Source organism: Pipistrellus hanaki (assembly GCF_964339955.1).
Source record: "Pipistrellus hanaki genome assembly, chromosome: 19".
In the NCBI taxonomy this organism is placed as follows: domain Eukaryota; kingdom Metazoa; phylum Chordata; class Mammalia; order Chiroptera; family Vespertilionidae; genus Pipistrellus; species Pipistrellus hanaki.
In genome coordinates, this window is record NC_140521.1 from 6,067,793 (window position 1) to 6,189,688 (window position 121,896).

The 121,896-nt window shown below is 51.1% G+C and overlaps 4 protein-coding genes across 15 annotated transcripts; 2 read left to right on the top strand and 2 right to left on the bottom strand.

Moving 5' to 3' along the window:
• Positions 1-10,228: 10,228 nt before the first annotated feature.
• Positions 10,229-39,730, top strand: MYO1H (myosin IH). Its single transcript, XM_084868166.1, has 31 exons — positions 10,229-10,372; positions 11,343-11,458; positions 12,929-13,127; positions 14,500-14,580; positions 14,876-15,055; positions 15,920-16,018; positions 16,272-16,385; positions 16,980-17,051; positions 18,274-18,393; positions 19,240-19,307; positions 20,020-20,125; positions 20,387-20,467; positions 21,023-21,114; positions 21,730-21,824; positions 24,011-24,057; positions 24,257-24,337; positions 25,356-25,465; positions 26,818-26,931; positions 28,749-28,862; positions 30,224-30,300; positions 30,579-30,647; positions 31,485-31,569; positions 32,674-32,833; positions 33,950-34,033; positions 34,683-34,776; positions 34,958-35,013; positions 35,601-35,736; positions 36,249-36,319; positions 36,422-36,519; positions 37,649-37,748; positions 38,170-39,730. The coding sequence occupies exons 1-31, from the start codon at positions 10,247-10,249 to the stop codon at positions 38,191-38,193; spliced, it is 3,069 nt and encodes a 1,022-aa protein (XP_084724292.1). The 5' UTR covers positions 10,229-10,246; the 3' UTR covers positions 38,194-39,730.
• A 196-nt stretch (positions 39,731-39,926) lies between these two features.
• Positions 39,927-60,133, bottom strand: KCTD10 (potassium channel tetramerization domain containing 10). Of its 2 annotated transcripts, none has more exons than XM_084868212.1 (7): positions 60,022-60,133; positions 53,919-54,132; positions 45,147-45,316; positions 43,476-43,562; positions 43,106-43,158; positions 42,074-42,269; positions 39,927-41,317 (listed from the first exon to the last, which is right to left on the bottom strand). In XM_084868212.1, exons 1-7 carry the CDS (start codon positions 60,022-60,024, stop codon positions 41,093-41,095), a joined length of 948 nt encoding a protein of 315 aa, XP_084724338.1. In that variant the 5' UTR covers positions 60,025-60,133; the 3' UTR covers positions 39,927-41,092. The 2 variants fall into 2 exon arrangements, with proteins under 2 accessions (XP_084724338.1, XP_084724337.1); XM_084868211.1 differs by having other exon boundaries at positions 43,476-43,565.
• A 12-nt stretch (positions 60,134-60,145) lies between these two features.
• On the top strand, positions 60,146-91,247 carry UBE3B (ubiquitin protein ligase E3B). Of its 5 annotated transcripts, XM_084868135.1 has the most exons (29): positions 60,288-60,546; positions 60,750-60,845; positions 64,379-64,481; positions 65,352-65,533; positions 65,690-65,810; positions 67,158-67,217; positions 67,372-67,476; positions 68,577-68,673; positions 69,722-69,807; positions 70,870-70,952; positions 71,487-71,592; positions 71,871-71,991; positions 72,941-73,118; positions 74,403-74,569; positions 76,016-76,183; positions 77,710-77,881; positions 79,042-79,160; positions 79,780-79,894; positions 80,565-80,664; positions 81,223-81,342; positions 81,590-81,766; positions 81,888-81,998; positions 82,833-82,970; positions 83,265-83,330; positions 83,984-84,042; positions 86,111-86,293; positions 86,705-86,816; positions 87,667-87,759; positions 88,648-91,246. In XM_084868135.1, exons 4-29 carry the CDS (start codon positions 65,373-65,375, stop codon positions 88,837-88,839), a joined length of 3,210 nt encoding a protein of 1,069 aa, XP_084724261.1. In that variant the 5' UTR covers positions 60,288-60,546; positions 60,750-60,845; positions 64,379-64,481; positions 65,352-65,372; the 3' UTR covers positions 88,840-91,246. The 5 variants fall into 5 exon arrangements, with proteins under 5 accessions (XP_084724264.1, XP_084724261.1, XP_084724263.1 ...); XM_084868138.1 differs by lacking the exons at positions 60,288-60,546; positions 60,750-60,845 and adding an exon at positions 60,146-60,233; XM_084868137.1 differs by lacking the exon at positions 60,750-60,845 and having other exon boundaries at positions 60,288-60,552.
• Positions 91,248-92,993: 1,746 nt separating this feature from the next.
• ZNF202 (zinc finger protein 202) lies at positions 92,994-109,864 on the bottom strand. Of its 7 annotated transcripts, XM_084868151.1 has the most exons (10): positions 109,738-109,864; positions 102,736-102,838; positions 100,027-100,123; positions 99,250-99,778; positions 98,847-98,979; positions 98,375-98,665; positions 97,988-98,076; positions 96,932-97,061; positions 96,132-96,251; positions 92,994-95,537 (listed from the first exon to the last, which is right to left on the bottom strand). In XM_084868151.1, the coding sequence occupies exons 4-10, from the start codon at positions 99,679-99,681 to the stop codon at positions 94,447-94,449; spliced, it is 2,286 nt and encodes a 761-aa protein (XP_084724277.1). In that variant the 5' UTR covers positions 99,682-99,778; positions 100,027-100,123; positions 102,736-102,838; positions 109,738-109,864; the 3' UTR covers positions 92,994-94,446. The 7 variants fall into 7 exon arrangements, with proteins under 7 accessions (XP_084724277.1, XP_084724275.1, XP_084724276.1 ...); XM_084868149.1 differs by lacking the exon at positions 100,027-100,123; XM_084868150.1 differs by lacking the exon at positions 100,027-100,123 and having other exon boundaries at positions 102,736-102,895.
• Between the last annotated feature and the right edge of the window lie 12,032 nt (positions 109,865-121,896).

Genomic DNA, 121,896 nt, shown 5'->3' on the forward strand with positions numbered 1-121,896 from the left:
AGCCAGGGCTGCGAGGGCCTGCTTTTGCAGGAATTTTGTGCATTGGGCCTCTAGTGTGATTATAGAGACAGAGAACAGACCCCTGATTGACAGGGGTTATAGGTGGTTAGAAGTCTGAGGATGGTCAGTAAGACTATACGAGGTAGCATCCTGCCTGGCCAGCGTGGCTCAGTGGTTGAGCTTTGACCTGTGAACTAGGAGGTTGTGGTTTGATTCCACTCTGGCCATATACTCGGGTTGCAGGCTCAATTGCCAGTGTCAGGTGTGCAGGAGGCAGGCGATTGATGATTCTCTCTCAACACTGCTGTTTCTCTCTCTCTCTCTCCCTCTCCCTTCCTCTCTGAAATCAATAAAAATATATCTTTTACAAAGGAAGCATCCTTCGGGGTGATGGAACGATTCTGCATCTTGATTGCCATGGTAGTTACATTAGTCCATACATGTGGTAAAATTACATAGAAACACGCACGCACACGAGTGCATGTAAAAACCAGTGATCAGTAGCCACAGCTTGAGCTGCCCGGCCAGGGCCACGGGCCATGCATTTAGTATTTTTTTTAGCCCCTCGTTATGCTGAAAAATAGGGCTGAGCAACTGCACGTTTTTCTCTCCACCTGCGACTCCCGAGCGGCAATTAAGACTCCTGCACTGCTCTCCTTCTCGCCGGGAGACGGTCTAATCCCAGAGGTCATTGGGAAGCGGCATTCCGTCTGCCGGCAGTCATAATTACGCGCGCTCGGCGGTGATTAAGAGGCTGCCGTTGGAGACGAGAACGCCAACAGTCTCTTCAATGAGAAGACCGTCCGTCCCTCCGTGCGGCCGGCGAGCTGTCCGCGCTGAGCACGCCGGACACCTGTTCACGTGTGATCCTGGTTAGATCCCCGGCCGAGCCCCCTGCCACCAAAATAACATGGCCGTGCTTGCTCGCCTCAGGTGTGTTTGGTTTAAATCTTCATGCCCCCGAGCACCGTCTCACAGAATTGGGGATGGCGCCTGCAGAAGGGCTTCCTCCCTGAGAAGCTGACCCACCTATTTGTCTGTCTGTCTGTCTGTCTGTGGAGCGAAAGCCGGTTACGTTCCAGATAAGACACGGCTCCCTGCCGTTCACACAGTTACATGTATGTAGGTTTGTGCTTGGTGACCGGGGAAGCAGCCGTGCGTCTGGAAAGATAGCGTCCCACCTTGGGTTCTAGATGACCTAACTCGCAACGCGTAACGATGCCGGGAACGGGGGGGACCTTCGGTAAGAAGTAACCTGACTTCACAGCCAAAGGGTGTGTCCCACGCCACGCGACACGCGTGTGGAGAGGGGTGTGTTTGCAATTTGCCGCTCTGGGTGTGTGCAGTCTGCGAACAGCGCTGATTCGGGAGTCTGGTTCCTTAGGAGAAGAGAAGAAAGATGTGCCACGTGGGATGCAGAGCAGGGATCAGCACACGGCTTTCTGTACGGGTCTGAGGCGTCAGCACTGAAAAGCCATAAATACTCATCTCTGTTGTGGTGTGAAAGGGGCCATGGACAGACATAAACGGTAAGCATGGCCCTGATCCAATAGGTATTTATGGATATAAATTTGAATACCATACTTTTTTCGTATTACAAAATAATGACATTACTATTTTCTTCTATACTAAGAAAAGGGTAATAGGCTAATTAGTCCTTCCTGATAAAGCCAGGGCCGGAGGGAAGCCAGCCTGGTCCCGGTGCCAGAGGAAACGGGGGGAAGGAAGGCCCCCTGCATGAATCTTGTGCGCGGGGCCTCTAGTAACATTACAATATGGAATTACGAGCGGCCCGGCGCATGGGTCAGTGCACCTGGGCAGGAAATGAATTAGAAGAGCTATTTTAGGATTGCTCTTCGCCCTTTCTCTATAATAGAAATGTCAACCAAATTCACGAGCAAAATGACAGATGGAACGAAACACACGTGTGCAATTGGTGCCAGCGAGAGCATTATATGTAGTGTTGCGCGTGCGTGAGTCAACACTTATTTATTTTTATTATCGTACACAAGTAATAATTTAATAAAATAAATAAATAATGTAATAAAAATAAATAAACCAGCACTTATTTTTAAATTGCCAGCGCGCGTCCTATGTACCGGTCAGTCAGTCGGTCCTACAAACATATGGTCAGTCACTTAGCCTTTTATAGATAGATAGTAACACAATATTATATTATATTATACTACGTTACTCTAATCATAGTTGTTTTTTTTTTAACTTGTGGAGGAAATTGGCAGTTGTCTGGACTCGGACCGTGGGCCACAGTTTGCCGTCCTGTGACATAACACATCCACACTGGCTTTAGCATCCCCTTGGCCACTGGTCGGGCTTCTGCCGTTGTCTCCACTCTGAATTCCGCTCTCTCCCTGCGGGCCCATGGGCCTTACCGGCACGTTCTCGCTATCGGACTCCGGGACACACTGTGGTGGTCGGCAGAAGCAAGTGTAACACACAGACGTCAGGGGGGCCTCAGGAGGGACAGCAGGACCGTCTTTGGAAATCTGTGCACGCCAGCACCTGTGTGGGCTCACTGTGGTTGTGTGTGTGTGTGTGTGTGTGTGTGTGAAACCACATGAGATGTGTTTCGGTCTGATACAGTCCAGCGTGATCAGCTACCTCTGTGCCTCTGGCCCTACTTCCAAGAACGTTATTCTCCCCGAACCCCGTCAGGGAAGGATCTGAGTGTTAAACTGTTCTCGCCTCTTGAGAATGTCTTGCCCTAACCGCTTTGGCTGAGAGGATAGATCGTCCGCCTGGGGACTGAAGGGTCCCAGGTTCGATTCCGGTCTAGGGCATGTACCTTGGTTGCGGGAACATCTCCAGTGGGGAGGGTACAGGAGGCAGCTGATCAATGTTTCTCTCTCATCGATGTTTCTGACTCTCTAACCCTCTCCTTTCCTCTCTGTAAAAAAAAATAAATAAACAAACAAACCAATAAAATATATTTAAAAGAGAGAGAGAGAGAGAGAGAGAGAGAGAGAGAGAGAGAGAGAGAGAGAGAATATATCTTCAAAAATGTCGACACCTATTTCCCAGCCTTTCCCATTAGCCTCCTAGGCCTCGGGCCTGAGCCGGCAGCTACACTGCGCAGGGCAGGCAGTGAGGGATGTGCACAGAGCCCTCTGGGAGCGGCATGCGGTCCCTCCCTGATGTCACCCAAGCTTCGCACTGCTGCTACTCGGGATGGTTTGGGGGTGAAACGGTGGCCTTGTGTCCCCCAGGGAAGGCGGGAGGGGGTGCCCGGGGAGCCCCCAGCCCCCCGAGAGCTGTCCCCAACCCTCAGGCTGGGGGTGTCTGCTCTGAACCCGCCGTCTGCGCGCCTCTCGCGGCTCCTCGCAGGGGACCTGACAGGCGGTCGTATGATGCAAGCTGACACGCTGAATGGGCCGCCCCGGGCCATATTCTTCACCTGTCTCTTTGCGTTAAAGTGGGAACGGAGGCGAGAGGGGCCGGGGGCGGGCGGGGGCTGGCAGGTGGGGTGCAGGGCCGGGGCGGGCTCCCGTGCGGGGGACGGGAATCACGGGGCGGGCTGCACAGAACAAATCTCCTTTGTCCCCCGCCGCCGCCTGGAGCTGAGTGTCCGGGCGGGCGGGGGCTGTGACCGTTACCCGCGCGGCGCCCGCCGCGGGCCGGGCCCCACCTCCGGGGAGCGGCTCTCCGGTGAGAAAAGGCAGCCCCGGGCCCTCGTCAATGGGCCGCGGCCGGGCCTTTGTGCCCGGACGGGCCGCTGTGAAATCCGCGGCGACGTTAAATGCTTTCTAATGAATAATCGCTGAAAGGAAATGGGGGCCGGTCGGTGTCACGGATTGTACCGCATTAGCGTGGCTCCCCGGGCCCCGGCGGTGTCGGCCCCGTGCACACGGGGGCTGGGGCCGCAGGGCCTTTGTGCGGCCGCGTTCCCAGCCCCGAGGCCGCAGGCCAGGGCCGCGCGATGGCAGCCCTGAGACATGGCGGGCTTTTCAAGTCTCGGCCTCCAGAGGGGTGTGTGTGCGTGTGAACCGGGGAGACTGTCTCCCTTGCTTTGCTTCCCCCCCCCCCCCCCGCTCCGCCCCCCTTTGATTTGGGGACGCGAGGCAGCTCGCCCCGACCCCTGTCCTGCACGGCGGCCACAGGGGCAGCCTTTGCAAGACGCTCGGAACCTGTTTCTTGCAGATAATCAAGGGGCTCGCAGGGATGGATGGTTTGGGGCTTTCTCCTGGCTAAAAGTTCATTAATACATGTATATATATTATTCTTAACAGAAAGGAAGGGAGAGGGATAGAGAGTAGAAACATCGATAAGGCAGAAACATCGATCAGTGCCTCCTGCACACACTCCCCACTGGGGATGTGCCCGCAACTGGAATCGAACTTGGGACCCCGAGTTTTTGCATATATCTTTGCAAATACCCATTTTTTTTCCCCCAGGCATAGACCCAATCTCTGTGCTTCTGGGATCAGTGTGGAGGTGTCAGCTTCAGAGCTCAATGCTTTTTTGTTGCCAATTAGACAACCACCATAGCAGATCCCTCTCTCTGTCTCTCTCTCTCTCTCTCTCTCTCTCTCTCTCTCTCTCACACACACACACACACACACACACACACACACACACTCTCTCTCTCTCTCTCACACACACACACACACACACACACACTCACACCCTCTCTCTCTCTCTCTCTCTCTCTCTCTCTCTCTCTCTCCCTCTCACACACACACACTCACACACACTCACACCCTCTCTCCCTCTCTCTCTCTCACACACACACACACACACACACTCACACACACTCTCTCTCTCTCTCTCTCTCTCTCTCTCTCTCTCTCTCTCTCACACACACACACACACACCCCTCACTAATAACGCCCAGGGTCTGGAGACGGAATCGCTGTGATGTGCTGATGCCGTTAGGCTAACAGCCTCAGGAAGGTGTAGCTTTCCAAATTGCCGGCCGCCTGCCTTCCTGGGGTAGCGGGTAGAGGTATTTGCTCCCTGAAAAAAGCCCCTTTGGTCCCTATGGGGGGGTGTGAACTGTCACCCCAAATGTCCACAGGAACAGTGGTTGAAGTGCTGCACTAAGGAAAACAAATCAGATAAGTTAATAAAACAAATGTGAGTTAGCGATGTGGACAGAAGCGGGTCTTGTGTGCAAGCGTCTGCCTGAAATTCTTGTTGGCATTGAAAGCTTTAGATGCAGATTCTGTGTTAGAGGAGGAATAGAAACAGAAATCAACACTTTCTCTCTCTCTCAAATCAACAAGGAGAGAGAGAGAGAGAGAGAGAGAGAGAGAGAGAGAGAGAGAGAGAGAGAGACATAGATTTGTTGTTCCACTTGTTTTTAAAAATATATATTTGTATTGTTACTTGTTTGAAATATTTCCTTAGAAGAAATCATATCACTGGGCCAATATCTATAATCATAAAAGAGTAATACGCTAATTAGACCGGACGTCTTTCCGGAGGACCTTCGGGATGAAGCCGGGTCTCTGAGGGGAAGCCCAGGTCCCGGGTACCTACTGGCGGCCAGAGGGAAGCCCGGGTCCTGGGTGCCGGCAGCCAGGGAATGGAAGGATTCCTCTTGCACGGATTTCGTGCACCGGGCCTCTAGCAGACATACTGTGTATTAGCCTATGGCAACATCGCATTTCTGAGGGACAGTTAAACTGTACTATGCCGCCCTCACCAGTTTGGCTCCGTGGATAGAGCGTTCATCGGCCTGCAGACTCAAGGGTCCCAAGTTCCATTCCGTTCGGGGGCATGAACCTTAGTTGTGTGCACATTCCCAGTAGAGGGTGTGCAGGAGGCAGCTGATGGATGTTTCTCTCTCATCGATGTTTCTAACTCTCTATCCCTCTCCCTTCCTCTCTGTAAAAATCAATGAAATATATGTTTTTTTAAAAATGTACTATGCCATGGCAGTGCATGGGGGTTTTAATCTCACGTCAATGCTGTGTGTGATCCTCTCCCTTGCGTGTCTTTTTGTGGGAATGACCTGGTGCTGGCTGCTTTCATTTGTTTGCATTTAACTGTTAGGGACATTGAGCAGCGAAGGGGAACCTCTGGCCAGGACGCCGGGCCCTGAGCTGCGGGGAGCAGTCCCCAGGCCTGCGTGGGCCTCGCTCCGTATTCCAATTTCATTACAAGACGGAACGGACTTCCCCGAGAGAGGGTGGCATCTAGGCAGAAACGGGGTAGATCGAGCTTCTATTTGGAAGAAAGGCTTTTAGATTCTCTTCTCGGCCCTTTTCTTCCGTCTCATCCCTTTCCCCGGGGGCGACCTAGAGCCTTGCCCGCAGGTGGTGAGCGAGGGATGGGCGGACAAGCACTGGAGTGGAGCTGCCGGTGTGAATTCTGCCTCCCTCACGCACCACCAGCGGGCTTGGACGGGGGAACGTCTCGCTGGCTGTTTATGGCTCCCCTGTTTGATTCCTTAATTTAGGAAGTTTGGTCAAATCTCTTTGAGCTGAACGTCCCATAAGGCCCTGGACTGGCTGCCCAGCTCTCACTTTTTTAAAATATATATATATTTTATAGAGTTTTTTTTTTTTCAGAGAGGAAGAGAGAGGGATAGAAAGCTAGAAACATCAATGAGAGAGAAACATCTATCAGCTGCCTCTTACACACCCCCTACTGGGGATGTGCCTGCAACCAAGATACATGCCCTTGACCAGAATCGAACCTGGGACCTTTCAGTCCGCAGGCCGACGCTCTATTCACTGAGCCAAACCGGTTTCACTCTTGTAAGCACAGCACCCTCCCATCTCCAGAGCAGATATGAAAGAAGCTTTGTTGCTGGGCTGGGGTGGCTCAGTGGTTGAGCACTGACCCATGAACCAGGAGGTCACTGTTCCGTTCCCAGTCAGGGCACATGCCGGGGTTACAGGCTCCATCCCCCAGCAGGGGGCGTGCTGGAGGCAGCCGATCAAAGACTCGCTCTCCTCATGGATGTCTCTGTCTCTCCCACTCTCCTTCCTTCTCTCTGAAATCAATAAAAACATTTTTTTTTTTTTAAGGAAGAAGCTTTGCTAATCTCTACACCCTCCGCCTGCGGAGATCTGGCTGTAGTCCTATTTGTGGGTGCAGCGCTGACAGTATTTCAGGCTCCGGCCTGCGCCCAGTCGGGGCTCCCTGACTGCTCGCCCACAGAGTCTGGCTTTGTAATGTTCTGTCTTCTAACCATTATCTGACTCATACGGTTGGGGACAGAAGCGAGTGCTGCAGAGCTGATGTGGCACCTGGCCCTGCTCCCAGTGCTCTCCCTGGTTCTGTTCAAACCAGCCCCCCTTCTTTCCCTCCCCCCCCACCCCCTACCCCCCGCCGTGAAGTGTGCTCCCTCTGCAAAGTCCTTGTGCCTAATCACTGCGCCGTGCTTCCTCTCTTATAAAAAACAAAACAAAACAAAACAAAAATCCCAGAACTTTAAAGTGAGAATATTCAGAATCACTAACATTTTTTCATCTAAACTCGGTTTTCAACCTTAGAGAGCAGGTGATTTTTCTTCTAGCTCCATTTGGCGAGTGTAGGGGGACCCCTGGTGGCCGTTTGTGTGTTTTTGTTTTGTTTTTTTAAAACTTGTATCATGGGAAATTTCAATTACATTTCAAAGTAAACAGAATAGCCTAATACATCCCTCCCGTACCCAGCTTCGGCAACCGGCCCTGCCATAAATGTTTCCGTGTGTACCTCCGCCCACTCCCATCCCCTCCCCACTGATTATTTTTATGGCTCTTAAAAAAAAAAAAAATGTAGCCCTGACTGGTTTGGCTCCATAGATAGAGCAAAGGTCCCAGGTTCGATTCCGGTCAAGGGCATGTACCTTGGTTGCAGGCACATCCCTAGTAGAGGGTGTGCAGGAGGCAGCTGATCAATGTTTCTTAATTACACACACACATATATATATATATATATATATATATATATATATATGCACACACACATATACATACATATACATACATACATATATACACATATATATATTAAATGTACAGCCCTAGTCAGTTTGGCTCAGTGGATAGAGCATCGGCCTGTGGACCAAAGGGTATAATTCCAGTCAAGGGCATGTACCTCGGTTGCAGGCTCCTCCCCAGCCTGGGGCCCTGGCCAGGGCCCATGCAGGAGGCAACCACTCGATGTGTTTCTCTCACATCGATGTTTCCCTCTGTCTCTCCCTCTTTCTTCCAACTCTCTAAAAATCCATGGAAAACTATCTTTGGGTGAGGATTAAAAAACAAATAAAATGCAAATAAATAAAATGTACATATCTCCAACGTGCACGCCATCCTCACACGCATCCTGACGGACAGACCCACCCGCGTAACCCCCCGCCCTCCGGCGCCCAAGAACGTGTCCGTCCGTCCCCGAACCGCCCTCTGCCAGACCCCCCCTCAAACCCGGCGGCGATTGTTCCGAGGTGCCCCGTGGATGGGCCGTGCTTGTCCCGGCGTCTCCCGTCCACGGAGGCCGAGGGCTGCGGCCTTTGTGTGCGGCCCTTTCACTGGCAGAATGTCTGCGGGAGCCACCGTGTCCCTTTGATCGCTGGGCCCGCTGGGTGGTGTCCATGCTCCGGGCGATGGGAGTTTGGATGGTGTCCAGCTGGGGGCCGGGGTGAATAAGGTGGATGTAAACCTCCGTGTGCAGGTCTTTTCTGCCAGCGCGTGTTGACACGGGTCCCATGTCAATGCGGGGACGGGACGGCGGGATCAAAGGGGAGAGGCATCAGGAGCTGCCAGGCTCCCCCGGGAGGACTCCATCCCTCTGCGCCTCCTGACCGCGTGTGAGCGCCCGTCAGAGCCACGTCCCTGCCCGGACCAGTGTTGTCAGTCTGTCTGCTTTGAAAGGGCGGCATCTGCCGAAACCGGTTTGGCTCAGTGGATAGAGCGTCAGTCTGTGGACTGAAAAGTCCCAGGTTCGATTCCGGTCAGGGCATGTACGTTGGTTGCAGGCACATCCCCAGTAGGGGGTGTGCAGGAAGCAGCTGGTCGATGATTCTCTCTCATCGACGTTTCTAGCTCTCTCTCTCTCTCCCTTCCTCTCTGTAAAAAAAAAAAATCAATTGAAAGGGCAGCATCTCACGGTGGTTCTCCTGATGACGGTCGCCCAGCTTCTCTCCAGGGCAGTGGTTCTCAACCTTCCTGAAGCCACGACCCTTTAATACAGTTCCTCACGTTGTGGTGACCCCCAACCATAATATTATTATTATTTTTTAAACTTTTTGTTTGGTTTAAATATATTTTTAGTGATTTTTTTTTTTTTTTTTTTTTTTTACAGAGAGGAAGAGAGAGGGATAGAGAGCTAGAAACATCGATGAGAGAGAAACATCCATCAGCTGCCTCCTGCACGCCCCCTACTGGGGATGTGCCCACAACCACGGTACATGCCCCTGACCGGAATCGAACCTGGGACCTTTCAGTCCGCAGGCTGACACTCTATCCACCGAGCCAAACTGGTTTCAGCCTAAAATTATTTTTGTTGCTGCTTCATCACTGTCATGTTGCGACTGTTCATGAGTGGTAATGTAAATATCCGTGTTCTCCGGTGGTCTTAGGCTCTGCAGCAGCGGTTCTCAACCTGTGGGCTCAACCAGAGCCTTAGACCATCGGAAAACACAGAGATTTACATTACAGTTCATGAACAGTAGCACAATGACAGTGATGAAGCAGCGACGAAAATAACGTTATGGCCAGGGGTCACCACAAGGTGAGGAGCTGTGTTAAAGGGTCGCGGCGTTAGGAAGGCTGAGAACCACTGCCCTAGGGGCTTCGTGACCATTCGTCTGCCTTCCGCTGGGACACGTCCATTCGTGGTTGTTGCTGGTTTTTTTTGTTTTTTGTTTTTTTAAAATATATTTTATTGATTTTACACAGAGAGGAATTGAGAGGGACAGAGAGTTAGAAACGTCGATGAGAGAGAAACACCGACCAGCTGCCTCTTGCACACCCCCAACTGGGGATGTGCCCGCAACCAAGGTACATGCCCTTGACCGGAATCGAACCAGGGACCTTTCAGTCCACAGGCTGACACTATCCACTGAGCCACACCGGTCCCGGCGGCGGTTGCTGCTTTTATCATCCTCAGCCTCCGGCCTCCCTCGCCAGCCGGGACCTCCCCGCGGAGACAGCGTCCTGTGCCGGGCTCTCTGCCCTCCCGGGCTCGGAATCCTGCCGCTTCCACCTCAGACGTGCAGATGGAGCCGGGACCACAGGCAGCGGAGGCCCCTCTGTCCCCGCAGAGAGAAGAGGCGCGGCGCAGGCACATCCGCCTGCACATGGAAGGCGCGCTGACCGCCCGGGACAAGGTCGGGGTGCAGGACTTCGTGCTGCTGGACGCGCACACCAGCGAGTCCGCGTTCCTGGACAACCTCCGCAAGCGCTTCCGGGAGGACCTCATCTACGTAATGTACCCCTTCCCCAGCGTAACTACCCCTTCCCCAGCGTAACTACCCCTTCCCCAGCGTAACTACCCCTTCCCCAGCATAACTACCCCTTCCCCAGCGGTGTCCTCCCGGGAGGACCTCATCTACGTAATGTACCCCTTCCTGTCCTCTGGGGGGTCCCTCCCGGGGGGGGCCCCTCCCAGGAGAACCTCATCTACATAACTACCTCTTCCCCAGCGGTGTCCTCCGGGGGGACCCCATCCCGGGAGGACCTCATCTACGTAACTACCCCTTCCCCAGCGTAACTACCCCTTCCCCAGCGGTGTCCTCCTGGGAGGACCTCATCTACGTAATGTACCCCTTCCTGTCCTCTGGGGGGCCCCTCCCGGGAGGACCTCATCTATGTAATGTACCCCCTCCCCAGCGGTGTCCTCTGGGGGGCCCCTCCCCGCTCCGCAGCTGTGGCGGTTGTGAGCGATAGCACCTCTTGGGTCAGCCAGGGAAGGGCGGCGTGGAGGGACCCCGGTCCGAAGCCCTTTCATCCTTTGGGTTGAAGGTCTTTTTGGCGGGACAGTGAGACACACAGACTGAAACCCGTCTCAGCCTCAAAAGGGAATCTCTCGGCCTGTGTCCCTGGAGGGTCTATGAATAGAGCTAGGGCCTCAGGTAATGTCTTGAGGGCTCTTTCTCCGTCTTGTGGGATCTTTCCCACCTCTCTGGTTTCTTTCTTAAAAAAAAAAAAAAAAAAAAAATATATATATATGTATTTTTACAGAGAGGAAGAGAGAGGGATAGAGAGCTAGAAACATCAGTTTATTATAAGAGGCGTGAGATGGTACCGCATTGTCGTTTCGATTTGCATCTCTCCCGCCTGTCGTAGGTATCACGTTCTATCCCCAGCTCTGAATGAACGCTGGGGGTCATAGCACGTGATGGTGGCCACCTGCACCCTGGGATTCCTCACTGGTGCTTCGGTCCATTCCTCCAGACATACATCGGCACCCTCCTTGTGTCCGTGAATCCGTACCAGGAGCTGGGCATCTACACCCTGAGCCAGATGGAACTTTATCAAGGGGTCAACTTCTTTGAACTGCCACCTCATGTGTAAGTAGCACGCATCAGCTCATCAATAGGTGTGTTTTTCTACTTCCTTCCTTCTTCTCTTTTCCCCCTCCTTTTCTCCCTTTTTCTCACCCACCCACCCATCCATCCATCCATCCACCCACCCACCCACCTACTCACTCATACATTCCAAAACCTGGACACATACTTATTATATTCTGTGTCTCACTCATTCTGTATCTGCTGCCTTGTAAAATAAGTCTGTCAACACTGTAGGAAACATCAGCAGATCATTGTGGAATCTCGGCTTAAATGCGATGAGAGGTGGAATCTTTTGAAAATGCTGAGAAGTCTTAAGAGAGGCATCTTCTCTGGAAGTGGGTTGCTACTGCTCTATCTACTGGTGCCTGGGTGTCATAGCAGCTAAGGGAAGTAGAAACTTTGCAGGGCTGCAGATCCCTAAGGCAAGCTTTGATGTGGGCTTTGCTGACTTTCTTAGTTCTCCTTCCTGGCTGATTTCTGGGCTAATACTGATGTCCTCCCTCCATTTTTCTTGGCAACTCATTCTCTCGCCTCTCAGGGTGTTTATAAACCTTTCCGTATGACACTACCACCAATGATTTCCGAAATGGCCAGCTTTCAAACTCAGCCACGTGCAAAGATGATGATCTTGGGAGAACTTCATGCTTTGGTTTCTGATCTTGGAGATAAATCCTGTGTGAGAGTTTTAGCTGTTGTTGTAAAGATATCACACAGGTTTTTAAATATTTTTGATTTCCTGTCCCTACACTCTTTAAAAATTTTTTATTTTTATTGATTTCAGAGAGAAAGGGAGAGGGAGTGAGGGAGGGGTTTGGGAGAGAGAGAAAGAGAGACAGAGAGAGAGGGAAGGAAGGGAGGGAGAAGGAGAGAGAAACATCAATGATGAGAGAGAATCATTGATTGGCTGCCTCCTGTACACCCTCCACTGGGGACTGAGCCCACAACTCAGACATATGCCCTGACCGGGAATCAAACCGTGACCTCCTGGTTCACAGGTTAACGCTCAACCATTCACCACGCTGGCCAGGCTGTCCCCACATTCTTAATAACCTGGGTTTTGAGAGAAAATGGGAGATCTTATTATATCTATTGGATTGTTTAATATTTAGACAAGTAGTTTTTGAATACAACTCCTAGACCATCTCTTGGGGGGGATATAATTTAGTATCTGGCTTATTTTTATAAGACATGTTGATAGATTAAACAAAATAGATCTGTTAGATTAAAAAATTATTGCTGCCACTGCTCAAATCCTTCATGCTAGCTCTATTTGAGCTCTGTCGTCCAGTACACTTCCTGTGTGACCGTGAGGGGTTGTGATGGGTTTGATCTCCGCCTGAGCCCCGTGTCCTTGGGCCACGGTCCGGATGACGTGGCTGCCTGGAGGCAGGGAGCTTTGTGGGCGTCAGAGCCGAGGGCAGTGGCATGGTGGCCACGTCCCACTCCTCCCGCTCTGTCCTCCCTCCCCAGCTACGCCATAGCGGACAACGCCTACCGCATGATGTGCTCGGAGCGAACGAACCACCTCATCCTCATCTCCGGGGAGAGCGGGGCGGGGAAGACCGAGGCCTCCAAGAAGATCCTCCAGTATTTCGCCATGACCTGCCCCATGACCGACTCGCTGGAGATCGCCCGGGACAGACTGCTGCTCTCCAACCCAGTGCTGGAGGTAAGCACCCCGGAGGCCCGATCAAGGGGGGCTCCCGGGAGGGCGCCACATCGGAAGAATCCCCGGAGCAGGTCCGTCACAACGGGAAGGTCACGGGCTGGGAGTTACGAAGAGGGGTGTCGGGCGGTATTGAGGTTGAGGGCATGACCTTCAAGTCCAGCGGGCGTGATGATCATCCCGGGGCAGCCATGCAACCAGCACGCTTCAGAGAGTCATTCCGCACCCTGGGGCCCATTTTCCCATCTGTGTAATGGGTCTACCCATAGCCCTCACCTCCTGGGAAGTGTTGAGGTTTAAATGAGATGAGTGCATAAAAGTCACGCGGCAAAATCAAGAAGCACTAAAATGATGCTCAATTTATTTAGATTTTTATTATTATTATTTTTTAATAGATTTTATTGATTTTTTACAGAGAGAAAGAGAGAGGGATAGAGAGTTAGAAACATCGATGAGAAAGAAATATTGATCAGCTGCCTCCTGCACACTCCCAACTGGGGATGTGCCTGCAACCAAGATACATGCCCTTGACAGGAATCAAACCTGGGGCCTTTCAGTCCACAGACCGACACTCTATCCACTGAGCCAAACCGGTCCTGGCTACATTATTATTATTAATTAAAATCATTTGGATGATTCTGTCTACGCTTGCCATTCACTGACTGGCAGGATGATTTTGAACAAGTTACTTTCTCCTGTGTCTTTGTTGCCCTCCGGGTAAAAGGTTTTGAAGGTTGGAGGAGTTTTCCCAGAGGGCCTTTGGGATGGAAGAAGAAGGGGTGTGGTTAGGGGGGCCCTGAATTGTTCCTTCTAGCACAGTAAGGGCTGAGGTCCGGGTGACCTCTCCTCGGGCCATTTCTGATCTGCTCCTGGATTGGATCCCAGGGAGAAGATATGGCTACCCCTTTCTATTTATTTTTTTAAAATATATTTTATTGATTTTTTTTTTACAGAGAGGAAGGGAGAGGGATAGAAAGTCAGAAACATCGATGAGAGAGAATCATCGATCAGCTGCCTCTTATATACCCGCTACCGGGGATGTGCCCGCAACCAAGGTGCATGCCCTTGACCAGAATCAAACCTGGGACCTTTCAGTCCGAAGGACAACGCTCTATCCACTGAGCCAAACCGGTTTCAGCAGGTTTCCCCTCTTTTCTGTTCAGGTCCAGCTCTAGTTGTTGGCGTCAAACCCTCTGTGGTTGGCGATTCCTTAGGAGATAAAGTACAGCTTTCAGCCCTGGCCCCCCCACCCCCCGCCCGTTTCTGTAACACGCATGTCCTCCGGCTCAGGAGGTGGGTGCGCTGAGCGGTGAGCTCCGAGGCCGTGGGTGGCAGTTGGCTCAGCGCTCCCCTCTCCCCGCTTGGTATCCCAAAGGCCTTCGGAAACGCCAAGACGCTCCGGAATGACAACTCCAGCAGATTTGGGAAGTACATGGACATCCAGTTTGACTTTAAGGTAACACGCAAGTTCCCATGGCTGTTCCCGGGACCCCCTCGCTCGCCGGCGACGGAAACCCACCCCAAGGTGGCTCCTCTCAGACGGAGCCCGGAAACACCGGTCCTGGGAGACGGATAGATCCGGCTCCATTCCGCTTCAGAGTTCCTCTTCTCTGAAAATGCCAATACGAGGGCGGCTTGGTGACTGTGGTCATCACCTCTTTATTTTATTTTATTTTATTTTTTAAATTATTTTATTTTATTTTGTTTCATTTATTTTATTTTTATTTTTATTTTTTGGTCCTGCTTTGAAGGGCATCCCCATCGGCGGGCATATCATCGGGTACCTGATAGAAAAGTCTCGGGTCGTCTATCAGAACCACGGGGAGCGGAACTTCCACATCTTCTACCAGCTGCTGGAGGGCGGCGAGGAGGAGCTGCTGGCCTACCTGGGGCTGGAGCGGGACCCGCAGCTGTACCGATACCTCGCCCAGGTGGGGGCCCGCCCCCGGCTTTGGAGGCCCTTCCGGGGGGGCGGGGGGCGCGGGTGTCTATGGGGCCTCAGGGGGATGGCTAAGACAGTGGTCGGCAAACTCATTAGTCAACAGAGCCAAATATCAACAGTACAATGATTGACATTTCTTTTCTTTTTTTTTTTTTTTAATGTATTTCTTTATTGATTTCAGAAGGAAAGGAGAGGGAGAGAGAGACATCAATGATGAGAGAGAATCATGGATCAGCTGCCTCCTGCACACCCCCCCACTGGGGATCGAGCCTGCAACCTGGGCATATGCCCTGACTGGGAATCGAACCAGTGACCTCTTGGCTCCTGGGTCGATGCTCAACCACTGAGCTACACCTGGCTGGGCAAACATCTTTTTTGAGAGCCACATTTTTTAATCGTAAACTTTTAACGCCACTTCTTCAAAATAGACTTGCCCAGGCCCTTAGCTGGTTTGGCTCAGTGGATAGAGCGTCCGCCTGCGGACTGAGGGGTCCCAGGTTTGATTCCGGCCAAGGGCGCATGGCCGGGTTCGATTCTGGCTAGGGGAAGATTGTCTTCAGTTTCTTTTTAAGCAAACGTAGCAAGAAGAACCTTTTTAGAAAACACACAGAAACGTGTGCCATGAGTATGTGACTTGGGAAGCCTGCCCAGGATGGGGTTGTTGAATGAAAATTCATGGGACAGAGCAGCCGCTGGCAGGGCCCCCGGGCTGGATGCTCAGAGGGAAGTTCCCACCTCAGGACGTCACGTAGGCCTGGACTCGCACCTCGAGGAGAAACGCGTTCTGGTTTAGGGACAGCTGTTCGCTGTCCTCGCACCAGGGCCCCTCAGCGGCCCGCCTCTGTGCCAGCAGGCTCACGTTGCCAGCGAGTCATCCATGAATGACAGGAACGACTGGAAAACCGTCTCCAACGCCTTTGCTGTCATCGACTTTACCGAAGACGACCTGGAGGTACGAGCCTGTGCCGAGAGGCCTGGAGCGGAGGGACAATCCTGGTTTCCTGGGGATTGCCTGGGCGGGGGTCAGACTCAGCCACCAGGCATGCAGGACACAGAGGCCCTGGTCTGGGGAGGGAAGGAATTCTGACCCTGAGCTCAGGGCAGGAAGTGGGGTGGTTTTCCCTGGGTACCCCCTCCGATGACATGTATCGACTAGGCGGCCGCGTCTTCTCTCCTCCTCCCGCTCCTGTCTCCCGCGCTCCCAGAACCTCTTTGGCATCATCGCCAGCATCCTGCACCTGGGGAACGTGTGCTTCAGAGAGAACCGCCAGGGCTGTGCCACCATCCCCGTCATCAACGAGATCAAGTGGATCGCCAAGGTGGTGCTGCTCCGGAGGTGGGGACGCGGGGTGGGGGGCGCGGGAGGGAGTGAGGCAGCAGGATGCCCGTGTCTCAGTGGCTGACACCGTGTTCTTGCAGCTGGTGGTGGTGAGGAGGTAGGAGGTGTGAGCATACAGGGGTGCTGGGGGCAGGGGTGGCGGGGGGCAAGGGTGGCTGGGGGCAGGGGTGGCTAGGGATGAGGGTAAAAGCCAATTGGTTGGCCGAAACCGGTTTGGCTCAGTGGATGGAGCGTAGGCCTGCAGACTGAAAGGTCCCAGGTTCGATTCCGGTCAAGGGCATGTACCTTGGTTTCGGGCACATCCCCAGTGGGGGCTGTGCAGGAGGCAGCTGATTGATGTTTCTAATTCTCTATCCCTCTCTCTTCCTCTCTGTAAAAAAATCAATAAACTATATTAAAAACAAAACAAAACAAAACAAAAAAAAAAGCCAGTTGGGTGGGAGAGCTTTGCATTAAAGCTCAGTGATCACTCGGGGCAGGTGGCCCTGAGCCTGGAACCTCCGTGAACTCTTCCTAAGCTCCCCAGCCCGACCAGGCCCCTGAATGGCTTTCGCTGTGGTTTTCTTTTGTTCAGCTCCTGGGGGTCCAGCCGGCGGCTCTCCTGGAGGCTCTCACCCACCGGAAGATCGAAGCCCAAACCGAGGAGGTAACCACGGCTCTGGGGGGGGCCGGGCCTGCCCCTCCTCCGCTGCAGCCGCAGGTCCCGCCTGGCCTGGCCTGTCACCACACACTGTCCCTCCTCTGGGTCTTCACACTCGCCGTTCCCTCTGCCGGATGCTCTTCCCTGCGCTGCATCCGGCTGGTCCTGCTCCTCCAGGCCCAGGCCGCTCCTGCTCACGTCCCCTGCCCCACGGCCCCGGGCATGTCTCCTTAGAGCACGTGTCCCTCCCAGCCTGAGAACAACGTGGCTCTTCTTGGTGTGACTTATTTTTTTTTTTAAGTATTTTTAAAAAATATATTTTATTGATTTTTTACACAGAGAGGAAGAGAGAGGGATAGAGAGTTAGAAACATTGATGAGAGAGAATCATCCATCAGCTGCCTCCTGCACACCCCCTACTGGGGATGTGCCCACAACCAAGGAACATGCCCTTAACCGGAATCGAACCCGGGACCCTTCAGTCCGAAGGCTGATGGCTCTATTTACTGAGCCAAACCGGTTTCGGCATGGTGTGACTTATTTTAAGTATTTATTTTATTTTATTTTTTATTGAGAGAGAGAGGAAGGGCGAGGGATAGAGAGAGAGGCATCGACGAGAGAGGAACATCATGGGCCGGCTGCCTCCTGCAGGCCCCCTAACTGGGGATCAAGCCCGCAACCCGGGCATGTGCCCTGACTGGGAATTGAACGGGCAACCCCGTGGTCCTGGGTTGATGCTCAGTCTCTGGGCCACACCCGCTGGGCTGTGTGACTGACTGAGTGTTCAGTAAGCCTTTGTGTGACTTACCCTCAAAGGCTGACCTGTTTGCCTGGGGCGTGGCTGGTCTCGGGAGCTCGGCACAGTGCGGCAGCTGCTCGGTGCACGGGTGCAGGACGGGGTGGGGATGTGGGTGGCATCCTACCGGGGGTCATCATTCAAGGCTGATTTGAGCCCTGGCTGTGGCTCAGCTGGTTGGGTGTCGTCCTATGCACCAACACGTCACCGGTTCGATTCCCCATCAGGACACGTGCCAGGGTTTCGGGCTTCATCCCCAGTAGGGGGCGTGCAGGAGGAGGCCGATCAATGTTTCACTCTCACATCCACGTTTCTCTCTTTCTCCCCTTTCCTCTCTCTAAACATCCATTCATTAAAAAAATTTTTAAGGCAGTTTTGAAAACTCTGGGGACTTTCTTTTAAGCTCTGCGATGATGCACCGGTGTTCTTCCAGGTGATCTGCCCGCTGACGCTGGAAAACTCTGTCTACGCCAGAGACGCCATGGCCAAGGCCGTCTACGGGCGCACGTTCACGTGGCTGGTGAACAAAATCAATGCCTCCTTGGTGAACAAGGTCAGTCCCCTGTTGGCTGCTTGTGCTCACGCACACGGTGATGCTGTGTGACTTACACCAAAGCCCGGCTGGTGTGGCTCCGGGGTTGAGTGTTGACCACCTATGAACCAGGAGGTCACAGTCTGATTCCTGGTCAGGGCAGGGTTGTGGGCTCGATCCCCAGTGTGGGGTGTGCAGGAAGCAGCCAATCAGTGATTCTTTATCATCATTGATGTTTCTCCCTCCCTCCCTCCCTTCCTTCATCCTTTTCTCCCTCCCTCCCTCCCTCTATTCCTTCCAGATCAAATTGGGCTGAAACTGGTTTGGCTCAGTGGATAGAGCATCGGCCTGTGGACGAAGGGTCCCAGGTTTGATTTCCGGTCAAGGGCATGTGCCTTGGTTGCGGGCACATCCCCAGTAGGGGGTGTGCAGGAGGCAGCTGATGGATGATTCTCTCTCATCGATGTTTCTAACTCTCTATCCCTCTCTCTTCCTCTCTGTAAAAAAAAAAAAAAAAATCAATAAAATATATTTTTAAAAATAGTATTAAAAAAAAAAGTGGGCTTGAGAGTTGAAGAGGGTTAAGCAAGGCAGTGACTCCGGAGGGGAGGGGGTCACTGCTCAGGTGACGGATGGGGAGCTGCGTGGGACGGATGCGGAGCTGGGTGGGACGGGTGACGGATGGGGAGCTGGGTGGGACCCAGCAGGCTGCAGGCAGGAGGGGCTGGGAAAACGTCTCTGCCCTGCGGTGCTTGTTGGAGAGAGAAGGCGTGAGCTGTGTAGCCAGTTCCCGCTGGGGGGGCAGCCGCCGGGATTGCGTGTCTCGGCGTGAAAGACCGGACGTGAACAGCGTGTCCTTCCGACTAGGAGTTCACCAAGAAGACCGTGATCGGGCTGCTGGACATCTACGGGTTCGAGGTCTTCGACAAGAACGGGTGAGGCCCTGTGCATCTCTCTGTCCGAGTCCACTTTCCGGCCTCGCTCCTGTGAATGGAGTCACTTCCCCAAAACCCTCCGGGTCCGCACAGATCGGCGGGCCCAGCAGTGGAACAGCCTTGGAGAAGGCAAATGTCCTCTAGCTCAACTCTTGGATCGGTTCACTGAAGTGTTTGATTAATGAGGATTTTGATCTTACATATCAGAAAGCATCCTTTAAAATAAGAGAATACACCCTGACTGGTTTGGCTCAGTGGATAGAGCATCAGCCTGCGGACTGAAGGGTCCCAGGTTCAATTCCAGTCAAGGGCATGTGCCTTGGTTTCAGGCACATCCCCAGTGGGGAGGGTGTAGGAGGCAGCTGATAGGTGTTTCTCTCTCATCGTTGTTTCTGGCTTTTTCTCCCTCTCCCTTCCTCTCTGTAAAAAAATCAATAAAATATATAAAAGAAAAAATAATAAGGGAATACAATAAAGCTGAGGGCAACAAATGAACAAACAAAAGTATGGACACACACAGTGTGGTTGTTAGCAGAGGGGGCTGGGGGGTGGGGATGGAGAGGAAGAGGGTGAAGAGCAGCAAATACATAGTGACCAAAGGAGACTAGTCTTTGGGAGGTAAGCACACAACACAATATACATAATTGTACACTTGAAACATATAATAGTTTTTAACTTTTTTTTTTTTTTTTTTTTTTTTTTGCATCTCCAGTTTTGAACAGTTCTGTATCAATTACTGCAATGAGAAGCTTCAGCAGCTGTTGATCGAGAGAACCCTGAAGGCGGAGCAGGCGGAGTATGAAATGGAAGGGATAGAGGTAAACGTCTTGGTGTGTTTTCTTCCCATCTGAGACCCCGTGAGAGACATTCCCCTGAGAAACAGGACTGCATTGGCGACTTTCCCCGATTCTGTGCTCCTTCTCTGCGTATGTCCCGGGAAGTGCTCTTGATATTCAGAAAGGATTATTCTTTTTTCATGTTGGAGATACACATCAGGTTATCGAAAAAAATGCCGGAAAACCCGTGTGAAAGAGATACATCTCCTGCTCCTCTAAACTCTCCCCTCGTTGTCCTGGCAGTGGGAGCCGATCCAGTATTTCAACAACAAGATCATCTGCGACCTGGTGGAGGAGCGGCACAAGGGGATCATCTCCATCCTGGTGAGAACCTGGCTGCTGGCTTAGCGCGATGTGTGCAAGGCCCTGCAGCCTCTTGAGATGAGAGGAGGCGGAAGGACCAATTTAGGGAGATGGTGTAGGCCAGTGGTCGGCAAACTCATTCGTCCGCAGAACCAAATACCAACAGCACAACGATAGACATTTCGTTGGAGAGCCACATTTTTTAAACTTCTTCTAACTCCGCTTCTTCAACATAGACTTGCCCAGGCCATGGTATTTCGTGGAAGAGCCACCCTCAAGGGGCCAGAGAGCCGCATGTGGTTCAAGAGTCGCAGTTTGCCGACCACGGGTGTAGGCAGAGGGTGGTGGAGTTGATTTTTCATGGAGTTTCCGGTCTTCTCTGGTTCCGTGGTTCTCTTGGGGGAAAAAATCTGAGGACAGGTGATGAGCTAGGCCCCCTCCCCTGAAACGCTCACCTGAACCTGAGGGAGACGCCCGCCTTTGAGCCCAGGGCCCTGTCACAGCTGGGGAGAGCGTTTGAACTTGGACTTGGTGGCGTGTGTTGCTGTGGCCCAGGCTTCTCCTCCTCTTTTGAAGGATGAAGAATGTATCCGTCCTGGTCCTGCTTCCGACTTGAGTTTCCTGGAGAAACTGGAGGAGAAAGTGGGGAAGCACGCGCACTTCCAAACGTAGGTGCTGCGTTGGGTGCGCTGTGGCATCGCCGCACGGTATCCCGTTCTCTTAGGGGGGTGGGCGGTGCTCCCCAGGAGGACGTACGGCTTCATAATGGAAATACCGTCATGGCGCACCACGTCAGAGTCAGCAGGCCCTCGGGTAAGGTTGATGAGATGCCGTAGGAACTTGACTCACTCACACACACACACACACACACACACACACACGTCGAGAAAAAGCTATTTAAAAAATGAGATTTCATGAGTAGTTTAGTCTCTCGACATCATAAAAATGTAAGTAAGGTGGTAAAAGCGTTTCTTAGTTGTCACTTGGAAAAATGGAAGTGACTTCGTTGTAAAAGGAAATGCGTTTTTGCGATTCATGCATGTTTTTATTCCTCGGTGCGTGTGGGAAGGGAGGGTCTCATGCCGCCCTCGGCTCCAGCCAGGGCAAAATGGGCAGCAGGGTTTCCTGGGAGCTGCCCCCGGTGGTCAGCTCTCCGTGCTGGCCTTCAGCCGACCGCTGGATCCCGAGCACCGTTCAAGGCTCTCCCTTGGCTTTGAACTTGGGTGCGTTTTGCAGCTGACACGTAGAAAGGTTCAGCTGTGTCGGTGTCCCTCTCGCTGCAGCCGGAAGCTGGCGGGCCCGAAGGGCCGGAAGAGGATCGGCTGGATGGAGTTCCGACTGTTCCACTACGCGGGAGAGGTCACCTACTGCACCAAAGGTGAGTGCCGGGCACCGGGCACAGCCAGGCGGGCCTCTGCGTCCTCTGGGCAAAGGGGGCGATCCATCCGGCATTCCTCGCCTAAGGCACAGTCTCCCGGAATTCAGCACCCCCTCCCCGGTCTCAGAGAACTCCCAGGAGGGGTTCTTTGCTAACAGGCCCGGGTGCTGTACAGGGCTTAGTATGAAGGCTGTGCCTTCCCATGTACAGGGCTGTGTGAAGGCTGTGCCTTCCCATGTACAGGGCTCAGTGTGAAGGCTGTGCCTTCCCATGTACAGGGCTCAGTGTGAAGGCTGTGCCTTCCCATGTACGATGCTTAGTGTGAAGGCTGTTCCTTCCCATGTACGATGCTTAGTGTGAAAGCTGTGCCTTCCCATGTACAATGCTTAGTGTGAAAGCTGTGCCTTCCCATGTACGGTGCTTAGTGTGAAGGCTGTGCCTTCCCATGTACAGGGCTTAGTGTGAAGGCTGTATATTCCCATGTACAGGGCTCAGTGTGAAGGCTGTGCCTTCCCATGTACAGGGCTCAGTGTGAAGGCTGTGCCTTCCCATGTACAGGGCTCAGTGTGAAGGCTGTGCCTTCCCATGTACAGGGCTCAGTGTGAAGGCTGTGCATTTCCATGTACAGTGGTGCTTAGTGTGAAGGCTGTGCCTTCCCATGTACAGGGCTTAGTGTGAAGGCTGTGCCTTCCCATGTACAGGGCTCAGTGTGAAGGCTGTGCCTTCCCATGTACAGTGGTGCTTAGTGTGAAGGCTGTGCCTTCCCATGTACAGGGCTTAGTGTGAAGGCTGTGCATTTCCATGTACAGGGCTTAGTGTGAAGGCTGTGCCTTCCCATGTACAGGGCTTAGTGTGAAGGCTGTGCATTTCCATGTACAGGGCTCAGTGTGAAGGCTGTGCCTTCCCATGTACGGTGCTTAGTGTGAAGGCTGTGCCTTCCCATGTACAGGGCTTAGTGTGAAGGCTGTGCCTTCCCATGTACAGGGCTCAGTGTGAAGGCTGTGCCTTCCCATGTACAGGGCTCAGTGTGAAGGCTGTATATTCCCATGTACAGGGCTCAGTGTGAAGGCTGTGCCTTCCCATGTACAGGGCTCAGTGTGAAGGCTGTGCCTTCCCATGTACAGGGCTCAGTGTGAAGGCTGTATATTCCCATGTACAGGGCTCAATGTGAAGGCTGTGCCTTCCCATGTACATGGCTGTGTGAAGGCTGTGCCTTCCCACGTACGGTGCTTAGTGTGAAGGCTGTGCCTTCCCATGTACGATGCTTAGTGTGAAGGCTGTGCATTCCCATGTACAGGGCTTAGTGTGAAGGCTGTGCCTTCCCATGTACGGTGCTTAGTGTGAAGGCTGTGCCTTCCCATGTACAGGGCTCAGTGTGAAGGCTGTGCCTTCCCATGTACAGGGCTCAGTGTGAAGGCTGTGCATTCCCATGTACGGTGCTTAGTGTGAAGGCTGTGCATTCCCATGTACAGGGCTTAGTGTGAAGGCTGTGCCTTCCCATGTACAGGGCTCAGTGTGAAGGCTGTATATTCCCATGTACAGGGCTCAGTGTGAAGGCTGTATATTCCCATGTACAGGGCTTAGTGTGAAGGCTGTATATTCCCATGTACAGGACTCAGTGTGAAGGCTGTGCCTTCCCATGTACAGGGCTCAGTGTGAAGGCTGTGCCTTCCCATGTACAGGGCTCAGTGTGAAGGCTGTGCCTTCCCATGTACAGGGCTCAGTGTGAAGGCTGTGCCTTCCCATGTACAGGGCTCAGTGTGAAGGCTGTGCCTTCCCATGTACAGGGCTCAGTGTGAAGGCTGTGCCTTCCCATGTACAGAGCTCAGTGAGAAGGGTCTACCTTCCCGTGGCAGCTCACCGGGATGTAGAATGGAGAGTGTGTGCCATAAGGCCGGTGCTGAGGACCTGATTCTCCCAGTGTCCCAGGGGACGCCGGGCAGGGTGTGGAGACAGCTGGTGTCGCGGTGGAGAAGATCCACTGGCATCTGATGGTGGAGCCAGGGAGGCTGCTCAGCTCCCTGCCCGGCACAGAGGGTCCCCAGCAGACAGTGTCAGCCCGGCTGTCCCAACGCCAAGGCCTCCTGTCTTCCTGAGATTGCTTTTAGGGTCTCCCTTTGCGGTCGGTGGGGATGGAATTGCATTTTCCGGCAAAGCCACGGATGCCAACATTCCTTGCTTTGCAGGGTTCTTGGAAAAGAACAACGATCTCCTCTACAGGCACCTGAAAGAGGTCAGTGTGAGGGGAGCCACGCGTGTTTCTGGGTCCGAGACGCCCCCGCGGCACTGGTTTGGGGGCAGATTTGTTCCGGAACCTCCTCCCCGGGTGTCCTGTGGGAACGCCAGCGGCTGCACCAGACACGGAGGCGCTGTACCCCCTCCGCCTCCGGGGTTTCCGGGGAGCGCGCAGGGACCCCCCTCTCTGCCGGCAGGTGCTGTGCCGGTGCAGGAACGCCATCCTGAAGGAGTGCTTCCTGGCGGCCGAGCTGGAGAACCGCAGGAGGTCGCCCACGGTGAGTGGGAAGCGCGCCGCGTGGAACCGGAAAGGCGGCAAAGCTCCCCCCTCCTGCAGGTGCCCTCCCCGCGGCTCCCTGCCCTCCACACGCCCCCCCCACCCCCGTCCCGGAGCTGCCCCTCTCCAGGGGGCCAATGGGTACGTATAGACCCAGAGTGGCCGCTGGCAGACACGCACTGAGCACCGATGAGCCAGGCCCAGGGCTGGACCTGGGATTTGCAAGAACAAAGCAGACGAGGCCCCCGAGAGCCTGGCTTACGGTCCAGCAGGGCGGGCGCAGGGAAAGGACATCAGACAGAGATGTCCACTTGGTCGTGCGAGTGCCGTGAGGGAAGCCTGGCAGCAAGGACGTGGGAAGGAGGAGGGCGTGGTGATGGGCTTGGCGGCGATGCTGGCTCTGGAGAGGCACTAACCGCATCCGTGCGGAGTGAGAGAGGCACTCTGGGTGGATGCCTCTCTGGCCTCTGCTCAGCCATACTGACCCTGGCTTCTCAGGCCAGGGCATCCAAATCCCTCTCTCTCTCTCTCTCTCTCTCTCTCTCTCTCTCTCTCTCTCTCTGGGTTAAGACTCACTGGAGGATATTTTTCCCCATTGTTTTTCAGAGAGAGAGAGTGGAGTAGAGGGTGGGGGGAGAGAGAAAAAAAATCTATGTGAGAGATGACGGGGGCAGGTATAGGAGTGAATTTGCAACCCAGGTACGGGCCCTTGATGGGGAATCAAACCTGTAACCCTTTTTGGTGCGGGGGCTGCTGCTCTGACCACTGAGCAACACCGGCCAGGGCCACATCCTGCCCTTAATGGGCAAAATGGTAACAGGTGGGACAGTCTGCGGAGAGTGTGGGACTCAAAGGGCTTCTCGGGCCAGGACATCCAAAGCCGCCTCTTAAAGGGTGAAAACGTGATGACCATCTGCCTCGCGCGGTGGGGTCCAAAGGGCGGGAGTCTGATGCCCTGGCCGTTCTCTGGGTACCACCCGGGAGAGGCACTGCTCCTCAGCCATCGCCTCCCCGTGCAGGTGGGAACGCAGTTCAAGACCAGCCTGAGCAGCCTCCTGGAAATCCTCATCTCCAAGGAGCCCTCCTACATCCGCTGCATCAAGCCCAACGAGAGGAAGGAGCCCAGTGAGTGGGGACGAGGCCGGGAGGGAACCGAGACGGAAAATCCCAGCCACCACCACAGGCTTTCCTGGTCCTCTGGGCATGAGACCTTGTCATTCCTTTTTTAAAAATATATTTTATTGATTTTTTTTACAGAGAGGAAGAGAGAGGGACCTTTCAGTCCGCAGGCCTATGTTCTATCCACTGAGCCAAACCAGTTTTGGCTGTCCTTGTCATTCTTAATAATAGAAGGCAGCCTTAGCTGGTCTGGCTCGGATTGCAGGGTCCCGGGCTCGATTCCGGTCAAGGGCACCTGCCTGGCTTACGGCCTTGACCTTAGTAGGTGGCCCTGCAAGAGGCAGCCGATCAATGATTCTCTATCCCTTTCTGAAATCAATGAACATATCCTCTAGAACACAGAGCTAACATGCTAATTAGACTGAACAGCAGAGTCCGGGTGACCTTCCGGATGAAGCCAGGGCTTTGAGGGCCAAGCCTCTTGCACTAATTCCGTGCACCGGCCTCTAGTATTAAAACAAAGTAACAGATGGTAAACGGAGGGGGGGGGGGGGCGTGGGGGCGGGTAGTCCTGAGTGAGCACTGCTCAGACTTTGGCTCCACCCGGCTGAGCCAGGCAGCCGCCAGAGGGGAGGGAAAGCCATGCTGCTTTCCTCCAGCCAGCGAACAATCTTACCAAACCGTCTATGGCTCGGCTCTTCTCTAAACCCATGGTCGGCAAACTGCGGCTCCCGAGCCACATGCGGCTCTCTGGCCCCTTGAGTGTGGCTCTTCCACAAAACACCACGGCCTGGGCGAGTCTGTGTTGAAGAAGTGGCGTCAGAAGAAGTTTACGTTTAAAAAATGTGGCTCTCCAAAGACATGTCAACCGTTGCACTGTTGACATTTGGCTCTGCGGACGAATGAGTCTGCCGACCACTGCTCTAAACCCACGCCGTGGTCCGTCACAGAGCCACACAGGCAGGCATGCGGAGGCCAGGCAGGAGGAAAATGAGTGAAGCAGCCTGGGCGTAAGGCAGTAGGGAGTGGAGGGGACTGCGGCAAACTGGGGAGGGCGCGCCCCGTTCAAAAGGGCCGCAGGATTCTCGGCTGTCGTCGTCTGGTGGGACTCCAGACCTACAATGGCCAGACTTCATGTTTTGTGTTTTGTTTCCAAGAGAAACCAGAAGCCCGGATTTCCTTGTGAAACTCCCCCATGAAATAACTCTCATGCTTTCTCCGGGCCTAAGAAAGCGTGTGGGTGGCCAGAGGCTCCAGCTCAGGCCGCCGGCTCGCAGACGCTCCTCTGGCCTCTGTGGGTTGAAAGGGAGCCTCGGTGTCCTCGGCTGTCACTCTCTCTCTCTCCCGTGTTTCCAAAGGCAGGTTCGACGACCTCCTCATCCGGCACCAGATCAAGTACCTGGGGCTGATGGAGCACCTGCGGGTGCGGCGGGCGGGCTTCGCGTACCGGCGCAAGTACGAGCACTTCCTGCAAAGGTAACGTTCGCGCTGTGGGCCGGGAGCCGGCGAAGCCAGACGCCTGGAGCAGACCCTCGTTAGCCCTGTGCTGGGGGGTGCTCACAGTCCCCCAGCCGATGCCTGCAACGGCTGATAGCACTGAACCCTATAGATACTTTCTTTCCTAGACATGCATACCTGTGATAAAGTTTAATTTATTATTTTTTTAAAAATATATTTTATTGATTTTGTACAGAGAGGAAGGGAGAGAGATACAGAGTTAAAAACATCGATGAGAGAGAGTCATCGATCAGCTGCCTCTTGCACACCCCCTACTGGGGATATGCCCACAACCAAGGTACATGCCCTTGACCGGAATCGAACCCGGGACCCTTCAGTCCCCAAGCCGACGCTCTATCCATTGAGCCAAACCGGTCCCGGCTAAAGTTTAATTTAATGTATTAGGCAAAGAGAGTAACAAGAACAATAACAAAATAGAACCACTAGAGCAATAGACATAATTAAAGTTATGCGAGTCTGGTCTCTCTCAAAATATCTTTTTTAAAAAAATATATATCTTACTGATTTTTTACAGAAAGGAAGGGAGAGGGATAGAGAGTTAGAAACATCGATGGGAGAGAAACATCGGTCAGCTGCCTCCTGTATACTCCCCACTGGGGATGTGCCTCCAACCAAGGGACATGCCCTTGACCTGAATCAAACCCAGAACACACTTGAGTCCACAGGCCAATGCTCTATCCACTGAGCCAAACCGGCTAGGGCAATTCATTGCTTTTTACGGCTGAATGGTACTTCACTGTGTGGCTAGCCCCCCGTGTCTGTATCTGCTCATCCGCTGACGGACACCTGGGTGGCTCGCACTCTTGGGCTATTACGAACAATGCTGCTAGGGCCATTCGTGGGCAGGTTTCTGTGTGGAAACGTGTTTTCATTTCTTTAGGCATATGCTTAGGATGGTAACTTAGGGTTTAATTGAGGGACTGCCAGACTTTACCAGGTGGGTGTTTTTTTTTGTTTGTTTGTTTGTTTGTTTTGATGTACCCCCTTTGCAAAAATGTGGAAAATGGGCGTACACCATTTTTGCTCAGCAGGTACTCATTTACCCTCATCTCACTCATTTTCCCCCTTTTGGTAAGGATGGCAGGAAATAGCAGCCACTGCCCGCCCCACCCCACACCAAGCACACACACACACTGGATGCTTCCATCTTCCTGCACTTTTTGAACTTCATACATCTCTTTCCTACTTGATTGCTGTCTGGGCTCGTTGATTCTTTCCATAAGTACCTGCCGGTACCAGCGCTGTCTGAGTAGCTGGCGTTCACCCTGTAGAGAGAGAGGCTGGCAACACATTATCTTCCCATTCGCCTGCTGAGGGACACTGTGTCTTACCTTCTGTCTATTCTGGATAAATGACGCTATGGACATAAGCTTTTGCATGGACATGTTTTCTTGTCTTGCATAGAGAGGGTGGGACAAAAGTAGGTTTACAGCTGTTCACAAGGAAAAGAATACAGTAATTAATCAGTATTAACACAGGAATAAACCATTTCACATACGGACAACTGTAAACCTTTGGCCCTGCCCTGGATACCTAGGAGTAGGATTGAATTTCTTGAGGTGTCTGATGTCATTGTTCTATGAAGACAGGCCCCAAACCTCCCACCTGATTGATTGAAGTAGTTATCTTTTTGATTTTTTTTTGGCAAAGTATATATTGTTGAATTCAAAACATCTGCCTTCAAGCAAGGAACCAGTCTAGGAAAGAACCAGGCGGTTGGCATGCGCCCCCTGGTGGGAGGACGGTATAAGATCAGGATGTGCCTCTCTCCCCAGGTACAAGTCCCTGTGCCCGGACACCTGGCCGCACTGGCGCGGGCCTCCAGCAGAGGGCGTAGAGCGGCTGATCAAATACATCGGCTACAAACCTGAGGAGTACAAGCTGGGGAGGTGAGTGGCAGGGAAGTCACTGTCAGAAAGTATGTTTCAGGCATTGACCCACAGCCATCTGGAGCCCAGAGTTTCATCTTTCAGGAAATGACGTAGATGTAAAAGCAGATACTTCCCTCCACGGAATTTAAGTGCAGCTCTTTATAGCAACACCCTCCGTGTGTCTCCTTCACATGGGATGAGGCAGAGACTCAAACACCGTCCCTACTGGGGGGAGCAGTGGTTGGCTCACTCGGAACATTCCACACTCTGACACCAGCTGGGCGTCCTACGATTTCACTCAGTCCTGACACTGTCTGCCTGGAGAGAGGGGCTGACCCCACAGGCCAATGGCCCAGCCCTATAAGACGGCTCCTTCCCCACAGCAGATGCCTGTCCCAAGCCCACCTGGGCTTCTGACTGACCTGCTGTAAACGGGAGGTTCCCACGAGCCCTCCTGGGGTTTGAGTAATTGGTCAGAGCAGGAAAACATTCTACTGCAGGTTAGGATGGTGTGTTAGCTTCCAAGAGAAATTCATTCTCAGTTTGAGACACTAGAAGTCCAAACTCCAGCTGTTGGCATCAGTCCTTTATATATATATATATATATATATATATATATATATATATATATATATATATATATATATAACTTTATTGATTTTTTTAGAGAGGAAGGGAGAGGGATAGAGAGTTAGAAACATTGACTGGGGAGGTGCCCACAATCAAGGTATATGCCCTTGACCGGAATCGAACCTGGGACCCTTTAGTCTGCAGGCCGAGACTCTATCCACTGTGCCAAACCGGTCAGGGCAGCATCAGTCCTTGATGCTTCCAGCGGCTCCTGACATTCCTTGGCTTGTGGCCACATCACTCTAGTCTCTGCCTCCGGCTTCATATGGCCTTTTTCCCTGTGTCTGTGTGTTCGTTTTTTTTTTGTTTTTTAATTGACTTTTTTAGAGAGGAAGGGAGAGGGAGAGAGATGGAAACATCAATGATGAGAATCATTGATCGGCTTCCTTCTGTACACCCCCTACTGGGGTTTGAGCCCACAACCCAGGCATGTGCCCTTGACTGGAATCGAACCCGGGACCCTTCAGTCCACAGGCAGATGCTCTATCCACTGAACCAACCAGCTAGGGCTGTGTGTTTGATTCTGTCTCCTATAAGGACATGCTTGGATTGAGAGTCGTCCCCCACTCCCCCCAATGATCAGATCTTGAGCCTTACCCTTGATGACATCTGCAAAGATCGTATTTCCCAAAAAGAACCTTACATTCTGAGGTTCTGAGTGGACCTGAATTTGGGGGCACCACTATGCGACCCACTGCAGATGGCAACTGACCAATCAACCGATAAAACACCTTTGCTTTCACTTCCAGAACCAAGATATTCATTCGCTTTCCCAGAACTCTGTTTGCCACGGAAGATGCCTTTGAATTTAGTAAACACCAACTAGGTATGGTTTTTTTTTTTCTGTCCTGACTTCAATAGACTGAAATGACAAGCTTAGCTTGAGCTACATCTTCAGCATGGATAGAGTGCTAGAAGCATTGGCTTTGAGAAGCTCGGGGCCTCGCCCTGGGGGAAGGCAAGAGGAAGGACGAGAGCTCCGGGCAGCCAGGCTGTGTGACCTGCCCCGCGTGCCCCGAAGGTCACGCCTGACGTCCCGGGGCGCTCACAGCTGCAGGAGGCTCACACAGAGGCATTCCACCCAAACGCCTGTTTTATTTTCAGTGGCGAGGATCCAGGCCACGTACAGAGCCTGCCTGGAGAGGAGAGTCTACGTGAGAAAAAGACAAGCAGGTGAGGATTACACAGAAACTTCCCAGGCGGCCACGGGCCTGGCCACTTCTCATCTCCTCCCCCTGCCGGGCTCCTCAGTGCATCTCCCCCCCTCCCCACCCCGCCCATGCCTGAAACCTTGGTGTGTGTGTGTGTGTGTGTGTGTGTGTATGTATGTGTGCAGTTCTGGGGCCTCTTCTCATTTTCACTCACTCATTTGACAAGAGGACGACAGAGTGTTTTATGTTCCATGGACGCACTTTATTTGATCCACAACATGTGCACGTTTAAAGAATAACTTTTTGAAAAGGTTACAGACACGAGTCCCTTTCCTCCGCCCCTCCCCACTTTTCACCACCCCCTCCCCTTCTGATTTTTGCATTTATAATTCCCTTGGTTTGTAAAAAAAAAAAATATTACCATCTTTGGACACACCACTCAACAATCCATGACCTCGTAGGTAGACACCCAATCACTGAGCCACCCGGCCAGGGCTCTGTATCCCAATTTCAAAATGTAGACCACGAAAGCAAAGCAAAGGCGGCCAAACAAACCACATCCCCTGGTAAGACACGTGGAGAGAGACAGGAGCGCCACTCTTGCCCCTGAGAAGGACCCCAGGCAGCTAGGGTCCTCCGTGTGATTTTGGGCCTTCCCCTGAAGCGCCCCATGCTCCTGTCTCCCTGGTTCAGAGCCCGCCCTCCCCCTAGTACCCCCCAGGGAAGAACTGAGGGCCTTCACCCCACTTTCCATCTCCGGGATGAGCCGATGGTTGTGGTGTGGGCTGCCGGTTCTGAAAAACCTTTTGGATTCGATGTGATGTGTTCACCCCCTAACGGCGGCAGTGGACTCTTGCAGCCATCAAACTGGAAACCAACTGGCGTGGGGTCCTGGCCCGGAAGGAGGCGGAGAGGAGGAAGTGGGCCGTGCTGATTATCAGGAGGCAAGTTCTCTGGGGCAGGACGGGGGGAGGCCCCTCGGTGCAGGGGTGCGGCGGGGGGCGGTCGAGGACTCGGCTGGGTTTCCGGATTTGTGCAGACGGGTGATCCGCCTTTTGGGAAGTCAGTCCTGAGGGGTTCAGCCCTCTCCTCCGAGCTCCCTGATTCGATGGCGATGGCAACTTAGTCCATTCGTAGTTTTCTCTTAGCCTAGCTCCGTGGTCGGCAAACTGCGGCTCGCCAGCCACATGCGGCTCTTTGGCCCCTTGAGTGTGGCTCTTCCACAAAATACCACGGCCCGGGCGAGTCTATGTTGAAGAAGTGGCGTTAGGAGTAGTGTAAGTTTAAAAAATGTCTCTCTCAAAAGAAACGTCAATCGTTGTTCTGTTGACATTTGGCTCTGTGGACTCATGAGTTTGCCGACCACGGGCCTCGCTCAAAAGTCACAAAGTCAAATGCCTTCTGATGCCAAGTGGGCACAGTAAGTGGGTCTCATAAGACGGTAAGGCCGAAACCGGTGTGGCTCAATGGATAGAGCATCGGCTTGGGGACTGAAAGGTCCAGGGTTTGATTCCGGTCAGGGGCATGTACCTTGGTTGTGGGCACATCCCCAGTAGAAGGTGTGCAAGAGGCAGCTGATCGATGACTCTCTCTCATCGATGTTTCTAACTCTCTCTCTCCCTTCCTCTCTGTACAAAATCAATAAAATATATTAAAAAAAACAAAAGACAGTAAGGTATGGTGGGGACTGCGGCTAACTGTAACGCTCGTTCCCTCTCAGGCGACAGCTGCCAAGGAGAAATGCCAGGCGGATCTTTTGATTTCTCGGGAAAGCCGGGAATTTGGCTTCCGTGTAATACCTCTCTCTTTGGTCGTTGTTGTTGCCACTAATTCAAGCCACTAAAAACCAAGAAGAAATAGTGTTGGGTGAAACGGGGCAGATCGTTGGGGTAGATCGGGCCCGAGGGCGACATGACTGGCTCTGGCCTGGGTGACCCTCGAAACCATCGCTGCCCTGGGGCCCCCTCTCGTGGTCGGACGAGCGGAGAGCACCCACAGCTCGGGGGAGACACGGGCCAGGAGACGAGCGTCAACGCTTCCCGACGCAGGTTCATCAAGGGCTTCATCCACCGCGACCAGCCCCTCGGCCCCGACAACGAGGAGTTCGTCGTGTTTGTGCGCAAGAACTACATCCTGAACCTCCGGTACCACGTGCCCAGGACCGTCCTGGACAAGCGCTGGCTGCGGCCCCCCGGCATCCTGCAACACGTGAGGACCGCGCCCGCACGCGTGTGGCGAGGGGCGTGGGTACCGACGGGGCTCTCGTGTTTGCGTGTGGACCTCCTGGGCGTGGAGGGCTGCCCTAGCCAAGCGCGTCCGTGCGGGTGCTGCACGGAGTCTCACTCCTCAGAGTCCGCAATATCCTCTCTGGGAGCATACAGCACTTTTTAATTTATTTTTCAATACATATTTTATTGATTTTTTTACAGAGAGGAAGGGAGAGGGCTAGAGAGCTAGAAACATCGATGAGAGAGAAACACCCATCAGCTGCCTCCTGCACACCCCCTATTGGGTATGTGACTGCAACCAAGGTACATGCCCTTGACTGGAATTGAACCCGGAACCCTTCAGTCCGCAGGCCAAACTCTATCCACTGAGCCAAACCGGTCAGGGTACTTTTATCTTTTTAAATATATATATATTTTTGATCTCACAGAGTCACTGATCGCTGCCTCCTGCACACCCCACACTGGGGATCGAGCCCACACTCCGGGCACGTGCCCCGACTAGGAATTGAACCTCAACCACTGACTGAGCCACGCTGCCCGGCTACAGAGCACTTTTATTTATTTTTTATTTTATTGATTTTTTTTTTTTTTTTTTTTTTTACAGAGAGGGAGAGGGATAGAGAATTAGAAACATCGATGAGAAACATTGATTAGCTGCCTCCTGCACACCCTCTACTGGGGATGTGCCCGCAACCCAGGTACATGCCCTTGACCGGAATCGGAACTTGGGACCTTTCAGTCTGCAGTCTGGTGCTCTATCCACTGAGCCAAACCAGCTAGGGCTACAGAGCACTGTTAAATGTCTGTCCTGGGGTAGCCTTCCAAAGGGTTAGGTGGCTGTAAACTTCTTTGGCTCCAACCTGGCCCCCCGGAGCCGGCATCGCTAGGAACCTCACTTCAGACAGCGTCTCAGGTACACTCCCTCAGCAGCACTGGCCAGCAGCAGTGAAAAGGCGGCACGAGGTCAGCTAGGCTGCTTTCTGGGACTGTAAGGTCTTGAAGCCACACTTTAAGTCGAACTGAATTCAACTAGGTTTTCACGGCTATTTTGGTGGCCACGGCTGGAGACGGGTGGGAAAAGGTGTGCTCTCCACAGGCATCGGACCTGCTCAGGAAAATGTGCGTGAGGAACCTGGTTCGGACGTACTGCCGAGGGATCTCAGCCGAGAGGAAAGCGCTGGTAGGGACCGGGGGTGCGAGGAGGGGCGGGCACCGGCCCCGCGGCCGAACTACTGGCTAGCGGACCTCACCTGTCAGCCGAGGCACACGATGATTAAGCACAGCACGAGCCCTTACGTGGCAGCTGTTACTAATCGGCATCACCCCGTTGTTACCATGGGAACAGTCCAGATGGCCCCTGCAGGACCCGTGTGCTGGAGGTCTGGCTTTGCTTATGCTCGTCCCAGGTCGGCAGACTTTCCCCCCAAAGGGCTAGAGTACACGTTTCAGGCATTGGGGGTCATGGGGCCGCTGAGGCAATGACTCAGCTCTGTGGTTAAGAGCAGTGAGAGGCAGTGTGAAGCTCAATGCAGAGCTGAGCTCCAGTAAAACTTACAAAACCAGACCCGAGGCTGGCTTTGGTCCGCCGGCTCCAGTCTGCCGACCTCTGGCCTGGGGTAACAAATGGCTCCCGAAATTCTGCACATCCCGCTTCCCGGAAGCCAGTGCAGGTGGGAAGGAAGAAGCATAAGCAGCAACTCCGTTTCTGCTGGGCGGGTCATTGTTAGGGCATTTGGCGAAAGCCGGGTGTGTGCTGGGATGTCTGTGTGGAGGCGCGCCTGTCGGGAGGCCCGTGGCCACCGCTGATGTACCCTGAACCGTGTCCCCAGATGCAGCAGAAGGCGGTCGCCAGCGCTGTCTTCAGGGGGAAGAAGGAGGGCTATGCGGAGAGCCTGAATAAGCCCTTTGCCAGCAGTCGGATAGGTAAGCACGTCTCCCCATGTACTGACTCGGTTGCCTCGTTTTAAAAAGCCAGAGGGGACGTTTCAACTGCGCAGCGTTTCCCACGGCTGCGCCCCAGCTGGGGCCTCGGTCCCAGAGGGACAGAAAGCCAGCGGGTGCCGGTGGCTCCTGCGACGACTCTCTGTGCTCTGTTCCCTCCTAGACGAAGGAGACATCAGCCCCAAAGTGCTCCAGCTCCTCGGCAGCGAGAAGATCCAGGTGAGGAAGAGGGGGGCCTGGTCAGGCAGGGCGCCGGGTGGAGCCCGAGGGCGGGCCTGTCTCTGGGGGAGCAGGCCTGGCAGCACCGGGTACGAGCCGGGGTGCGTGCGGGCGGCCCGGGCTGCCTGCCTCAGGAGCGCTGCGATCCCAGGCGGGTCTGGAAGGTCTCGGGGGGCTCTGCTGGCTGCTGGGTCACTTTGCTCCCCTGGAGAACAGAAACCCGCCTGGCTAGACTGGCTGCTCCCAAGGCTGAGGCCGCTCGTGCCCACAGAGCCATAAGGAGAGGGCATCTCTGCTGACCTCTCAGAGCTGACCATGCGGCAGGTGGCCACAGCTGGTCGGGCACGTGAGGGAGGCAACCAATTGATGTCTTTCTTTCTCCCTCAAAATGAACGGGGGGAAATATCCTTGGGTGAGGATTAAGAAAAAAATTGAAACACCTACAAATCCACCTAGCAGAGCACCAGGGTGTAGGAAACGCCTGGTTATGTATGCAAAATGTGGCTGAGCCTCTGAGTCACCAGCAACTCAGCCTGCGCCTCCTTTCCCCGAGCCTTCCCCTCGCCGTGACCGTCACCTCCTTGCAGTATGGCATCCCGGTCATTAAATACGACAGGAAAGGCTTCAAGGCGCGGCAGCGGCAGCTCATCCTCACGCAGAGAGCCGCTTACGTGGTGGAGCTGGCCAAAGTCAAGCAGAAAATAGAGTACGCGGCTCTCAGAGGTGAGACGCAGGCAACCTCGGGGCAAGTCACGGGGCGGACTTGGCTCCCGGCACCCCAGGCGTGAAGCCCTCGCTCGACCCGAGGGGACGATGTAGGGGCCTGTTATTCTTTTTTAAATATATTTTATTGATTTTTTTACAGAGAGGAAGGGAGAGGGATAGAGAGTTAGCAACATCAATCAGCTGCCTCCTGCACATCCCCTACTGGGCATGTGCACACAACCAAGGTACAAGCCCTTGATCAAAATCAAACCTGGGACCTGTGAGTCCGCAGGCCGACGCTCTATCCACTGAGCCAAACCAGTAGGGGTGTGTTATTCTTGCATACACACCAGCGGTGCCCATTTTTATTTTGGGCACAACCTGGACAGCCCAACAGCAGGCTGACTGTCCACGGAGGCCCAGCGAGGGGGGAAGGTGAGGTTGGGGAGCCCCGAGGTGCACCTCCCCTTGCACCTGTGTTAATGTCACGTCCCGTCCCTTCCTGGCTCCTCACTGCCATCTGTCTGCAGGTGTCACTACCAGCAACCTGAGCGATGGGTTCTTAATCCTACACGTCTCGCCGGGAGCCAGCAAGCACAAGGTAACGGGCGGCCTCCGGTCCCTGCTCGGCGCCCACGTGCCGGTGGGCGGCGGTGAGAGCGCCCCGTCCTCTCCTCCCCACCGTCCTCTCCTCCCGCCGCAGGGGGACGCCATCCTGCAGTGTGAGCACGTCATTGAGGCGGTGACGAAGCTCGTCATGCTGGTGAAGAAGGAGAACCTCGTGCACGTTGTTCAGGGAAGGTAGGTTTCCTCTCCGGGGAGGAGGGCACTCGGGGCTCAGACGCTTGTGCGCGCGTCCAGGAGGATGGGGCTGTGAACTGTGCCCGCCTCCCTGCAGGGGCGGGGAACGTTTGTTCTGCCAGTGGGGCCACTTGGATATTTATAACGTTATCTGTGGGCCACACAGAATCGTCCACTTAAAACTTGTGTTGCTACGGAAAGGCCCTTGGGCTGATTGGATTGAAGTCCTGCCTGCAGTTGCCTTGGCAGGACCAGGTCCAATGAGATGGCCCCTGGGCGGGACGTTCCCCACCCCTGCTCCCGCGGGTACCCTGTCCTTTCAATGAACTTTCTCCCTCTCCCCAAAGCCTGGGGCTCCAGAGAAATGAAGAAGTCGGTGACCACTGGGTGGCCTAAAGGGACAGGGTCTGCGATCCAGTATTCAAAGGCGGGAATACTGGAGGAAAGCTGGCCCAGTGGGGGGTGGGCCTCGGCCCAGCAGGTGGCAGCCTGTTTTGGAGGACAGCTGGTTGAGCACAGGGGCCTCCACTGCAGACCGATGAGGGAACAGTGCTGCCATGTCTTCGGGACACAGAAGAAAAACCCCGGGCGCACAGAGTACCTGCTCGGTTCTCTCGGCAGCTCCGCAGTGGGTGCCACCGTCACGCAGCTGGGCAGGGACTGTGCTCGGACCCTCAGCACTGCTCCCGGAGCCCCTAAGCAGGTGGCTCCCTCACACTTCTGCTCCCATCACGCCCCAATCCTTAAAACCTGCCCCGTAAACCAATCCCTATGGGGATGAACGGCGAGAGGTGGAAAGTGGGGCTTCTGTACTGCTCTGCCTCTGCGGGCAGAGCTAGCCCGTGAGCTGTAGTATGAAGACATCTGGTTACCCAGGCAGCAGCTTGGCCCCTTGAAACTGTAAGGAGCCAAACTGATCTTAGACTAACGACAGAGACCTGGGCAAGTTTCCCGATTGTGGAAATGGTTTTTGTCTCTGCATTACTCAAACAGGCACTCAGATCCTATAATCAAACATGTTCAACCTTGAAACGAGTAAAACTTCCTAAATGCATTTCGCTTGCAGAGCAAAGGCGGAGAGAAAAAGGTAACACCAGGCCAGTAGCTCAGTATGTTGTGTGTATTTAAGTTTACAGTTTTACATCAGTCCTGGGAGAGAAGGCACGATAGTTTTCGACACGGGACCAGAAGAACAAATCTATAAAGATAAAAACGGACAGCTAACCGTGGTGAGTTTACTGTCAGCTTAACAGGAGCCAGCAGCTGCCAGTCCCTCCTCCTCCTCCTCCTCGAGTTTAAATGGCAAAGCCCTGCTGCTCACAGGGCGGTGCAGGTGCTGCCCCTCAGCACAGCGGTTCTCAAACTGGAACCTCCTGCGTTAGCGCCGCACGCCCAGGCCCTGTGGTGCCATTGGCTGCGGTGTGGCTGGTGCTCAGAGCTGCGCCCTCCCTGTCCAGTAGCTTATTCTGAGCCCAGCTCGAGCAGCTCTCCTTTGGGGTCACGGAGCCCGGCTCCCTGCCTGCTTAGCTGAAGGCACTAACGGCCTCGCCAGCCCATTTCTGTGTGACTTGTGGGACTTACCTGGGAGATGCTGACGGGTGGGGGATCATTGCTTCTTCCGGCCTCTCAGCTCGGCGTGGACTCTTCCAGGTGTCTGTCCGCAGGAAGTCCTGATAGAGGGTGGCGTCTGCCGAGGCCAGGACGCAGGACTTGACCCAGGAAGCTGCCCTTTCGAGGAAAGGCCCCCCCCAGCTCTGAAGAAACAGGGCGGCTTCTGCCAGCGCCCGACCCAGCATCTCAGCTGCCCTGGGCGCTAACGTAGGTGTCCTCTCCGGGAGTCACGTCACCCGAGAGGGTGGTTCCAACACCCCCCATAGGACAGACCCCGCTGCACACTCTGGCCGGCCACCGGAAGGTAGGCACAGATCCCCTACCTTTGCCAGCTGCCTCCAGGCACAATGCAGTGGGAGAGGCGGCCTGAGAGGAAGCAGGGGAAAGCTCACAACGCTGCAAAACACTGGAATTAGAGATGCACCAATTCCTTAACATCTCTCATAGGCGCTCCAGGCGCCAGAGGGTGAGCTGTGTCTCCCCAAAATGAAACTGGTGGCAACACCGGCTGACTGGTTTTGCTTTTGCAGAGCCCAGCTGCGGGTCTGCCCCAGACTTCCTTCTGCTGTTTAACTCGGGAGCTACAGAGAAACGACTCCGCCTTCCCACCCCGAGCAGCTTCAATGCGGTCGAGCAGCAGGTACCGTGACCGCCTAGCGCTCTCTGCTCAAAACCGCACTTCACTGGGCTGGGGTTTCCGAAAAGACCCAGAAAACGGGCTTAAGTAGAAGCATTATATGACTTTATTTTACACACGTCCACAGAGGCTGGCACAACATACAGGAACGGTTTCTAAAGCTTACAGCATTTGTCCACAGCACAGGGAACAAAGCTTAATGACGCACACATGTGAAGAGAGCACGCATCCCAAGAGTCGGGCTGCGTGTTCCCACGTGGGCCCTGACAGCTGCTGGGAGGTACACCTACTAGTAAGCACAGGGCTGGGACCTGCCCAGCATCCAACCTGCTAAGCTGCTGCCCGAGGGCTACAGAAGGGGCTCTGCCAGGGACCGGCTCGGGCACAGGCCCCTGTACCACAGTCAGATGGCATAGTCGAAAAAAAACCCACACAAACCAACTTGATTACAAAGGACCAAAAGCTGTTACCTTTCTCACTGTAAGTAAGCAATTACGATGTAATAAAATTTTACTCTTTACCAGACCTTAGGCTCCCATTTCTGGAGTGTAAGTACTGACTGCTGTTTGCCCCCAATGCCAGCATAACAAAAATTCGGTCCCCGTGGAAGATGCTGGATAACAGCTGAGCCAGCCAATGCAGCAGCATTAGCCTGGAATGTCGGAGGGACCTCTCGTATCCCGGGGAAGCAGTCGGAGGGAAAGGAGAGAGACAGAGACGGCCAGAAACATTAGGTCATCAGGTGGAGAAGCCCAAACAAATCACGTGTTCCACAAACGTACTCTTCGTGTAAACATTTAAAAACGATGTATTGGATGGCTTTTCCATTCCTACAGGCAACATCAGAACTGACACTCACTCTAACTTTTCTAGAAAAAGTTCAACCCGAACGGCAGGGTTGGTGTTTGAACTCGGACAGTATGAAAACGTAAGAAACATTTTTTAAGCCCCCCTTTCATCACACTTAGTAAAACCCAGACGGCCTCACGCGAAGGTTCCCACACGGCAGTTTAAAAAGCATCTGCCCAGCCCTTGGTTTTGGGGTTGTCACGATTGTTTAAAGGTTTATTGGAGGCTTCGCAGCTGGATACAAAATGAAGGCGTACAAAGTCGAAGCTGTAAAAACCATTTCAAAATATAAACTCTTTTTTTTTTGGGGGGGGGGGGGACTATATTGTATCAGAGGCTGCCCACATGAATACCTTTGGTATAAAACAGTAACGTTTCCCTTAAAAAGTGGACAAAGCCACTCACTACCTTACACACATTCCTCTCACCTTGTCACTACTCTACCTAGTCTAGTCTCAACCACCGACACTAGTCACATCTCGCTTCTGTCCCCGACAGGCGCAGAGGAGGCTGGGAGGTAGGTACCGAGAACGCCCTTCCCACACGAGCACCGCTGAGTGCCCCACACGCGCACACCCTCACACACGTCCCTGAACACCGTGAACACTAACCGCCCCAAACGGTCTGCACATCTCCCTGACAGCCACTCCGTACATGTCAAAACCAGAGGCAGAGACACCCAGGGGTCTCCGGTGATGGCTACGCTGACAGCAGGCAGGCTGCCCCGAGGCTGCTGGTGAGTGGTGGTCCCGCAGGGATGCCAGGCTGGGGCCACACTGAGCTTCTAAGCAAAGGGCAGGGCACCTACTGCGGCAGCAAGCCCAGCTTTAAGGGGGAAGGAACAGGACGAGCTCTCACCACCAGCGCAGCTCTGCCCGAGCCAAGGTGGCAAGAGGCTTGCCCCCTAACCAGATCAGGCATCCGGAGCTACACAAAGCACACCAGGCCCCGCCTCCACTGCCACACGCCGCCATTATTTACCAACACGCTCTGGGCAAGAAGTCCTGCTGCGAAGCCACGTCTGGAAGGCGTGTTTGGCGGAGTGTGGCGGGCGGGAGGATGAGGAAGGGTGGAGCCTGGAGACACCCCGGGTGGCCACCAGCTGCAGGACCCCTCAGAGCTGTCACACTGAACCCCAAAGACAACGCCCGCCATCCAAGAAGCTCCAGCAGGCAGTCAACATCCACAAAAATAAATACTGCAAACGACAGTCCTCACGTACGCCTCACACACATCCATACTTTTCCTCTGAGAACCCGGACCCTTCCAGGTTCTCAGAAGCAGAGCCCTTGGACACAGCTTGTCAACAACACGGGAGCGTTCACCTGGTACAAATCAATCCACCTTGTCGAGAAATATCAAAATAATCTGGCTTGTTACAAAAGTCTCTCCAGACTCCAGGGGGGGTGGAGGTGCCTGGAGCCTGCAGGGGTCAGTGTGGAGCGGGGGAGGAGGAGAGCTGGTCCGCTTGCCTGCTCACTGGTGGAGGTGGGCGCGGTCGTCCGGCCGCTTGATGTGGATCCGCCGCACGCGCTCGATCCGCTCCCGCTCCCGCTCCTCGTCTTCGTCCAGGTGGTGGGAGCGCCCCGCGGCCCCGCCTGTGGCCTCCAGGAGCGCATTGTCAGGTCCACGGCCGTCCTGGGCCTCGTACAGCAAAATATTCAGCGTCTCCTCATAAATCCGGGCCTCCGGGAACTCCACCTGCGCCCCCACGAAACACAGGGCAGGTGAGCGGGCACCGCACACGGCCTACCATCACACCCAGTACTTGCGGGCTAATCAGTCCCCGGGATTCCATGTAAGCCCGAGGAGAGCAAGGGAACAGAAGCTCTAACGGGCACAGGCTGTGACGGCTCCCACAGCAGGCATTAGCTTTACAGAATGCCGCAGAGACAGAAAAGGGAGATACGTATGCTGGTTTGGGGCAGATATAAAAATAGACCCTCAGAGTCCAGATCAGCGAGGGGGTCATGTGCTCGGAAGGAAGTCAACAGGGTAGGAGCTAAGGATGCTGAGCAGGCCCCGGGAGGGTGGAGGGCTGCTCTAGGTGAGCGGGTCAGAGGACGACAGACAGATGGCAGAGAACAGACAGAAAGTCAAGATCTTGAAGGCAGCCCTGTTCCTCTGATGACCAGGACGGGATGGGGCTGTGCTGGTGGGAAGCGTGTTGAGGGAGGACCAGGAAGAGCACGGGGGGCGTCAGATCAGTGAGGCAGGAGGCAGCTGGCAGCAGGCAGCGGGCAGCACACGGGTAGCGGGATATACCCGAGCCAACACTTAGGGCAAAGGACCTCAGATGCAGCGAGGCTGCCTCTGCACGCCGGTGGCACAAGAGGAGCGCCATTTGGATTCTCTAAGACCCGCACCTGTGCCTCAGCTGGGCCCGAAGGACCATGAAAGCTGCGCAAGGACACACGCCAGGCTGGCCACCCAGAACCGCCTGCGCCACGCCCTCACCTTGGTCTGCTTCTTCTCGGTGGCGTAGACGATGGAGGTGCAGCAGACCTCGGCGATCTTCCGGCCCTGCCCATAGAAGGACCAGCAGCAGATTTCGTCCCCGATCACGTCCTTTATGAACAGGACCCTTCCGTTGAAGCGCAGAGAGAGCTTATCGAAGAGTTCAATGTTCTTCAGCATATTGTCGTCAGAATTGCTGCGAAAGGGCATTGGGTAAGGAGACCGCCAGCTGGGGATAACCGCTGCCGCCGCCGCTGGCAGAGTGTCCCATGCGAGGCCCATAGTCCCCGCTACCCCGTTTCAGCCTCACCACAACCCACGAGAAAGGCACCACGCTCCCCGCTGCTCAGAGAAGGAAAGAGAGGGCCTGAGAAATGAGGGCATTACTTGAGGTCAAAAACGAATGAATGGCAGAGCCAAGGCCTCAAAAAAGGTAGCTCTAGCCGCTCAGCCTGAGCTCCTAGCCAGTGTGCAGGGGCGGCTATGCTGCGTGTGCCACCGCCAGAGGAGCAGCTGAGAGCACGGGCCTGCGGGTGCGGGTGCTGGCACCGGGTGGGACATGGAGGACAGCTCAGCAGGCACAGCGGCGGCAGGGCGGAACTGCCAGGGCGACGCTCTATCCTGGTCAGATGATGGGTCTTGAGTGACTGCATCAGGTCCCTCGGGTTCCTGATTTAGAGTCACAAGTTCCCAAGAGCCACCAGGCATTCTAGAAGCCTGGAGAGGGTGCTGATGGGGAACTGAGTGACGGCTAATGGCTACCAGGTTGCTTTTGGAGGTGATGAAAATGTTCAAAAATTAGGGGAGGGCTGCACAACCTGTGAATACACTAAACCACTGAATTACATACTTTAAGAGGGTGCATTTATGGTGCACGTGAATTTTATCTCCTCTCCACCATCCCCCTTTCTTGCCATCTCCCCATCTGGCTCCCTCAGCCAAAGGGAACAAGCGGAGCTGGGCCCGCAGGTGTGAGCGGAGGCTTTCCCAGTGGGCACCGGAATACAGATGTCTTTCTGGCTGGCGCCTTACCTGGTATATGAGTATTTGTTGTTACTTCTGTTGTAGAGTAACTTCACAGCTGGCTGTGGGTTGATTTAAAAAAGGAAGAAGAGGGTTACTTGGAGTGCAGACGCCATAAATCTCTGGCTTCCTGTAGGGCTGGCCCTGCCACCAGGCCGAAGAGGCAGAAGCACAGCCTGCTGGCCAGGCCAGGCCGGGCCGGGCCCGAGGAGACTGTACGCCCCAATAGCAGGGAACACAGGAGGAGCCACGGGTTCCCATTCTGAACCCCTTCTCGGGTCTTCCTCGGGCAGTGGCACAAGTTCTCATCTCAAAACGTGTTCGGAACCTCTCTCATCTCTGATAGCAAGAAGAATGTCACGGGGCGCCTCCCACATACCTTATTTGAAGTCGCTATAAGTTTCTGTTCTTCTTTGGATGAGGTGATAACAGGAACTTTGCAGAAAGGCTCGTAAGCATCTTTGTTCTGCTGGAACAAAATGTGCTTTCAGCCGAGGGGGCCTGCTCGCGGGGCTGGGTAAGCTGGCCCGCGGGCAAAGGCGGGCTCTGGCGAGGGCAGGCGGGCAGCCATGGTGGGGAGAGAGGAGGTGCTTACTACCAGTGAGTTAGGATGGGGGCACGGCCAGGAGTCGAGTTCTCCAATACACCTGCTATTTGGCTGCTGTTATACGCCAGGCGCTCAGTAAACAATAAGAACGATGGCTCATCCCACAGCCCGGGGAGCCACGCAAACATAAGCCCTGAACATGGAAGCTGAAACATGACTGCATCAAAGCTCCCCAAACCCACGGCAAGGACTCAGAAGAATAAAGAATAAAGAAAAGGACTCGTAAGAAAAAAAGATTGAGAGAAGTGAAGTCAGCAGGCAAAAGACATAAACAATCTGAGGCTGAAGAAGAGATTACGGATGCGTGATCAGCAGAGAGGGAGCTGGAACCTAAGTCAGCAGATGGGACAGGATCCTGGAGATTTTCAAGAACAGCTCTGAAGGTGGGGGCACAGGGCACAGGGGAGGCTCGCCCGCCAGGTGCCAGAGCCCCTTCCCCAGCCTGGCAGAGAAGGCCCGTGTTCCTGGAGTGGTGTGTACAGGACTGAGCTGCTATTCTGGAACAGAGGGAGTAAGTGAATGGTTTACACACTGAATGGTAAGCCACCCCCACCCCACCAGCTCCTTCCCTTCCTCAGATCCCAGACGGCAGCCCGTCGGGCTTATTCCCTCCTCTTGGCAAGAGGAGGATTCCTCCACCAGGAGCTGACCTGCCCAAGAAGAGGCTGGCAGATCTGACACGGGGTTCCCGCTGGGAAAGCCAGCCCATCTTTCACCACTGAAGCCCACTGGACAACAAGGACCACTCACAGTCGTATGGCTTGCTTTTCAGAGCCTTCCTCTTAAATTTCAACAGGCCAAGGATCATCAGATTGTAAGGGCAAAGCCTCTCAAACATGAGAGCAAACAGAAAAAGAGAAGGAGTCAGATGATGAAGGCGGCAGAAAGAAAACCTCCAATACCAGCATCATCAGACAGACGAGAGCAGATTTTCCATCCTATGAAACAAGATCAGCCTGCTACATGAACAAGAGCAACGGAGAACAAGAAAAGGCTCTTTGGAAGTTAGCAATGTGACAGCTGAAAACATTCGATGAAAGGGTTGAAAAGATGAAACTGAAAAACTAAAACCAAACCCCTGAGAAAGTGGAACGGGAAGATAAGCGTAATAGAAACTGGGCCGAGGTCAGTCTTGGAAGTTTAACCTCAGACCAATGGAAACCACAGAAAGGAACCCAAAGGGCAGGTCTCCACAGCAAAGACGAATCGGACGCACCGCTGCGTCTGCACCTGCCGACAGGCGAGAGGACGCCACACCACGGAGACGGAAAGGAGCCAGGAAGCAGTCAGGGTGCCTAACAGTACAGAGAAGCCCGTGGGTCGCTCTGACCCAAGGGGAGAGGCTCCAGGCTGACTCACTAGCTCGCACAGCGGGCAGGGAGGCAGGAAGTACCCCGTTTTGCAGAGCCCCGCCCCCTGATGGGAAGGAAGGGTGATGCCTACTTGCAGGGCTGCCTGGCACTCTTCCACCAGGCCCTGGACCAGGTAGTACTTGGCTTCTGCCAGCAGCTCCTCGATCTCCCGGCGGCTCTCCGGCAAGGGCACGGCCCCGTCGCGAAGGTAGTTGAGTATCGTACCAAAGTGCTTCCCACAGCGGTCAATGAGGATCCAGCCTGCAGCGAGAGGAGGGGGAAGGGACGGGCTCATGGCACGGGCACTCCTCTCTGGGGAGGGCCTGAGGAGAACGGGGTGTCTCCTGGCTTCTCCTGCATCCCAGGAGAGGAGGACCACAGAGAGAGCCACCAGCAAGCGGCTGACCAGGCCCCGACCAGAGCACAGTCACAGCCTCCAGACCCTGCTGGCGGGGAACCACCACACGGGACTCGTCTGGTCTCAGGCTCTTAGATACCAGGGTCCCTGAGGCCTAAAAGCATGTTTCTTTAAATTCCCTCAAAACCCCTTACACAAGAACATCCCCAGAGGGGCCTAGATGCCACACTTGGATAAAAATGTGTCCACATGACCCCAACAACAGGAAAGGCCCCTAGAGTAAAAATATCTACTCCTCTTTAAAAAAAAAACCACACACACACACATGTTTTGTTGTTTGTTTGTTTTTTTTAGAGAGAGAGAAAGGGAAAGAGAGGAAAATCAATGAGAGAGGAACATCATTGATTGGCTGCCTCCTGCACACCCCCTACTGGGGAATCGAGCCCACAAGCCAGGCAAGTGCCCTGACTAGGAACGGAACCTGCAGACTTCTTGGTTCCTGGGTCGACACTCAACTGTTGAGCCACACTGGGCAGGCTCTACTCCCTCTTTTTACCAGCCTTTTTCTATGAGATATTTTTCCATATCAAATATGGACCGATCCCTGCTGCCCAGATCCAGGACAGTGAAAAATTCTTAGTGGTAAGGTGGGGATAGGGAACCTGATTCTGCCAAGGGCTATTTGGATATTTATAGCATCGTTTGCGGGCCATACAAAATTATCAACTTAAAAATTAGGCTGCTAGATTTGGTCAAACATTGAATTAACTCACCCTAACGCCTTGGCAGGGACAGACCAAATGGTTTCTCGGGTCTTACATGGCCCGCCGGCCGGACGTTCCCCACCCCTGGGCCAGGCCAGAGAGACAAGCCCTTCCACTCCTCAGTGCCCGCTGCAGCCTCAGCACTGGCCTGCTATTCCTCCCCTAGAGATGGGATGGGTTTGCCAAATTACTCTGCTGAAATGCAAATATCCTTAGGAGTGGAATTTGGAGGAGGAAACAGGACTGGAACAGGGACCGTGTGTGTCTGGTAGAAAATGTGAAACACTAGAAAGAAGCCAGACAGTCTGGCCTTCCCAGCCAGCAGGGCAGCCTCAGGCAAGGCCTTCCCCGGTCTCCGGTCCCAGGTTACAGGTGAGACACACCAAAGCATGAGGCAGCTGGAAGGTTTAACAGAAACCAGTAAACTTATGCTCACAGCTCAGGAGAAGGGGCCCACATTTCCACTCCTGACACTGCTGTGCCCTGCCCCACGGCCTCCTCAGACCCCCAGGCCCTGAATCAGTGGCAGAGGCCAACAAAAGCCAAGAGCAGCAATGCACCTTTTTCATATCCAGGCACATATCTGCTCACCGCCCCGCCCCTGCGTCCCCCAGACCCAGCCCTGCCCAAAGCCCTGCCCTGGTTTCCGCAGACCAGGAGGGAATCTTCGCAACCATCACCAGGACAGTGGGTAAGAAAGCCATCCCTGTGCTCTCCTCCTGCGATTCCTCAGCCCTCACTTCCTGGGCCTTTGGTCTCATCTCATCTCTCTAGAACCTTCCACTGGTATTTCCAACAGCCGTGGTTTCCTTCCTAAGTGGAAAGAACATGGCAGACACAAGGCAAATGTGCGGCTGGAGTTTAACGCTGGCTTCCAGGAAGAGCGGGATATCCGTGACCTTGACTGTCTGCTGGACATGACCCCATTCTACAATGGAGACACCAAGTTTACACTTAGTATCTGTTACGGAGCTCGGGTGCTTGAGGGGGGCTGGGGCAGGCAGGACAAATGGGTGCAGGTGGGCTGCGCTGCTGGCTGACCAGAGAGCAGTGCGCTGCCCCGTAGGGTGTTGGGGGGGGGGGCGCTCTCCTAGCTCCAGCTCAGAATGCCAGGCAGAAAGGTGGGTCCAGGGCTGCGTGAGCCTCCGATGTTTGAAGCAAAGCCCAAAATGCAGATTTTTGTGAAATCTGATTTTAAAGAATGGTAAGCTGGTTTGTTAAAAGCCTGTCACGAATGCACTGTGGGGCCCCCGAAGCACCTCTGTGCTACCCTGGAGCCAGTGTTTTCCTTCCAACAAGCTGACCAGGTGGGAAAGACAGTGTTATCTTCCCCTGAACCCAGAGGCTCAGGGGTTCAGTGACACCCCCAAATCGGGGAGACAGAAATAGACAACAAAGCAGCAGCAGCTCAGGAAAATTACTTTCAGGGGAACCAAGAGGGCCAGTGAGGGTGAGACCAGTAGAACCTCAGTCTTTGAGAGAAATGGCAACCCTCTCAGCCCAGCTGCTCCGGGAAGAAAACGTCCCATTCAGTCTTTGACACACGGACATCTCAGCGCCTGGAAAGCGCGAGGGCCCTTAAGATCAATCAAGTGATTTCAATTACGTGGGCTGTCGCAGTTTCCATAAACGAGCAGGCGGGCCGTCACACTGGGCTCCAGCTCAAGAATGCAGCCAGGAAATGCTTGTGGGGAAGGAATCATACTTTGGACAAATAAGGGCAAAGGAGCCAGGCACATTCCCCATGAGGTTTCAATTAGCATTCTGGATTTGAAGTATTTTAGTTGCTTTCAAAGCAGGGCCCTGTCCCTCTGAAACAGCCTCGCGCGTAGAGAAGCAAAAGTCAAGCTCGCAGGGCGTCTTTCCTGCGGCCACAGAGCCCAGGGCCGGGGGGCGGGGGAGAGCCTGCACAGGGAGCCGGGGCCCAGCGGGCCCGTGGACAAGGCTGGAGAGGCGGATGGGGAGAGGCTCTGGGACATGTGACACGCAACACAGCACAGGGGTTAGAGCGTGGGCCCGTGCTGGAAACCCAGGTCTGCGTGCTTGCTGGGTGACGTTAGTGTTCCACTCGACCTCTCTGCCCAGCAGTTTCCTCTCCTAAAAATGGTGCCTCCCACGGCTGGCATAAAGGTACGATGAAGGAACGTACGGGGAACACACAGCACAGAGCTGAGTCTATTGGCAGCACTCAGGTTAGGTCCCGGACAATGAGCCCTTTGCGCATTTCATCACCGCTGCCTGAGAACCAAGCAGCATCCACAGGCAGCACGGTCCACCCCCAGGAGGGAGTCTGTGTGCCTTTCAGGTACCTGGGAGGCAGGCCCTCCTTCTCCCATCCCCCCAGCATCCCATGTACTTCCTCTCCTTTTCCTCCCCCACTTCCCACAGGGAGCTTTCTGGGACCTAACTTGCCTGATCATAAGTCACCTGAGGGACTTGTTACAAATTCAGATTCTAGGAAGCTGCCTCGTTCTGAATCAGAATCTCTGGGGCAGGATTTCTAAGCCTCAGCACTACTGACATTTGGGGTTGGATAACTGTTATGGAGGGACTGTCCTGCATATTATAGGGTCCTCCCCAACATCCCTGGGCCCTATCCACTAGATGCCAGTAGCACTCTCACCCCCAAATTGTCACAACCAGAAATATCTCTGGACAAATGTCCCTGAGGGATCCAAATCATTCCTGGTTGAATACCATGAAGTAGATAGGTAAGCAAAATGGAAAAAACAAAAAACCCATGCAAAAACGGAGGTACCAAAACAAACCATTTAAAAACCTATAAAACTCAGATTTATGTTGTTTATATTTGCATAAAATAAAGCCATAAAGGAATAAAATCCAGAATGCATTCTTCTTTCTACATAGCAAAAAGGAAAATGGGAAAATGTGTAAGATGCAATCAGGCAGCCATTCGACGAAACACAAACATAAAAAGATGCTTAACCCACTAGAAATTAGGGAAGGTTAACTAAAACAACAGAGTACCATATCATAGTCACCAAATTAGAAATAATTAAAAGTTTGACAATACCCAGTGCCGGCGAACATTCAGACCTCTGTGGAGTGTAAACTGACACAACTGTTAACATCAGATGGAGCTGAAGATGCTGCTGCCCCCAGTTCCACCCCTGGGAATGAACTCTAGGACAGAGCTCCCAGCCCTGTTTAAGACCTTAATGCTGCAGCCCCAGAGGCAGCTGGTAGGGCCTGGAGGGGTCAGAGCCCCCTCATTTACCAAAGTAAAATAAGATTTTCTGGGTGTGCCATGATGTGGAAAAGCTGGGGAGCACTGGCCTAGAGAAACTCACACATGCCAGGGAGAGTGTTCAGAATGATAATGTTTCTAACAGTGGGCACTAGAAACAATCTAAATAACCATCAGCAGAATGTGAGTTGAAGAAGGACAGAAGGGACTGACACAAAATATTCAAAGTGATGAAAAGCAAGGACCTACAATCAAGACTACTCTATCCAGCAAGGCTATTATTTAAAGCTAGCGGCCCAGTGCAGAAATTCATGCACAGGTGGGGTTCAGCTGGCCTGCCCCAATTGGGATCCATAGGGCTGGGCTGGCTGCAGGTAGTTGCTCGCCAGCCCCATCTCCTGGTCAAACTGCCGGTTGAACTCCCAGTCGAACTCCTGGTCAAGGGGGGGCAATTTGCATATTAGCCTTTTATTAAAGAGAATTGAAGGAGAAAAAAGAATTCCCCAGATAAGAAAAAAACTGAAGGAGTTCATCACCACCTAACCAAACTTACAGGAAATGTTAAAAGGGATTTAAGAAAAATACATAAATAGGAACATAAATATATACATCATAAAATGGCAATAAATATGCACCTATCAATAATCACCTTAAATGTAAATAGATTAAATGATCTAATCAAAAGACAGGGTAGCTAAATGGTTACAAAAACAAGACCCACATATATGCTATGTACAAGACACCCACTTCAGATCAAAAGATACACACACTCTGAAAGTACAGGGATGGAAAAGACATTTCATGCCAATGGAAACAAAGAAAGAAAGCTGAGACAGCAATTCTTATAACAGACAAAATAGCAACTTTAAAACAAAGGTTATAGTAAGAGACAAAGAAGCACACTGCATAAACAGGATCAATCCAACAAGAGGATATGGCCCTTGTAAACATTTGCACACCCAATGCAGGTGCACCTAAATATATAAAGTAAATATTGATGGACACAAAGGGAGAAATCAATAGTAACACAGTCATAGTGGGGCACTTTAACACCCCAATGACACCAATGGATAGACTTTTCAGACAGAAAATCAACACGGAAACAGAGGCCTTAAATGACACATTAGACTTCACCGATTTAATTGATATTTCCAGAGCATTTTACTCTAAAGCTGCAGAATATACATTCTTTTCAAGTGCACATGGAACATTTTCTAGAGACCATATGTTAGGCCACAAAACAAATCACAGTAAATTTAAGAAGACTGAAATCCTAGCAAGCATTTTCTCCGTCCATAATGGTATAAAAATAGAAAACCGAGTTCAAGAAAAGAACTGAAAATACACAAATATATGGAGGCTAAATAACATGTTACTAAACAAGGAATGGGTTAACAATGATATCAAGGAAGGAACCAAAAGGTACCTTGAGACAAATGAAAATGAAAACACAGCAACCCAAAAGCTGTGAAACACAGCAAAAGCAGTCCTAAAAGAAGAAATTCATAGCAATACAGACCTACCGCAAGAAATAAGAAAAATCTCAAAAAAAAACGATCTTGCCTTATACTTAAAGGAACTAGAAAAAGAACAACAAACAAAGCCACAGTGAGTGGAAGGAAGGAGATGAGATCAGAGGGGAAACAAACCACATAGAGTCTAGAAACAATACAAAAGATCAATGAAACCAAGACTTGGTTCTTTGAAAACATAAATAAGGTTAATAAATCTTTAATCAGACTCATCAAGAAAAGCAGACAGAGGACCCACATAAAATCAGAAATGAAAGAGAAGTAACAACTGACATCATAGAAATACAAAGAATTATAAGAAAATATCATGAACTATATTCCAACAAACTGGATAATCAGGAAGAAATGGATAAATTCCTAGAAACATACACTCTTCCAAGACTGAGTCTGAGAAAATCTGAGTAGACCAATTACAACCAATGAGATTCAATCAGAAATTAAAAAGCTCCCAACAGACGAGCCCTGGACTAGATGGCTCAGTAGCTTTTGAGAAAGCATTTCCCATGAGATGTGGAGCTCTCACTTTTCAAATTGTAACAACAGTACAGCACCCACCCCTTGAAGGGGTAAGGTGAGGCATAAATGAAACAACACCCATAAAATGCCACTTGGTGAGCTTTTCATGAGGGTCTGAAGGCTGCTGGAGGTTAGGGAAATGCAAACAGCTGAGGTTGGAGTGTCAGAGGCAGCAATGTTTCCGGGAGATGCTGGGCTTCCCGGAAGCGAGGGCGAAGGACATCGGTAGCAGCTCGTTAGAAGCAGAGACAGGTCCCTGGGTACCACCCCCAGGCATCTCCCAGTTCCGGGACAGGTGAGCTCGAGGACTCTGTTTCTTTTTTTAAATATATATTTTATTGATTTTTTACAGAGAGGAAGGGAGAGAGATAGAGAGCTAGACACGTCGATGAGAGAGAAACATCGACCGGCTGCCTCTTGCACACCCCCTACCAGGGATGTGCCCGCAACCAAGGTACATGCCCTTAAGTGGAATCGAACCCGGGACCTTTCAGTCCGCAGACCGACACTCTATCACTGAGCCAAACCGGTTTCGGCAAGGGCTCTGTTTCTTTTGGGACAAGTGGTAGGCCACTGAGGTGAGGACTTCCCAGAAGACGGGGCTTCCTCTTTGCTTTGGAAGCACCTCGGGCTTTCCTGAGCCCCACGGGAGACTGGGTGGGGGAGACTGGGTGGGGGAGACTGGGTGGGGGAGACTGGGTGGGGGAGACTGGGGAGAGGAGACTGGGGAGGGGAGACTGGGTGGGGGAGACTGGGTGGGGGAGATTGGGTGGGGGAGACTGGGGAGGGGAGAATGGGGAGGGGAGATTGGGGTGGGGGAGACTGGGGTGGGGGAGACTGGGGAGGGGAGACTGGGTGGGGGAGACTGGGTAGAGGAGATGGGAGGGGAGACTGGGTGGGGGAGACTGGGGAGGGGAGACTGGGTGGGGGAGACTGGGTGGGGGAGACTGGGGAGGGGAGGAGACTGGGGAGGGGAGGAGACTGGGGAGGGGAGGAGACTGGGGAGGGGAGACTGGGTGGGGGAGACTGGGGAGGGGAGGAGACTGAGAAGGGGAGGAGACTGGGGAGGGGGGACTGGGGGGGGGGGACTGGGGAGGGGAGGAGACTGGGGAGGGGAGACTGGGGAGGGCGGAAGAAAAGCTACAACAATCCTGGGCTCTCCGATAAGGTCTGTTTCCTCCTGCAGCCCGGGTGCCATTGTCCCGATTTCCACAAATACTCTGGGCAATGCCGGGTGTGGCCCGGCGAGGGGACCCTCCCCCTCACACAAAGCTCGCTTTTATTTGGAGTAAGACACAGGCCGTTCTGGAAGGCCAAAGTTCACGGGAAGCCTGCAGCCTCGCCTTCTCCAGGGCACAGAGGGAAACACCCCAACCAGCGACAGCCCGCCCTCAGCCGCCTTAGGAGCACAGAACGCACCGTGCACACCCAGCCACGGACCCCATCCCACCCACCGAGTCACAACTCACCGCCCTCTCGGGAGCCACTGCCCCTGGGAAGGCAGGGGCATCGGCACAGAGGCGGCCTCAGACACAGGTGAGCTGGCCCAGCCAGGCTGTGGTCTGGCCAGTCTCAAGCAATCTCAGGCCACAGAATGTAGGATGGGGCCATTTTAAACCACATGGGACCTGCTCCCTACACCCAGCCAGGTAAGGGCGACCCCTTTTGTCAGGCGCTCTTTGACCTTCCAGCTAGGCAGGAAGTAGTTATGGTAAGATGACTTTAAATAGTTTTTAGCCTTTTACTAACATGATTTTCCACAAGAAAGAAAAAGGACTGAATGAACATACATATTCAATATACGTATTCATGGTGCCCATTTCACCAGCTGAGGGAAATGAGACCTCAACAGCTTAACCACCTTGATCAGGATCACCAGCTTCTAAACCGGGAGCTTCCGAACCACCTTGCTCAGGATCACCAGTGACTAAGTGGGGAGCCGTGCCTCAGCTCCGCTTTTCTAGGCTTCCCTCGAACTCATCTACGAACTTTGCCACGACCCCATCCTAGGAGGACAAGCGTCCAGAGGAAATGCTCACGACTCACACTGGAGCTTCTCCCTGAAATCAGAGACCCATCGCTACGAGAACAGGAAGGGAACCAACCAGGGCAGCTAAGTCCAGCCTCCATACAACAGAGCTGAGGCCTGGAGCGGGACTGGGAGTTTCTCAAAGTCACGCAGCAAATCGACAACCTCATGCAGCAAATCAACAAGTCGAGACGGTGAGTCCCTGTCCAGCTGACTCCTACTCATCTCCAGGTCTCAAGCTGAAATGCCACTTCCTCCGGAAAGCCCTCCTTGACCACCCCCCCCCCCAAACCCCAAATTAGGTGGTTCAGTCTCTGTTATTCCCCCTCAGGGGTCCCTGCACACCATGAAAACACTGAGCCCACCGTGCGATCTGCAACAGTGCACATTTCCTGGTGGCTTGCTGAGCTAGAACGCAGCCCTCGACCACACGCGCGTCCCCAGCGGGCGGCCTACCTTCACTGTCGGTGAGCACCTCCATCCGCCCGCTGAACATGGCCTTCAGCATGGTGTCCTGCTTGGTCAGCGTCTGCATGGTGGTGTAGTAGAGCGCGCCGCCCACGTTCAGCTTCACATACTTGGAGCTGGGGCTCGTGCCCTTGAAGGAAGTGGTGCGGGTAGCAGCCGCTGGCACCGCTGAGCTCACCACGCTTTCTCCTGACATCTCTTCCTGCGGGGGAGAAGACACAAGGTCACCGGGGTCACGGCACCAGGTCTGGTTTACCTCTGAAAGCCACTGGCCTCCAGATGTGTTTGGCTCAGTCCAGGTATACTCTGTGTTTAAAACAAACTCGACTGTCAATGCGGACAGCTCAGGAGTTCACAGAAAAATCTGGATTTCTGGCTTCTCTTAACATTAGAGGCCAACTTGGCCAGCAGGGCCACAGCTGGTGGGAGTTGGGGTACTGGCTTCCCCCTGGCAAGGGGCAGGTACTCCCCAATCTGCCCCCAAACTCCACCCAGATTGCCTCATACACGGGCCTCACCTGCTGACCGGTAGGGACAACTTTGCCACTAACTCTTGTGTTATGAGGACTTCCTTTCTACCCACTCAACACACACACTGGCTGCAGCCTGAGGCGCTGCCCAGTCTCTCTCCTTATTGCCGGGCACACCAGCCAGCCACCGGTGCCACTCTCAGCTGAATTACAGATGAAACGAGCTTTTATGAAGGTGAGTAGGATTCCCTACTACCACTCTTAATACTTCATATAGAAGAAAAAAAAAAAAAGGTGTTTCTGAGGATTAAACAGACATAAAAACTCTTGGAAGCAAGTCATTGCAAAATTATTAGAGACTTCCTGTACTAGCGCTGCCCCGAACAGCGCGATCTGATAACAGTCTCTGTAACAACACTGCCAGCTAAGAAATGAAGGCGGGGTCCAGATTTCAGCGGGCGCAGGAAAGGAGACTGGTACCTGGCACATGCGTACTCAAAGAAAACATTCCTTGCATTAACAGGGAGAATTCTATAGCCGGAGAAGATGCCTGAATATTTACTAAGTATGGGAAATGACGCCGAGGAAGTGGCCCCTGACAGCCAGGACCCGGCCTGACACCACTGTGGGCCTTGGTGCTCCCTACGAACACGAGCCATTCCTCAGCACACTGCCTCGGACAAGGCCACGGCGGATCGAGGACATACATGAGATCACTCCGTCGTGACTGCCTGAACACAGACACAAGACCATATTCCAAAACGCAAAAAACGATCAAACGACCCCTTATCCCGGCTAATATCCTGCTGCCTTTCTACCAACTAGAGTTTCAGCCCGAATGCCTTCTTCCCGCCTTCAAAATAGCAATGACAGAGGCCCAATCACAGCATCAGCCTTGCTTCCCGACAGCATCCGACAGGCAGCAAAGCCCCGCGCCTCTGGATCCTCCCCAAAACCCTTCAAGGCTCCCCAAATCCTCTGGGTGCCCCCGTTTTCCCTCCAGGCATCAAGGACCCAACTTCAACTGCAGGTGTGCTACTGGTGCTGCTGCCAGAAGGAACTGCCGACACAAAACTTCTACAAATGCCCTGACACTGAAAAAGAATTGTGTTTTAAATTCTTTATGCCTTCTATCTTTTTATTTATTTATTTATTTATTTATTTATTTTTTATCCTCACCTGAGGATATTTTCCCCATTGATTTCTAAAGAGAGTAGAAGGGAGAAGGGAGGGGGAAAGAAACATGAGAGAGAGAGAGAGACATCCATTGGCTGCCTCCCACAAGCATCCCTACCTGGGCTGGGGAAGCTGCATCAGAGGTAAGTGCCCTTCACCGGGAATCGAACCCTCGGCTCTTTGGTCCCTGGGCCAAAGCTCTAACCTCTAAGCCAAACAGGTCAGGCCTGCCTTTCTTTCACAGATCCCTCATGAGCTTATAATTTTTAAAACTCAAATGTTAATTTTTCATTGAAATAAGGAACTGATAGGTGGTAACCCGCCTTCAATCGGTCAGAGCAGAGGCAATGGCCGGTCCTTTCAGCCTGTCCCTCCAAAAGGGTGGCCTGGGCTCACCCCGGGGGAGGCTCAGGTCAGAGCTCGCAGAGAGAGAGAATGGCCTCTGGATACACAAGTGTTTCCTCAAGCGCCAGTTTCCACTTCACCCAGTACAAACGTCACAAGGCGGCCCCTTTTCAAAAGCTGGGGCTTGGCTCCCGGGGGGTCTGTGGCCTGATGCCCAACGTCAAAGGAAAGAGGCCGAGGCGGTGCCGACCCCTTCCTTCTAGCTCTCCTCTGCAGTCAGTCCTCAGAGACCAGAGTTACCACCAACCAACCCCCCCTCCCCGAAAAATCTATCATGGGAGGATAGATGTGGCTTATGGGAATAAGAGTTTCTAAAAACGTCGAAGACTCGGTAGTAGTGGAGGGGGGAGGGCTTACGGTTGTGGGTTTTTAACTGGGGGTGTGGGAGGTGTAAGGAAATTGTCCCACAATGAAAATACCTTTAAAGCACCCTCTTCCGATCTAAACTTGTACAAAAAAAAAATAACTAAGTTTTTGAGACACGGTTTAGCATTCAGTAAGGTGCTTACTATGAAACAGACAAAAAAGACATAAAGTCTACTTTATGTACTTTTGCTCTCCAATACCTTGTGAAAATAATCTGCATACAATAAAGCCAATTTTAAGTGTAATTGGATGAGTTTTGGTCAACAGCTGCATCGGTGTGCCCCCCCACCCCCCCCTCCAATCGAGAGAGAACATTGGTGGCTCCAGAACGGCCCTGCTCCTCCCTCCCAGAAGACACCGCCAGCGCACACAGCCACTCACAATCCAGGCGATGCCGGAGGGCAGCTGTGGCGATTTCCACTTTGTGAAGTCGGATACCACGACCCCATGGCTCAGTCACCTCCCGAAGTGAGTTGGTGACGGAGCCAGCGAAGGGCGTGGGCAAGTCCTGCCTGTCCCCGAGCCCAGGGCTCTGTCAGTGGCCATCCTTAGCACGTGGAGAGCTGTGACATATAGATCGAAAAAGGAGGGTCCCTTCTTTAGAAAACACCAACAGGCTCTGAAAAGATGAGAGGTGATGCGTGCCCGTGGCTTCGGTTTACAGGCAGACCTGCATGTAAGCCGCCAGCCTTGCGTTTACCAGCTGTGGGAGCCCGGGTGAGTCACTGAGTTTAGTCTGGTCTGTCAAATGGGGACAACAGCGGCGCCTGCCTGCCTCCCAGGGCTGCGAGGGACGCACAGAGCACTCAGCACCGTCCCTGGCTCAGAGCGAGCACTCAAACACCAAACACTCAAGCCACGGCTATTTGAGAACGCTCTCGCAGTCTCAAATTATCTTCTCTTCCGAAACTGGTTCCAGCTCTATTGACATCCGACTGAATTATAAGAGATAAAAGGCAGAAACCATCCCGATCTAGATCGAGACTCCAGAAAAGACAAAGAAAGCTCCAAGCCTACTCCTCCTCCTTCTCCTCCTCCTCCTCAAGTCAGTCACCTCAACAGGAGAGGCACTAGGAAGAAAGCCCGAGGCTGAGGACACAAGGCAGGAGACAATAAACCTCTCACAGCAAACCTCCCACAGAGCAGTCCCCAGTCATCCTGCTTTTTAACTAGCTTCAAAGGTTGGATTTCATTTTTTATGACGTTAGGGAGGTGGGACAGGAGAGAGCCAAGTTGGTTACAAGAAGCAGAGAGGTAATTGATACTGGTGGTATTGGTTACTGATTCCATTCAATCAGCAGAGGAGTTTATGCCAGTTAGATGGCTACGTCAAGGCTTCTCTCTCTTCCAGCTCCCCCGAGGATACTGTTGCTGATCCCAAACAGTAGCCCCGCACTTGGTTGCCCATCAGAATCCCCTGGGAACCTTACAATGATACCCATGCCTGGGTCCTACCCGTGAGAAACCTGACGTAAGTGGTCTGGAGTTGTGGCCTGGGCAGCAGACGTTTTTAAAAGTCCCCCAGGTGATTCCAATGTGCAGCCAGGATTGCAAACCACTGTTCTAAAAAGTCCGGTCTATCTTAATTAGGCCACAATTAACTTCACAGAGTAGCGTCCTGGCCTGGGTGAATTGCTGACCATACGTAAAAGTAAACCAAAGCATCATAAACAAAAACAAGCCCCTACTTCACAGCCTCGGAGTGTGCACAAACAGGAAGCAATTGCATGCATGCTGAACGGGGAAAACTGCTGACTTCAAAGGAGGCTCAGTCAAGTACAACAGGGAAAAAGGGCACCAAACCCTCACCTGCACATGTTTTCCTAAACTCTCTGTAGACCGGGAAATGTGTGTGGAGGTTTGATGGAGAGTTTGGTAAACCTGGTCTCATTATTTCCTAGTTCAGACAAGTGATTTAATCGAGCCTCAGTTTCCTAACTTGTAAAATGAAGTTAACACCTCCTTCCCCCCCTCTCCACGAATGAATAGTAAAATTCTTAATGACCCTCAAGCTTTCCTGAAGACCTGAGATCACAGCCCTGGCTGCACTAGAATCGCCTGGGAATGCTTCAACATTTCTCAAGCCCAGGCTTCACCCCAGAACCAGTAATCCAATTTGGGGAGGGGAAAGGAGGAGCGTGGCAGCTCAGAAACCAGAGTTTTTAAAAGCCCTTTAGGTGATTCTAATGTGGCCAGAGCTGAGAGCCACAAAGCTACCGTGTTTTAACCAGCTAGATCTGAGAGTCACCACACTGATGCTAATTATACAGAGTTCTCTGAACTGAGGGCATTTCTACAACTCAGAAAAGCCTGTGGTCCCATTTCAACCAAGCTAAATTCAATCAGCCACATAAGGGGGGCTTATTTTCCACCCCAACTCTACGGGACAGCTACTGCCGAATCACATCATCTTCCAGCGTCTAGCACACAAACTACTGGCCTATGTCTCTCAAGAGTCTAAGGAGGAACATGTCATCGATTCTACCTTTCAGGGGAGAAAATTAAGAATCAACTATGAAGGTCCCTCTGACTCCCACTCTCATGCCCAAATCAAAGAAAGCAGTGCTTTAATTCCCTGGAGGGCTTGTAAAATCAGATTGCTGGGCCCCACCCCAGACTGACTCCATAGTCTGTGGTAGGACTTGAAAAGGTGGCCATTTCTAACAGATTCCAGCTGGTGCTGCTCGTCTGGTTTAGTGCCTTCTTCCCCTCAGGTGGCCCTTATTTTACACGAAACGGAGCAGACCGCACTCAGATACACACGTTGACTCATCTTTGCTCGGCCGTGGCCTTGGGATCCATTCATCTTCCCCAAGGACTGCGCTTTCTAGAGAGTCAGGCAAACAAGCAAAAAGAGGGGCTGGGCTGACCTTTGCTATTCAGAGGGCAGACTCTCCAAGGAATCCAAGCACACAGACACTCCCCACAGCTGGGGGACTGCCTGTGAGGCATCCCCGACTCCTCAGGTGTGGCTACCTGGGGTCCCAGCGGAATTGATTGCAGAGGGACCCAGCCACAGGGCGCTGCCGCAGGCCCCTGGCACCCCTCCGCGTAGTTCCTGGCGCGGAACGCACACCCTCCCTCCCGCCCGCCTCCCTCTGTTTCTCTCCTCCATTCGACGGGGTGTGTATTCACACGCACTTGGAAGCCCTTGCCCACTCCCCCCGAAACCCAGAGACTCCTATTGCCACTCCCCCAAAACCAAAACTCTCCGTCCCAAGGAATCAATCCCACTTCGTCGTCTCAGAACTTACCCCTTCTCCCTTCACAACGCCCCAAACCCCAACCCTCCGCTCCAAATGTCCGTCTTCAAGGACATCTCTTTGTTCTCTTCACAATCACCAATTCCTCGCAAGCGCTCAAGACTCTGAGACATCCCCCTCCCACCCACCCACCCACATATCTACTCCCCGAGCCCAAAGGCCCTTCCCCGGATCTCCAAGAGCCAGGGGCCTCCCCAGGCCCCTCACCCCAGCACATTTCCCCCAATGTCCTTCCCGCACGCCCGGCCCGGCCTCGTCCCCATCCTACTCCCCGACTGCCACTTCCCGGTCGCGACAGCCCCTTTCTCCCTGACCCCCTCCTTCTGCCGGCCCTTCCCTCCTCTCCTCTGGCTCTGCCCGCTCCCCTCGGCCCCTCGGAAGTCCCAAGGCGGTGGGCACCGCCCTCCTTACCATGAAAAGTCGGAGGACGCCGGAGTCTCCAAGCCTGGACTGAAAGAGGCAGGAAACACCCAGCTCGCGTGAGCCAGGGGCGGAGGCGGGGCTGGGGGCGGGAACTTCCGCTGTCTGTGCGTCACTTCCGCCCCGCAGAGGGCGCTTTCTTAAAGGATCCGATGCACTCCTCTAAGACATGGGCCGCATTCCTTCCAACATGCCTGCCTGGAGTAGGTTGCATCCCCTCTCTGCTGGGTCAGGCATCGATCCAGTTCCCGAATGCTCCACTTTTTTTTTTCAGCCTCCAGAGAGGAGGAAGAGGTTCAGGGAGGTTGCCGCTCCCGGGTGGAGCAGCTCTCCGGAACTGTCGTTGGGCCGGAACTGGGTAGTTGTTTCCCGACGGAGCTCGGGGAAAGGGCACCCCGGGGCAAGATGGTGGTGGAGTCTCGATCGCTGCCCCGGGTCCGGCAGAGCTCAGGGGTATTATTGGGCTGAGGCGACTGTAGCTGCGGCTCCGATCCCGAGCACGGGGGCCTCGAGCGGGTAAAGGTCTGCGGCCTGCGAGTAGGGAGTGGGATCAGGATCGTGGGGTCTGGGTGGCTGCGCCGGGGACCTGAAGGGAGGTTAACCCTGGGGCAGGGTAGGGTCCCCGCCTCTCTCGTCGGAGGGGCAGGTGCTAGCGGCTGGCTTGTCTCTTTTCCCTTGTGGGGCCTTTGTCAACGGACTAACGCTGGATGGAAAAAAAGAGTTGTTATTGTGGTTGATGCCAAGGAAAGACGCCAGGTCTTAGGAGTCACTGGAACCCGAGTTCGAATCCTGTTTTTCTCGCTGTGTGACCTTGGGTCGGTTCTTCACCTCTCCGGGCCTCTGTCTCCTCCTCTGTGAAATGGCGTGATAGCTCGTTTCACAGAGGATACTGTATAAGGGAGTTTCAGTGCCGTGCCAGACACCCAGCTGTCAAAAAAAAAAAAAAAAAAAAAAAAAAAGGCAGCTGGAGTTAGTGGTATCTGTAAAGAAAAGCTTGCTCGAAATTGGACTCTTAACTTAGCCTCATGGGCAACCTCTGATTCTCAGCTTTTCTTTGCTGTTCTGTGAGTCAGGGACTCGCTGGTTCTTGTGTGTTTCATTTACAAATAATTGCTTTGGTGTTGGATCGGAGTTTCAAATTCAGGAGCCTAGCGACCCATGACAAGTCCTGCCCCTTCTCTATATTTCATCTGCTCCCCGTGAAGGTGAGATTGAAAACAGCCCGCAGCCTGGTTGTTATGGTCATCAGACCTGGCTGCCCAGCTCCTCCCACCACACAGGCAGAATCCTCTGGGCGCCGCCAGCAGTTGGTATTTATGGCGCCTCACCCTTGAACAGTAATACTCTTTGGAGTCTGGTGCTCTTCCGTAGTTCCCCATGAACTTGGCCTCATCTGGAGAAGACCGATTTTGAGCAGGTCCCACGGGAATACTGAAGTAAAGGAGAGTCTGAGTCTTGTCTCTTCTTATTAAGACAGTGGCTGTGGCCCTTACTGATGGTCTAACCTGGGCTGTAGGGGTGACTACAGATCTCACAGCGATGCTGTTTTATTAGAGGAGACCACTTAGGAAGGTCTTGGCCCTGGTGGGTGCTCAAGCAACACGTTTTCCTTTTCCTTTTCATGTGATCTTGATGATCACCAACCTCTTGCCTCCTAATCGTCCCACTTATATTGCTGTTGTTTTCCTAACGGGATTGTAAGCTGCTTAAGGACAAAACAGTAAACTCATGTATATGCTATTTGTTCCCAGATGTTTTTATTAATGTTTTCTCATTTAATGCTAATGACAGTGTCATGATAACTAAATTGAGGTATCAGAAGGATAAATGTTTCGTCTAACCTTTACCTAAACCTTTCGGCAACCCTATTATCACTCCCAATTTATAGATAAGGAAACTGAGGCCTGAGGAAGGTAAGGAACTTGGCAAATGAGGTATAATAGAATCAGAACTAAAAAGAACCAAGGACTACTTTGTCCGATCCAAAGCTTCTTCTGTTACACACTGCCTTTTCTTTGATTCTCAGTGACATTTGCCAGCGTAAGCCCCTAATAAATGCTTCATAATGTGTTTTTATTGATGAATTATAGTAGACAACATAGATGGAGTAGGTGAATAAGAAAGAATGAGAAAAACTGCTAAGTATAGGCTATCACCTGTTTTAAACAGAAACCAACATGTAACATTGCTGAGGGGATGGTCTCAAGGAGGGGATCTTAGCCTGAGCGGCCCCTGGGAGAAGTTTGAGATCCAGCAGGTCCTCAAATACGTCGTTTTATTCAATGTTGTTTCATTATAACATTGATGAGATGCCATAGGAACTTAACTCTTGTTTATATCAATTAGCCTGTGGGAAAATTGTTTTCATTATATGTCATTCTGCCCCACTTCCAACAACCTATAGACGATGTTAACCAAGGACTTGCTACTGTCCGACAGGCACTTAGTCACAGTTTGTGTGCAGCCTCCTATTTTTCCATTAGGATTAGGCTCCCTCTTCTCCTGTGCCTTCTTCCCTCCCCACGTATGAGGGACTGTCTACATAATCACTGTGCTCCTGGCTTGGGCCCAGCTCCTTTGCAGCTCTCAGGAGCTTAAAGCTATTACCCAACCTAAACAGGGCCCGGGGTTCGTTGCCCACGTGACCAGACTGGTGAATCTTAGCGTACCCAGTCCTGTCTAATGGATGAGGAATGTAAGGGTCCCAACATTATGTCCCACCCCAAGAACCTTAGTGACAAAAGACTCAAAAACAAAACAAAAAAACAACTTTGTGTCTATAAAAGTAATACATTAGCCCTGGCCAGGTGGCTCAGTTGGTTTGGGTATCTATACACCGAAAGGTTGTAGGTTCATTCTGGGTCAGGTTGGGGGTTTGATCCCTGGTCGGGCGCATATGGGAGGCAACCAATGATGTTTCTCTCTCCCTCTCGAGTCCTCTCTCTCCCTTTTATCCCTCTTTCTCTCTCTTCCTTGTTCTCCCTCTCTCTCCCATCTCCCTTCCTCCCTCTCTAAAAATCAATAAACATATCCTCGGGTGAGGATTTAAACATTTTGTTAAATAGTAATAATACATTAGACTTACTGACTGCTCTATCAGCCACCTCAGTAGGTATTGATGTACATAATCTCATTTAGGCCTCATTGCTTGGCCTCTGAGCTAATCCATGGAGGAAGACAAGCCCTGAGACATCACCCACAGTACATGGCCGAGCGAGGGAGTGCCTCTCGGTACCATGCTGCTTCGCCACGCGCTTTCTGTAGAAAACCTAGAAAACAGACCCAGTAAAGAAGCAAAATTTCCCACAATGCCATGCTCTCAAAACAACCACTCTTATATAACATTCTGGTCTATTTCCCCCGTTTTTTCTCTGTGTGCATTTTTCTTTTTCATGTAACTGGAATGATACTGGTCCACACAATTTCTTAGGCATAAATAGTTTTCAGTGTTGTTAAAAAAAATCAAACATTATTTTCAGTGGCTTTTTAACATTCTGTCCCCTGTGTTATTCTTGCTTATATCACCATGCTTGTAGTTTTAATTCACTAACTTCTTTGGGAATATAGTTGACCTTTGAACAACACAGGGGTTGGGGCTCTGACACCCCCCTCCATGCAGTTGAAAATCCATGTATGACTTGACTCCCCCAAAACTGAACTACTAAGGGCCTACTAGTCACTGGAAACCTTACTGATGATATAAACAATCAATTAACACATTTTTATTCGTTAACGTATAACGTACGGTATTCCTACAATGAAGTAAGCCAGAGGAAAAATGTTAAGAAAATCATAAGAGGAAATACATTTACCGTATTAATTGGAAAAAAATCCATGTATCAGTGGACCCATGCGTTTCAAACCCATGTTGTTCAAGGGCCAACTGTATTTTCAACCAGTTTCCTTTAAATGGTGAGGACTGTGGAGCTGAAGTTGAACATTTATTTTATTTTATTTTTTAAAATATATTTTATTGATTGTTTTTACAGAGAGGAAGGGAGAGGGACAGAGAGCTAGAAACATCGATGAGAAACATCGACCAGCTACCTCCTACATACCCCCTACCGGGGATGTGCCCACAACCAATGTACATGCCCTTGACCGGAATCGAACCCGGGACCCTTCAGTCCGCAGACCGACGCTCTATCCACTGAGCCAAACCGGTTTCGGCTGAAGTTGAACATTTAGACCAGACATTATCTAAAGAGAACACTGGATGTATTACTTCTACTCTGTAATGTATTACAGAGGCACTGAATGTATTACTTGTACTCGGTGAGGAGGTGTTTGATGCCCTACCTATAAAACTTAACCGTAAGTCTGGATTTTTTTCTTCTGCTTCTGCCAGCGAGGACAAGCTCCTCTGAAGTGAGAAGCTGCCGGAGGCTGGGAGTCCCCTGCGAGATCACTGATGGTGACTCAGCATTTCTGTGACCCAGGCAGGTCCTCAGGTGAGCTCCCTGGACTTCCACTGCTGGGGCCCAAAGAGGGAATGATTCGGAAGCCCTTCTTCTCTCCAGTCTCCTTACTGTCCCTGCGATTGGTTGGGCAGACTTTGTTCATTTGAATGAAAGGATGAATAAAAATAACAGCGTAAATATTCACGTTTGGTTTTTCCCTCAAGTCTTGACTTGGCAAAATAAAAATGGACTGCTTGGTGTTGGCTTCCCAAATATTGTGGACTGCTCCAAAGAATTCAAATATCTGGGGACCCTTGACTTAGAGGATGTGTGGCTTGCATTAGAAGTTTACGGATGGGATTGAGTCGTGCTTTGTTCATTCATTAAACAATTACAGAACCCATGCCCTGTGTGCCAGGCGCTGTGCATTTTCTCTCCAGAAAATGTAATTATTTCATACAGGGAGAAGCACTGCTGCTCTGGCGAACTGCATGAGAAGAGCCGATGGGAGTTAGGATTTGTGCCAGGAGAGCTATTAGCACTTTGGAAGGTGGCGGAGGGCCCTGAGTAGCTAGCTCTCTGCTGCTGCTGCCCACACCCCTGCCCATCCTTTGCTCTTTTTAAAAAAATATATATATATATTTTATTGATATTCTACAGGGAGGAAGGGAGAGTGATAGCCAGAGACGTCGATGAGAGAGAAACATTGACCAGCTGCCTCCTGCACACCCCCTACCGGGGATGTGCCTGCAACCAACATACATGCCCTTGACCGGAATCGAACCCGGGACCCCTCAGTCCACAGACCGACACTCTACCACTGAGCCAAACCGGCTTTGGCCATCCTTTGCTCTTGAACCACTTTCTGTATGTGTTTCTCAAACGGGGATCTACACTGACGGCTCGCCATTTTCCTTGCAGGGTTTGTGCAAGTTTGCAAACATGTTCACCGTTTCTCAGACCTCGAGAGCCTGGTTCATCGATAAGGCCCGTCAGGCTCGAGAGGAGAGGCTTGTGCAGAAGGAGCGGGAGCGGGCGGCCGTCGGGATCCAGGCCCGCGTGCGGAGTTTCCTGTGTCGGAGGCGACTGCAGCGGGAAATCAGGTGGGTGCCAGGAGCTCCTCTTGCTCCCGAGGAATAGCAGGAAGAGAAAGCATTTTCCTGCGCCAGTTCAGAAGAAGCCTTCCGGCTGCTGGGAGCTCCTAATGAAAACAGTTTTTGTTGTGTTTTTTTTTTTTTTTTTACCCTTCCCTCCCTCAGGAGAGAGATCGATGAGTTTTTGAAAGCCGATGACGCGGGGTCCAGTAGAAGAAGTGCACTTGGTGTTTTTAAGATCGCCAGGAAGCTGCTGTTCTTGTTCAGAATGAAAGAGGATAACGAGGTAAAAGAGCAACAGCAAACATACACCGTCCTTTCTGGCTGCAGGGTCTTTTATTATAAATACGAGGGCATCCCTCCCCGTCCTCATGGCAGCTCTCTGCCCCTCCCACATCCTGCCCTTTCGTCTTCCCGGGGCCTGATTTGCAGGGGTTACGCCCAGTGCTTCTGGACCTCCTCACAGCGACTCCTTTTCTCCCTGACTATTAAGAGCGCTTGTTGGATTCAAATGCACACAGGGGCCGGGCAGGTTAGGGGAAAGAGCGAAAGAAGCCATTGATGAGATAAAAGTCATCATACATGGTAACTCACAGAGGTGGGGAGGACCTCAGAGGGAGCCAGGGCATCTGTGGCATGCCCAGCCAGAGGGCACAGTCTCTACTCTTCGGCCTGTGGTGGGCCCTGATTTTTTTTTTTTTTTTTTTTTTTTTTTTTAAGAGATGCTGGACTTTTTTACGCTCAGTTTTCTCATTTGTAAGCATTGGTAGCTAATTTCAAATTTTTTTAAGATCCTGAAGACCAAACAAAACATACTGGTTGTACCTTTGGGATTAGAATCAGCCCAGAAAATACCATGTCAGGAACCCGTTGTCTGTAACAGTACTAACAATACATTGAGGAATGCCTCTGGTGATCCGGGTTACCACTCATTGTTGCTAAGTCTCACCTCATGGCAGGCCATCTGGTAGGCACTGGGGCTCCAGAGGAAACAAGATGGGCAAGGTCTTGAGAGGGAGGAGCACGCTGGCAGTGAGCACACGCCACGTGGGTCATGGAGGTGAGGACCGGCAGGGGCAGTGGGGCCTCGGATACAGAGGAGGAAGCGGGAGTTCAGGCTGACGGGGGCGGCCGCCCGGGACCGCACCACTTTGGAGGATGGGTCCAGGGTTGAGACTGCCCCAGTGTAGTCTGGTATTCAGCTTCCACTTTGCTTCCTTTTGCTTTTCAAGATAAAAAAAAAAACGATGCCATGACAGTCTGCGGCAAAAGGCAGTGTCCATGATGCTTACGGAATGGCAGACGGGAGAGCAGGATGTAGGAGACAGCTGCTAGCCCACAGGGGCCCACGCCCAGTTGTGCCAGTTGAGTTTGTATTTCAAAAGGAGCATCAAACTGGATTTTTTATGAAACATACCAGTTTCTGAAGAAAATGTAGGGCTCATCGAGTCAGTGGCCCCCCAGTTTGAGAGCCTTTCTTTAGCTTTTTTGATCCTCAGTTCCCACATCTGTAAGGCTCGCTATGAGTCTTCGGGCATAACGCCTACCCGTGCCGGGTGCCCACCAAACGTTTGCTTCTTTCCCACTTTTATGAGTTCCGGAAGTTTATGACCCCCATTCTGCCTCTTTGCAGAGATTTGAAAGATTGTGTCGCTGCATCCTGAGCAGCATGGATGCTGAGAACGAACCCAAGGTGAGTGGGATGGGTGTGGGGTTAAAATAACCCTTATTGGCTGCTTATCTGTCCATTGGTTCTCATCGCCTTATCTGGTCCTGGCCAGTAGCTAGAACATATGTAACCTGACCCCGGTAACTGCCCGTAACATTTCTCTTTGTCCTGCTGGTAGGTGTGGTATGTGTCCCTGGCTCTTTCCAAGGACCTCACCCTCTTATGGATCAAACAGATCAAGGACATCCTGTGGCATTGCTGTGAGTTTCTTGAGCGGCTCAAGGTAAAATGAAACTCGGTAAATGTATCCTTCGCACCTGGGGCCTGTAGGATGTAGTTTCTGAGCAGAGGCTTGGCGAGGACGTGGGGAGCAGCTGGGCGAGGGTGTGAATGTCAGCAGAGTTCCCAGGGATCCGTTCCCAGCCGTCCCGCTCGAGGCATCGGTGAGTGGCTCTCCCGGCCGTGCCCAGGCAGTGAGCCACAACCCCCCTGGCAGGTGAGGGAGGCGTTTTGGCACACAGCAGCGGTCTTCCTGTTCCCTGCTTTGTGCTCCTGCCTTCCACAACAGATTTCTCTTTGAGAAGGGACACTTCTGCTTTGGAAAAAAAAAAATTAAATTCACGCAGAGAAACACACATTAGGAGAAAAGAACACCAGAGCTGGAGCCAGGAATATCTAAATGTAGTCCTGAATCTGCTGCTGACTCTTCTTGTGGCCTTGAGCAAGTCACTTCCCTTCTCTCATTCTCTGGGGTTTCAACTAGATGGTCTCCAGGGTCCCTTGTGCGGCACAGGCTAAGTTTCTGAGCCTAGACAGGAATCGGGCCTTCTCCCCTTGTGAAACCATGTATACAACAGCCAGTTTTACAGAGTTATCTGTGTGCTGGGCGCTGCTCTTAGCGCGTCATGTACATGAATTGTTTATTCCTTACAACAGCCATACTATCCCTAGTCAGCAGATGAGCAGTTCGAGGCACCGAAAAGTTAAGAGACTTGCCCACGCTCACAGAGCTAGGAAGTGGTAAAGGCAGAAGTCTGAACCCAGGGTCCCTGGTATGCTCAGCTGCATTTCCGCGCTGTCACTCCAGGGAACGCCTGAACGTACACATGCTCCTAATGCACGCACAGCCCGCAGGCCAGCGCCGCTCACCTTGTGTCCCAGGATTCTCAGCGCTCCATTCCGGGAGTCCTGAGGTTCCATAGGCAATCCCTCGTGGGTCCAAATCTCTGTCGTTTTAACTCCTGACAGTGGTCATCCCCTAAGAGACAGAGAAAAAGAAGACTTCATTATAACCTGACTCACAGAGCAGAGTTACAGAACGGTTGCTTCACTGTCTGGGCCTGGGGGGCCGTGTGTCTTAACCATCCTCTTCACTGTTTCCAGCCTGAAATCCTGCAAGACTCCAAACTCGTCACACTGTACCTCACGATGCTCGTCACCTTCACAGACACTTCAACCTGGAAAATTCTCCGGGGAAAAGGTCCGTGGGACTCGTTCAAAGTCTGTCCTAAGTAGCAGAGCTCCGGCGCCTTCTCTGCTTTGTATTATAAGAAGCACTTTTGCCGTCACCAGCCCCAGAGGAGGCACTTGTTAAGCCTTGTCGTTTCATTTGGTGAATTATTCGGCAGCCAGTCATTCTCTTTTGGCCATAAAATGTGCCCTGTAATGCTGCCTCCTTCCCTGAATATTATGCTTAGCTTTATGTTTTTCATACAGTCACTTCATCCATCCGTTCAGCAAAGAGCCTACTGTGTGCCATGAGCTGTGCAGGCACTGGAGGTACAGAGGCGGCCACTGGCCTCAGGGCTCTACCTGCTGAACTGCAGCTCACAGAACTGAGGCTGGTGGGGGGACGGGCATTAAAGAGAAGTTATGTGCATATCCTCCATCTCGACAATAGTGTGAGAAGTGGCGCTCAGAAGGAAGAGAAATGCGAGTTTAGTGTGGCAGGGACAGCCTTGCCCTGCTCTGTCAGGGCTCAGAAGTGACAAGTGAGCTCAGAACTGGGGGGGAGGGGGGGAGTCAGAGTCACCAAATGAAGAGGGACAAAACTCGGAAAGCCAAGGAAACTATGCAGAGACCCCAGGCAGGAAGGAGAGTTTATTTCAAGGCATTATCCTGGATTCTGGGGAGGATTTAAAAAATGGTGAGCCCTGGGTCCTGCCAGGAGCTTGTCTCTCATTGGATAGGAGGCAGCTAGCTACAGGACACAGAAAGTTCCAGGCCCTCAGAGGGAAATGGAAAAGAGCTCTGGAGCTCAAGGCCGGGCCCTTACTGCTGGCTGGGGGCGTGCTGGGCCCCATCACCTGAGAGGGAACACTGGAGCCGGGCCTTCCGGGGGAGAGAATGGGGATATGCAGCATCTCTGTGGACTCTGGTCCAGACCCAGGGGGAGCGGGAAGGCAGGCCAGGGAGCATCTCGCTGCCTGTGGCTCTAGCTTGGGCCTGATTTCTGTCCCACCTAAACAGTTCCTCTTGCGGCCAGAGATTCGTTGGGTTTCTTTCCTCAGTCTTTTTTCTTTCCTTAGGTGAGAGTCTCCGGCCAGCCATGAACCACATTTGTGCAAATATAATGGGCCATCTCAACCAGCATGGACTGTACTCTGTGCTGCAGGTCTGTGCCCACCCCCTCATGCGTGACCTCCTCCTGGAATCGGTGACCTCACTCTCACACCTGGACTTGGTGTATATGTTTGGTTTGGGCGCATCTGGCGCCCTCCTCACAGAAATCCTTTGCAGGAAGAGTTTAATGCCGTGTCCTCACCTGCCTTCCCTGGCCTGGGTCACTGTGGTTTGTGTAAAGGGGGCGGTGGCCACAGGATCCCTTCAAGGCGCTCTGTCTGCGGCTACAAGTGCAATCCGGTCACTTGAAATTGAAACGGAGGGAGGAGGCCTCAGGCTTGTTCCCTCTGGCTCCTTCTTGGTTGGTGTCCGGAGTTAACTTCCCGGCTCTGTCCTCAAACAGCCTTCTGTCCACACTGCACCTTTTGTGCCAGCCCGGATAGCCAGGAATGGTCAGAAGGCGAACTGGTGCTTAGAATTCCTGAAAGTAGCCCTGATTCAGCCTCGGGCTCTGTCCTGACGTGGCTCCGTTTGCTCCTCACACAGGCGACACTGTCCGTAGGTCCATGCGAATGGGTCCACCATCACTCGGAACTGCACCTGAAATCTAGCTTGTCTTGCAGTTTGAAGTCTGGTCTTTGTATCAGCTGTTAATTTTATAGACTTTATTATTTTAAAAATTAAACATCATTTAAAGGTGAAGGGGTGGTATTCATGAACCTCCATCCCATTACTTTTCTTTCCCCTCATTTTAAAAAAATATTTCAATATAGTTTTTTATCCGAGGCACTCATTTTACTTTTATGCTTCTTTTTTTTTTTTTTTTTTAATATATTTTATTGATTTTTTACAGAGAGAAAGAGGGAGGGATAGAGAGTTAGAAGCATCGATGAGAGAGAATCATCGATCAGCTGTCTCCTGCACACCCCCTATTGGGGATGTGCCCGCAACCAATGTACATGCCCTTGACCGGAATCTAACCCGGGACCCTTCAGTCCGCAGGCCGAGGCTCTATCCACTGAGCCAAACTGGTTTCGGCTATGCTTCTTTTTTTAATAAACAAATGAATATAAAGTTGGCATCATCCCCTGACCAATTAAAATGTTCTTTCCAGATACTCTTAACCCGTGGCCTGGCCAGGCCCCGGCCTTGTCTGTCCAAAGGCACTCTGACTGCGGCCTTTTCTCTGGCGTTGCGGTGAGTAGGAAACGGACTTGCTTCTGAAGGGCCGCACGTTGTTCTAAGGCATCTACACATTTTAACTGACCCCTCAACCCATTCTCTTACTCCAGCTTAGAGATGAGGAAGCGAAGGCCCAGAGGGTAAGGTGCTTGGCCTTGGTCGCACTGCAGCGAGTGGCAGGGCCAAGAATTAAACTCAGGCCAGGCGATCCAGAGCCCACACGCATTACTCCTTATTCTTTCAACTTGCTTCACACAGTGGGCACATCTCTGTGCTCTAAAACAGTGTATGTTTCTTTAAGTAATGGCACATGGGAACCTTCCCCAACTTGGGGGCTTAAGTACAACAATTATGAGTAGGCTAAAGAAAGATTTTGAGGACATCATGTCAGTAAAACTTCAAAACTGATTTTTCACAGCTGTGTCACATGACTGTCCTGCCACTGATCCAGCCTTCCCTTAGTGGGTGTCCCCATCATGGGAAGCATAATTTCAAGGGGTTTGGGGGAGTTGGTGACCTCTCTGAGTGTGGTGATCTGTCTGTGTCCAGCCCTGTGCTTGCTGCCCAGTTTTCAGACAATCTGCTTCGGCCATTCCTCATCCACATCATGTCCGTGCCAGCTCTTGTGACTCATCTCAGCATAGTGGCCCCCGAGGTAAGTGGGCGCCGAGTTCCCCCATTCCGTATTTTACTTCCTTAGAAATTAGAGCGTAAACTGTTTTCTCTGTAATTCCCACCTCTTCCCTGATTTTTCTCCTACATCAGTAGCCACTGTTGTTAGTAGCCCAAAGAAAGAGGTTCTCGTCTTTGTTCATCTTCTTGGTGATCAGTAGCATGTTTGGCTCCTGGGGGGTGACCTGCAGGGGTCAAGTTCATGCTCCCGTGGGAACTTTTTCATCAGCTTCCCCTCTGACAGTCTGTAATTGTCCGCAGCGCCTCACTGTGGTAGAATCTCATGACATGCTTCGTAAGTTCATCACCTATTTGAGAGCTCAAGATCGATGCCGCGATGTCTGCAAGTGCTTAGAAGGCTGCCATACGCTGTGTCTAATGGGTGAGTGGCTGAGGCGGGATGCGATTGTGTCCCGGGCATCGGGAAAACCCCACGTGGTTTGCTTTTCACCTTTCTGGAGATGAAGAGCTGTCTTTATTAACAATGAGAAGTGTTCACAATAGAAAACATGTAACCAGATAGACAGTTAAACTGGACATGTAAAACTGAAAATCACATGGGACATGGATCCAACTTGGCAGACTGGTTGAGTGAGTCTAAGTGAATGTTAAATTTTAGCCCTAGCTTCCTGGCAGCCAGGGGAAAAAGGATAACGCAATGAGAGGCCTGGATAATTCTCACGTTGGGAGAAGGGAGGGTACAGTTGGGTTGGGCTTAGAGTAAGGCCTGCATCATTTGTTTTACTGTTCTCACTGTAAATGAAAGGGTTTGTGGACAGAAGCATTTGAAAACTGCAGACGTACATAATCCTCAGGGCCTAACATAGAAAAAGGTTCTTAAGGCCAAATTTTAGGGGAGTCCTCACACAAGGCTGTTAAATAAGTGGTTAACTTTGAGTAACAGTGACTTCCCCGGAAATTCAGATATTCTTCAAATAGGTCATTTCTTACCTTTGTTTTTAAAATCTTAGCATATTAGTAAAATGTCATACTAGCTAATGCACATCCCTGTGTGCCAGGCATTCTACATGTCAGTCCATACAGTCCTCACATCGAGAGGAAGGTCGTATTCCAGTCTTACAGATGAGGAGACAGGATGGGAGAGGAGGGGTGATGGTCACACCTGGACTGGGGCAGAGCCAGGATGGGAAGCCAGGCCGGCCTAGGTCTCAGCCCTCCACCGCTTACAGCCCCAGCCCTGACAAGTGCCCTCCCCGTGGAGTTCTTCCTGCTCAGAGACGGGGCTGCCTGAGCCCCAGGCAGAGAGCGGACCTCGAGGTGCGGAAGCGTGTCTGTCTGGGCCCCTCTCCCTCAGCCTTCTCTCTTTGCAGGCAACCTCCTGCACATGGGCTCCCTGAGCCCCCGCGTGCTGGAGGAGGAGACGGATGGGTTTGTGAGTTTGCTCACGCAAATGCTGTGCTACTGTCAGAAGTACGTGACCCAGAAGAAATCCAACCTGACTCACTGGCACCCCGTTCTTGGCTGGTTCTCCCAGTCGGTGGACTACGGGTGAGTCCCAGGGCAAAGCCCGGTCCCTCCTGCCTCCCCTACCCCTTCCCACCTCTCCTTCTTTCTTCATTGAAGCTTGTGTTCTTTGTTTCCTATTGTAAATGTCACATGTAGTCATTGTGTAAGTACAGGTAAGAACGTAAGAGAATAAAAATCGTCTCCTAAGACAACCTGTGTGCACTTCCATTCAGTCTACATCCTACCAGTTTTTTCACAAAGATGGGATCGTACTAATGTGTATTTTGTTCTTTTCACTTAGTAAATTATAAGCAGTATCTATTAATATTCACTTTCCTTCTTCAGTGTCATTTTATCAATGGCCTAGATTGCCATATTTTGGGGAAACTAAAATAAGGAACATGATTCAAAGGGAAAAGAAGTCACTCCACATATTTTTCAGGAGGTGGAATATAAATGTTAATGTTTTTAAACAAGAACTCAAAAATATTGTCTTAAAAACACCTCTAGAAGGTAGAGGTGAAGTAAGGGCTGAAATAAGTGGTCTCAGGACCTAAGGCGCATGCTGCTCAGCCGTTTTCCTTCCCATGTCTGCCCGGGGCCTGGGGTCCCTGCCGGGGGCTCTTGAGGCAGAAAACTGAGGGCTAGGGAAAGACATCCCGATTTTCTCCCTTTTCCTTGTGTCTGAGTGGCATCCAGTTAAAAAGACTATTTACCAACTGCCGCCCAGAGCGCTGCCTCAGACTGAAGAGGAGGGAAGGGCCTGTGTGGTGGGCATCGGGATGTGTGGGCAGCTCAGCTGCACCCGTTCTCTGGGGGCACCTTGGACTGTCACTGCACCTCACTTTTCTCATCTGCGGTATGGGGTACAGTGTCTCAAAGAGTCGAAGGACATAAAGCGCGTCAGGGAGGGAGACTTTCAGGAGGCTGGAGGGTTGGCGGAGCGGGGGCCAGGCCTGCAGCTGGCAGCGAGCAGGACAAGACGGCCGGCGTGAGACGGCTGGTCCACTGAGAGGTAAACAGGATGGAATCCGGGTGAAGGCAGATAAAGGGCGTCTGACGTGGGGCGTGGGGACCGAGGGAGAGCAGCAGTGCTGCTGGCAGCACAGGAAGTCTGGGTGGAGCGAGGAGGAAGATAAAGGGCAGTGCCTTCCCCATCCGGCCTCAGCAGCAATTTGTGGGTCCCCCATTCTAATGTATCTTATTGGCCGTGCTGAGTGGCAGGTCCTGCCACACTCCCAGTGCAAGGCCCCTTGGGGAACCGCGAGGGCTCTCCCTGGCCCTCTGCCGGGTGGACCCGACAGCCCTGGTCTCCTTCTCTCCCAGCCTCAACGAGTCAATGCCCTTGGTCACCAAGCAGCTGCAGTTCCTGTGGGGGGTGCCTCTGATCCGGATCTTCTTCAGCGACATCCTGAGCAAGAAGCTGCTGGAGAACCAGGAGCCGGCGGCCCACGCGCAGCAGGCCTCCCCGCAGAACGTGCTACCCGTGAAGAGTGAGTGGCTGGAGCGGGCTGAGGGGCAGCTCCGTGGCTGCGCAGGGCTGAGGGGCAGCTCTGAGTGTCCCGGGGCCCTTGCCCGCTCTTCCTGTGACCCCGAACCTCTCCCACTGACCTTGAAGCTGCTTAAATCACTTTACATTTAGCACAACAGTGACAGCAAGTCTTTAGGAATAGAAATGGGTGAACATAATCAAGGTTGTGCACAGAGAATGTCCACTGATAAAGGATTCCTGGTTTTCTTGGCACTTCCATTTGGCTCTGAATTTCTAGTCACCAAAATGAAGAGGGACTTGGGACCCTTTCTTCTGTGAACATAATCAAGGTTGTGCACAGAGAATGTCCACTGATAAAGGATTCCTGGTTTTCTTGGCACTTCCATTTGGCTCTGAATTTCTAGTCACCAAAATGAAGAGGGACTTGGGACCCTTTCTTCTCATAGATACGAGGGCCTGTTTCTTAGGGGAAGTAGAGCTTTTCTGAGTTCGTAATCGTAAAGGAAACCTCCCACGTGGGCGGCTGATGAAGGGGCCACTGGGTCGCTGACCAGCTTCCGGCTCGGCAGTGTCCCCCCTGCAGGGTCAGCAGTGGCCCTGTTGGAAGGTTTCTGTGGCTCACTCTGATGAGCGGGAGGAACTGCCGCCAACACTCACTTCAGTGGAATGACCTGCCTGGTTTCCAGTACGGGCGGCTTTTCCTCTGCCAGCCAGTGTGCTGCAAAGCCCCCTCTTGCACCTGTCAGTGGGCATGGGCTTGGCGAATACAGCTTCCGCAGGATATTCGTGGGAAGCGTCAAAACAAGAGTACAGTGCCGCCAAGACCGGTTTGGCTCAGTGGATAGAGCGTCAGCCGGCTGCAGACCGAAGGGTCCCGGGTTCGATTCCGGTCCAGGACATGTACCTTGGTTGCGGGCACATCCCCAGTGGGGGGGGTGCAAGAGGCAGCTGACCGATGATTCTCTTTCATCGATGTTTCTAACTCTCTATCCTTATCTCTTCCTCTCTGTAAAAAATCAATAAAATATATTAAAAAAAAAAAAAAAAAGTACAGTGCAGCCCCGAGCTGAATATCCATATGTGAGGCTGACGCCCCTTCTTCCGTCTCAAAGCACAGGAAGTTGGGGACCCACCAGGCCTCCCTCTCCCCTAACACAGTCCTGGGAATTTTACCTTTGTGGGTGCTGAAGTTAATGGTTCAGTAACAGGATCCCTTGGAAGAATGGGATTTCCTGATTCGGAAGATGTCTTTGGGTTTTACCTAAAATCCTCTTGTTAACGTGTTTCCGGTTTATCCCAAGGAGATGGCTGGAATCAGGCGGCAGCCCCACGTCTGGCTGTGGCTGTAAAGTCGGAGCTTCACTGGAATGCTCTTCCCTGCAGGGTGGAACTTGACAGATGCTGAACTTGGAACTTCCGCTCACACGTTCCTCTCTCTCCGTGCCAGATCTCCTGAAGCGCGCGTTTCAGAAGTCGGCGTCGGTGCGGAACATCCTCAAGCCCGTCGGGGGCAAACGCGTGGACTCGGCGGAGGTGCAGAAGGTTTGCAACATCTGCGTCCTCTACCAGACCTCGCTGACCACTCTGACCCAGATCCGGCTGCAGATCCTCACAGGTGGGCAGGCCCCGGGCCTCTTGTGGCTCACGTCTGGCTGACAGTTTTGCTTGGAACACTGGATGGACATGCCCACCATTGTCCTTTCTAGCTGAGCAAGGAGGAAAGTCCCTCTGTGAGTCAGAGTTGGGCGTCGGGGGCTTTAAGTGGCAGTGCAGGAGATGGGATGAGCTGGTGTCATGAGGGCAGAGGTCTGTAAGCCATGAAGCTGTTGACCACATGAAGGATTTGAACTTCTCTGCTGCATTTTACTTTTGTTTTAAATCATAACTTCTTGCTGCTTCTCCCTTTCACACTTATTTCTTCATCTTCACATGCTCACAGAGCCAGGGTCTGTGTTCCCAAGGGGGTTATATCCTAGTGGGGAGACCAGGCGTAAGATGGGCTGTATGCACTGTCATGAAGGCCTGGGGCGGTGGAGTAGTGAGTGACAATGCAGGCTTGGCCTGGAGGAGGGCTGACGGTTTGGCAGTGATTCTTTGGTGTGGAAGCCACCCGGTCCATTGTAGGGTTTCAGCATCCTCTGGCCCCTACCCATAAGTGCCAATAGCAATCTCTCCTTCCTCCTGGTTGTGACACCCATACCTATCTCCAAACACTGCCAGGTGCCCCCTGAGGACAGCGGAACTGGGGAAGCGATGGAGATGGAAGCAGGAGGATGTGTGATGTTTCAGAGGCCGGTTAGACTTGAGGGAGTGAGGCCTAACAGTTTCAAAGATGATGCCAGGCTTTTAGCCGAGTGACAGCGTGGGTGGTGCAGTCTGCCGAGCAGGGGATGACCAGCTGGGGGCTTGGAAATTCTGCCATCAGGAGGTTAAGATGTCCTCTGCTTCCCCTGGCCATTGTTTTTAGTGGTTAGAATGTCAGTCCAAACATGAAAGGGTTGCAGGTTCGATTCCTGGTCAAGGGCACATAGCTGGAATGCAGGTTCAATCCCATGCGTGCGAGATAGATTCAAGTAGGTATCGATAAACTACTGCCTGTGGGCCACTGCCAACCCACTACTTGCTTTTATAAAGTTTTATTGGAACAAAGCTACATCCAGATTGTCTAATAGCCGCTTTTCTGCTATAATAGTTGCACTGAGTAGTTGTGACAGTGATTGGCCTACAGAGCCTAAAAACACCGACTCTGGCCCTTCCCAGAAAGAAATTTGCTGATCTCTGATTTAAAACACACACTCGGGGTCAGACAGACCTGGTTTTGCTCTTGGCTCTGACACTTCCCGGCTGTGTGATTTTGAACCACTTAACCTCTCTGGCCTTCACTTTAGATAACAGTGAGTTTCACACTGGAAAGGAGATCATGCATGTAAAGTGCTTGGAACAGTGTCTGGCACAGAGTAAGCACCCATTCCACGTTAGCTCTTATTAGTCTCGTGGTGACAATGATTTTCTTGGTAATTGCACTCTCTCTCTCACACACTGCATGCTCACGGGTAGGTGTGTTTGTCTCCCTGGTGGGAAGGGAAATCCTGGACCAGCTGGAGCCCCACCTGAAGCTTGGGTTTCTCTATCCTTTTCCAGGCCTCACTTACCTGGATGACCTGCTGCCCAAACTGTGGGCGTTTATCTGTGAGCTGGGGCCCCACGGAGGGCTAAAGCTCTTCTTGGAATGCCTCAACAATGACACTGAAGAGTCCAAGCAGCTCTTGGCCATGCTGATGCTGTTCTGTGACTGCTCCCGGCACCTCATCACGTAGGTTGACTGCTGCGGGCCTGAGCTCCTTCCCTAGAATGCAGTGGCAGGAAAGAAGTGGTTACTGACGCAATTCCTGCTAAGGTTTGGGCCCGTGCGGCAGGGTCCGCTGCTTGCTTTTGTAAATGACATTTTAGAAGCATTAGATGAGGAAACATTTACAGAGTGGGTGGCACATAGTAGGGCTTCAGCAATTGTTAGTTCCCATCCTTTCAAGGGGCTGGGTCAGCACCCCTGAATGTGGGCTTTGGGGTTTCTTGGCTCTGGGTCTAAATAACTTTGGCCATTGACTCGCTGTGCTAGTTAGTCTACTGGAAACTTGCAGAGCCAGGGAGTCAGGGTGCAAAGCTTGGCTCCACCACTTACTGAGGTGCCCCGGGCAATGGGGATAACATTACCACGTGATAGGGAGTGAGAAAAGGAATGTCAGGTACTTAGCACAGTGCCTGGCACAGAATGAGACATTAACAAATGCTAGTCCCATTTAGTTCTTTGTTCTTTAAGCTTAGGTATCTACTCTTGTATTTGGTGTTCTTTTAATTCCCCTTTTCCCCCCAAAAGGCTGGTGAAAAATTATAAGATAGAATGGACCATAGGCAGTTAGGTTCAGAAGCATTGGCAGGAGGCAGGGGCTTGGAGGTGCAGATTGGCTAAGAATCGTGGAGGGAAGGGCTCAGTGAGAGGTTGGAGGCAAGAGCAGGGACCGTAGCTGCTGGTGCAGACCCTGACCTGCTGGGTCACGGGTGACCCAAGAGTGACTCCTATTCTAAAGGGAATGGAGCCGTTTTAGGATATTTTCAGATAGAGCTGAAATACAGAGCAGGGGGGGGAATGGTATTTTTAACTTTTTACTGGGGACAATTTCAAGTCAACAGGAAGTAGAGAGAATATCATACAATGACCTCTCATGCACCCATCACCAGCCTCAACAGTTAACATTGCCAGTCTTGCTTCATCTGTACGCTCACTCTCTCTCCTCTCCCTCATTGTTTTGAACCATATTCTAGACATTTACTACTTTATCTGTAAATTTTACAGGAAGTGGCTCTAAAAGATAGAACTTATTTCATTACCTTATTTTGTCCTCTAAGAAGTACAGGTTTAGTGGGGGTTTTTTTGCCTTTCCTTGGTGGATAATTGTGAATAACTTTCTGATTTAGGATCCTTGATGACATTGAAGTTTATGAAGAACAAATTTCATTCAAACTGGAAGAGCTGGTTACTATCTCCTCCTTTCTGAATTCCTTTGTGTTTAAGATGATCTGGGATGGAATCGTAGGTAAGGTAAAGGTGGTGGCCACTGTTCTGTTGATGCTACAGGCAGGGAGGTCAGTCAGTAACACGGATGTTCTTAGCCTTATTATCTGTCAATGTTAACGGAAAATGCATATTTCTTCACCTAATTAGAAGTTTCCTTCTTTCATTCTCTATCTGTGACCTCTGAAGACAGTGGTGAGGTTAAAGAAGTCTTGTTCTCCCACGTTTTTCAAGATTTGCTTGTATCAGGAATTATTAGTGATGATTAATTTTGCCCCACATCTCCTTTTGATTCTGTGTGTTGGTTTTATCTTTGAGAAGATAAATGTGTGCCAGCTAACACCTCCGGTTAAAGATGCACCCCGTGATGTGTTTCCAGCGGTTCAGAACGAAGCTCCTTAGATTAACAGGGTCCTTAGATGACGTGCTAGTGGGAGGCACATGACTGATTGTGCCTAAGAGCTACTCAGCCCGTAGACACTTCGAACACACACCCAGGGTGCTTTTCAGCTGTGTGCCATGCAGGACTCCCAGTAAGGGGGAGGAAGAACGCGGTGGGACTTGATGACCAGAGCTGTCCTTTCAGTTCATCTCCGTTCTGATCAGCTTCGTGAGGGTGCCCCCTGCTTGTGTGCCCACAGAGAACGCCAAGGGCGAGACCCTGGAGCTGTTCCAGTCCGTCCACGGGTGGCTGATGGTGCTGTACGAGCGGGACTGTCGGCGCCGCTTCGCCCCCGACGACCACTGGCTGCGAAAGTGAGTGCCGGGGTGGGGAGGCGGTTTATGGACGCTGCGCGCACATCTCAGGGCAGGGGAACTCGTCCCTCTCCTCCAACTTTCACCCGCGTAAGGAGACCCGTTCTTCCTGCACCTGTTGGGGCGGATCGCCTGGCAGTCACTTCTGTTAAAATGTGTGTCCCCTGAGGATGGTTTGAGCTCATTATAGCAGCACCCGGTCACATTTAGCAAGTGTTTCGTATCCAAACTGGGATAAGAAAAATGTTCAGCTGAACTGAGCTACAGATAATGCTAGGCAAACGGCAGTTTTTAACTATCAGAATGAGAGGATAAAAACTACAGCTAGGTGTTTTGGGGGACGGGGTTGCGGAATCCTTTTGCAACAACTAAACATAAGGTCGCGTCCACATTAACTTATCAATGACATGTCAACTCCTGTGTAAGTGGCACTAGAGCAGGACTGGGCAGCTGTTTCCGTAAAGGGCCTGACGGTGACTACTCTAGGCTCTGCAGGCCAGTCTCTGTGGCACGGAAACAGCCAGAGACAACACGTAATGAGTGTGTGGTGTGTCCCATAAAACTTGACAGAAACAGGCGGCAGGCTGCATATGGCCCGCAGGGGGCAGTTTGCCAAGAATGGTGGATGTTTTGTTTTCATTATTCCCAAGCCCATGTCTTTCTTTTTAAGGGATCTCAAACCCAGTGTGCTCTTCCAAGAACTGGACAAGGACAGGAAGCGGGCCCAACTGGTCCTGCAGTACATCCCTCACGTCATTCCTCACAAAAACGTGAGTTGCACTCAGAGCTGGGCCCTGTGCGTCTCTCTCTTCCACCATGTGGCTCCTAGCCTTCCGTATCTGTTACCCAGTTGGAAATAAATAAATGCGCTCATTCATTCAGCAGTGCAAACGGTGACTGGATCTTACTCTGTGTCGGGCATGAAGCTAAATGCTAGGGGTACAGGATTGAAGGCGCTATGAATTGGCCGTCCTGTAGAGTGGGGTGTGTGCCACAGGGTTGGATGCTGGGAGAGCCCAGAAAGGGATTGGGAGCACAGGCAGAAGTGGGCAGGTTTTAAAGGACTCAAGTGAGAGAATGCAGTGCTGCTAGAGAGCCAGACGGACAGTCTGTCTGGAGAGAACGTAGGAGGGAGGGAAGAAGCTATATTTCTAATTCTAAGAGTGTTTTGGGGAAGGTTTCCTGTTCCCTCAACTCATTGTTAACTTATGGAAGCATCCCACTGCGGTTGGGTCTCAAATGACGTAAAAGCCATGAATCTCGTACAGTGTGTTTTAGGGAATCGTCAGCCATTGACCTCTCTCTGGTCTCACCGTTGCTTGTTTCAGAGAGTTCTTCTGTTCCGAAACATGGTCACCAAGGAGAAGGAGAAGCTGGGGCTTGTGGAGACCAGCTCCGCCTCCCCTCACGTCACCCACATCACTATCCGACGGTCCCGGATGTTGGAGGTGAGCAGCCCACAAGCAGTGTGCTCGGTGGAGGGCAGGCGTGTCAGCGGGTGAACCTGTTGCCTCTGAACTGTTCTTGTCGCTCCTTCATCTAATGACACTGGAATCGAGGCCCTGGGAGCCAGAAAGGGGCCACTGGTCCTGCTTCCTGCTCTGAGAGCTTCCCACAGGAAGGAGAGCCTTAGGGGGATCCCTGAGTGTGCAGCGGGCCTTGGGTCCTAATGGGCTGCACTTCTGCCCTCGGCAGGATGGCTACGAGCAGCTGCGGCAGCTGTCCCAGCACGCCATGAAGGGCGTGATCCGCGTGAAGTTTGTCAACGACCTCGGGGTGGACGAGGCAGGGATTGATCAAGACGGTGTTTTCAAGGAGTTCTTGGAAGAGATCATCAAGAGGGTGTTTGACCCGGCACTCAACCTATTCAAGGTATCCCAGGGGAGGGAGCGGGGCTGCCAGCCGCCACACTGAGGCGCCACAAGACGCGAAGGGCTGGGCGTCTTGACCCAAGGCCTCACCTCCCTGCCTCTGTCCGCCTGTTTCCTCGCAGACAACCAGTGGGGACGAGAGGCTCTACCCTTCGCCCACCTCTTACATCCACGAGAACTACCTGCAACTCTTTGAGTTCGTGGGCAAGATGCTGGGGAAGGCCGTGTATGAGGTAGGCGCATGAAGGAGCATCGGACTGGAGAGGAAGACGAAACGTGGGAAGTCCCATGGCTTCGTATGCATTTGTGATCAGACCTAGCTGGGCCAACTGCCTGTCACTGGGATAAAGTCAGGAAGGAAGGACAGGAACCGATTGCTGTACAGAGATACTGTACTCCTGTGCTGCTCGTTGAATCCTCAGCATCCCCGTGGCGTGGCCGCCGCTGTCCTGTTTGTGTAAGGACGGGAGAACCGAGGCTCGAGGAGGCCCTTGTCCAGAGTCTCATCATTCCTTGAGGGGAGAATGCAGATGTGAACCCAGGCCACCCCGAGTCCTAAACCTGCCCTGCGCTTCGCTGAAGGGTGAGGGGCGGTGTGATGGCCTCCCCGATTTCCAGAGCCTCGCCTCTGTCTCCTCCCTCTCCAGCAACAATAATAGTGCAGATGGAAGAAATGGGGGCACGGGGCCCGCTGTTTGCCCTGCTCTGCCTCCGGCAGGAGCGTGTCCTCTGAGCTCCCACAGCCTGCTCCCCAAGTCTCACAGCAGGCAGGCTGCGCTGCCACCCGTTTGCAGGTGGGAAACTGAGGCTCCGTGGCGGGGCAGCAGCAGAGCTGGGTTTGACCCCTGAGCAGTGTGGCTTCAAAGTCCATGTCCATAACCACCATGCTGAGACATCCCCACGGGGACTTACTGGGTTTGTGAAGTGAGGGGGAGGTAGCGTCCAGGTTGGAGGTTCCGGAAGTGCCTGGAGACGCTCCTGGTGCCTCTGGGCCTGAGCGGCCCCTGATGGGGTGATTGGGGCGGACTCTGGACAGACTGCGGTGGCGAGCTTGTCTCCTCCCGCAGGGGATCGTGGTGGACGTGCCCTTCGCATCCTTCTTCCTGAGCCAGCTGCTCGGGCACCACCACAGTGTCTTCTACAGCTCTGTGGACGAGCTGCCTTCCCTGGACTCCGAGTTCTACAAAAACCTCACCTCCATTAAGGTCAGTGTGGACAGGCGGGGCTTGGCTGAGCGCTGGCGGGAAGGCACCGGCGAGTGAAGCCCGCAGGGTGGGTGTGGTGGATGAGGCTCCTGCCCCTCGTGCCTCGGGACCCTGCCTGTCTCGGAGGGCCGATGCTCAGGGCCTCCTTCCTCGAGGGGGTGCGCGGTTGTCTCCTTTGCTTCCCGCTGCTCAGTGGCCACAGCAGTCGATGCCTAAGCAGACCTCGTAGGAGCGTCATTTCTTCAAAGCAGAGCCCTGCTGGGTACCAACCCTTTCCCTTCCCTGTCGTTTTAGCGCTACGATGGGGACATCTCCGACCTGGGCCTGACGCTGTCGTACGATGAAGACGTCATGGGTCAGGTAGGTCAGCTTCTGGGGCTGGAGTCTTCTTTCTGTCCCTCTGGGCTTCCTGAGGCCTGCGCTGCCCTTGGTGCTTTCCCCAACGGTCCCCAAACAGTGTCTGTCTGTCCGGCCGCTCTTTCCTCTGGCTCCCATGCCAGTTCTCCTGTCCCACCTTGCGGGGGGATTTCTTTAGGTGACCCACTGAAGTTCTTGACATTGAGGAGAGCAGTTGATTCTGTAGTTTCCAAATCTTTCATCAGATTTTGAGGCTTCTTCCTGACAGTCTTAATTTTCTCTCCTGACTATAAAAATAATGCAGACCCCTAACCAAACATCAGCTAGAATGTGAGCATACGGTGAAAATGAAATCCGCCTGGAGTGGCAGAGCCCGGAGAGTGCCACTGGCAACATGTGGCTGGCCTTCCAGATCTTTCTCCCTGGCACCCACATCATTTTTTTTAAATTTTTTTTTTTTTTATAACCTTTAGTATTAATCATGTAGGGTCTGCTTGCTGATGTGTAAGCCCAGGCTTTTTGGGAAAATGGTTGTTCCCAAACATGTCTCATCTTAATTCTGTCGTTCCGGTCGTGGGTGTCAGCCCTTTTGTCTGAAGGAAGCTTTCTCCCCATTAAAATCCTCTCGAGTGATTGCTCCCCTTCTTCCCTCCTAGCTCGTTTGCCATGAACTGATTCCCGGAGGGAAGACCATTCCTGTTACAAATGAAAATAAGTGAGTATCGCAATTCGATTTTTAAGGTCATCACTTGAGAAGACTTCATCCTGGCTCTCCAGGCTTACTTTGAGAATTTATTAAGATACATTGAAGTAGAAAAGCCATAAGTATTATAATGGAACTTATAATGGTTGCAGTTTCTAGACCAAAATTGTATTAAATTCGATGTGCAAAATAAGAATTGACACTTGATTATTTGCAGTAGCACTTCTGAGGCCAGAGGCAGTGTTCCTAGGACTTTAACGATGGTCCTCAGTGCAGACAGATGGATTCTGGGACCTTCGGGCACACAGTCCGGAACGCAGAAGGCACCGAGGCAGAAGGCACATGGAGGGGCGGATCGTGTAGGGATGATAGTGCGTGGTGGTGGTAGAAAGCCCGGTCTTGAGAACACAGCGGCGAGGTCAGATGCTGCAGATACACCTTAGGTATGGGGAGCTTCTGAGGCTCGGCAGCTGTTGTCACAGAGAACAGGCTTTCAGGAATCTGTCACAAATGTCAACCTCTTTGGTCCCTAGAAGCCAGACTCCTCAATGCACTGTCTCCACCCGGCCTATTATCACCAAATTATAATTACAGAACTTAGCATGAAGGCCTGTCTAGCTAGTATAGCTAGTAGGCCTGTCTGTCAATCTGTCCGTCTTCTCTTGCCACCGTTCTCTGCTGAGCATCTGAATATTAATCTGAGTGTCACTCTCCTCAGTGACACGTGAGAGTTCGGTCCTACTTGGATCAGATGCACGTTCCAGCCCGGCATCGCGTCTCTGGTTGGGATGGCTCGGTCATCCTCATGCTTGGGAGCTTTCATTCAGCACAGACCCAGTTCTCGTCAGTTTGAGATGCACCAGTTTGATTTGCCTCCGGGGGTTAGTTTGACAGTTGAGGAAGAACAGAGCCTGGGACTGTCTGGAGCCCCCGTGTTCCCTCTCACCATCCCTGCAGAGGGCTCTCCAGGAGAAAGCGTGTGCAAAAGGCCTTCCAGGGTGTCCTTTCCCGCGCTCTTCCACGTTCTCAGTGTAAAGCTCAGGGTGAGAGCGATTCAGTGCTGCAGGCTACCTCTCCTGCGAGGCCTGGCGGTGCCCGTTTCTCCTCCTTCAGGGGATGCTGGGTCCTGCACTTCTGAGGTGTGAAATGGGAGAGTCCCTCTCTTCCTTCGGTGAAATGGGACAGAACTAGTAACCAGCTTCCAAGAGTCAAGGAAAGGAGTCACAGTAGAAAAGGTCATCTTGAAGTGTACTGATGTGCAAGTTTGCCGCTGGATAATTTTTAAAATGGGCTGTTTCAAGGCCAGGCACTCGGATTTGAGTGCTGCGGGAACACGTTTATTTGGACTGGACTGATTGGAATTTTGAGATTTATGCGTGGGCTGGGCTCGAGGTCTTTCAACTCTGAGTGTATGCTCGCTTAAAAAATCAGCAAGCTAGCAACCCTGTTGGGTTATATTTAACCTGTTCAGTTGTAGTACATTCTATGTTATACATGCGGCCATTGTGTTCATAAAAGCAGACCCAGGAGACCATCTGCTGGAACCGTGGTTAGTGTTCTGACGTCCTAGTTGAAACTGAACGTGAGCCAGCTGCATCTGACCAGAACTTTCTGAGGCCTCGCCTTTGCACAGCCTCCCTCTTGGTCCAGATGAGCAAGGTTTTAATGGAAGTTTCTGCATGAAGCAGTTTTTCTCTGCTTTAAAGCTTAGAGGAGGACTGCACTACATCTTAATTGGTGTATGCCCAAAAGGAAGAAATTAAATACAAGACTGGAAAAATACCTTGTACCAAGAAGGCCCTCTCCTTACCTGGAGAATGTCTTGCTTTGAGTCTTGACACATTGGGGTGTTATCCTGACGAATGGCCCACTGTTTTGTGTGGTTCTTTTTGGTGAAGTGATGAGGTAATGCCCTGGGCACGCCGTGCACTGTTCAGGAGAGCCGTCATCGTCATCTGTGATTGTGGTGAAATGTCCTGGTACTATTTGTGTTTCTGTAAGATGAAACAGAAATGACCTAACTCATCTTCCAGCCCACTCTGTCATGTTAATTCCCATTGTTTTCTTTTGTCGCCAACAGAATCAGCTACATCCACCTGATGGCACACTTTCGAATGCACACTCAAATCAAAAACCAGACGGCTGCCCTCATCAGCGGATTCCGTTCTATCATCAAACCCGAGTGGATCCGGATGTTCTCAACCCCCGAGCTCCAGCGCCTCATCTCCGGTGACAACGCCGAGATTGACCTGGAGGATTTGAAGTAAGGAGTGAGCGAGCTGGCAAGGGCGAGGTTCTTAGGCCTGGAAAGCAGGTGCCCCCTCGCGGGGTCCTCTTTGGAGTTATTTCAGGGCCCATCTCCACTGCTCTCCTCCCCGCTCATGGGGTGAACTGCCGGGAGTAAGAACCCAACCACTTTTGTGCCTAGAAACCAAAGGGAAGCAGACCCTGAGGACCGCTGGGCTCTCTGAGGTCCTCGGGACTAGTGGCAGGACCTTCCGCTGGCTTCTGCTCTGGAGCAGCCAGCTCCTGAACTCTCAGCTTTAGCTTCCAGGAACATGGGGTCATTAAGGCATGAACTCTGGCCTTCAGAAGATTAGGTAGTGAGTAGTGCGTTCTAAATGCCATGTTTACCTGTGTCTGTGCGACTGAGCTGTGTCTGCATTGTTTTCAGGAAGCACACAGTGTATTACGGTGGTTTTCATGGAAGCCACAGGGTCATTATCTGGCTCTGGGATATTCTGGCCTCCGACTTCACGCCCAACGAGAGAGCCATGTTTCTGAAGGTACTGTGCATGTTACCTAGACGTGCGTGTGTGCATACGTAGATATTCTCCTGAAACTAGACCAGTGTAATAACTTACACTCGAGGGGAAATGACGTGGTAAGAGGACCTCCTGTCATCAGCATGCCGTCCCATCGGCGGGCTACACCTTCCAGGTAGGCAGGTCAGGCAGTAACCGGGGAGGGCCTCGAGGTGAGTGAGCCTGCGCGGACCTCTGCAGGGACAGGCATGCTCCGCCTGTCACTCCATCTGCCCCTTCACTGGTGCTAGCCTTGCTCACGCCTCCCTTGCTTTCCCGTCATTATAGAAGTGAATGGTGCTGTTACCTTAAGAAACTAGAGACAGTCTGTTCTACAGGGTAGGATTTAAACAGTCTCATCTCTACCTCTGGAGAAATGGGACTACCTCTGCACAGCTTTTTTCTCAGTAGTCTGCACACACCACCACACGTGCAATGTCCCAATACAATGCGCACAAAGGGGCTGTTAGTGTATGTTTTGCAAATAAGAGTGGCTGGCATTCACCAGGACTCCTGTACTGGGGTCTTTCAAGTTGTAATGTTCAAAATGTGACAGCCCCACTGGAGACCCTTCCTCGGTGGGAGTTTGTTCCTGAACTCCACACGTCCTCCACCAGACACCCTCAAAGGCTAGTCATGTCACACGTTTTAGTCCGAGACCAGCCCTAAAGACTTGTGTGAGGTGTGTCCCAGCCCTTGGGCCATGTGCCCGCTGTGACCCGTCCTGTCGGCCGAGTAGCAGTGACTGGCCCGTGACTGGAGCAGTGAGACTGAGGGCCCATTTCTGAGGGGGTGCCGGCCCCTCTGACCCCTGACCTGCCTTGTGTTGCAGTTTGTGACCAGCTGCTCCAGGCCCCCGCTCCTGGGATTCGCCTACCTCAAGCCTCCTTTCTCCATCCGCTGTGTCGAAGTGTCAGATGACCAGGTAGCACGGCTGGGGAGGGTTGTGCACGATGCTCACCGCAGGGCAAGCCCCTGACTCCTGGGAGCTGGGGAGAAGGTTCGCTGTCCTCCTGGGAGCAGGCTGACCCTGCTGCCTCAGCTCAGTTGGTCCTCCTTCCTCCCTCAGGGAGGAGTAGCTGGAGGTGTTTTTAGTCACCGCTGCTCTGCCAGGCTCCAGGTCTGAGAGGCAGTGCGGTTGAGGGTGAGGGCATGGGCCTAGGGAGTAAACAGGCACAGGTTTGAATGCCAACCTCTCCACCTGCTGGCCGCACTGCTGGGAATGAATATAAAGGGAATGAATGCCCTAGGGGTTGTCATCCTCTGCAGGGTTGGTGCTGAGTAGCCCTTGTTAAAAGTGTCTCCTTCCCCCCACTCCTGCAGCCTGGTGGCCTGAGTGCCACGCCTTTCAGGATGCTGCAGTCTGGGCTCCAGATCCTCCCCGTGGGACACGAGCCCCCTTGGCTGGAGGAGGCTGCCCCAAGCTAGTCTGGCCAGGCCAAGCACTGGCAAGGTCGGAGAGGAAGCGTGAGGCTGCACTCAGACATGTTTGGGGATCTAAAGCATTTGCACTGCATACTGGCTCTCTGAAGATTGGTTACTCAATAACTAGCGGTTACCCAGAGGCCCCATTTCCTGGCGCGTCCTTAACACAGGAGTCCCTGTGCTGCCCGAGGAGGGGGCTGCTCTGTGCACTCACCTCTTGAGGCTCGTCCTCGGGGTGGGCCGGCCTTGGTGGTGGAGTGCCCACTCCAGGCCCAGCTTCGCCAGGGCGGTGTGCACATCCCGCTCAGCACCCAGGTCCTCCCGTCCTGGCACTGCCCTGGCTCCCTCCCTGGGCACCTCCAACCCAGGCTGTGCTGTGTGCTTGCAGGACACTGGGGACACCCTGGGCAGCGTGCTCCGGGGCTTCTTCACCATCCGCAAGCGGGAGCCAGGCGGCCGCCTGCCCACCTCCTCCACCTGCTTCAACCTGCTCAAGCTGCCCAACTACAGCAAGAAGAGCGTCCTGCGGGAGAAGCTGCGCTACGCCATCAGCATGAACACGGGCTTCGAGCTGTCCTAGCTCCGGTGCCGGCTGCCTGCCTCACACTCCTGCCCATCGGACCTCAGCTCCAGGAGGCAGCGTGCCCCGGGCCCGAGACCAACATGCCAGGCGACTGCAGCCCTCACACCCTCCCTGTCGCCATGAGCCTCCCGTGGCCTCAAGAACTTGGGACGCAGGCGCGACTCTACACAACATTCTCCAGGTGACACTAATGGAAGGGGGGTCGGAAATAAACCTCCAGATTCCGCCAGCATCGGTCGTTTCTCGGTACTCCCAGCGGCCGGAAGCCCAGGCCCACGACGGTGGAGGGGCTTCTCTTTTTGACAGTTTGCTCTTTGGTGAGTCTGTCTGCCCTTACGTTTCTGAGTGTGCTGTGCATGGACAAGGCCCAGGCACGCCAAGGCTCCAGGCCGGTTTCCGTGACCTGGGCCTGTGTGCACAAAGCCTAATTCGCGTGAGACACTCTCCTGTTTCTGTAAACTACTCAGGTAGCCTCTATGCATCCGACAGTCTCGGCCTCCAGCCCACCCCAGCAGCCTCTCGCCAGACGGCCAAGACCCCCTTCTCCCCAGGGAGGCAGAGGTGCCTGCTGGAAGGTCATGAGCACAGAAGTGTGGGCGCTGCTCCCATTGGCCTAGATGCTCTGAGTCCTCAGCAGGCCAGCTGCTAGGGCACCTCCACTGGCATGTTCCAGAAAGTGCGTTCAGCCTGCATCCTGGGTTTGCCAGAAAACACCAGTTGGCCCTAAGAGCAGCTCCATTTCTAGAAGGTGCGGCTGTTACCCAAAGCCTCCTGGTTCCCAGGAGCAGCTGCCTTCCTCCTGCTTCTCTGCCCGCCTGTTAAGTAGGAGGAAACAAATCTTAGCCAAGGTCCTGTCCTTCTGGGCATGGCTTTGCTCAGATCGTAAAATCCATGAAACTGAGGTCTCGCCCCCGTCCATCCTCAGCACAGGAAACCCAGGAGACCTCTGCACCGACTCAGCTCACGAGTCTCAGGAAATTCACGGCCCCTGGTTGGTTTTCTTTGTTTTACTGTTTGTTGGTTTTTGTCAAATCATGTGCTCCTCTGTCCTCATTCTTCACCTTTATCATCAGAACTGGACTCTAGACCCAGGGAACTGAGGCAAAGGCCGTGTCAGTGGTCCATGTTGACAACCATCCACCCTCGTCCACCTCATCACACTCCTTCAGTCTCCCCACCACGGAGACTGAGCCAGACTAGAAGCCAGGAGTGCCTGGTCCCTCGTCTGCTCTATGGAGCGGCTTGGGCTGGTCGCTAGCTCCCTTCCAGGCAGCAAACACCTTCCAGCAAGAACCTTCGGGTTGGTGGCGAATGGGCGTGACCTGTCTCCACGGCTTCTGTGGAGATGGGCGCCCGTGTTCCGTTAGCGTCCAGGCCTGGCTGTGCCGAGCCCCTTGGGAGGCCAGTGTGTGTTTTACTGTCATGGAAACACAGCAAGGAATCTACAGACAGGAATTCCGTATTTAAGATTTGTTAGTAACCCCTGACTCTATGGATTTGCCACTTTCTTTAAATGCTCCATTCCTCCGGAGGTCTGATGAGCTTGGGTGTGCACACTGAGCAGGTTTGCGCGTTATACTGGGGCCCGTAGAATTGTCAACCTGCACAAAGAGATGGGACCCCATCTTGATTTTCATCACCTGAGAATCATCCTGTGTGGGACTGGGTGCGGGTAGTAATTTCTAAGCATCCACTCTAGGTCTCTCTTGCCGAGGAGGAGGAGTTTGTCATTTCATATCACTCTTCAGCAGCCGGAAATATTGCACTACCTAAAACACTGACTTATTGAAATATTGCTTTCATAGCTGGCTCTTGACGACTCTAAAACGATGTGGATTTTTAAAATATAAATAATAAATAAGTGATCAAACAAAAAGGTGTGGGTTATTTTGTTTTCACAGATAACTTATAGATTAAAGCGTGATCGACGGCTTTATAAAACGTAAATGTAAAGGTGCACTTCAGCCCACGATGGCTGCTCCGCTTCCTCTGAGGGAGCGCTTTCCAACCACGTGTCTGGGAAGCTCAAGGTGGGCTGCTGGGGCGGAAGCACACGGGCTCTCACAGAGGCAGGAAGACACAACAATGACGTAACAGGCCTCTGGTTCTCCTCCTACCCAGAGTTCAGAGCAGCGGACAATTTGTCATTAAAGCTAATGTCACCTTCTGTACCACCGGTGCCCGTCCCTCTCACCGCTTCTCAGAGGAGCCATCACCCCACAGGGCACGTCTTACACAGTCATGTAAAAGAGACAGATGCTCGTAGAAAAGAACCAGGTAACTCAAACGTGCGTGGAGTGAAATTCTGCAGCTTCATCTAGACAGACTCCGCTCTTCCCCCTTAGTGAGGATCAGACTTGCAGGACACAGCCTTGTCTCGTTCTGTTCAACAAACGCAGCAGCTTTACATTCCACAGAAAACCCATCTCAAACCCGCCCATTTTTCCAGTTCCACCTTCTGTGGCTTTTCCCCTCTTCCTCCGGAGTCCTGTTCTAGTGCCGGTACCAGACTGTTTTGATTAGGGTAGTTTTGTAATATAACTTGGTGTCTGGAATTGTGATTCCTCCAAGTTATACTACAAAACCACTGTAATCAAAATAGTTTGGTACCTGCACAAGAACAGGCATACAGATCAATGGGACAGAACAGAGAACCCAGAAATTGACCCAAGCCATGAAGCTCAATTAATATTTGACAAAGGAGGCAAGAGCATACAATGGAGTCAAGAGTCTCTACAATAAATGGTGTTGGGAAAATTAGACCGATACATGGAAAAAATGAAACTAGACCAGCAACTTACACCATACATAAGAATAAACTAAAAGTGGATTAAAAGACTTAAATGTAAGTCATGAAACCATAAAAATCCTAGAAGAAACCATAGTAGCAAAATCTTTGACATCTCGTAGCAATATGTTTACAGACCCGTCTCCCAAGGCAAAGGAAACTAAGGAGAAAATAAATAAATGAGACATCAAAATACAAAGTTACACAGCAAGAGAAACCACCAACACAATGAAGAGCCCTCTGTATGGGAGAAAATATTTGGCAATGATAAAGGGATAATATCCAAATATACAAGGAACTCATACAACTTAATAGACAAACAATCCATTTAAAAAGAGGACCAATGGCCAAGAGATACATGAAGAAATGCTCAGTCACTAATCATTTGAGGTGCAAATCAAAACAATAAGGTACCATCTCACACCTGTCAGAATGGCTACCATCAACAAATCAATAAATGACAAGTGCTGGCGAGGATGTGGAGAAAAGGGAGCCCTAGCTAGTTTGGCTCAGTGGATAGAGCGTTGGCCTGTGGAACTGAAGAGTCCCAGGTTAGATTTCAGTCAAGGGTATGTGCCCGGTAACAAACTTGACTCCATGTAGAGGGTGTGCAGGAGGCAGCCAATCAATTATTCTCTCTCATCATTGATATTTCTCTCTCCCTCTCCCTTCCTCTCTGAAATCAATAAAAATATATTTTTTTTAAAGGGGGGTGGAGAACCCTAGTACACTGTTGGGAATGCAGGCTGGTATAACCATTATGGAAAAAAAGTATGGAGTTTCCTCAAAAAGCTAAATATGGAACTACCATTTGACCCAGTGATCCACTTCTAGGAATATATCCTAAGAAACCCAAAGCAACCAGTCAGAAAGAATGTATGCATCCTTCTGTTCATAGCAGCACAATTTACAATAGCCAAGATTTGGAAACAGCACAAGTGCCATCAGTAGATGAGTGGATAAAAAAGTCCATTTATACCATGGACTCCTATGCAGCAATAAAAAAGAAGAATCTCTTACCTTTTGAGACAGCATGGAGGGACCTGGAGAGTATCATGCTAAGTGAAATAAGTCAGTCAGAGAAAAACAAGTATCACATGATTATACTCATATGTGGAATCTAAATAACAAAATGAACCAATGAACGGAGTGGATCCAGAGACATGGAAGCATAGACGAATGCAGAATCTCAGAGGGAAGTGGGGGGAGGGTGGTGGGTAGGAGGTATCAACCGAATACCTTGTATGCATATAACCCATGGACACAATAAGGTGCTGAAGGCCTGGGGGAGGGGCGGGGAAGGAAGGAGGCAGTCAATGGGGGAAATAAGAGAAAACAAAAAAACCCAGGGAACTTGACTACCAGTGTTACTTTCATTTATTTCCATGTGCACATTTCCAAAGGACAATGGCAGACTGACACTAAAACCAAACCAATCAACTGGAATATCATTACGGACCAAAATGAGAACTTCCTGGTTGAGGGGTTAGGGATGGAGTCTTGTTCTTATGCCCATGTTCCGCTGGTGTACACTGGATTGGAAAACAGAGTAACAGAAACCAGGCACAGGAGATGTCTCCCTCTTCTCATGCTTTCATCCCATACCCTGTGCTCCATGTACGGAGGAGTCTCCCCAGTCCTTGCAACTCGCACAATCAAAGCAGGTGAGGTTCATAGTTAAGTTATTCAGCCTCATTTCCACAGAACCTTTACCAGGCAATAGAGACCCTTGGGCCATGGGATACTATGACTTAGTTCTTAATTACATGAAAATGAAATCACAGAGAAGCAGACAATGCAAACACGTGAAAGCCATTTACTTTTAGTAAATTCTTCAGGGTCCCAGGTGCTGGGGTTCCTTATGTTCCCTGATACCACAGAACCAGGGGAGGGATGCGGGGGGGTTAGGTGTCAGAATAGTCTTGAAAGCCTCCGCCAGCAGGAACAGCCTTTTCTTAATTGTTCCATAATCTGATCCCAGATCTCCAGTTTTATGTAAGCGATGTGACCCAATGCCTTTGTAAGGCGACACTGTTCCAAAATGCCCTTACAGACCCCTGTGGAGAGGGTTGGGTGGGCGGGCAGGCTTGTACATATGTGGGAATGTAAATGTTTTCATTATGATTATGTTCTGTTAAATCCCTTGGCACCCAAATGCCACATCCCACTTGTAGTAGAAAGTGTTGGGGACAAAACCAAGAAACTGGTAGAACAGTAGGAAGGCGAACAGCGTGAAAATCTAAAAGGAGGGGAAGAAAAACCCACAAGGAAAGAGGCTTGGGACAAGGTCCTCCTTTTTAGCAGTGTCTGGCACTGGCATCGCTTTGTCAATGGAAATGGAGCCCCCTGTCAAGGTCCGTGTGAAGCAGCTTTGAGGTTTTTGCCCATCTGACACTTCTCCAATCTCTCCCCAGTGTCACGGACAGTGCCCGGTGAGGAAGTGAATCAGTGAGATGTGGTTATCCCGTGAGCGGCTAGCAAAGCAATCTGGATGCAAATATCTGGCCGTGAGTTCAGGGCTGTGTGCTTTAAGATCTGAGCCCTTACCAAACCTAAGGAATTGTCCTGGGCAACTCCAACTCGAGGCTGCTTGCTCTGTAAGGTACCTAACAGCCTATTTCTGGGGAAATATCGATATAATAACCACAACTCTTAAGACTTCTAATTCTCCTGCCTCATACGATGACAGAGAGGCAGGAGCACTCCAGTCAAGAAGCCTCAGCTCAGGGTGTACTTTGGGCAAAATAGCTCCTTAAGGAGAAGTTGAGAGGGGCGTTTACTTAATTGTGAGAAGAGCTTATGTCAATCTGGGCAAGTCAGAAAGACTCCCCGGAAAAGGTCTCCCCAGGATAACCAGAGGGCTGCTCCTCGCCTACCCCGGGGTCGGGGCTGAAGGAAGACCTCCTATCATGGGGGCCTAGCTGGGAGGTGATTCCTGAGTGGGTCCTCTGATGCCTGATTAAGTGATAGCCTCTACTGAAGCTCTTCCCACAGGCAGGGCACGTGAACGGTTTCTCGCCAGTGTGTGTTCTCTGATGCCTGACGAGGTGGTCCCTCCGACTGAAGCTTTTCCCACATTCATTGCACTGGCAGGACCTCACTGCAGCGTGTCCTCTCAGGTGCTTGGCAAACGCAGCCCTATGGCCGAAGCTCCGCCCACACTGGCCACAGAGATAGAGCTGCTCGGTATCGTGTGCCTTCCGGTGCACCAGGTACTGCCTGTGGTCGCCGAAGTACTCTCCACACTCTCCACACATGTAGGGCTTGTCTCCGTGCTGGATTCTTTGGTGTGTTGTTAGCACAGATTTCTGGCTGAAGTTTTTGCCACAAATAGTACAAAAGAAAGGTTTTTCTCCTGTGTGCGTCCTGTGGTGCCTGACAAGATCTGAAGTCCAGCGAAAGTGCTTTCCACATTCATCACATCTGTAGGGCTTCTCAATGGGTGTTTTCTCAGCTGTGCCCAGGGGGGAGGTCTCATTCAGATTCTTCTGGTTTAGGGGGAATTTATAAGGAGCGCCCAGTATGTGGATCTTTTGGTGCCTGGCAAGATGTGAGCTCCGTGTGTAACTTTTGCCACACTCCAGACATTTATAGGGTTTTTCTCCTGTGTGAGTTCTCAGGTGTCTAACGAGGTGGGAGTTACACGTGAAGTTTTTCCCACATACAGGACAGCCATGAGGTTTCCCTAACAGGGAGTGGATAGGTACGGTATCCTGAAGATTTATTGAACTAATGTGAGAAATATTTGTATCAAAACTTTCATCAAGTCTACCTGGATCGTCCTCAAAGACTATTTTCCAATCTGGAGTCTGGTGGATTTCTGGATCTCCTAAAACAGATGAGTGTAGATTCTCCAAATTCAGATCTTCTTGCTCAAGAAACTCATCCTCATCGTCACTCCTGTCTCCTGAAGAGATGGTAAGAGGAGAAAATTATAGACGTAATGACGCCTTCTGCACAATGGGGGCAGGGTGGGGTGGGGGATAATTTTAAATCAGAAATCTGGAAGGGCCAGATCACATAGAGAGAAGCCCATATTTCATAACTGTAGAGACAGGGATAAAAGGAAATAGTCACATGAATGCCTGTCATATGCCAGGCACTTTCTTATGTTATCTTAAGCTATTAGTAGCCTTAATTTGAACAAATATTTTAATCCCCATTTTCACAAATGTGGAGGCTAAGGATCACGTTTACGTAAACTGCTTAATAAATGGTTTAGCCACAATTCCAAAAGTCCCGATATACCCCCACTACCACCACCACCATTTTGTATTACATATACCTCAGACAAAAATAATGGGAGGGGTAAGAGGAGAAAAAGGAAGGATTTGGCGTTTCGAGGGAGGCAGAAGTAATGCCTGACATATTGGAAGAACCAATGAGGGCTATACGAGAGAGAGAGAGAGAGAGAGAGAGAGAGAGAGAGAGAGAGAGAGAGAGAGAAGCACTGACTAAAGGAACTGCCAGCTCCTTTGTGAATCCCTTGGTCTCTCCTCACCTGTGTAGGTAAAAGTCAGGACGTCTGGTTCTTGAGGGTCTTGAGGCTCTAGGATATCTGGAACCAAAGGGTCTTCTTCTATAACGTGGGAGATCTCATCTAATCTGGGGATTGGAAATGCTGTTCCAGAGGGGAAACAGGACAGGATGATTGGTTAAACAATTCCCTGTGTAAAGGCACATCAGCCAAGTCAGTCATTCAAATCTTTGGTCTTTTTAGCTTGAGTACCTGCAACTAAGTACTGCATAGTTTTTGTCTTTTACCTATAACTCAGCAATTACACAACTAAATGCTACCCTCTTTTCCCATATTTAAATAAGTAGATTATCTCCAACTTTTATTGTTTGTTTCAAAGCACATGCTTACCTCAAATATATTAAAGCAACCTCTCTATATATATTACATATAAAGGCCTAATATGCAAATTGTCCCCTCAGGGGTTCGACTGGGAGTTCAATCGCTCACTATGATGTGTGCTGACCACCAGAGGGCGGTGGAGAATGAAGGAAGGCCCCAATCAGCCCTCAGCCAGGCCTAGGGACCCTACCTGTGCACAAATTTTGTGCACTGGACCTCTAGTAATATAACTTTACTTTAAGTTTCCAACCATTTTCTAAGCATTTCTCTTCCTTTTAACTTAGAAGAATATAATCTTACTCAGCTAAACTCTTCAATCTCATTGATGGGGTAGGCATAAGAGAAGTCTAGTACATACAGTCTAAGCTCTAAGCCCCCATAATTTCCAATAGGAGAAACATGTCTATGTTCACAACACTCTAGAAACACTTGAACTTCCTTACACAAGGAGACCACAATTCCACAGTCTTCTTCCAAGACATATTCTCCATAAAACTCTGTCTGTGTTGGATCCAGATCATCCCACTGGTCCTGGGAGAAGCATACAGCCACATCCTTGAATGTTACCAATCCCTGAAACAGCAGGAGGATTCAATTAAAATGCGGTGCCTCACGGAGCCTCACATTCTGTGCCTGGACTGAAGGTCTCTGGTATAGGCAGAATCCACCCAGGGGACAGAAGGGACCCAAATGGGATGCTTGGTTCTCACAGGAAACCTGTGTTTCACATGTCACTGCGTCCCTAATGGCACTTTCACACTGGCCTGCTACCGCTACCTCATCTTACTTCCTTTCAGAACCATGTTCTTCCTCCTCTTGAGAATATTGTTTAATTAAAAAAAAAAAAAAAAAAAAAGTCTTAAAAGCCATCACTCAATTCCCTAGTTGATGCTTTAATGCTACTTACATTTGTATAAAAAGTCTTTTCTGAGAAGCTTTCCCTAACTGACCTTCTCTAACCACCCTATCACTTACAAAGTCTACATTGCATAAACAGGACATTTTCCTTCAGCTACACTAGTCTAAAAGCACAGGTAAATTTCTTCCTTTGCCCCCAGCCACATAACTTCACTTCTGGGCTCCGCCTAAGGTCAGTCTTCATAATGTGGTGGCCTGACTGAATGCCCTTGGAAGAGTACACCATTAAGTTCAGAAATCACTTCTGCCGCAGTCAGTCATCCTTACCAATGACTGTCAAGTTTATTCCTAAAAACCAAAACAAACCCCCATTCAACAACGTCCAAGTTGTAGTGGAGAGTTACGAAATAATCCCATTCGGTTAGTCCCCCTGGTCAGGGGCAAATAAAGGGGTTTTGGAGCCTGCAGATGCAACTGAGACCATTATAATTTATCTCATGAGATGCAACTCCCTTTCCCCAGCCCCACAAGTGGAGAACAGAATTTAAACTGACAAAAGAGTGGAAATTGCTGTCCTGTCTGACCCACTGAGTATATGGCTCTTCCAATTCTCTATGGAATAGAGGGACACCAGGGTGCACCTGTGACAGAGCAGTAAGAAGGGCGACCATCTCTGGGTTTCCGGTGTTCCTCTCCTCAGGAAGGTCTGGGTCCTGGGGCACTGAAACCTCTACGAAGAAAAGAGGGCAGAGGTCAGCAATAGGCAATGCACCCCTGTAACTAACAAAGAGCTGAGCAACTCCCGTTATCTTTGGGAATCAAGGGCAGCTCCAGTAACCCAAACAATGCAATCTACTAAGGATGCTAAGAGAATGATTGCTCTCTAAGCTCAGCCTAGTCATGGGACTCCAGCTGGTACTGTCTCCTCTCAACACCGTGTCCTGTGAGTTATTCCTATTCCAATCTCCCCAGCTTCGCTGGTATGTAAGTCCACCCCCAACCCCCCGCATTCTGCCGGGGCTTCCCACCGATCTCGTGCAGGGGCTCCAGCTCCAGTTCATGGCACAGGCTCTGCTCTGCTGGTGCCCCCGGATCTGGGCTCTGCGTGATCTCCACATGGGGCTCCTCTGGGGTCGGGGTCCGCGCAGGATCCTGCGGCTCACTAGGTGACTCAGGCTCTGCTCCTGGGTGCACTGTCTCCTCTGACAGGACTTCCTGGCCATGAACATGGGCAGTCACCTGGGAATAATTCCAACTTCCAGTCACCATGGAGTCAGGAGGAAAGTCTTGGTTGTCATCGGGGCTCATTTTAGGAGAAGCTGCCAATAGAAAAAAACTCCCAGAGGGACCCAGATGAAGAGGGGAACCCCTAGTTCCATTGGGGCATGCAGAGCTGTTATCCTTGCCCGATCAAAGCAAGAACAATCAGATACTGCACTGCTTTCTTGCCTCCCTCAACCGTGTCCCTCCCCACCAGGGCTGAGGTCTTCCCATCGCCACCTGTCCCACCCGCAGCAGCCCTCGGTGTTTGCTTCATGTGCCGTTGACCTGGGCGGGAATCTGTGACTGAGGGTTTATGAGAACCTTTGAGGAAGTGACAAATCTTCCTCCCCAGAAATTGGAGATTCAACATCTAAAGAAGGAAAAAACGAAAACCATGTGACCCTGGGGTGATGAAGGCCCTTAAGGTAGTCCCTAGGTGGGTGTTTAAAAAACCAGAAAGTAACTCACACACACAGACACCGCCTCTGCCCCGGGGCTTATGGGTCTAGATGCAACCCACGGGCAGAGCCAATTAAATTTAAAGGTGATTTATGGGGCCCTGTCAGCTCTCCTCCCAAATCCATCCTTCCAGCAAATGGTCCCCCTCCACATCACACAGGTCAGGACTCCCCCTCCTCACCCACCGCCTTGGTGTCCTGGGTTGGTTTTGCAAACCCTCCACCAGTGTCACCGCCTCCTCGCCACTCTCTGGCCGCTGGCCCTGCACCCAGCTCTGCAGCTCTCCGGGCAGGACGGTAAGGAACTGTTCCAGCACGAGCAGCTCTAGGATCTGCTCCTTCGTGCGCCTCTCTGGCCTCAGCCACTGACGACAAAGTTCTCGGAGTCGAATGAGAGCTTCCCGAGGGCTGGCTGCTTCCTGGTAGCGGAAGCGCCGGAAGTTCTGGTGTGAGGTCTCAAGCGCGGGGAAGTTCTGATGGGAGGTCTCAAGCACGGGGTCGTCCGTCTGCAAGACAGATTCTGGCCTACAGGTGAAATCATCTTCCAATTTCACCAGTAGAATCCCCTCTTCTTCCCAAAGATCCTGGTCCTCTGGTTCCAAGGCCGTAGCCATTCTCTGACTCTGGGCTGGTCTCACACCATCTAGAGCTCACACTGTCATTCCCCCCCAGTCTCAGCCTGGGCACCTCGAGGAGTTTCTCCCAAGGGACCTGGGGTAGAGAAGTAGAGACAAACAGTGTAAGCACAGAATTATACACAGGGATAGCAGTTCTGAGTTTAATCATAATCTTGCACATATAACGCTTCCTCAAGCTATTAAATCCCCTTTCCCCGAATCTCCATAACCCGTAAATAAATCTAGTTGGACCAGATGACGTATGTTGAGCATGTATGTTCCCCACCTCTTTTCCTGGGCATTTCTACTTAAATGGCTAGCATCAAGGATACTCAGAATTACCTGCTAAAAGCTGTGATACTGACCAAGGTGTGTCCTGTGCGAACACATTTACATATATACTAGGATGTATATTCTCAGAAGAAATACATCGACAGGACTGAAATAGAAAGAGAAGGCCTTATCAAAGTTCATTCTGAACCGAATCATACCCAGTATTCATTTCTTCTGTAAAATGGAAACGCTCAGATTTGAGGGGAGGATTGTAAGTTAACCGTGAAGAAAGCCACGTATAGTGGCTGGCACATAGGTACCCACAAAAGCAACTTTTCTCTTTTAAAACATCTTTAGTTGGAAGACCTACAGGCACTCACACCCAAGCGTTCAAAACGGAGTTCATTCATCAGTCTTACCCTCAACCCTCCCTCTTCCTGGATTCCTGTCTAGGCTGGATCATCCCTAGTTAAATTCGATTTTGTAATCCTAGGATTCAGTGTTAATTCTTCCTCATCGCTTATAGCTCATTAAACTGATTCTACCTCCTACCCTCTCCTTCCTTCCCAGAGACTGCTGCACTTTGAGCCCTCACCTCTTACCTGCACCACTGCCATGACCTAACGAGGTGCCAGCAGCACTCAACTGTGAGCAAAAGGCAACATAATTACATACGAAGCTTTTGCAAAACAGTATCACACATCTTTTTTCTGAATATTCTGATTCAGCCAATCTAGGCAACTGTATCTTTAGAAGCGCTAGATGTGGTTTGTATGTGCATCTTGGTCGAGGGTGTGTAAGGTTAAGAATGAGAGCCTTGGGATAGGCTGCCAGGGTGTGAATCCTGGCTCTACTGTTCCCTAGGTATGAGGCCATGGGCAAGTCCTTATTTTCCTTATGCCTGTCCCCCATTCATAGAGGGCATAATGGCATTCATCTAATAGGTACTATGAGGATTATATGTATTAGCCCCTGTGAAGTACTTAGAAGAGTGATGGCATGCCAAAGTTAACTTTTTTAAATATTTCTAAGTTTTAGTTCAAACTGCACCACTCAGCATTTAAAAAATAATTTCATCCCTGGCCAGGCAGCTCAGTTGGAGTGCCATCCTGGACAATTGTCAGGGTGCGTTTGAGAGGGAACCCATTTATGTATCTCTTACAATGATGTTTCTCTCTCTCAAATCAATTAAAAAAAAATATCCTCAGATGATAATAATAATAATAATAATGGTAATTTCTTACTGTAAGATCAGTTCCAAAATCCTCAGCATATGAAGCTCTTCACAACCAGCCCTCAATCTATTTTGCACTTCACACCATACCCTTTCCTCTGCCCTGCCTGCTTGTAACAAATGCATTGCTCATCTCCCTACAACAGGGTGTCTTTCCGGCCTCCAGGCCTGTGTGAAGGCAGTTCCTTCTGCATGGAATACCCACACCCCACCCCCAATGCTGCACGGTGTTCCCACTTCTTCTTGACAGGTCCCTCTTCTCCATCCCCATGACCTGCAGGGTAGGTCCTTCTCTGTTCTCCTCTGGATTATTAAAACTGCCTCCAAATGTGAGCTACCTGCCTCCAGGCTTACCTTCAAGTTAACAGTCACAGGAGTAAGTAAATCTGGTCCCTATTTAAGACCCTCAACCAATCCTGACTTGTAAGTGAAATACAGACTTCCAAGTATTTACTAGAGGCCCGATGCACAAAATTCGTGCACGGTGTGTGTGTGTGTGTGTGTGTGTGTGTGTGTGTGTGTCCATGTCCCTCAGCCCAGCCTGCACCTTCTCCAATCTGGGACCCCTCGAGGGATGTCCGACTGCCTGTTTAGGCAGGATAGGGCCTAAACAGGCAGTCGCACAATCCAGGACTTCTGGCTCCCAACCGCTCGCCTGCCTGCCTGCCTGCCTGCCTGCGTGATAACTGCTTCTGCCTCCCAGTCCAATTGCCCCTAACTGTCCTCCCCTGCAGGCCTGGGTCATCAACTGTCCTTCCCTGCAGGCCTGGTGGCCCCTAACTGTCCTCCCCTACAGATTTCCAGGAAGAGGCAGCTCTTCAAGGCTCCAGGCTGAAAGAGATTCAATTCCAGGTACCTCTCCGACCCCCATCAGTTCCCCAGATCATGTCTCCTTGTTGGAGCACAGATTTTAGAACCCCAAACTCCAGAAGCCTTTATTTTGGTTTCAAATGTCCTTGGGCTGTGGTGGTGTTAGCTTGTAGTTACTATTCTAGTTTTTATTTCTAGAACCTATTCATTTAACCTTTAGGTTTTTTTGTTTGTGTGTGTTTGTTTGGTTGGGTTTTTGTGTGAGGTGGGGCAAATGGATGCAAGAATGTAATGGGCAGGAGCCCCCTCGACATTAGCTGCACCTGCAATATTGCAGGAAGGTCTGAGTGGTGAACTTTCTAACATAATGAATCAGCCAATGGCTTCCCATTGTCCAGAGAATAAAATTTAAACATACTTGATTCTCAAAGCCCTTCACAACCTGGCCCCTACCTACTTCTCTTTGCCCACGACTGCCACTCCCACTGAATGTCACTGCTTCACAGTAGTTCTTTCCTGTGCCCTCACTAGGATTTCACGATGCTGTTCACTCCTCCTGAAAGCCCTTTCCTACCACCCGTTGGTTAACTCCACTCACCCGTCAGCGGCAGTTTTCCCAGGATGCCTCCCTGACCGGCCAGACCACCCCCACAGGAACGAGCACTGCGCCCTATCACAGCACACGTATCTACTTTTTTGTGTGGCAAGAACGTTCATCTTGCTGTTGAACTCACCAGACTGTAAAGCTCTGAGGACAGGGACAGAAGGCACCCAGCTCACTGCCCATCACGCAACAGGCACTCACACACAGAACACTTCGGGCTTTTAAGTCTTTCTCTGGAAGGACGGACAGTGTCTTATTAATTCGTGTTCAATTATCCAGCAAACCATGTGCTAGACAAGGAAGGAATACGGAAGACGGTTTACTGCTTGGACTGTGACGTAACAGAACTCATTGCAAGGAGTCTTCAGGCTGCCCTGGGGCCATCCAAATGCAAGTCACATGAAGTTGTGCATTTGGAAAAGAAATCATTTTACTTTGAGGATTTGATTAACTTTAATAAGCACAAAACCAGACATCCAGTAATTTAATGAAACTACTGATCCAGACAAAACTTCCAACCCCCCTCCCCAAATCTTGCAAAGTAGAATCCATGCAAGGTTCTACTAGGTCCCCTCATTGTTTTCATGATGTACTAGCTACAAGAGATGCCCTACTCTGAAACGGGTTGTTCTCACAAGACTTTGATTTCCAAAGGAAAAAAATGATTGCTTGCCTCATAAAAATGGCCATTTTTAGCCCGGCGAGTGTGGCTCAGTGGTTGAGCATCAACCTATGTACCAGGAGGTGACGGTTCGATTCTGGTTCAGGGCATATGCTTGGGGTTTTGGGCTAGATCCCCAATAGGGGGCATGCAGGAGGCAAGCAATCCCTGTTTCTCATCCTTGATGTTTCTATCTTCCTCTCCCTCTCTAAAATCAATAAAAATATATATATTTAAAAACTGCCATTTTAAAAGGCCCTTGAGAATCATGAAATGAGATTTCCATGCTTGTTTGTATTTGCATTGGCAGCCCGAGGAATGGAGATGAAGGCAAACAGATCCCCAGCAGCAGAATGGAGGGAGGAAGGGGAGTCCTTGGTGGGACAAGCGATGGGAAGGAACAGGAGGTGGGCAGTGCTGTGGAGAGAGAGCAGCAGATGAGGTACCCAAAAGTGAAAGGCCCAGCAAGGGTTTCATGGGATACCATACACAAGGGCCCTTGTCACAGTAAAGCCCTCTGCAGGTAACTGCTTTCCTCACACAAGATTAGCTGAGATCTGGGTGAGTTTATGAAGTAAAATGTGCTTGCAATTGTCAGGTATCAGTATCAGAGCTAGAACATGGACACCGTTTTATTCTCTAATTCACGGGGTGTACTACACTGTAAGTCTCTCTTGCAAATTTGTTGTCCTCACTATTCTAACACCTTTCCATTCAATGTCTGTCCCTGGAAGGGTTCCACAATGACAGCTAAAAACCGAACGAAAGGATAACACAGACAGAATGTGAAGCCAGGCCAGGAAGAGTGAAAAACTTGGTTCCAGAAGGTTCTGAAATGATGTATGCAGGGGTGTTTCACAAGCCTAGGTCCCATAGCAAGTCAAGAGTGTATTTCTGAGGCAGAATTGGGGGAGAGATGTGGGAAAGCTAAGACCTTTCCCCAATCTTGGTCCAGCTTCTCTGCTTCTTATCTGAAGTGTCGCAGCCCGTAAAGACCCTACAGAATTCTACTGACGAGAAGGGGAAACCGCAGGCAATGGAAGGATACCTGCTTCTCTACCTTAAAATATTACCATTTGCGGGAGTCATTCTGGAGCCTAAATGACAAGGTCTGTAGTCATATCTGTCTCAAGGAGAGATAGCAAATAATTTTCAGGAGAAAAAAAACACACAAAACAGTGACCAGAAAGGTTCAAATGATTCTATTTAGCAGACATGGCTGTCCCTTCCAGTTTCCATTCTTGTCTTACACTAATTCAGATGCACAACCTAGAAATTTGAATTTGACTGCTTACTGGGTCATTGCAACAGATCTTCTTTCTCATTGCTCTAGAATAGAAATCAACTAATAAAAATTGTTAACTGCCCTTTTCCAATGGTGTATTGTTCTTTAAAACTAATGATTAGCTCAGTAAGATCCCCCTACTGGAAAGATTCTATTGTTACGTTAACTGTCAGATACACAAAATGTTTCTCCATGTTTTCCAGACAAAGGTTAGGGGCTTTGGAGCACTTGGCTGGATCCCTCTCCTCACTCCTTAGCCATGTGACACTCCCTAAGTCTCATCTTCCAAATGGGGCTCATACCACCTTAGACGGTGGTCCTAAAGAGGAAGTAAAGTAACATACAGAACCACTCGGCATACAGCCTGGCATAGGGCAGATGCCCAATCTATTTTTCCCCAACTTGCTGTAAATCCTTTTGGGAAGAAGGCAAGATTTAAACAAACAGTCTGTTATTTCATTAAAAATTACAAAAAGATTAAAACGTACAGGAAAGCCAAAACCGGTTTGGCACAATGGATAGAGCGTCGGTCTGCGGACTGAAAGGTCCCAGGTTCGATTCCGGTCAAGGGCATGTACATTGGTTGCGGGCACATTCCTGGTGGGGGGTGTGCAGGAGGCAACTGGTCGATGTTTCTCTCTCATCATCGATGTTTCTAATTCTCTATTCCTCTCTCTTCCACTCTGTAAAAAATCAATAAAATATATTTTTTTAAAAAAACGTACAGGAAAAATCTTGGTCTGTGAAGTGTTAGGTTAAACCAGAGGAGTCCTTGTTTTGACAGCAATTATAAGCCAGGATCAAATAGGACCCTTTTCCAAGGGTGGAAACTGACAGGATGGAAATACTAATAAGCAGTTACCTGCAATCCTCCCAAATCATATCAGCAAGGCTTCTACGGATGAATATTATAATCCCCTTCTCTCCTTGTAACTGGGAGGAGGCAGTTAGTATATCCAAGGAGTGAGCAGTTAGTATACCCAAGAAGTCCCTCAAAAACTTAACTCAGAAGGCAAAAGAAATAAAAGAAAATGAATTCACTGACTTTTTGGCTTTTGAATACATCAAGCTCACACATTAGATTCAACATAAAGTATCTGGGTAGCACGGAGAGAAGTGGCTCAATAGGTTTCAAAGAAACAGAATAAGGCATAGAGAAGGGGGAGACAGGAAGGATAAAGAGGTCAGACAGGCGGTGGTGGTACAGCGAAGCCAGGGAGGCTGAGATATAAACACCTCCCACCTGAATTTGTAGACTTTGTGGGTAAGATCAAAGTGTGCAATGGGCATAGAAATGTCACTGAGCCCAGCTGGCATGGCTCAGTGGTTGAGCATCGAAATGTGAACCAGGAGGTCTCGGTTCAATTCCTGATCAACGGCACAAGCCCAGGTTTTGGGCTTGATCCCCAGCTGTAGGAGGCAGCCGGTCTATGATTCTTTCATCATTGATATTTCTCTTTCTCTCTCTCTCAAATCAATAAAAATATATATATTTTAAATGTCACTGAGAGTAAATGCAAACATGAAAAATGTAAAATAAAGCTCTAAAATCCTTATAATTCACTTCATTTTTTACTTAAAATATGTTCCATAGATATGTACCAAAGGTCCAGGAGGCTGAACAGTGGACAGTTCTGCCTTTGGAGTTAGATGACCTGCGTTCTACCTCCTAAAGATGTGACAAGTCACAGCAACTCCTGTGGATGATTCTTTACCTAAAGGCAGATAGCTGGGTCATCTTTTGAGAAACTGTCCAGCTCTTTGCTGGTGATAAGGGAGGTGTTTTGAGAGGAACAAGGATATATGGCTTTATTGAGTACTTGGGCCCTCGTGTATTAGCTTAGGATGGTGAAAGGGATTCATTACGAACTTGATGCAGGCTGGAGGCCAAATATAGATTTTAAGAGGCCATCATGATCATATTGGTTAATTTCCAACACAACGTTTAACCTTAGCTAAGGGTTATTACTCAGAGATGGTTAATGGCCTACTAAAGCAGCACCTATAAGCCTCAGGTTAAAACAGAACCCAAACTCATCTGAAGTAGGAAAAGGGCAGTCGGCAAACCTGACTCCCATCCTGATAACAGCAGAGTTTTCGTTTGGCAGCCAGAGTTACACTAGCTGTATCCAATGAATGACTACAATGAACAGGGTCAATGCCAATCACACATTACTTAATAAAAGGTAACAGGATATTATAAATACAGCCTGTCCTGAGGTGCAAATGTGGGTAATTCAGAACAGTCAATTCAGAAGTCATCAACGAGGTTTTTAGTTTTGCAATTAATACTCTCGTCCGGACGCTCCCTGCTCTGTCCAGATGACCTCCTTCTGGCTTTCCCGGGGCTCCCCAGCATATGAGATGCTCAAGGATGGGGCCCGTGCTTGCTGGACCAGAGGAATCTGAGAGTGGTCCAAAGTAGGAGCAATCCTAGGAAGCCTTTCTTGCTGTGGGCAGTTTAGCATCTTTATCTCCCACTGTGAGCCCTACCCCTGAGAGCAAAGCCCTCCTTATTCACTTTCATATTGCCAGAGCCTAACATTTTACCAAATAGTTGGAAGAAAAGGTGCTCAATAAACGTGTCTTGAATTTAATTAAGCTATTTTTTTCTTCCAACTTGAGTACAGAAGCACATTAAGAATCAGTGGAGGCCAGGGATTCTGGGTAACAAAGCACTCACGGGGACAGCTCCAGGCATTTGGCATTAGCATTTATTCCAGTCTTCCGGGGGAACCAGCTGCAATAGCCATGTATTATGTATTGTTTTACTATGTGGCACAGAATTAGTAGAGAAAAACTTCAAGGGGAACTGGGGGAGAGCTCCTTCCAAATATCTCACCACACAAGGTGCAAGGCAGAGAAAGATGAAAAAAACCATAGGTTCTGACCTTACAGAATTTAATATATAGTTAAGAAAACCAGGGACTTTACATATTAGGGATTCACAGCAAACACCCGGTTTATGAGTATAAGCTCTATGATCAAAAGAGAAGCACCTATCAAGAGAAATAAGAAAGTCAAGGGGAAAACTTTTAAGTATTTTCATTTTCGATTTGGTATAAGATAATGTGGCATTCGGAATTAGTTTGCTTTCCTTTTCTTTTCTAATTTTATTTTATTGTTTAAAGTATTACACATAGTAGTGCCTATATCTCCTTTTTTGTTTGTTTTTTTTCAAGTGCACTTTCTTAATTCTACAAATGAAAGGATTCTTGTGGTTAAATTACCCACACAAGCTCTTACGTTTAGTTGCCAGCACAGAAGCACTCTCCACACAGGTCTTTTGATCCCCAGACCACTGCAAGGCTTATGTGAAGAAGTCTGGCCAACACTGGTGGTTCTCGGCCTCAGAAACCTAGACCAGCAGCACCAGCCCCTCAGAACTTGTTAGACCCTGAAATGATCAAGCACCAGCCCAGGCCTATCAGCAACTCTGGGGCTGGCCCCACCCACCTGCATCACAAGCCCTTCAGGCACTTAAGATGCATGCAATGGAGAACCCAAACTCGAGGCAAATCTGAGGTCCCAGCAGAAAGGGAGAGGGAGCGCAAAAGTAGAAAGAGTGTAGGGCCCTTCAGTTGCACGCCTGTGCCAAATTAAATGGGAAAACTACCTGTGTCATTTGTAATGCCCAAGAGTCCCTCCCATCCTAGTAAGCCTTGCTGTGCCCTTGGCATGACTGTCTACTGCAATATAATTTATAGAAAGAGAGCAAAAGGGGTACAGCCGGAGGAGAAAGGGGTGAAGATTAGGAGTACCAGCCGAAACCGGTTTGGCCCAGTGGATAGAGCGTCCGCCTGCAGACTGAAGGGTCTCAGGTTCAATTCAGGTCAAGGGCATGTACCTTAGTTGCAGGCACATCCCCAGTAGGGGGTCTGCAATAGGCAGCTGATCAATGTTTCTCTCTCATTGATGTTTCTAACTATCTCTCTCTCTTCCTCTCTGTAAAAAAAAAAAAATCAATAAAAAATATATTTTTAAAAAAAGATTAGGAGTCCCAGGTGTTTGGTCCTAGGAGGGAAAATTCCCTTCCTTTCTTCCTCCAAACCTGCCCCTCCTTATGCTACCTAGTAAGAGCAGAAAGTTACTCCAGACACATGGCCGCAAGCCCTAACTGCTCCGCTGTCACGCTTCCCAGCAACTGACCTCCCCTGGCCACCCACAACCGTTCTGAAGCGGCTTTCTGGATCAAGGCTCATGCGTGGGGGTGGCTTGGACGGAAAGTGGGAGGAGGATCGCCACTAGCTTTCCTTGTGGCTTCTGCGTGGGGCTGCCCTGGGTATCACCTGCAGAGTGTGGACCGAGAAAAAAGCCCCAGCTTCTAAGCCTGGCCTCCAAGAGGGACCCTGGGGGTGGTGGTGGTGGTGGCACTGCTCCCCAGGACCACGGTGGTGTTAGAGCTGGGGCAAAGAGCTTGGAACCAAGGCAGACGGATGATTAGAGCGCCTAGGGGACAAAACTATCCGACGCCCAGAAAAAAAAATGACAGGTGGGCTGCCACCTTTGTGAGGGAGCACAGCGTATATATCCATGGCACATCCCTAACAAACTTTTAAGTTCCACCAGACACAAAGCAGAGGCCCGGGGTCAGAGGGGGCGGTAAGAAATGCCCATCGGGCCCTTAGGGAGTGGGCAGGAAAGCCGCCGGGGACGGCGAGCTCCGGGTCAGTGTCACCGAGACAGCCGGGAAGCCCGAGCCCGAGGGTCTCCGAGGCCTACGGCGGTCACCCGTGGGCACCTCTGCGTGTGTGTGCTGGACCGGGGGCTCGTGGCGGAAAGAGATGGGGTCTGTGCAGGCGGGGAGAATGCGGGGGCAACGGGAGAGATGCCCGAGCCGCCGGCGAGGCAGGGCGAGCAAACGCTGCGAGAAACCACCGGGCCCAGACCACTCCCCCCTCGGTGCGCCGGGGGCAGCGCGGAAGCAATGGGAGCAGCTCTCCCCGCAGGCCTCGGGGCGGGGGGCTGGAGGAAGGACGCCTGGAGCGCCCCCCGCGGCCCGCAGGTCCCAGCTCCGGCCGCCGCGACGCCGCCCCCGGCCCCTCGCGACACGGCCGCCGCCGCCCCCTCCCCAGGACCGCAGCCGGCCGGCTCCCAGGGTCGGGGGCGGGGTCTGCGACCTCTCCCTCGTCCCCGCCCCGCGCTGCCCCGCTCAGCCCGGTCCGGCCCAGCCCGCCAGCACTCACGGCTCCGACAGCTCCCGGGGCTCCTCCCCTGCCCGGCCGGCTTCGCACCCACCCACTGCCGGGCCCGAGCGGCCGCCACCGGATCCGAGTCGCGCGGGGCGCCGGGAGGGTCGGAACACGTGGGGCCTTTGCACCGGAACCGGAAGCAGTCGTCGCCCCGCCCCCTCGCTGCGCCGAAGCCGCTCTAGGCCCTGGGAGGTGTGGTCCTCTCTATGTGCCCAGCGCCTGTGGCTGCTCCCAGCCCGGGCATCATCATCCAAAAGGGCTCCCCTACACCATTTCCGCTCCTCCCGCCGCCCTTCTCCTATTTTCTTTCTGTTTTTCTGTGTTTGATCTTTATTTTTTTGTTTGGATTGGGATGTCAATATCTCTACTTGTTTTCCTTTTCTTCTTCCCCCCCACCCCCCCGCCTCTTTGAATGGTCTGTCGAGCTCTGTAGAAGAGAGCAGCTGGGGTTTGAATGCTGGCCTTTGCTTTTTTTTTTAATTATTATTATTAAAAAATTTTAATATTGACATTATTGCAGCTGTTCCTCTTTTTCTCCCCTTTGCCCATCTCCACCCGTGCCCACCTTCTCCCTTGGCCTTCACCAAACTATTGTCCCTGTCCATGAGGTATGCATATATGTTCTTCCTTCTTTTTCCTTCTTCTTCAGCCAGTCATCCCCAGCCCCTCCCATCAGGCACCGCCCAGTTTCTTCCATATATTCTTGCTTCCAGTTCCATTTTTGTTCCGCAGTTTATTTTGTTCATTAGATTCTACATGTTAGTGAGATAATAGGATATGTCTTTCTCTGACTGGCTTATTTTACTTAAAATAATACTCCTTATAGGTATGAAATTAAACTTGGTTTTCTCCTGCTAATTTATCTCATGCCAATTTCTTTCTCTTTTTTTAATATATTTTATTGATTTTTTACAGAGAGGAAGGGAGAGAGATAGAGAGCTAGAAACGTCGATGAGAGAGAAACATCAACTAGCTGCCTCTTGCACACCCCCTACTGGGGATGCGCCCGCAATCGAGGTACATGCTCTTGACCAGAATCGAACCTGGGACCTTTCAGTCCGCAGACCAACGCTCTACCGCTGAGCCAAACCGGTTTCGGCATCATGCCAATTTCTTATACCATTCAGAAGGACCTAGGAGGCTAGAGGAGAAATATTTCCTTCTCATCAAAACCAGTCTTTTGATGATGGGGTTCTTGATGATATTCATGTTCTTAGCGTCTCTTTCTTTGCCTTCAAATGAGTGATTCCTATGCCCAGCTCTAAGACAGCTCTTCTCCAAGATAAATTGGGTATGACAGTGAGATAACATTTTTACCTTATTGCACGTTTGAATTTTCAATTTAGTACTAAAAACACCGCACAATTATCCTTTTAAAAAACCATAGTTTTAATGGGGTTTTAATGATAACATTTCTTTGCTGTTGGAAGAGGGACATATAGAATACTAATTATTACAAACTGTGACTCCTCTGTGTCATCATTGTATAAGAACCTTCACGTCAGTTGTCTTGTCTGAGAGCAAGGCTATACCAATAGATCTGTCACCTGCCTTGTGGGACTTTACATGCTAATCATACACACCAGCTCTGAACTTAGTGTAACCTTGGGGCCGAGTTTTCCAGCAGGGAAGCCTTCATGGCTATGTCAGCTCTGAGATTTTTATTGATTTCCTAGGCACACAGCCTACCTAGGTTGAATTACAGCAACTGGCATAATCCAGTAGGAAACTTTCATATGATATCCTCAACTTTTGATATCGAGCCCTAGCTGGTTTGGCTCAATGGATAGAGTGTTGACCTGTGGACTGAAGGGTTCTATTCCAGTCAAGGGCATATGCCTGGGTTGTGGGCTCGATCCCTATTGGGGGGGAGGGGGACAGCAGATCAATGATTCTTATCATTGATGTTTCTATCTTTCCCCTCTTCTTTCCTCTCAGATATCAATAAGAAATATATACTTAAAAAATCCAACATCTTTATTTTTAAAAAAGATGGACATCCACTTATTGAGATATTATCAGATAAAAACCTAATGTATTTCAAGCATTTTTGAAAGACCCTTTGAATTGATTAGGAGACTTCAGAGGACTTCTGTTATGAAGAAAATAAATATTAAGAAAATGAGGTGTCGGATGCCTTATACCTTTCACAAGGAGATGAGGCAAAGGGATTTATTAAAAACAGAGTGAGACAGGATTAAAAAAAATTTTTTTTAATGATTTTTACAGAGAGGAAGGGAGAGGGATAGGGAGAAACATCAATCAGCTGCCTCCTGCGTCATAAGAAATCATACTGGGGATCGAGCCTGCAACCAAGATACATGCCCTTGACCAGAATTGAACCTGGAACCTTCCGTTTGAGGGCCGACACACTATCCACTGAGCCAAACCAGTCAGGGCAGGATTTCTTCTATTTTAAAAACAAGTTACTGACAGTGTTCCCTGATTCTAGTAGTTTCCACTTTGAGCATATACTTGAGCAAGTCCTCAGTTCTGTCTCATGCACCTGAGGGCACTGGGCGGTTTCCTTGTTAGTTAATTAGATCACATCCCTTCAAGGAGGATTTTTGGTTCATTATATGTAACTAATGCTTATAGGGAACCATAACAATCACATCTTTGCCTTCTCCACAATCCTCTCTCACCTTTAATGTGATATCTGCATTCAGTTTATTTTGATGTGTCGCATGTTTTACTCTGCATGATGAGGAGTCTTTGGAAAAGCCATTGCTTTCCTTAGGGCTTCTTTGACCTCCTTGTTTCTAATGGTGTAAATAAATGGATTCAGAAGGGGCGTGAGGATAGTGTTTATTACCGCCACCACCTTATTCATCTTACAGGAGCGTGCGGTGGGTCTCAGGTACCTTAACAGGACAGCTCCATAAAACAGAGACCACTGTCAGGTGAGATGCACAGGTAGAGAAAGCCTTCTGGCGGCCAGGGGCGGAAGGGATCTTCAGGATGGCGGACATGAACCCTTTCCCCAACCATCCAAAACCTTCCAATCTATCCCACACAGAGAAGGGCCCAAAATACAAAAAGACTCCTTCAAAAAGCCATTGACGGCCGTGGTAGGAAACTTAGAACATACTCATCAACTCAACTGTCTGTAAAGACATCATTAAAAGCAGACCATGGTAATGAGCAGTGTTAGTAATTGTGCAAATAAAAACCGTGAGAACTAGCAAGAAAAATTACACGGAGAGACAGGCAGCCTTATTTACATTAAAATGGGAACAGCTGACAATTATTGTTCTAAACACCCCGTGTAAGTAAAAGTAAAACACTGATAAAGTCAATAGAACAGCATACAAAAAAAGAAAGTAATGACATAGAAATTAGAAGAAGAGTAAGGCCAAAGCTGGTTTGGCTCAGTGGATAGAGCGTCAGCTTGCGGACTGAAAGGTCCCGGGTTCGATTCTGGTCAAGGGCATGTACCTTGGTTGTGGGCACATCCCCAGTGGGGGGTGTGCAAGAGGCAGCTGATCGATGTTTCTCTCTTATCAATGCTTCTAACTCTCTATCCCTCTATCTTCCTCTCTGTAAAAAATCAATAAAATATATATATCAATATTTTTAAAAAATAATAGGAGTAGGAAGAAATGGCAAAGCCATTTAATTTTTTTAATAGAAAGTACAATGGACAAACGTGTAGCAAGATCTATAGAAGAAAACCTGGAATCTCAAAAAGGAGGCTGGGGTGAGATCAAGGCAAGAACTTGAATGCATATAGGCATAACCCCAGGACATAACAGGGTGTTAAAGGCCTGGGGCGGGCTAGAAGGGGTAAGTGGGGGGGAGGGGGGGTGAACAGGACACACATAATGCTTTCAACAAATAAAGAAAAAAACAAAAACAAAGAAGAACAAATTTTATCATAAATGAAAGGATTACATAACTATAGGACAGCAGAGATAAAATGCAATACATAAGGAACAAATTTAAAATATGTAGAAATGGAAAAAAATTCAAAATATGTAGAAGTTGAAGAAATAATTCAAAATATGTAGAGACTAAAGAAAAAAATCAAAATATGTAAAAATTGAAGAAAAATTCAAAATATGTAGAAATTGAAGTTCAAAATATGTAGAAATTGAAGAAAAACTTAGAATAAATATAACAATCCCAAATCCACACATGAAGACATAACGCCTTCCAACTGGCAGGCAGTTGGGCAGCATTGTGCAGGCTCTCCGTCTTCCAAGCCCATCACCTGCAGCACTCCAGGCTGGACCAATGGAGGCGGCGTGTGGTCTGCTGCTGGCGGGCTGGGGCCCAGGATGCTGTCCCTGGAGGTGGGCTGGGCCTAAGGAGGCGTCGTGCAGTCTGCTGCTGGCGGTCAGGGGACCAGGGTGGTGTCCCCAGAACGGGCTGGGCTGATGGAGGCAACTTGTGGTCAGCTGCTGGCGGGCTGGGGCCCACAATGGTGTCCCCGGAGGCGGGCTGGGCCCAAGGAGGCAGCGGGTGGGCTGCTGATGGCCGGTGGGAGGCTGCTGGTGGGCTGGGGCCCAGGATGCTGTCCCTGGAGGCGGACTGGGCAGAAGGAGGCGGCGGGTGGGCGGCTGATGCGGGTGGGCGGCTGTTGGTGGGCTGGGGCCCAGGATGGTGTCCCCTGTGAGGGCTGGGCCTAAGGAGACGGCTTGCGGTCTGCTGCTGGCGGGCTGGGGCCCAGGATGGTGTCCCAGGAGGCGGGTTGGGCCGAAGGTGGCGGCGGGTGGGCGGCTGATGGCGTGTGGTCTGCTGCTGGCGGGCTGGGGCCCAGGATGGTGTCCCCGGAGGGGCCTGGGGCAAAGGAGGCAGTGGGTCCACGCCTGGCAGCCTCGGGCCCAGGGTGGTGTCCCAAGCTGGGCTGGGCAGATGGAGGTAGCGGGTCGGTGGCTGGCAGGTTTGGGTCCATGGTGGTGTCGAGTGTCCTGGCTGGGCAGGTGGAGGAGGCGGGGCCCAGGTTGGTGTCCCGGAACGGGCTGGGCAGATTTAGGCGGCGGGTCCGCAGCTGGTGGGCTGGGGCCCAGGGTGCTGTCCCGGGTGCAGGCTGGGCTGCAGGTGGAGGCGGCGGCCGGCGGACCAGGGTGTCCCTTGACTAACATTCTCATCTATGTGAGTAGGCATTCATTGATGATAATGGTTAAAAGGGAAGCAATGGTTAAATCATCCTCTAACAGGAAGTACATAATAGATGAATTAAAAACGAAAAAGAGATTCTTTCTATTAATATGTGATGATTTATATCACAAAACAGATAGCAATGTTTGTGTTTGTTTTTTCATGCATGAAGCAAACCACGTCAGTTCATGGATATTATAACTATAACAGCCAATTCAATAGTGAATTGGGAAGAAAGGATATTTTGTCCATTTTAATATATGTTTTTTAAAACGCCCTTGATCAGGCCCCATCCGGTTTGGCTCAGTCGATAGAGCGTCAGCCTGAGGACTGAAGGGTCCTGGGTTTGATTCTGGTCAAGGGCATGTGCCTTGGTTGCAGGCACATCCCCAGTGGGGGGCTTGCAGGAGGCAGCTGATGGATGACTCTCTCATTGATGTTTCTAACTATCTCTCTCCCTTCCTCTCTGTAAAAAGTCAATAATATATTAAAAAAACAAAACACTTATTTTATGTAGCTCAACCTTATAATAACCTCATAAAACAGGTGCACAGTTCACCGCCATTTGATAGGCAGTCAAGGAATAAGCTTACGTTCACGATGCGATTAAGCCACAGAGCTAGGATTGGATCCCGGCAGCCTGACCCAAACCCCGTGTTCCTCAGTGTCTTCCCTTGTGTAAACCTCACAAATACAGACATCCCACGCGTGCCCGCTATGTCTCTGCACACTTCACATGGGACCAGGAACCGAGGCTTACCGAGACTAGAATTGGGATGGACTGTTGGTTCTCTGAGCAAACAAGGATGCACTGGCTCTCCTAGTAGAATAAGCATTGACAGCGTTCTCACTCGGGCAGGGAAATGCTTGCTAATTTTCACCTACCTCTTCAATGCCTCCTCACATAAAGGTTGCAGGATGAAAAACAGTAACAATCTGGCCAGAAGAGCTTTTTATCTCTGGCTTTTATAACAATGCAGGCTTCCTCTTTGGGAAGATAGTTCATCGGAAAATACATTGGCTGCGAGAGAAACATAATCATGTAAGTATATATATTTTAAAATCAGAATCTCCAAGGTAGTGTAGTTGTTTCATTCATTTCCAGGGCCATTCATTGGTTTCTCCAAACAAAATCCACCTTTTTGGCCTTACCTGTGCCAATGCTTAATGACTTTAAGAACATACCAATAAATCAACTCTTTTTCTGTAATCTACCAGAACATGGTATCTATGTGATCAAATATAACTTTTTAAAGATAATGCCAATGTAAGTGGTTTAACCATTACTTAATGAGATATACAATATAACTGACTACATTCTGCAGGCTATACTTTACGTCCTGGGTGCTTTCACTGTGAGACTTCTTCCTCTATCGGTTATGAGCCCGTGGAAGACTTCCACTCAACCCTCACTCCCAAAACCCAGGGCAGCGTGCACGTCTTGTACACTCACCTTGTCAGCTTCTTACATGTGAAGTGGACTCACCAGGGAGACACTAGGAGAGCAACATTTCAATAGAACAGAACGAGGGGGCCTTACCGGAAGACGAGGTCTTTTTGTTCCTGGAAAATGTGTCTCGGAGAACGTCTCAGTTGAACCTAGGGAAACACAGAACAACGGTCAGTGCACGGGTGGCTGCTCACCATGAGTTCCTCAGGGAGCTCTGCTTGCTGTGGACAAGGGGCCATGGTGTAGGGAGGGGGCTGGGTATCAAGTACGGATGAGCCAATGCTGGGTGGTCGTACTGGGTGGGAAAGATGCCAAGGAAGAAGAGAAGTGAAGGTATGAGTTGAGAAATCCTTTTTATTAATTTTTTTTTTTTATTGATTTCAGAGAGGAAGGGAGAGGGAGAGGGAGAGATAGAAACATCAATGATGAGAGAGAATCATTGATTGCCTTCCCTCTGTTCGCCCCCTATTGGGGATGGAGCATGCAACCAGGGCATGTGCTCTGACCGGGAATGGAGCCCTGACCTCCTGGTTCACAGATGGATGCTCAACCACAGAGCTACACCAGCTGGGCTGAAGTCTTGTGATAGGTATTTCCTTACACATGGGAAATGGAACGTGCGGCCGTTATTAAAAGTGCATCAAGTTAATGATGGAATTCCCACAGTACCTGACACACATTGGTCTATAGGGTGGACCTGGACGGTTCGCCAGTAGAAGTGCCCCCGCACAGACTGGAGCTCCTCATCTGGATCTCTAACTGTAGGAGAACCCACCGGGAGAGATGGAGAGAAAGGCATTCACACCACACAGCGCTATGGACACCTTGCTGGTGAAAGGCCAGACGAAAAGCACGAATCATTGTCAGTTCAATAGTTAGCACCCGTTGCTTAAGGGGATCCCAGAAGTGCCATCTGAGTCAGCGTTGGACTTCAGAAACATCATGGGGTTTGTGTGCCATGCGAACACCTATCAGAGTGAGTGAGGGACAAACACTTTATTTAGATGAGACCATTGAGAAGACAGCGGGACATAATAGCACAGACTCTGGGTGCTGGTGTCTCAGGACCTGGGTTCCAATCCCACACAGAAGCCACAAGAACCTGGGAACGTCATGTTGGCTCATTGTCCTCCGTTTTCTTCACTGTCCCGAGGCAAGGTTCCCCATTCCGAGATTTGTCAGCACACATAGCAGTGTCTCTGCTAAACACTCAGCACAGAGAGTGGCCATCAGGACCAGCTAGATACCACCCAGGTCCATGTGACAGAGCATCCGAGCCTCCAGTGTGACGTCACAATGCACCCAGGGGCACAGCTGCTGCGGCTCAGAGCCAGACTGTCTCATCCTGAAGGCCAGAGGCACCCAGCGTTCCTCTCCGTCTTTGAGGACAAGATGGACTGAAAAATCCCACAACCCCCAATGCAGTCAATTGAGAGAATTTCAAGTTGAGAAAAAATAAAGCAGACCCATTCATTCTCCCACACAGGTGAGTCTCAGACAATTCTTTTCCCCCAGATGTCTAAAGATTCCACTTTCAGCAGCCACGGGGGCAAAGAACCCACCACTTCGTCTTCGTCCGATAACAGTAGTTTCACAAAGACCAATGACTTTTTTATTTTTTAAATTCTCACCTGAGGATATTTTTCCATTTTAGAGAGCATGTGTGAGAGAGGGAAAGACAGAGAAATGTCCATGTGAGAGAAACATATGAATTGTTTGCCTCCTGCAGGTGCCCTGACCAGGCCGCTGAGGAGCCTGCAACCGAGTTCCATGCCCTTGACTGAAATTGAATCTGGGACCCTTTGGTCCACAGGCCAAGACTCTATCTACTGAGCCAAACCAGCTAGCTCTCGCTAGACCAATAACTTTTAATCTTTTTATCTCAAAGAACGGCCAGTTCTGTCTCTTCTGTTTCCTCTCAACCAAACCGATTTCCCAGGACTTCAGACCCTTTCCTGAGCATCTCAGCCTGTCAGTCTTCTGTGTAAGAGGGACCCCACTCTCTCCTGCGGTGCCCCAGCCACTTCCGTGTTGAACAGGCCCTTGTTGGGGGCTTGCTGTTTGCCAGGCGGGTTTTCAGGTACAAGGATCCAATAGTGAACTAGACACTCTGTCCGACAGAGAACAGATTTGAGGGAATTGAGTACTTAAAAAAAAAAAAAAAAAAAAAAAGGAAGAGTGGACAGCATGATTTTATTGAGATGTTTTAGCACAACATTGGAGGAACTTAAAATCTTATATTATAAACCAGTGGTCGGCAAACTTATTAGTCAACAGAGCCAAATATCAACAGTACGACGATGGAAATGTCTTTGGAGAGCCACATTTTGTAAACTTACACTTCTTCCAACACCACTTTCTTCAAAATAGACTCCCCCAGGCCGTGGTATTTTGTGGGAGAGCCATTCTCAAGGGGCCAAAGAGCCGCATGTGGCTCTCGAGCCGCAGTTTGCCGACAACTGCTTTGCGGGGTTAATGAATTAGATGTGCTAAGTCAGAGGAGTTCCTTATTGTGAAACAGATGCACTTAGATCTCACAACTTTAGAAGACTCAGCCCTAGCAGGTTTGGCTCAGTGGCTAGAGCGTGGGCCTGCGGACTGAAGGGTCCTGGGTTCTATTCTGGTCAAGGGCACGTGCCCCGGTTGCTGGCTCGATATCCCCAATATAGGGCGTGCCAGAGGCATCAATAATATTCTCTCATTATTTATGTTTCTCTCTCAATAAAATAGATTTTGAAAAAAGATTCAGACACTGCTCAAGTTCAGGATTTAAAATTCCTGGGCCATTGTTCTTTCTATAACAACCAATTCACCTGAAGCCAAACCCCACTTTTAATAAATTAGGAAAAGGTGTCAACAATGCTGTTGGTGAATGCCCCGAACACACTCAGAGGTCACAAACACGCACAGGCTGGTTCTCTGCTCATAATCAGGTCCTGACACAGTCACGGGCTGTGTGTACAAAGAACACGGACCCCAGCTTCCTAGAGGAGGAGGCTTATCTATGAAAAGTCTTGTATTCTCAGATCCATGAATCAATATCACCACGTAGTATTTCATCCGCCCAAATAGGAGTTTTTCTATAATGAGACAGGTCACCAGCCATAGAAAAAGCACTTCAAGGGTGAGAATGGAAACAGCCAGGCATTATTTTAAGACATCTTTAAGGGATACCCCTTTTTTCTTAAAGCTACAAATGTATATGAAACAGGAGGTAATTTTCTATTTATATAAAGTTTTATTTCTCTCACCTGTGGACACTTTTCTCTGTCTGTGCCTAACACTCTATCCTCTTGATAATCTGTCCCCATCATTTCATAAGCCTATTTCTCCACCTGCCATTGCCTGTTTAAAACACTGGCTATTGCTGAAACTGGTTTGACTCAATGGATAGAGCATCGACCTGCGGACTGAAAGGTCGCAGGTTCAATTCTGGTCAAGGGCATGTACCTTGGTTGCGGGCACATCCCCAGCACGGGGTGTGCAAGAGGCAACTGGTTGATGATTCTCTCTCGTCGATGTTTCTAACTCTCTATCCCTCTCTCTTCCTCTCTGTAAAAAATCAATAAAATGTATTTTTTTTAAAACCACACTGACTATTGTTTGGTAATTAAGTAAAAACACTACCTTCTCACAATCACTACCTCTGTGGAGGTGAATAAGTTGAATGATAAGATAAAGATATCTCTGTAACAGGAGAATGTCTGACAACATGGAAGGTAGAAAAGGAAATGCGTTCCATTCACCAACTGACACCTAGACACACGTTCTAACCACACGAGTGGGAAACTGTCCCAGCAATGGAAGCAACAGGCCCCCATTATCCTGAAGACAATACACCCTGAAGACAATACACATTCCAGGATAAAACAGAGAGAAGGAGGGCTAACCAGAATGCCATTTCCCTTTCTTGTGTGAAATGCTTACCTGCCTGCACATCTCTGCAGTTCTGGATCCACTTAGGGCTTCTGTAATTCATGATTTTAATACATTTTTGAAAAAGTAAAAACGTACATTTCATGTTTTCCCCATGAGCATTTTTCTAAGAGCTGAGGGTGCCGACCACCGCAGGGCACTAGATATTTACAACTCTCCATGACAGCTGTCAAAGGAATGAACATGCCGAGAAGACGCGGAGAGAAGTACCGCCTCGCCCATTAGAAGGGACAGCTCGCCCTGAGCCCCCACGGACATACCTTTGCAACACGAAAATAAGCTCCCCATCTCGAGGTTTGTCAGTACACGAACAGCAATCTCTTCTGCTAAACACGTAGCACAGAGAGTGGCGGTCAGGACCGGGCGCCAGCTATATATCCCCCAGGCCGCCCCCAGGCCCATTGTGACAGAGCATCCAGGCCTCCAGTGTGACGTCACAATGCACCCAGGCCCATTGTGACGTCACAATGCACCTGGAGGCACACAGCTCAGAGCCACACCCTCACATCCTAAAAGCCAGAGGCACCCAGCATTCCTCTCTGTCTTTGAGGACAAAATGGATTGAAAAATGCCACAACCCCCAATACAGTCAATTGTGAGAATTTCAAGTTGAGAAAAAATAAAGCAGACCCATTCATTCTCCCACACAAGCCATTCTCAACAATTCTTTTTCTCCAGATGTCTAAAGATTCCACTTCCAGCAGCTATTGGGACAAAGGACCCCCCGCCCTCCCCCGCACCCCACCCCCACCCCACTTCAATAACAGTAGTTTCACAAAGACCAATGCCTTTTTTTTTTTTTTTTTTTTAAATCTTCTCCTGGGGATATTTTCCCATTTTAGAGAGCATGTGTGAGAGAGGGAAAGACAGAATATCCATGGGAGAGAAACACATCCATTGTTTGCCTCCTGCAGGAGCCCTGACCAGGCCGGGGAGGAGCCTGCAACCGAGGTCCATGCCCTTGACTGAAATTGAATCTGGGACCCTTTGGTCCACAGGCCGAGACTCTATCCACTGAGCCAACCCGGCTAGCTCTCGGGTAGACCAATAACTTCTAATCCTTTTATCTCAAAGATTCTGTCTCTGTTTCCTGTCGTCCCCCAAACCGATTTCCCAGGACTCCAGACCCTTCCCTGAGCCTGAGCCCTGAGCTTCCCATCTCAGCCTGCCAGTCTCTGTGTAAGAGGCACCCCACTCTCTCCTGCGGCAGCCCCAACCACTTCCACGGTGAACAGGCCCTTGTTGGGGGCTTGCTATATGCCAGGTGGGTTTTCAGGTGCAAGGATCCAATAGGGAACTAGACACTGGCCTACAGAGAACAGATTTGTGGGAATTGGGAACTTTTTTTTTTTTTTTTTTTTTTGAAAGGAGGAGGTGGGCTGCATGATTTTATTGAAATGTTTTAGCGCAACATTAGAGGAGCTTAAAATCTTATATTCTAAACCCATGGTTGGCAAACTGCGGCTCACAAGTCACATGCGGCTCTTTGGCCCCTTGAGTACGGCTCTTCCACAAAATACCACAGCCTGGGCGAGTCTATTTTGAAGAAGTGGCGTTAGAAGAAGTTTAAGTTTTAAAAATGTGGCTCTCCAAAGAAATTTCAGTCATTGTACTGTTGATATTTGGCTCTGTCGACTCATGAGTTTGCCGACCACTGTCCTAAA

Coding starts and splice junctions, on each gene's coding strand:
- MYO1H (XM_084868166.1), top strand. CDS start 10,247: ATGGAAGGCGCGCTGACCGCCCGGGACAAGGTCGGGGTGCAGGACTTC. Junction 17,052..18,273: donor TCGAAGCCCAAACCGAGGAG/GTAACCACGGCT, acceptor GTGTTCTTCCAG/GTGATCTGCCCGCTGACGCT. Junction 37,749..38,169: donor AAAACGGACAGCTAACCGTG/GTGAGTTTACTG, acceptor GGACTCTTCCAG/GTGTCTGTCCGCAGGAAGTC.
- KCTD10 (XM_084868211.1), bottom strand. Junction 45,317..53,918: donor GGTGCTCACCGACAGTGAAG/GTAGGCCGCCCG, acceptor CTCTCGCTGCAG/GCTGGATCCTCATTGACCGC. Junction 42,270..43,105: donor AACAAATACTCATATACCAG/GTAAGGCGCCAG, acceptor GCCCTTTCGCAG/CAATTCTGACGACAATATGC.
- UBE3B (XM_084868138.1), top strand. CDS start 65,373: ATGTTCACCGTTTCTCAGACCTCGAGAGCCTGGTTCATCGATAAGGCC. Junction 65,811..67,157: donor GAATGAAAGAGGATAACGAG/GTAAAAGAGCAA, acceptor GCCTCTTTGCAG/AGATTTGAAAGATTGTGTCG. Junction 73,119..74,402: donor TCCCAGTCGGTGGACTACGG/GTGAGTCCCAGG, acceptor CTTCTCTCCCAG/CCTCAACGAGTCAATGCCCT.
- ZNF202 (XM_084868148.1), bottom strand. CDS start 99,681: ATGGCTACGGCCTTGGAACCAGAGGACCAGGATCTTTGGGAAGAAGAG. Junction 98,077..98,374: donor GGAGCCCCTGCACGAGATCG/GTGGGAAGCCCC, acceptor TTTTCTTCGTAG/AGGTTTCAGTGCCCCAGGAC. Junction 96,252..96,931: donor TGGAATTGTGGTCTCCTTGT/GTAAGGAAGTTC, acceptor CCTCTGGAACAG/CATTTCCAATCCCCAGATTA.